Genomic DNA, 131,499 nt, shown 5'->3' on the forward strand with positions numbered 1-131,499 from the left:
TGGGCCAATGATGTCACAGTGGACCTGGAGGCTGACAACACAGAAGACCTGACAGGGCCCAGGAGATGGGAGCAAGGAAGGGATTGGTAGGTAGAGGCTATTTTGGGTGGGAACTTGAGGGACCACCTCCCAGGACATTCCTAGCCAGGCCTTTCAGGGATTGGAGACCCAGAAATCTCCAAGGCCACTTCCCTTTTTGTTTCTAATCAAGAGGTTGTCTAGACTTTTTTGAGAGTTGGGAGCAGAGTATGATGCCAGGAAGGGGTGGAGTTGGTCGGTGGTAGGTAGAAGCCAACAGTGTGTGCAACTCCTCCTTGGAGACGAGTCTGCGGCCTTCTGTGGATGCCCCTCTGGGATTCCAGCAAGGCTGTAGGGGAGGCAAACTTGTGGCCTTGGAGGCTTGGAGGGCTCTAGCTTTTGGGGCATGGAGTTTGGGTGGATCAAGACTACAAGAGTGCTGTGGGAGGAACTCCTCCATTAATCTGGAAAAGGCAGGAAGCTGTTTATACAGGTAGCTAGCCACTCACATCCTTGACTATTCCAGCCTGAACCCTGTTGCTTCATCTTCTGTTCTGGGCATACATTATGCAGGATTCTTTTTTTTTTTTTTTTTTTTAATGCAGGATTCTTGATTTTAGCTATAGAAACCATTTCAGGGGGATTTAAGAAAAGCAATTCATTTAACAGATGTTGGGGAAACTCACAGAATGTCTGGAAAGGCTGCAGAGCTGGACTTAGAGAACAGGCTGGAAGCCCCAGGACCACATGTCCCAGGACCAGCTCAGAGAGGATTCTACAACCTCCTCTGAACCCCTTTGTTTCCCCTGCTGCCATGGAAGACAACATGGCATCATGTGCAAAGTAGAATCTCCACTGATCTCCACAGAAGCCAATGGCCCCACTTCAGGGCCACTGGCTTCTGATCCAGTCTGGATAAGGGTATCTAATTGGGCTAGTCCACGTCACGTGTCTGTTTCATGTGCTGGGACGAGGAGTCAGAATTAAATGCAAGGCCAGCCATTTTGGCTTTTATTTATTTATTTTTAAAAGATTTCCTTTATTATTTTGGCTTTTATAGTGGGAAGTGCCTTCTTCCTCCCTCCAGACTCATGTGGGGCGCGGCGGGGGGGGGGAAGATCCAAAGAACTGGGCATCCAGAAAACCCAGCAAATGTCTACAAGGGAAGCAAAAATGAGTAGACAGTGGTCCCTGTCCTTGAGATGCTCCCAGACACGCAGGAGTCAGTTATATGGGAAGATAATTATGATAGGAAGTGATGGAGGCCATAGGGAAGGTGATCAGCAGCTAGGGGCTGGGCTGGCAGAAAAAGAGTGACAATATGCCCCTGGCTCATGGCAGAGAGTCCAAAATGTCTTTGTGTGTTCCAGGCCACCTAGATGCAATGGCTGGGTGGAGTCTGATGACGGGTTGGGGCTGTGTCACACTGGGCTAGACACTGTGTGACACAGACATATGGACCGGGCAGGGTTTGCGTCTCCGGAAATGATGCACCTTTTTTGCTCATAAAAATAATGAAATTGCTTGGCCTAAAAAGCTGCTCCCTGGCTAATGGAGCCTCCCTTTTGATAGCTAGCCATGCCTCATCAGCATTTTGCTGTGTTCTTGAGTTAACCTCTTGCGCCCACTGAGGCCTCAGTGCAGCATCTAGATAAGAGAGTTTCTCAGAAGAGGCAGATCAGAGTTGGGCCAAGAAAGAGCAAGGTGTTTTTGCTGCCTCCTCGGCTTCTGCTCTGTGAGATCAGGTTCCTACTGTCTTCTCTGCTTCACCCCGTATCCTTCTCTGTTGCCTGCTCTTGTCTGTCTGCACCCATTTCTGTCCCTGCATCACGTCTTTGCCATCATCATCACCACTTGCCTCTATCTCGGCTGGGCTCCTATCTCCAGAGGGACCCCAGCTCCAGCTTTTCAGCCCTGCTCTGTCCCTCTTGGGCTCAGCCATCTGGGTTCTCTTACAGCCAGACATAGCAACCCCCACCCCACCCCACCCCACCTCCACACACTGACATTCCAGTAAGCCCGGTTCGTGGTGGTCCAAAATCAGCACTTTGTCTTGTAGAGTTGCCACAGATAGGTAAAGGCTGGTGGGCGGCTCCCTCTCATTGGGTCTCACAGGGCCCCCTGCCTGCCCGCCTACCCTCTTCTTCCTATTTGTGGCAGCTTCAAATGTAGTGCCTTCCTGTCATCTCTCACACTCACCGGGGCCCCAACCAGAGCAGCTGGCTGCCTGCCCCACCTCCTTGCATCTTCCAGAGCGAACTTATGCAGAGCCAGGTGAAGAGCCTCATGCCAGCAGGTGAAGAGCCTCTGCTGGGTAGGGTTGGGAGGAGTCGGGGAAGAGAAAAGGGAGACTGGGGTTTGGAAGGCTGAGATACTCGAGTGAATGGACCAGGGGCACTTGAGAAGGAGGGATGTGTGGCTACTGAGGAGAATGGGAAGGAACCTTGGGACACTTGCTGAGCTGAGGTGGTCCCTGTGCTATGTGGCCCTCAGTGAAATAAGGCAGAGAAGCAGAGTCCCAAGTGAGCAACAGCCGAGGAATCAGGGCATCTTCCCATCAGGCCAGTCAGGAGACCCAGAGGGTTCTTGGCCTACTCTCTCAGGCTGTCCCTAGGGAGGGAGCTAAGTCTGGCCCAGCTTCTTCAGCTGCCCAGAAAAGCTGTGTGGATGATCGAGGATGCAGGGGCACCCCTTGGTGGGAAGGTTGTGGTTGGCAGTCATGGAGGCAGAAGTCCCTCCCAGCCCGGAAGGAAGCAGCTTCTCAATTCCTGGTGTCCTCCAGAAAATCTGGAATGTTCCTTCAGGTCTCTGAGTACACTTGGAAGTAACATCCATGAGAAACTGCCTCTCTCTCTTCTCCCCTGGGGATGAGGATAAGGCCAACTCTGCTTCTCACCTCTGATTGTCTCCATTCAGTCTTCTGACACCTAGCAAGAGAGCATCACTGGCCTCTAAATGTCAGTACTGACTCCTTCACACATCAGCCTGTCCAACCCTCATGTTTTGCAGATAGAGAAACTGAGGTCAAGAGGGGCAGTGACTGGCTCAAAGTCACATGGTGATTTAGTGGAGGGGTCGGCTCTAGGAGCCAGGCTCCTATTTGGAGGTCCTTCACTGCTCACTTATGACCGACCTGTCTTCCCAGGTAGTAAGGGCATGAAGTGGGAATCTGCTCCAGAACGACATTGCCGCCACAAGGCTAAGCCTCTGGGGAGTATAGGGAGCTCTCTGTCCTCCAGCTTGGATTCACAGCTCTGCCAAGGCGACCAGGTAAGGAAGGATTCCAGACTACTTATGGAAGGGAGAGGATGTCAGGATGAAGTGGGGGAAAATCGGAAGGGACCAGATTCCCATCATTCCTTGGTCCTCAGCATCTCTACCCCATCCAGCACATCGAGGGGATGTGCCCTTGAGGTGCCAGAGACCCTCTCCCATGTCCCAGGGGCTAGACTCTTCCTCCAGGGCATCAGAAGGGATAAAGCCTGCCTGCTGGATACTTGGCTGTCTGGCCACAGCCTGGGCCTTCGGGGGAGGGGAACTCAGAGCCATCTTTGGGGGTTTACAGTCTTTGATGAGGATTTTCTCTAAGTTCATCTTGGCTCCATTCAAAACACAGTTGATGGTCTGAGACACAGTGGGGCCAGGGCGGTCAGGAAGGGAAGGTGGAAGAGGGAACAGGGCTCAGGAGAGAGAATAAGGCCAGAACCCCTGGAGAGTAGGAGGGCATACTGGGGTGGGCATCTAAGTGCCCCAGGAAAGAAATTTTCAGATGAGGGATGGGAAGCCCTTTGAGCATCAGGCGTGGTGGAAGGCAGCTCTTAGCTTCTCCTCTCCTTTTATTATTATTATTATTATTTTAAAAGATTTTATTTATTTATTTATTTATTTATTTATTTATTTATTTGACACAGAGGTAGAGCCAGAGAGCACAAGCAGGGGGCAGGGGCAGAGAGAGAAGGAGAAGCAGGCTCCCCACTGAGCAGGGAGCCTGACACAGGGCTCGATCCCAGGACCCTGGGATCATGTCCCGAGCCAAAGGCAGATGCCTAACTGACTGAGCCACCCAGGCACCTTTCTCTTCTCCTTTGGGAAACCAAACAAAAGCTGGGACCATCCCAGGGACACAGATGTCCCAGCTCCCCACCTCAAGCCCCTTGCCTCCTGCCCTCCAGGTCTTCTCAGCTTGCAGGCCACTCTCTGACACAGTGGATGCCCGTGGCTCATCCTGTGCCAGCTGGCTGTGCCCCTCACCCCTGGCACCAGCCAGGTCTGCCTTGCTGACCTGTTGCCAAGGCCTGGACCTATACCTGTGCACCCTACAGCCCACACCATTGGGCACAGCCGGGCAGAGTCTCAGAAGTGATGTCTTGAGCACAAGTAAGCCCAGGGCAGAGGGCTGTACCTTGATGGAGGTGGGAAGTGGGAGGCGGGAGAGGACTCTTAGGTTTCAGGACAAGATAGTGAGGGGACCCAGTGCCACTGGTGAGGACAGTGTCTCAGGCACACTTTACTTCCATGTTTAGGCCTGGAGTCTTGGTTTTGGCAGTGCGGGGGGCGGGGGGGGGGTAGGTTTCAGGGTGACACCTGAGCCAGAGGAGATGGAAAGTGGCTTTCTCAGGCAGGGAGATCTGGAGTAGGTACAGCCAAAGTCCTGGGGATTGAGGATGGGGCTTTGTCTGCCTAGAATATTTGAGCTAGAGGGTTCTTTTTTTTTTTTTTTTAAGATTTTATTTATTTATTCATGAGAGACACACAGAGAGAGGCAGAGACATAGGCATAGGGAGAAGCAGGCTCCATGCAAGGATCCTGATGTGGGACTCGATCCTGGGACTCCGGGATCACGCCCTGAGCCAAACACAGACACTCAACCGCTGAGCCACCTAGGCGTCCCTAGGTGACTCTGACTGGGAGCCAGAGAGCTGAGGGTGGAGTCCTGGTTCTGCTCCTTCTGGATCTGTGACTTCAGGCACATCACTGAGGCCAGTTTCTTCTTCCATGAGAGTAGGATCCCGCTATACCTATATTCTAGGTCTGTTTGGTAGTAATGCACTATCTCATTACACACCTGTGACCTCCTGGAGGGCAGGAGCTTTGCTGCTATGTCCCTCATTTACCCAGCACAGAGCACAGAGTGAAGCAGTTCAGTGAGGTTGGCTCAGTGAATAAATGAGAATCCAAGCAGACAACCTACTTCATGGCATTTTTTTTTCTTTTTAGTATTTCACTTTACATCCCTCCTAGCTTATCTCTAGCCTCCCTGGCTGTTGCATCTCAGTCTCCCTTGCTAGTTCTTCTCTACTTACCTCCAAAATATCTCTATGCTCCGGACCTCCTTCTCCAGAGCCTTCTTCCCTCCCCTCTCCCACTTTAGTCTCCTCTCTCCTCTTCTTGCCCTCCTCTTTGCTCTCCTCTGCTTCATGGAGAGTAGCACTTTTTTTGTTTTTGTTTTGTTTTGTTTTTTAGATTTTATTTATTTATTCATGAGACACACACACACACACACACACAGAGAGGCATAGACACAGGCAGAGGGAGAAGCAGGCTCTCTGCAGGGAGCCCAATGTGGGACTCATCCTGGGTCTCCAGGATCACGCCTGGGCCGAAGGCAGGTGCCAAACCGCTGAGCCACCCAGGGATCCCCTGTTTTTGTTTTTTAAGATTTTGTTTATTATTCATGATAGTCACACACAGAGAGGCAGAGACACAGGCAGCAGGAGAAGCAGGCTCCTCACAGAGAGCCCAATATGGGACTCAATCCCAGGACCCCAGGATCACTCCCTGAGCCAAAGGTAGACGCTCGACTGCTGAGCCACCCAGGCATCCCAAGTAGCACGATTTGATAGAACTTCCTGCAATTAGGGATACCATCTATGCTTGTGCTGTTTGCTACCTTGCCTACTGAGCCTTTTAAATGTGGCTGGTACGATGAATACCCACCATTTGCTTTGACGTGGATGGACCTGGAGGGTGTTATGCTGAGTGAGGTCAGTCCATCAGAGAAGTACAATCATCACATGGTTTCACTCATACGGAATATAAGAAATAGTGAAAGGGATTAAAGGGGAAAGGAGAGAAAATGAGTGGGAAAAATTAGAGAGGGAGACAAATCATGAGAGACTCCTAACTCTGGGAAACGAACAAGGGGTTGTGGAAGGGGTGGTGGGCGGGGGGGGGGGGGTGACTGGGTGACGGGCACTGATGGGGGCACTTGACGGGATGAGCACTGGGTGTTATACCATATGTTGGCAAATTGAATTTAAAGAAAATATTTTAAATATTAAAAGTGTCATAAAAAAGAATAAACTACAAGTGCTAGGAAAAAAATGTGGCTGGTATGAGTGAGGAACTAAAAATTTTTTATTGTACTTATTTTAATTAGTTGAAATGTGATCACATGGGATCCCTGGGTGGCGCAGCGGTTTAGCGCCTGCCTTTGGCCCAGGGCGCGATCCTGGAGACCCGGGATCGAATCCCACATCGGGCTCCCGGTGCATGGAGCCTGCTTCTCCCTCTGCCTATGTCTCTGCCTCTCTCCGTCTCCCTCTCTCTGTGTGACTATCATAAATAAATAAAAATTAAAAAAAAAAAAAGAAGCTGAAATGTGATCACATGTCAAGTGACTATTTTGGACACTGCCGATCTGGCTCAGGTGGTCTCATTAGGCAGGGCCCCTGGCACCCAAAGGTGTATCTTCAGCTTGGATCTCTCCTTTAAACTCCAAACCAAATCACCAAACAAACTCCAAACCAATTCATCCACCTGCCCACTTGACTTCACCTAGATGTCTAATAAACTTCTTGAATAGTTTTCTTTTTTTTTTAATATTTTATTTATTTAAGAGAGAGAGACAGAGATATCGAGAGAGAGCTCGAACGGGGCAGGAGAGGGAGAAGCAGGCTCCCTGCCGCTCTGGGGCTCCATCCCAGGACCTGGGATCATGACCTGAGCCAAAGGCAGACTGACTGAGCCACCGAGGCGCCCTTGAATAGTTTTCTCTGTCTAAAATTTTTGAGCGCTGCATAAACACTAGCAGCTTTTGTCGGCAAGCGCAGACCAGGAAGGCTCAGAGAGGGGAAACACCTGTCCAGTCATCCAGCAGGCTTGCAGGCTAGAGGGCTCCCCCACCCCGGGGCGGGCCAGGTTGGATGGGGAGCAGAACCTTCCCCCAGGCTGCAGCACCCTGACCGCCCTGACCATCTTTCTTTTCCTGCTCAGAGCACCAGCCACCAGGGCCGAAGGCCGGCTCCATTGATGATGAGAAACTCAAGGCCAAGTACCCTGCGAGCAGGGACAAGAGGGAAAGCGGGCAGATAAGAGCTGGCGAGGGGGCCCTCTGCTCATCCTTCTCTCCTCCCAGCGGCTCTTCCCCGACCCCCTGCTGGAACAGAAAGAGCCCCAGCCCTTTAGCAGTCTGCCCCTGCCCTCTGCCCACTCCCATCTCCAAAGAGCTCCCATTCTGCCTCCACCCCATCTCTCCTGTATATCCACTTCTGCTTCCTCCTTACCCCTGCACCTATGGGGCCCTACCTTCTGTCCAATGTCCCCCCCTCGTCATGCTGCCCTCAGGCTCCTCCTACCCCACCATGGCTGTGCCCAGTTTGCTGATGAAAGTCAATGAACCCGGGCACCCCACTGCCCAGAGGGACATCCCGTATCCTTACCCAGGAGCCTCCCCAGCCTCTGGCCAAATCCAGCCTTCCCAGGCCAGGAATCGAGATCCTGGAGCTGCCAGGACCTACTCCCCAGGGCCAAAGAGCACTGGCAGGGTGGCTGCAGCCAGGCGGGCCCCAGCAGGCTCCCGGCCGGGCACCACAGCGCTGCCTTACCTGCTGAAGAAGGAGAACGGAAAAACCCTGTACGAGTGCAACGTGTGCAGCAAGAACTTCGGGCAGCTTTCCAACCTCAAGGTATCTGCCTCCCAGGCCCCCGCTGCTCCCCTCAGTGTCCTTCCATGATCCCCTCCTAAGCTGAGTTCAGAATCAAGGACCTTAAAGCCACAGCAACTCCTGGGCAACCTCTAGGCTGTGATCTGGGATGGTTCGTTTGGCCCCTCACTGTCATGTTTGCAGAGAGGAGACACAGAATAGGATGGCCTCCGAACTCCTCCCCACTCTAAGAGACTGTCTAGGAGAGCTCTCATTTCAGTCAAAAATGGGGCAGCCAAGGGAAGGGTTTCCCCAAGCTCACTTTGGCTTAATGGTGAAGTTAGGCCTTGATATTAGCCTCTCGAGGTCTAGCGCAAAGCCCTTTCCTGAACAACTACCTTTCTGGATTCCCAGTTAAGCCTCCTCTGATTTGTTTGTTTGAAGGTCCAGTGTGGGGGGCACCTGGGTGGCTGAGTGGTTGAGTGTTTGTCTTTTGCTCAGGTCATGATCCCGGGATCTCTGGAATCGAGTCCTGCATCAGGTGCCTCGTGGGGAGCCTGCTTCTCCCTCTGCCTGTGTCTCTGCCTCTCTCTGTGTGTCTATCATGAATAAGTAAATGGAATCTTTAAAAGAAGGAGGAGGAGGAGGAGGAGGAGGAGGTCCAGTTGGGGAATGGGTAGATTTTAGTGAGTTTGGGTCACAGACCTGACAATTAGCCTTTTTCACATGGGATCCCACAAAGCAGCATGGCGCTGTTAGTGTCATCATCCACATGGTCCAGCGGGGGCATCGTGGGCACCTCTCTGTGTGGCAGCAGAGAGGGGTTCTAGGCCCATGCTGACAACTCTGAAGTTGAGTAAAAGTTATGATTGTTGAGGAACGATTCTTCTAGGTTCTCCAGGGTGTGAGTTCTTAAGCTTTAATGAGATTCAAACCTGGAGCCCTAGGAAACATGCAGATTCTGAGGTCCCAGCCCCAGAGATTTTGATGCAGCTGGTCTGGGGGCAGGGCCTGAGCATCGGCATTTTCCACGTTTCTAGGTGATGCTAATGCTGCTGGTCAGTGGACCAGACTTTTTTTTTTTTTTTTTTAAAGATTATTTATTTGAGAGAGAGAGAGACCAGGGAGGAGGGGCAGAGGTAGAAGGAGAGAGAGTCCCAGCTGACTCTGAGCTAAGCATGGAGCCCAATACAGGGCTCGATCCCATGACCCTGAAATCATGACCTGAGCTGAAACTAAGAGTAGATCACTTAACCAACTGTACCACCCAGGCACCCCTGTGGACCACACTTTGAGCAGCACTGCTCAGGATATATATACATGGACTATACCTTACCTAGCCTTCTGACACTGTCACACCTCCGCCCCCGCTACTGGGCACCAGAAAGAGTGAGGGTATCTTAGGGAATGGAAGAGAGGCCCTGAGGGGAGTGATAGAGTACCCAGGAGATTGAGAAGCCTTGGTGCTCAATAGAGGTCCTGTGGGAGTGTGGGGAGAGATCTGGACAGGATCCCAGGCTCTGCTGGAGGGTTCTGGGCAAGTTGGCAGCATTTCTCCCACATCTTGCTCAGGTCCATCTGCGTGTGCACAGTGGGGAGCGCCCATTCCAATGTGCCCTGTGCCAGAAGAGCTTCACTCAGCTCGCCCACCTGCAGAAGCACCACTTGGTGCATACTGGGGAGCGGCCCTATGAGTGCCTGGTGAGAGCCTCCTTCCCCTCCCCTGTACTCCTGCAGGCTGGTGAGTAGCTCCAGGCCCCTGGAGGGATGGCACCTATAGCCTCCAATCTCCAATCTTCCTGAGCAAGTGGAGACAGGCCTGGGGGCAAGGGTGGAGGTGGGGAGGCAGGTGGAGGTGAAAATGACCCCTGTCAGCTTGGAAAGACCAGAATGCAATATTGGAAGTTACTCCCTGGGCCTGGAGTGAGGACTAAAGATGTACGTCTATGGGAGGAGGCTAATAAAGCTGGGGAGTCCTGGGGAGTGGAGTCCCAGATAAGTAAAAAGCCTACTGTGTGCAAAGTATGCAAACACTACCAATAACATCAGCTTGATGTGAGCTCCTCTCTTTGAAGTCCTGCTACATCCAACAGCAGGGATTTTTCCCTGTTTTACAGAGGCAGACATGAACAAAGCATAGTGGTTCTCTGTCTTCTGGGCTACTTGGCTTCAAATCCCAGCTCTCCCTCCAACTTGTGTGACCTTTGGCTAGTGGCTCTCCTCCTCTGAGCCTCTGCCTTCTCGATGTAATATTGGAATTAGGCTAGCACTTAGTCATGCCTCTCCAGGGTCCTGGGAAAGACTATGTGAGACCAATTCCTGGCATGTGGCAGCTCCCAGTAAATGTTAATTACGCCCACGAAAGCTGTAGGCCCACGCATAAGGGTCCTGTGTGATGATCTCATTCTGTCCATCATACCTATGAGGTTAGGTATTAATAGTCACATGTTACCAATAAGGAGAGCAAGGCTCAGACAGGAGATGTCACCTATGGAAGGTCACACAGGGAGGAAGAACCAGGATACTAACCCAGATCTACCTGGCTTCAATGTGCCAGACACCGTGGGTCCCAGGGAGAAATCTACAGGGGACAGCTTCCAGGGTCTGTGCTACAGGGAGGCAGTGGTGGTGGTGGTGGTGTGTGTATGTGTGTGGGGTGCCCACAGTGGGGAGGGGAGCAGAGATCCTGAGCCAGCAAGGTGCACAGAGCTGACACCAGTGCCCATTCCCACCAGATGTGCCACAAACGCTTCAGCAACTCCAGCAACCTCAAGACCCACCTGCGCCTGCACTCGGGGGCCCGGCCCTTCCAGTGCAGTGTTTGTCCACGTCGCTTCACCCAGCACGTTCACCTGAAGCTGCATCATCGCCTGCATGTCGCACGGCCTTGTGGCTACCTGTCCCTGGCATCTCTTGCCTGCTTTGCCCGATGGCACCAGGAAGCACTGGATCTTGTGGCACTGCCATCGGAGAGGCAGACGGGTTGGGATTCAGAAAAGGTCAAGGTGTCCTTGGCACCTGGGGAAAAGTAGGGGCAGCCAGCCTGAGCCCTCGTGCCTGGAGAGGAGGCAGGAGCAGAGCAATTAAAGGATTTTCTCTATGGCAAGTTGAGGCCTCCTGAGCTTCAACACTGGAGAGAGAAGTCACTGTGTATTTGTCAGGCCTCACACCTCACCTGGAAGCAGATCAGGGAACACAGCCAGGGAGAGCCTGTGATGCCCACTTATGGGGTGGGCGCTTGCAGCCATCCACATCTAGCTGGGTTTGGGTCATGCTTCCTTTCTGGGATCTAGTCCTCCAATCTCAGCTTGCCAATGGATAGTCCACCTTCCAGGACTCTGCATGGTGCAGACTATGTTGCCAAGCACTGGGCCCACTGCCCTCTTTCCTGAACAGATGTTCTAGCACCTGCTGGAACACCTCCACGTACATCAGATGTACATCTGATGCTTCCCACCACCTTCTTGTCTTCCAGTTCACAGGAAACTAGTGTGCCTCCTTAGCTGGTACTCCCTGCCATGATCAGGAGGGGTGTGCTCCTCTCTCCGTACATGCTGGGATCTGAGCCGCCTGTGGGGGGTGGAAGGGCAGGAACACAAGGATGTCAATGTCCACTCCTAACCAGGAAACACCATGCTGCCCTGTGTGCCAGGACCAGTTACCGCGAGGGCAAAGAGCTAAGGAGGTCCAAGTCTAGGGGAGGGGCAGAGGCCCTACAAGGAGTGTAAACAGGTAAGAACTGGCAAAGAGAACCCAAACGAGGACTCTCCTAATGACCGGCCTCCCTGCAGTCCCAGAGGATCCCCTCAGGTGTGCAAGGTGTTCTGCACCTCTGGACTCCTGGGAGTTAGCATCAGGTGGGAAAGGACACTGCCTGGAAGCAGGAGACCCAGGTTATAATCAGCAGCTATTACTGAACAGTAACAGCTGGCCAGCTTCCAGCAGGGGGCTCCGTTCGCGCCCCGTGGGTTTGAGCGCGGCTTACGGGCGCTGGGCCAGATTCCCGGCGTGTCGTAGGCTCTCCGGGAGCGCGCGCGGGACAGCTGTCACCAGGAGCCCACCGCGTCAGGGCACGGCGGGGGGGCTTTGGCCTCCCCCGGACGTGGGGATCAAGGTCCGGGTGTGAAGCCCACCGCGTCAGCCCTTTGGCCCTGAGCCAGATGCCGAGCACTCGGGCTGAGCCCCACCCGCTCCGCCAGGCCGCGCCCCCTCCCGGTGTTGCCCCGCCCCTGCCTCCTCGCCCCGCCTCCTGGGGAGTCCCCGCCTCCGGGCCCCCGCTCGCGGGAGGTTCCTCTCTCCGCGCCCACCTCGTGCACCGCGGGCGTGGGGTCGCCGGCGCGCGGGGCGCCCCTGATGCCTCCCGAGGCCTAGAGAAGTCGCGCGGACCGCGCGGAGAGCACGGCAAGGGCGGGGAGGAGAAGTGGGGCTCAAGCAGGGGGCCCCAGCAGAGCGTACCCCATGCCCGGGGGCCAGGGCAGCCTCTGGGTCCGTCCCCCGCCCGCAGGGACTGCGGGCGCGGCCGCTGTTTGCTCAAGGGGGCGGGCCGGAGAAGGCGTTTCTCTGCAGGGGAGCGGATCCGGGTGGCCCCCGGGGCCCGCAGCGCCGTTGAGCCTTGCCCTTGCCATGGCCGAGCGGCACGGGGGGCTGGGGGCGCGCCTGGCCCGCCGCTTGGCAAGGCTGGGGCTCTGGAGGGAGCGCCGGGGGAAGCGGACCCGGGAGGAGGCCAGAGCTCGGGATAGGTGAGGGGGATGGCGGAGGGCTGAAGGGGCGCCCCCTGGCCCTGTGTGTGTGTGTGTGTGTGTGTGTGTGTGTCTATGTGTGTGTGTGTGTGAGAGAGAGAGAGGGTAGTGGATGTTCAAATAAGCGTAAATGGGCGTCTCAGAGCATAAAAAAATGTTGTTAGTGTGCTGCGATTTGGGGTATATGTGAACCCGGTCTTTAGAAAGTACCTGTGCTCTTTTAAAACTTTAAAACAACTTTTGCAATTCCCTAAACAAGCAGGCGGCCGGCGGACAAGGATTTCCTCTCTGTAAAGGCAAATGTGGTAGCTCCTCCCGCTCCTGTGGACTTTGATTGTCACATCACAGGCCAGTTTACCTCTGGTCTTCATTCCCTTTGTTGTGAGCATGACAAGCATCTGAGTTGCCTTAGACTGCACTGCATTTGCCCTTAGATGCCACGGGGACGATTTCCCCTGTCATCCCAGATCGTAATAACAATAAAGCTTTGTTTGCCCCTTGCTTCAGTGCCTTACCTGGATTATCTCATTTAATCCTCACATTAGCTCTCTGAGGCAGGTAGTTGGAGTGATTCACATATGGAGATGGAAGTTCAGAGAGGTGAAGTCACCTGCCCGGTCACACAGCTGGGAAGTGGTGGAGCTGGGTTGGAAGCTTAAGCGGTCTGACTACTCCTGAGCCTGTATCCTGAAGCACTGGGCTGCTCTGTTGCCTGGAGACATTTCAGGACTGCCAGCCAGGGGGCCAGAGCACCATCCTAAGCCTAGCTGCCACTGGCCTTGTCACCTTGAACAAATTGCTTCCTCTGTCTGAGCCCATTCACTGGCAACTAATATCCAGGTGGTAGGAAAAAGGCCCTGGATGGCAATGCTGAATGGCTGGGAGGGACATAGTAAAGAGGACTCCAGTGGTTCACAGGCCCTATATCTGAAAAGAGCGTAGAATATGCTCGCAGGCCTGGGGTGTTGTGTATCTAGGTAGTTACCAGGCAATTTGTTCTGATCTTATCATGACACCACTGTCTTCAGCAGCACTGGGAGGGGTGGGGTACCTGAGGACCAGGGCAGAGTGAGAGGAGGGGTTTGTTCTGCTCTCTCACACCAAAGAGAGAGAGGAGGGGAGGGCCTAGCCACCCTGGAAAGCCTGGAAGCCTGGGTGCCCCTGGGGGTGCCCACACCCTGCCACTGCCCTGCCCGCCCCCACCTGGAAGACATGCCCTCTCCCATTACCAGGTCGGTTGGTTGGGCAGGAACCTGCCCTATAGGCCCAGGTGGTGGCACTGCCCCTCCCTTTCCCCACTTGAGAGGAGGCAGGGTTGGCATGCAGGTGAGTCAGGGGTTGGGAGGACAGGGGAGGGACTGTGCATGCTCATGGGCCAGTGTGATGATACATCCCATGCAGGCACTTGGACTCGGTTCTCACCAGATGTGGGAAAGGGACTCCAGCATTAAGACACAGACCTCTCTGATCCCTGCGGATTCCCCGGGGTTGGGCACAGGGTGCACAGAGGAGGCATTGGAGGCATTCATTAGTGTCGTGATGTCCAACCAGCCCTTGGAATGGGACAGTTCTAGTGTCCTAACTCCAAGGCTCACCAGCTGTGTGACTCCAGGCAAGTTACTTCACCTTTCTGGGCCTCAGTTTCCTTATCTGAAAAATGGGGGCATAGTATCCACCTTCTAGGATTATTGTGAGGCCTGAAGAAGACCACTTGAGCACCATACCGAAGGCTCAGCTTGGCACTGGGAGGGCCTCAGCAAATGGCAAGTCTTTGAATTATTGAGATGCTGTCCTTTTTCTATATTCTGGCCTCGCTACAGACCTAGTCCCCGCTTTTGTCCTAAGTTCATCCCTGTCTCTTTCTCTCTTTTGGAGGAGTAGACAGCTGTGGGAGGGAGCAGAGGGGAGGCTGCTGTGTAGACCCTACCCCACTCCCAAGGGTTCAGGACCTCAGCCTGCCCGTGTGCCCTGAGTGAAGTGGGCGAGGGCCCCAGGGTCCAGTCTGAGGGTGAGAAAGGAGGAGGCTACTTCACTCCTTTCCCTGTGCTTCCTTCCTAGGCCCTGGGGTGGCCAGAGCTGCCCTGACCTGGCCCAGGGCCTGGGCAGCACCAGCAATGTCAGCCTCCAGGTAAGAGTGAATCTGAAGGGGTAGGCCGGGAGGGGGTTTCAGAAGCTCTGGGAGGGGCTGCGCAGGCCCTGAGAACCCTGAGTTCTCTAATCTTCCCTCTGCCACTGATTCACTATGTGCCGTGGGCAGTCCCCCACCTCAGATCACTCCCCCACCTCAGTTTCCCTATCTGCAAAATGGGAACAATGCCACTCATAGTTGTTGTGAGAAAGAAAGTCATGGATGCAGGACCTCCAGCGAGGGGCCTAGATGCTCTGGAAGCCTGAGCTTCCTAATGCCCAGGCCCTCGGGGAAGCCTGAGGGCCAGTTCCCATGCCCAGGAACCCCCTTTCCATACTCCCTCAGCTTGACCTTGTCTCATCTTTGGCCCCCTTTCCCCACTTCCTGGCACAGCACCTCAAGGGTGAAGCTGGACCAGTGGTCTCACTTACTGGCCACAATTCCCCTGTCTTCAGTGGGGACTTGAGCCATGGCTTGAACAGTGACAGGGTGTCCTCCCTTTGGAGGAGCAGAAGGCCTCCTCTGGAGGTGGCTCAAGCAGCCATGTGTCTGCGGTCCTGAATACCATTAGTCATTACTAGCATTTAATTGAGTGCTCATTATGTGCTGGTTACTCTGCACGGCTTATCTCATACTATCTTCACAACACTCCCAGGAAGCAGGTACTGTTATTATCATACCCATTTTACACACTGGGAAACTGAGATTGTGGCTAGGAAGTAGCAGAGCTGTGATTCGAGCCTGGGTTGCCTCGCTCCAGCCCCCCACATGAATCACAGTGCCATCCTGTCTCTTGAGGTATTCAGCCCTTGGGGAACAAGAGGCTGTACCTATTTCACAGATGAGTAAATAGAGGTATTTGGGATCCAGGGCCCCTGCTAGGAGGACTTTTGAGCCCAGACCTGGCTCCTCCTTTACCAAGGACACAATCCTGCCCCTGAAGATTAGTGGTTTGGGGAGCAGTGTCCATAATGGGTGTGGAATTCCTGGCCCTCTCCCTTCACTCACTCACATGGCCAGGCTGGGCCGCAGGGAAAGAGAGCAGATGGAGGTTAGGTTTGTCCCACTTTCAAGGGAACACTCTTCCCTGGCTCCCTCACGGCCCATGTACACCTCTATGCCCAGGTACCTCCTCCTGGGTGTGCTTGGGATTCTCAGGCTGCGAGGTACTGGGTGTGGGGGCTGGTGGCTGTAAGCTCTCTGGAAGCCTGGAGTGGGCAGAGGCCATAGACACTTGTAGCAGGCATGCCCATGCAGTCCCCAACCCCCAGAGAAGTTGCTGCCGAAGGGCCAGAGGTCTGTGGATGCCTGGGAAGGTGGCTGTTGGCCTGAGAGTTGGGCCCTCATTGAGTGACTGCAGTCAAGTGGGTGTCCTCTCTGGGCCTCACTTCCCTCAGATTAGAAGCAGGAGAGTGAGTTAAATGCTGAGGTCCTTCCCAGATCTCTGCCCTTTTGTCCAGTTCTCATGACCTTTAGGGCAGCTCTGCTTGATGTCAGAGCTCTGTTCAGCTTCTCCTGTGCCAAGGAGGGCAGTCAAGGGTGTTGAGAGGTGCTTGGAGGGCGAGGAGTGCTGTCACCATTCTCCTGCTTTTGCATTCCCTTAGGCCCAATCCCGCAGCTGCTCGGAATGGGACCTTCAGGCGGGGAGCCGTGGTTCCTGGCTTTGGAAGAGGCGACACACCTCCGGGGAGTCCACTCAACCCCTGGGGCGCCTACAGAGGCCAGCGGTGGGCAGTGCTTCCGACCTGGCCAACTACGCCTCCGTGGGACGGGAGAGCCTGGCACTAGCGGCAGAGCCTGCTGGTGCCAGGTGCCCCTCATGCCCGGTGCCAGCTCCTGAATGTTCGGAGCAAGGAACCCCAGGTCGCACTGGCCTGCAACCCCCGTACACTGCCCCGGAGGTTCCACTGAGGCCTGAGCCACCGGGCAACCTGGAAAACCTGCTGCCCCGCCCAATGTCTTTCCCCGAGGCAGAAGGGGCAAAGGGCGAGCCTGTCACACCGGAGCCAGCCCTGTCAGATCCAGCCCAAATCCTATGCGAGTGTCCCTCTGCCAGGAAGACCCGCTACCACATCACTATCACCCTACAGGGGCACGGGCAGGCACCTGGGGAGGAGGCTGAGGAGCCTAAACCGGCCCGACCAGCTCTCCACCCCTGCGGCCCTGAGGAATCCAGGGGCTGGCAGGAGCCTCCCCAGGGGCCCCGCCCCATCACAGGGTGCCTGACAGACCTGCCCCGGGAGCCCCGGCGGAGAGCCCCACTGCACCAGGAGATCACAGCCCAGTGGCAGGAGCTCCAGGGCCACTGGACGCCCGGGTCCCCACGCGGACGGTGAGTAGGGGTCAGTCCCCACGTGGGCCGACAACGAGAGGGGCAACTGGCCTGGCTGCCCCCTCTTGGGTCCCTGCCTGGTCTCTGGGCTTTTCCAACCCAAGGCCCATTCATTCAGCTCCCTGGGCGTGAGCTGACTCTGTCCTGACCACCCAGCTCTGCCCTCCTCTCCCTCCCCTCATCTGCAAGCTACCTCCGGGGAACTAATGCCTCTCTCCTTCTCTGTCAACCTGAGGAGGAGGAGGATAGCTTGTCATGGAGGGGAGGAGGAAGGGTCATCTTCTCCTCAGCAATACCCACCACTCCTTGGTTCTGTTTAGGACACCACAGACCCAGCCTGGGGATAGGTGCCCAGCCAAAGTGCTGGGTGTCCCGGGACAAGCTGCTTAACCTTTCTGGGCCTTGAGCTGTTGAATAGATTTGGTAGCTGGAGGTGAAGAGGGAGGAGGTGGTCATGGGACATGCTTTGAACTCCAGGGAATTGGGCCGCTGAAACAGCAGGGATGCTCATTACTAACGCCTCAGTCGCAGCAATAATTACCCCACCTGGCTCTGGGGTGGCGACCACAGACCAGCCTCGCGGTTCCCAAGCCTCAGTTTTCATTTGTGTTAAAATGACTCTCCTGAATCTGTCTGGTAGGCCCAGAGGTAGAAGGGTGGGTCCCTTAAGACTCAGGAGGGTGTGATGTCTCTAGGGCCACCAGGAAGGGGCACTGGGCCTTATACAGGGCCCTGAGAATTCCTGAGGATGATGGTTGTGGCTGTTACTTATGGCTTGTTTTCTAAGCATCATTCTTTTTTCTCTTTTCTTTTTTTAAAGACTTCTTTATTTTAGAGAGGGTGTGTGTGTGTGTGCGCACGCGCGTGCACACGCGCAGGGGAAAGGCAGAGGGAGAGGGGGAGAGAGAGAATCTCAAGCAGACTCTGCCCTGAGCGTGGAGCCTGACTTGGGGCTTGATCCTATGACGCTGAGATCATGACCTGAGCCGAAACCCAGAGTCGGGCACTTCAGTGACTATGCCACCCAAGAGCCCCCTAAGCATAGTTCTTTTTAATCCTCAAAAAGCCCTGTGAAGTAGGCCTGATCTTGCTCACTGCCCCCATTGCCATAGGGAAACTAAGGTTCAGGGAGGTCACATCACTTGCCTAAAGTCAACTAAATTGGGAAAGAAGACGTCAGAACTTGAACCTGGAGGCCTGTGGCTCTAACCACTGCTTTCTCCTGCCTCTCCCAGAGGCTTTGTGGGCCCTGTGCCGCCAGTAGAGGGTTGAGTGGCTGCTGTAGTGGTTTTTCAGTGACCCTGTGGAGGTAGATTTGGCAGCATCAGGAATGCCCAGGCCCCCGGGTGGGAGTCAGGGTGGGTACCTTGTTCTGGGGTAAGGAAGAGGGAAAGGCGGGAGCCAGGCTGGCTCAGACACCTGCTCCGGTGCCCCAGTGGGGAGAGAAGGGCTGCAGAGAGAGGGAGAGTGGGGGGAGCAGGCAGGCCTTGGAGAAGGAAGAAGCAGTAGGTTTGGCTGAGGGGACTTGGGCTCTACCTGCCACACCCCGGCTATTTTGGGACCAGGTAGCTAATGACAGACTCTGGCTGGAGGCTAGGCTCGCTTACAGAGGCAGGAAGCGGACCTCCAGGGATATTATCCTTCTCTGACCCCTTTCTGGGCAAAGCAGTCTCTGGGTTAGGATGGGCAGATGTTGGTGGGGGGCGGCAGGGATGTGGGACAGAGTTGGCTGCAAGTAGGATTGTGTAAGATATGTATGCATTTGTGTGTGTCTGTGTTCAAGTGCAGGCAAATATCAAGAGGAGGAGGAGGAGGGCTGTGTGTTGACCGTGTTTCCTGTGACTGTGGGCATGTGTCACTAGGTCTGTGTGTTTCTGTGAGTGTGTGACTCGTGCGTCCACCGTGTCTCGGAGTGTCTTTAACTCTGACTCTGTGAGTCTGACCCTGTCGGTCTCTGTGTCTGTTTTTGTGCCCGTGTGACTTGGTGGGTCTGTGTGTCAGCGTGTGCCTGTGTGACGCAGCATGTATTTGTGGGCCTGTGGGCCTGTGGACTGGTTTGGCCTAGTTTGGGGGTGACTCACAGGTAAGTGGGGAGAATCCAGGACTTGTTGGATTAGACAAGGCTCTTTCCCACACTCCCCCCACCCCCTCCTCAGCCTCTCCCTTTCTCGGCCCCACACACCTAGTTTGGAGGTCACAGTCATCCTGCCAACAGATCCATTTCTGGTCTGGGGCCCCAAAGAAGAGAGGGCTCTGGGAATGAAGACTTCTGCTAGCCTAGGAGAGGCATCCTGGGTCATTGGGGTGTGTCTTCAGAGCAAGGACACAAGGGGGCAGCTATATTCAGGCAGATTCCAGCACAGTTTGAAGAACACTCCAGCAGTCATGACTATCCAGGGATAGGACAGGTCAACTGTCAACTGGTGACCTCTATATCCCTAGAAGTATGCAAGCAGAAGCCAATGACCACATGTTTATGGAATGAGTGACTGGCAGGGGTGTTGTTCAGGGGCTGGGCTGGCTTGAGAAAGGCATGGAATTCTGATTGCTAGGAGGTCATTTACAATATCTGATCTGATGACCAATGGCTTCCTTTGAAGATGTTCTCTTGATGCTTTGCCAAAACCAATAGGCCCTTCCAAATGTGGCTCCTGTTTTTTTGTTTTTTAAAGATTTTATTTATTCATGAGAGAGAGAGAGAGAGAGAGAGAGAGAGAGAGAAGCAGGCACCATGCAGGGAGCCTGATGTGGGACTCGATCTTGGGACTCCAGGATCACGCCCTGGGCTGAAGGCAGGCATTAAACCCCTGAGCCACCCAGGGATCCCCTGTGGTTCCTGTTTTTACATCTAATTCTTTGACCCCTGAACTCCTAGGATACCATCTTTGGGTGAACCAAGCCAGGGCCTAACACATCACCTAACACTGGATGAACAAATGAATGAATGAATCAATCAATGACTTAGAAACCCAGTCTCTGCCATTTAATGTTAATGTCCTCAGGAGCAGGGAATCTCAATGGAACCCTAGTACTTATTATTGCAGAAATAAAGAGGAGACTCAGTGGGGGGCTCAGTGATAGGTTGAAGCTCCTTGCCCGGAGTCTCAGCAGACACAACAAGGTTCTATTAGAAGGAAAGGGGCTCCTCAGTGAGGGGGGTGGGGAGAGGAGCCTCAGCAAAGGGCTCTGATGTGGGGCCTCAGATGTCTGGTTGTGTCCTGCTCTCAGGAATTCTGGTCTGGGGAAAGGTTTGGAGATTCATGTCAGGCCCCTCCCTTCCCCATATGCAAGGATTTTCCAGGGCCACTCAGATCCTGTCATAGTTTCCCATGGTTCTGGAGTCAAGTCAGGCTTCCCTGGGCCTCAGCCCCTTTCATCTCTGTTCCTCATAAAACCTGAGTCACTTCTAGGGCCACAGAGCAGGATCAAAGTTCTGGGTTCCACAGGAGGGAAGAAAATAGAGGTGGGGGAGGGGAGTTGGGGGAATGGGGGCATTTCTGGCCTTAATGTCCCTTATAATGGCCCGAGGGGCTGCCTCATGGAGAGAACTGGCCTGGAGATGGGCTGGCCCTGAGGCTGAGGATGAACAGCCTGGCCTCTTAGATCCTTGGGATCTGAGAAGAATAGGGTTGTCCTGTTCAGCACAGGCTGGAAGTTGGAGTGGGGGCTGGGTGGTCCCTCCAGCACTACTGTGGCCCCCCCTTTTTTTTGTGGCCCCCTTTAAAAAGTAGAGTCTCCAAACCATAGAGTCTCTGTTCACCAAATAATTAACATTAAGGAGTTTACTCCCTAATGATGGTCAGGTGCTTAAGGTTGGGGTTCAAGTCTTGCCTCTGCCACTGTGTGTGATTCTGGGCAAGTTTCTTAACCCCCCTGAGCCTTTTTTTGTTCTCATCTGCAAAATGGGGAGGTTTGTTTAGAAATGGTTCTTTGAGGTATCAAATACATGGGATTCTTTTGAAGATTCACTAGGACAATGGACATAAAGCAGTTAGCAAGGTGCTCCGTCCTGAGTAAGCCCTAAGCCCTCAAGAGATGGCTATTGTCGTTATTATTACTATTACTATTAAACCAGAGAGATTCACCTGAGAGTTTCTAGAGAGCTTATTGCTATCCCCTACCCATTAAAGGAGATAATAGAGACCCAGAGAGATCAAGGAAGGATTAGGAAAAAAAATAAGACCCAGGCTCCAGCCCTCAAGGAGCGAGTGTGAGATGTGCTTGCTGAAGAGGCTCATGGGAGTAGCAGGATGTGCTCAGAGCCTTGGCCTAGTGGACAGGAGGGAAGATGCCCAGACACAGATTCAAACGGGAATTCTAACCACAGCCTGGCGGCTTAGCAGCTGCACCGCCCTAAGCCAGTCTCTTCTCTTCTCTTCTCTTCTCTTCTCTTCTCTTCTCTTCTCTTCTCTTCTCTTCTCTTCTCTTCTCTTCTCTTCTCTTCTCGGACCCTCGGTTTCTTCATCTGTACAGATAATCACAGAGGAGAAAATTGAGGGAAAGTACATTCACAGGCAAAGTGCTATGTGCTGCTGGGCTTCATTCAGACTCACAGGTGCACTTAGGCTCCAGCAGCTGTCACCACATGCTTTGGCCAGCACACAGGTGTGCATGCCCGTGAACATTTGCTCACAGTTTTCCAAGGTGATAGTGGGAAATTTTTGTTTTGTTTTGTTTTTGAAGATTTTGTTTTTTGAGAGAGAAGGAGGGAGAGAGAGGGAGAGAGAGAGAGAGAGAGAGAGAGAGAGAGCATGCGCGCACAAGCAGAGAGGAGCTGGGGAGGGGCAGACTCCCCACTGAGCACAGAGCCTGATGCAGGGCTAGATCCCAGGACCCTGAGATCATGACCTAAGCCCAAGTCAGACGCTTAACCAACTAAGCCACCCAGGTGCCCCTCCAGTGTTTTTGTTTTTAAGCAACTTGTCATTCTTTCTCTCCTATTGGACTTGAACAATAACTATGAGACACATACCCTTAGTATTCTAGTTTTGTGACTGGGGTCCCTGAAGCTTGAAGGGGAGAAGTGGCTGGCCCAGGGTTATTCAGCTAGTAAGCAATAGGGTCAGGGGAAACTTGGCTTTGCCAGAGCCCACATCCCATCTTTCCTTACCTTGCCTTAAAATGATCAGGGACAGGGTCAGAACAGTTGCCTCGTTTCCTAATGTTTGGCTTCTGGAGGACTAGACCCAGGGCTCCTTGGGGCAGAGTCATGGCCCTATCCACAGGCCAGTGAATCCAACCCATATGCTTTTTTGCTCTCTCCCCTCTGTCTCCTTCCAGGCTCGGGCCTCAGCTTCACCCCTTGAAGGACTCTGGCATTGGGGATCATGTGAAAGTGAGGAGATGGTGGGAGAGCTGGGAATATCATGCCCATTTTACAGATGAAGAAACAAAGGCCCAAAAAGTCAAATGACTTGCCTGGGGTTACTGAGCCTGAGCTTGGCAGGGGTAGTTACTTTGTACTGCTGAGAGCCACCCTCCCCACCCCTTGACCCTGTCTCTCTTCTTCCTGGCACCATCTGCAGGGAGCTGGACCATACTGAGCCAAGGACATCTCTGGACAGGTTGCTGGGACCCGACATGGAGGGGGCAAGTGGGCCCCCGGCTCAGGCTGAGGCCCCAGTGGTGAGCACCACACTGGCGTGGCGGCGGCCCCCTGCCCAGGAAGAGATGAGACACCGTTTTCACAAGGTGTCCCTGGTGTCGGGGGCCCAGACAGAAGCCCCCCGGGAGGAGATGTTGGAGTACAGCCACAGTCGAGAGGAAGTCAATGGCTTTGCAACCCGGGAAGAATCGACTATAAGTTACAAGGGACCCTGGGATGGGGCCGGCTCCAAGAGCTTCCAGAGCCACGGGCCCATCTTTTCCAAGAAGTACACGCTACTCCCCAAGGAGAAGAGGCCAGTGGGGAGACGGAAGGAGGCCGTAGACCAGAGTGACAGCAGCCCCCCAGAGCCCAGGACTGAGCAGGCCAACCCGGAAGCCCTGGCCAGGACAGAGCTTTTGGTGCCCCTGCCCGGGCCCCGGGAGCCCAGCCCCCACCCGGGCGTCAGCCTCAGCAGTGGGAGCTCCCGGAGCCTCGAGGAACGCCGGGTGACGCGCACCGTGCAGACCACCGTGGTGGTGGGAGGGCACGTGGAGCGGCGGGTGAACAGCTCCGTGACCGTGGGCCCAGGGCCGTGGGGCGAGGCCCAGCCCAGGGGCCGCAATGTTGTTCGCGCAGTACGGGCAGTGGTCGTGAGCCCCCAGGCCGAGGGCTCCCCTACCCGCAGTCAAGCCCGGGAGCTGCTAAGTAGCCTCGTACCTACTGAGCGGAGCCCCGCTGCCAGCCGGCTTCCCAGGCCCATGGCTGTTGTGCCAAGGAATCCGGGTCTGGGTGGCCCAGGGGGCGCGGCCTCGGGGCAGCTGCCTGAGCCGGGGATAGCAGAGCCAAAGGACAGATCTGCTCTGGGCCCTGCAGGCAGCTCGGAGGATGGTCACCCGCCTCCGAACCAGGACGTCCCTGCAGCTCACCCAGAGCAAGACCAGAGCCGAGCCCCTGAGGTCCTAACGCAGCAAGGAGCCTCCGGTCCCACCCAGCCCTCTCCCCAGATTTCTCGGAGCCATGTGTCATTACCCTCCTCTCTCAGACGCCAGACTCCTACTCCCTCCCTGGACCCAGAGCACCCCCCAGAGCAGCCAGCGGTGCCCACATACCCCAGGACCCAGCTTACTCTCAAGCCCAGGGTACCCCAGGCGCGGCCCTCCATAAACAGAGATCCCTCTGTTGTCACCAACCCGCCCATGGTGAAGAGCGAGGTGCTTGTTACCGGCCCTGGACGGTCTCTTGCTCCATCCTCTACAAGACAGAAGGCTGTTCCTAGCTCAGGAGCGCTTTCGGCTCCATCCTCCCCGGGGAATAAGCTTGTTCGGGACTCTGAACATGTCCCTGTCTTCTCCCTTACCCAGGCAGAGGTGGTGGCAGGCCCTGCTGCTCCTGCAGCCTCATCCCCCAAGCCAAGCAAGGTGGTCCAGGCCCCAGCAGGCAGCCCTAGCACCCCAAAAGAGGCTGTCCATGATACTAAAGGTGACCTTGCTTCTTGTCCCAGCCAGGATGAGGCTGTTGGAGGCCTGACCACTTTCACTATCCCATCTCCCCAAGAGGAGGAGATTGTTGAGGGCTCCAAAGTGAGCCCCATCGCATCTCCCACCCTAAAGGAGCTTGTCCAGGGTCCTGGTGCTTCTGCTGCCCCATTTTCCACCCAGACAGTGATTGCCCAGGACACTGCTGTTCCCCCTGCCCCCTCCTCAGAGGGTAAGGTGTCCCCCAGCCCAGGAGGGCCCCCTGCCTCAGTGCTGATGAGAGCAGAGGCCAGCCTGGAGTCCCAACTTGTCCCCAACTCCACTGAGGGCGAAATGCTCCCAGAGACATCCAGGGAGGAGGAGGAGGTGGCCCTGGCTGCTGACCTGGAGATGTTCCTGGATACTCTGCGGAGCATGGAGCCGCCCGAGATCCTCCGCACTCACCGGCTGCCACGAGCCCCCAGGTCCTCCTACCTGGCCATGTATGCTACGCTGCCTGCCATCGAGGAGGACCAGCCCGGACCATGGGTGCTGGGACCCAGCCCCCAGGAGGTGCCCACACTAGAAGGGAAAGAGGAAGAGGAAGAGGAGGAGGAAGAACCAGAGAACCCCTACCTAAGTGACGATGAGAAGCTCCAGCGCAGGCAGGAGAAGGCCGGGCCTAACCCCTCCTGGGACTCTCGCCCTGCGAGGCCCCCCCAAGTCTCTTGTTCTCCTCTGGAGATGATGAAGAAACATGTAGCAGATGCCAAGGGCCCCCGCCCAGAGCTGGGGCCAGAGTGGCAAGCAGGCAGTAGGCCCACTTCTCGTCTTGGAGGCAGCCTTCTCTTCAGTGGTCTGGTGTCTGCCACCCAGGAGGCCCCCATCTCGGAACCACTGGGCACAAAACTATCTGCTCTGCCACCCCACGTGACACCTGGCACCAGGAAGGTGCCAGGACAGCTGCCCCTGCTCTGCAGCGAAAGGCCACCACCAGAGAAGCCTGCTTGTGCCCAGCCCCTGGCGGGGTGGGTGAGTGAGACCTTGGATGAGCAAGGGAGGGTGCCTGGCCTCACCAGGGGCAGGGTTTGGGTGGCATGAGGACTGTGGCACTGGGAACGGAGTCTGGAGAGGCCAGAGGCTTGGATCTGATGTCTAGTTCTGTGTGACCTTATACAAGCCACAATTTTCTGGGCCTCAGTTTCCCTATTCACACAGCAGGAGGCTTACAACTTTGGAATCCAAAGGGCTTAGTGGCTCTGATCTCTTGGAAGCTGGGGAAAGGGAGTGATAGGCACCTGCCCCCTGGGATGGGTGATGAGGTCCCTGGAGTTAGTGACATCCTCTGTGGGCAGCTCTTTGGGTATGGAGGCCAATAGGGAGCAGGTGGGATCCTTGGAATGACAGGTTGTGGGGAGGCAGTAAGGAAGCCACACCATAAGACTTTTTATCACCTCCCTCCGTGCCAGAGCCCAGCACTGAAGATCCAGGGCAAGCTGAACACCAGGCCTGGAAAGGTAGGGGGGAAGGCTGTGGGGAGGGGGGAGCAGTAGGAGGCGGGGACCCGGGGACAGGGCCTGAGGATTCCCTCTGCGTCCTCTCCAGATGATCCTCTTCTCAGAGCCTGGCTGCCAAGGCAGCAGCAGGGAGGTCTGGGAAGACACTGCTGACACCTCCAGCTGGCCCCAGGTGGCCTCCGTGAGGGTGGTTCGAGGCTGGTGAGTGCAGGCTGCCGGGGCGAGGCAGGGGGCTGCTTGTGGACCTACAGGATTTCAGAGCAATGAGATGTACCTGGGCCAACCTGACGGAAACCCCCTCAGGCACCCCTCCTCTGCTTTGTGGGTACATCCTCTACCCACCCATGACCCTGGGTCTCTGTGCCTACAGCTGGGTGCTATACGAAGAGCCAGAGTTCCGGGGCAGGAAGCTGGTTGTGCCTGAAGGAGATGTGGATTTAGGAGCCCCAGGGCCAGCGTGGAGCACCCAGGGCATTGGCTCTGTGAGGCGGGTTGTCCGGGTAAGTGGCTGGGAGTGGGGAGACCAGATGCTCCCCAGGCCCTGAGGACGGGGACAGCCTAGGTGCCTGCAGTTGGAATGGCTAGGAGAGCTTATATGGGTGAGGAGCCTAGAGGGGGCTTATTATGAGGTCACCTATAGATTCCTGACCTTAAAGCTATCTGGGGAAGAAAGGAGTTCTGGGGTGCTTGGCCTGGCTTGGGGAGGCAGGGGGCAGACAGAGGCCAAGCCCCACCTTGGGAGAGCAGCCTGGGAAAGTATGAGCTGGACTTGGAGAAGGATTCAATTAGAGCAACAGAAATGGGCGGGAGTGGCTATGGGTGCCAGCCCACCCCCCAGGGCCCAGGATCTCAGGCCCACAGTTAGACCCAGGGTGCCACAGCTGTTTGCTCATTTGCTCACCAATGCTGGTTAATGTCTGCTGCATGCCAGGCACCATGCCAGGCAATGGGTGGGTGGGGAGATCTGCTCTCTGCCCTGCAGGACTCATGGTTGAGCTAGGGTATGAGGGTTGGACTTGAAGCAAGACAGCCAAATAATCAGATTAGGGGTTTATAAACATCCCTCTGGCTACCAGGAGGAGAAATCTGGGACTCAGGAAGGCCAGGCAGGGCTGTGATTTCCAGGTGAGGGGCACCTCTGACTTTGGAGGGAGAAGTGTGTAGTTTGAAAAGGCATGGTCAGTGTTATGGTTTCATATAGTTTTTGACAAAACTGTCTTGGCCACTAGAGACACAGAAGAGAAAGCAGTAACTCTAAAGGCAGGGCCTATCAGACTTTTTTTTTTTTTTTTTTTTAATTAAAGTTTGAATAACTCCAAGACAGAGCTGTTGCAATACTCCTGGTAAGAGGACGAGAGCTGACGAGTCTTAATGAGGGCAGTGGCCCAGCTATGCAAAGGAGGGAATAGTTTTGAAAGCCTCTCCGGAAACACACAAATGTTTGTAGACAGTTTATTGAGAGCTTCTCACGATAAATTCATCTTCATGTAGGAGGTAACGAGGAATAAGAGAGAAAAAAAAAAAAACAACAAGAGCTTTGAAGTCAGGTGGGGGACCTAGTTTGATTTGATTCGTTCAGCATCGATTGGGCACCTGGTGTGTTCCAGGCATGTGGGAGGTGCTGGTTGCAACAGTGAACAAAAACCATATTGCTCTGTTCTTTACCCTGCTACGTACAGGCTTTGTGCCCAAGGGCAGGCCGCTTAACTTCGCTGAGCCTCACTTTCCTAGCCTGTGAATGGAGTAATAACTCCTGTTGGGAGGGCCAACTGAGATGGAGTAGGACATGCCCTTACCACAGTGCCTTGCACTCAGTAGATGCTTCATAAGCATCTGATGAAGCAGCGAGGGAATGATACGGTCCTGGCAGGAAAGAAACACCCAGAATGCCGAGAGGATCCTCTGCTGCCTGGGATAAGTTGCAGATAGAAGCCAGTCTGGACTAGGGAGGAATTGTTTACAAAGGAAGAGTCAAAGTTAGATCTCAGGAAACAGCTGTCAATCCTACTTGTCTCTGGGTTGGAAATCACGGTACCCAGAGGCATGGTACTTGGCAGGCTCCCGCTGGGAACTTTGGACCTTTGGTGCCAAAGGTCCAGCGCCAAAGAGAGGGCTTTGGTCTCAGGCTTGTCTGGCCCACTTTGCAGAGAACGCCCCAGTCACCCTTCTGGCTTCTGTGGAGATCGCCACAAAGGGTTCCCAGAAGCGCTCTGGAGCCCTGGTTGGACACAGTTGGGGAAGCAGTTACTGGCAGGGTGTGGGGGGTGTTCTCTGAGGAGCACTGCTTTACACTTCTTTTTCACCCCTCTTTCCTTCTACAGGACTACAGTACCCCAGAGATCATCGTGTACTCTGAGAAGGGCCTCAAGGGGGAGCAAGTGGAGCTAACCGATGCCTTGGAGGACACCCAGGGCCTGGAGAAGCCCCTGCAGGCCGCATCTGCCACTGTCTCTGCAGGACTGTGAGTCTGGGCTATTCTGGAAACCCTTCATTTTACATTCATTGTTCTAAGTGCTGGGGACACAGAGGTGATGGGACACAGCTCCTGCCCTCAGGAAGTGCTTAGTCTACTGGAGGGGACAGGCAAGTAAAAAGACAGTGGCAATCAGAGTCCTGGTATGGGGCAGCACAGAAAAGCACCGAAGCAGCCTGAGGTCAGAGAAGCCTCCCTGGAGGAGGAGACACCTCAGCAGGGATGAGCCGACCACAGAAGAATCTCAGCATAATGAGAGCAGGGCATGAGGGACTTTGTAGGTTTTGTTCACTACTCTCTCCCTGATGCCTGAAGTAGGGGCTGGCACGGGGTAGATGCCCCTAAATATTAATGAATTAATTTAATGGGGAAGAGTATACCTAGTGGAGGGAACAATACCTGCAAAGGCTCAGAGGTGAGAGATCTAAGCCTCAAAAGTTGAGTCTGGCCCAACCAAGCAGCAGGTGGGGAGATGTGAAGACCAGGAGTATGATCGGGGGACAGATCAAAAGGCCTCTGTGCAGCTGGGCTATCTTGTGGGGGCTAATGGGAAGCTACTGGGGGTCCCTAAGCAGGTAGGTGTGCAGGAAAGAATTCTCCAGCTGCTGTGTGAAGTTACAGCGCACTGGGCCAGAGGAAGAGGGATCAGTGGAGTGGCTACTGCAGATTAGGGGGTCCTGAAATATCCTCCAGTGTCCCCTTGATGGGGGCCTCTTCCCCTAAAATTCCTTCTCCCCTCTAAACCTCCCCCCTATCCACCAAACTGTGTCCCTGGGTATCTGGGGTAGAGCTGCCTCTCTGCCTCCTCCCCAGGTGGCTGCTGTACCCCAAACCCTCCTTTGAAGACTCTCCCTGCATTCTGGAGCCTGGAGAGTACCCGACCTTGGAGGCCTGGGGTACATCTGACCTCAGAGTGGGCTCCTTGAAGCCCATGAGATTGGTAAGGGGCAAGTGGTCACAGGTGACCTTGTCCTGCAATTCTGGGGGAAGAAGTAGGGCCTGGGGGCTCCTGCTGAGCATGGGATGGAGAGGGGGGCGTGGAATTAGCCCAAGGGGTGAGGCAGAGGAAAGACAGGGGTTTGGCCATTTTTAGGGGTTTCAGGATCAAGTAAATCCTGGGTTGCCAGCCCCCATCTGTCTTCTTCCACCTCTGGGCTGGTGCCTCAGCTTTGTCTCCTCTGCAGGGCTGCCCAAGCGTGGAGAAGCCGAGGGAGCCCAAGGTAAGAGTCTGGGCTGCACTGTCAAAGACGGCCTTTGGGTAGGGTGTGTGTGTGTGGCTACCTTAGCCTGGACCAGAAGACAGGAGAGGAGAGTGCTGGGAAACAAGCTGGCTCTGGGAGGGTGGAATCCTATGGGCTCACTGGGAACCGGCTTTTGATGTATAAGGAGCAGGTCAGAGAAGAGACAGCAGTTACCTAAGGGACTGGAGCTCAGGTTGAGAGTGGGAGGACTTAGCTCTGGGCTAATGCTGGGCAGGGCCTCCCTGGGCTGGCTGGGTGTTTCAGGCTAGATGGCTCCCCACCACCTTCACACCACCCCTTGTCCCCAGGTTGTGGTTTATGAGGCCACAGGCTTTCAGGGCCAGAGCTGGGAAGTAAGCAGAGACATCTACAACCTCCAGGAGCCAGAGGACAGCCAGAGCCCCCACCTGGCCTCTGTGGGGTCCCTGCGAGTTCTTGGGGGCTGGTGAGGACACAGAACCTTTCCTCCTCTTTCATCCTCGCCTCTTACCTCTATGGGGGGGGGGTGTTAGGGAGTGGCCCACGCTGCCTAGGTGTGGGGGCAGCTGTCTTATTATACATTCATGGGCCTTCCATGACCAAGTCCGCTTGTTCCCCTCCTCCTTCCCCCAGCTGGGTGGGCTACCAGAAGGCAGGCTTCCGGGGCCACCAGTATCTGCTGGAGGAGGGGGAATATGCTGATTGGTCACACTGGGGAGGCTATGACGAGGCGCTGACCTCCCTGCGGGTCATCCGGACGGTAAGCAAGAGCAACTGGGCCATCCCTCTACCTGGGGCCACAGCCATACTCCTGCCGCCCCACCAAGTACAATCTGTGGAGGGAAGAGTTTGTTCCCTCTTTCCTAGTTCTGAGTACCTGGAAGTGTTCTTGAGGTCTAGGCTCATGCCTTCCTGCTGCTCTTCCCCAGGCCACACTGATCGCCTTACTCCAAAGTCCCCTGGTGGGCTGTGTCCCCCGGGTCTGGGCACTCCCAGGGGTTTCGGTGGGTGGGCAGGAGAGACCTGACTATCCTCGGGGCCCAGGACTTCGGGGACCCGGCCCTCGTGCTGTTTGAGGCCATGGACTTCGAGGGGCACGCCGCGGAGGTGAGAGAGGCATTGCCAGACGTGGAGCTGGCGCGGCACGGCCCCCACACGCAGGCCATCCACGTGCTCAGCGGCGTGTGAGTGACCCCGGCTCCGGGAGCCAGGCGCGGGGAGCGGTTCCAGGGGAGGAGCCGGCCGCGCCCCGCTGACCCGCGCCCCGCCCTCCCTGCAGGTGGGTGGCCTATCAGCAGGTGGGCTTCTCCGGGGAGCAGTACGTGCTGGAGAAGGGCGTGTACCGCACCTGCGATGACTGGGGCGCGGGCAACAGCGCCCTCGCCTCGCTGCAGCCGGTCCTGCAGGTGCGCGCCAGCCGCGGGGGGCGGGGCCCCGGGGGCAGGGGCTCGGAGCCTGGGCGGGGCCCACGCGGGGGGCGGGGCGGGGAGGCGCGGGCTCCGAGCGCGGGGGCGGGGCGCCCGGGAAGGGGCGGGGCTAACACGGGCCTGAGCTACCCGAGAACCGTGGAAAGGGTCGGGAAACAGGCTGGAGGCTGGTACCTTTCTTACGTCTTGAAACTTTGGGCCCTCCCGTCAGGTCGGCGAGCACAATCTGCACTTTGTCTCAAAGGTAAGGAACTGTTGGGGGGCCTGTCTCCTCTTCCTCCTCCATCCCGTTCCATCGCCCTCCACTGTCAGCTCTTCCTTTCTCTACCTGCAGATTCAGCTTTTCTCTGGCCCCGACTTCCTGGGCGACCACATCTCCTTCGAGGATGACCAGACCTCCTTGCCCGTCTCCTTCCAGCCCCAGTCCTGCCGTGTCCACGGGGGCAGGTGAGGACGTGAGGGAGGGGAAAAGCGGGGCGCACCTGCCTGGAGTGCTCAACTCAGGTGGGGAATCTGGGCTGCAGGAAGGTCTTTCCTTCAAATGATTTCTTTCCTTTGGCTTCCTTGAGATTACCTGTTCTGTCCCAAATCATTCAATCTTAAAACAAACAAAGCCAAATAAAGTTTTAACGGAAAACGTAAAGCTTGTAGATAGTATAGGATGAAGAACCCCAATCTTGTTTCATCTATCCCTTTGTTTTTTTGGGTTTTTTGTTTGTTTGTTTGTTTTTTAGTGGTGCAATTAAAATTCCCAACCCAACAAAATTTCGCAGGTAAATACTTCAACACATATATATTTCTAATAAGAAAGGAGCCTCCCCAACCCACATAGTTGCAATTTATTATTACATCTAATAAAATTAACAATAATTTCTTGATATTACCTAATACAGTCCATGTTCAGATTTGTCTCATTTTCTTAAAAAAATTCCTTTGTGAAATTGGTTTGTTTTGTTTTTCTCAGGATCCAAACAAGGTCCACACATTGCTTTTGGTCAACATGGTCTTTAATTTATAGCCATTCCCTGCCCTTCTTTTTGTTTTATACCATTTATTTAAAGAAACTCAATAGGGATGCCTGAGTGGCTCAGTTGGTTAAATGACAAATTCTTGGTTTTGGCTCTAGTCATGATCTCAGGGTGGTGAAGTCGAGCCTACCCACACCCCCACCCCTCTGCCGTAGGAGTGGAGCCTGCTTGGGATTCTTTCTCCTCTCCTCTGCAGCCCCCCTCCTTTTCTAAACAGGAAGAAAGGAAAGAAGGAAAGAAAAGAGGAGCACCTGGGTGGCTCATTCAGTTAAGTGTCCGCCTTTGGCTCAGGTCAAGATCTCAGGGTCCTGGGATTGAGCACATCGGGCTCCCTGCTCAGCAGGGAGTCTTCTCCCTCTCTCTGCTCATGCTCCCATTCTCTGTCTCTCAAATAATTTTTTAAAAAAAGAGAGACAAAGAAAGAAAGAAAAAGAAAACCAATAATTCACCCTGTAAGTTTCCCATCTTCTGAATTTGGCTGACTACTTCCTTCTAGTGCCTTTTCCCCCCTTTGTGTCCCATATTTTCTGTAAACTGGTAGATCTGGTGGCTTGATGAGATTCAGGGTGTTTCATTTTGTTGGCAAGGAGACTATATAGGTGGTACCCTATATAAGTAGTACTTCTTTTTTTTTTTTTTTTTGAAGATTTTATTTATTTCTTCATAAGAGACACAGAGCACGAGAGAGAGGCAGAGACACAGGCAGAGGGAGAAGCAGGCTCCACACAGGGAGCCAGACATGGGACTCGATCCCGGGTCTCCAGGGTCACAACCCGGGCCGAAGGCAGCACTAAACCCCTGAGCCACCCGGGGTGCCCTAAGTAGTACTTCTTACTACCTCACCTCAGGCACATGCCTGGTTGTCCCACTTTTAATGACATCAAGATCCCTGTATCATAACATTTGCCATTTATTTATTTATTTATTTATTTATTTATTCATTCATGAAAGACACACAGAGAGAGAGAGAGAGAGAGAGGCCGAGACACAGGCAGAGGGAAAAGCGGGCTCCATACAGGGAGCCTGATGTGGGACTCAATCCCAGGTCTCCAGGATCACACCCTGAGCTGCAGGCGTTGCTAAACCACAGCACCACAGGGGCTGCCCAACATTTGCCATTTAAAAAAAATAAGATTTGCCATTTATGGCTCACCTCATGGTTTTAGCACCCACTGATGATAATGACCTAGACTCGTTATTTCTTTAGAGGTTACAAAATGATGATTTTAAGATTTTTTTTTTGGTATTCCTTTTCCATATGTTAGCTGAAATACCTCTATAAAGAAGAGCTTTTCCTTTTCAACTTTTTGTTTACCTGAAATAGTTTATACAAAAAAGGCAGTTTGATCCTTTCCCAACGACCAATTTCTCTTGATCAATTTTCAGAATAATTTCTGAGTTGGTAGGTACCCTAGCAACCTCCATAGCTGACTAATGAAATATTTTTTGAATGTTGTTATGAACTTATGGATATATTTGTAATTGAAATGCTTCCATGCATTGGAGCTACTGTTCTTTTGTGTGCTCTAATCATTCTGTCTTTGGCAAATGGGAGCCCCTTCAAATAGTCTTCTTTTGATGCAACTCCAATAGTTTGGGTTTTTTTTAAATAATTTACTTGCTTTTCTGGTACAATAAGATGCCCTGGGATCATTTCATACATTTTTGCCTGAAACTTGGAATCAGTTATCTACCAAGGGACTCCAATTCCAGTGGTATTTAGACGAAAGCTGGATGTTTCAAGACTATAATACCAATATTACTACTAATGGTAAAAAAGCAGCGAATGCTGTTTGGGGTTTCCCATGGTTCTTTTTGTCCTCAGGACATTTACCAGCATCCCATTTGCTATGTGCAGTTCAAAATATCATTTTTAAGATCCTTGAAATAATACTTTTTGTGTGGGTGGTTATGTCACCAACCTGACATACAGTTAGGTTCATTTATTTATTTAAATTTTTAGGAATAATTTCCATTTTTACTTGTTTTTTAATTGCATAAAATATTTGCAGTGTCCCTGTCTTAACTTGGGCTGCTATAACAAAATATCCTAGACTGGGGGGCTTAAACAATAGGAATTTATTTTCTCCTGGTTCTAAAGGCTGGGAATGTCAAGGTACGGCCCATTTGGTTCCCTGGCAAGGACTCATTTCCTGGATGGGGAATAGCTGCCTTCTTCTTGTGCCCTCAGGTGGTGGAGAACACTCCTGTCTCTTTCTCTTTTTATAGGGACCTGTTCCCATCATGGGTACCCACCCTCCCGATCTCCTCCGAACTTCCCAAAGGCCATAATATTTGAGGTTAGGGCTTCAACATATGAATTTTGCAGAGACACATTCAGTCCAGAGTAGCTCCAAAGCCAAGTCAATCAGGAGGATCTACTCTATTCCTGTGATCTTTCCCCCTCCTCCCTGATAGGTAATCTTTTTTTAATTCAATGTTTAGTTAATTCATCCATTGTTTCTTTTTGAAAAATATAAGCAAATATACTCTCATATGTATTTTTTAAAAGATTTATCTATTTATTTATTTATTCTTGAGAGACACAGAGAGCAAGGCAGAAACATAAGCAGAGGAAGAAGCAGGGTTCCTGCAGGGACCCCAAGCTGGGACTTGATCCCACAACCCTGGGATCACTACCTGAGTCAAAGGTAGACGCTCAACCACTGAGCCACCCAGGCATCCCTCTCATATATAAATTTACATAAAGCTATAGAAACTAAATATATTTGTTGCCCTCCTCCCCCATTTCCTTACACGAAAAGAAGGATACTACAACCTGGTGAATATACTAAAGACCGCTGAATTGTACACTTTAAAAGAATGAATTTTATGGTATGCGAATTGTATCTCTGTTTTTTGAAAGGAAAGCATTCTATAAATACTGTTTCCCCCTTGTTTGTTTTTCCTTAGCAGTTTGGAGATCACTTTATTTCCCCTTAAGACCTCTTCCTCCTCCCTTTTTACTGCTGTATTATTATACCCTACATCCTTAGTTTAATCAGCTGTGTCCTGCTGATGGACTTTTGGGCTGCTTCCACTCTGCCACTGCAAACAGTGCTGTATGAAGAGCTTTGTGCAGGTGTCATTTCATGTTTTTGAAGGAGATTTTGAGATTCCGAGAAATGGGATTGCTGAGTGGTTGTGCGTGGGGTTTTTTTGCTCAGTATTGCCCAGTTTCTCTCCATAGGGGCAGTAGGATATCATCCAGTCATTTCTGAAACCTCGACCTCAATCTCTTGCTGCAGGGCCTATTCATCCTTGACCTCCCGTGGACTTGGTGGGGGAGTGGGTCACAGTCAAATCTGCATCCACTCTGCTGTATCTCAGAGGGCCTGAGGGGCCAAGCACAGGATGGGATAAACTCAGATCCCTACTCACATCCCCCTACTCTTCCCCTTCCCCAGCTGGATCCTGTTTGGTGAGAAGAACTTTGAGGGTGACCAGTACATTCTCTCTGAGGGCGAGTTCCCCACTCTTACAGCCATGGGCTGCCTATCTTCCACAGTCCTGGGCTCTCTCCAGAAGGTACCCCTGGTGAGTAACCTTGTTCAGTTCCAGACAACCCCTGAGGTAGGGTGTACTGCTGGGGGAATGCCAGGTACCGAGCCTCTTCTCACTGTTGGCTAGGCTGCTGGAGCTTGAAGTCAGGCTTCTTCAGAACCACTCTGGTTCCCCTGACCTGGAGGCTTCAAAGCCAGTTCCACTTACTAGAGTTGTATTGAGTGGCCACCGTGTCACGTCTTGGGGACACTGAAATAAATCAGACATGGCCCTGCCTTCAAGGAACCCATGACCACACTGACATAAAGATTACATTGCAGAGTGGTGTGTCCCGATATAAAGGTGGTACGGGGACAGTAGAGACTAGCACTCGGGTGGACTGGGGGCAGGCGCCAGACTTCTGACATGCGGTTCTGTGCAGGAAGGAGCAGAACAGAGAGCCAGCTCCGCTGTGGGTGGAGGCCAGATGGGTAGGGACAAGGCAATAGGTCTACTGCTACAGAAAGCCAGAATAAATGATGGTGTCCTGGACTAGGGAGGAGATGGAGGGAAGTGGCCCAGGCCATATTAAGGAACCAGAGGCTGTAGGACTGAGTGGGCCAGCCATGGCAGCACAGCAGACAGCTGTCCACCGAGCATGTACCAGGCTCCAGGCAGTGTTTAAAAGACTTCCCAGGGCAGCCCTGGTGGCACAGCAGTTTGGCGTCGCCTGCAGCCTGGGGTGTGATCCTGGAGACTGGGGATCGAGTCCCACGTCAGGCTCCCTGCATGGAGCCTGCTTCTCCTTCTCCCTCTGCCTGTGTCTCTGCCTCTCTCTCTGTGTCTATGAATAAATAAATAAAATCTAAATAAATAAATAAATAAATAAATAAATAAATAAAAGACTTCCCATGTTGGGCAGCCCAGGTGGCTCAGCGGTTTAGCGCCACCTTCGGCCCAGGGCATGATCCTGGAGACCTGGGATCCAGTCCTACGTTGGGTTCCCTGCATGGAGCCTGCTTCTCCCTCTGCCTGTGTCCCTGCCTCTCTCTCCCTCTCTCTCTGTGTCTCTCATGAATAAATAAATAAAATCTTTTTAAAAAAATAAATAAACATAAATAAATAAAAGACTTCCCATGTGCTAAGGCATCTAATCCCCACCGAGACCCTATGAGGTTTGTTACCACCATCACCTCCCTTTTCCAGATGTGAAACTGAGGCACAGAGAGGTGATGTGACTTGCTCCAGGCCACAAAGGCTGTAACAGGCAGAGCTGAGCTCTCCTTAGGCGGCCCAACTGCTGAGCCCAGGCTTTACAGCTACATCTTAGGCTGTGAAGGCACGCACATCTGCTTCTGAAGCCCAGCTCTAGAGACTTGAGCAAGTGGTTTAATCTTCTCCAGACTCAGTTTCTGTTCTGTTAAGCAGGGATGATAATAATAGCACCTACCTTATAGGGTTGTTGAGAAGTTATGAGATCAGGTAAAGCACTAACGCAGAATCTGGCATGTGGTAAGCCCTGAATATCTGACAACCGCTATAATTACCCATATTATCATTACTATTCTTAGAAGTACCATTTATTGGCACTGAGGGGAGGTTTGAGGTAGCATTGGGGGCTCAGTCTGAGAATCAGGGGGGACACCCAGCTGCCATTGTCCAGAGCCCTGCAGGGCAAAGCTTAGGAGGGAGGGAAGATACTGATCCAGAATTGGAGTATCTGGAATTTGGGGCCAGGTTTGGGACTGGGGCCCGGGCTCTCTCAACCTCACCCCTTCTCCGTGCCCCCTGCCCCAGCACTTTTCAGAGCCTTCCATTTTTCTGTATGGACTGGAGTGCTTTGAGGGTAAGGAGATCGAGCTGGACAGAGAGGTGCGCAGCCTGCAAGCCGAGGGCTTCAACAACCACGTACTGTCTCTGCGGATCAAGGGGGGCGTGTGAGTGTGGTGGTGGGGGGGTGCTGCTAGGGAGCCAGGGCCAGCCCTGGCCTCTTGCTCCTTCCCACTTCCCTTCCATTACCTGTGCCCCCAGTCAGGAGGGAGGGAGAGGTGCAGGCTGAGGAATGTCTTGGACCTCAGCATGGATCCTCCAGGACCCTCCTCTGCCCTGCAAACCCCAAATGTACTTCCCAGCCTCCCTCTCCTGCCTTGGGACCCTGACACCGGGCAGAAGCGTCTCAGAATCAAAGCAAAGGAGGTGGAGAATGTTCTGACATCCTTGCCTCTTCTTCCCCGTCTGTCTGTCTTCCTCTCTGCATCTCTGGCACCTGCTGGGCCCAGCTGGGTGCTGTGTGAGCACAGTGACTTCCGGGGCCGCCAGTGGCTGGTGGGCAGCTGTGAGATCACCAACTGGCTGACATACAGTGGGACACAGAGGGTGGGATCCCTCTACCCCATCAAGCAGGTGAGTAATGCATCAGATTGTGTGTGTCCATGCCAATCTGTCTGGCCATACGTTCCCCATGTTTCCCAAGCTCAATGTTTGTGTGCCTTTGTCATAATTTTGCCACACTGTCATTCCTCTTGAACCATTATCTACTCAATATTTTTCTCTAAACCAACTCATTTTTAAAATTCACTTTATCCTTATCCTAAGGATTATTATCCAAAAAATCATGGGTTTGATGTGTATGATTTTCTTTAGTTGACATTATAATAAATATGTTAACATTACATTTTTAGCGATAATGTTTATCCACTTAGGACTAAAAATCATGTCATATGAGGCTAGGAGTAATACATAGGCTCATTCTGGGAAACACTAGAGCCATACTTGGGTTTTTCCAGGTCTGTGAGTGCACGTCTGGACCTGTTTCTGATTCATGTACATGTGCATTGATGCAGAGGCATGGCTGGGGGCGGGGAGGGGCACACGCATGCATGTGTGTATGGGCACACACATGTCCTCTGATCGTATTTCTGTGGCCATGATGTCATTTGTATCTACGTGTCTGTGCTCTGGAGGTGACATGTGGTTGTGTGGGAGGTGTGGGAGGTGTTGTATGACCACACTTGCCTGTTTTTGTAACACTGTTGAGACCGTGTATCCTTGGATGAGGATATTTATGCTCCCAAGATTCAGAGTCTTAGGACATTGTTGCTAGAAGAAACCTTGGAGGTTATCTCCACCTCTCATATTTACAGATGCAGAAATAAAGGTCCACCAAAGTGGACAAGGCTTTGCTCTGCAATCATGGGCAAGTACTGTCCCTCCATGGGCCCCTGTTTCCTCATCTTTAAGATGGGGATAACATAGGGGTCACCTGGCTGGCTGCAAGAGTGTGCAACTCTTGATCTCAGGGTCATAAGTTCAAGCCCCACGTTAGGTGTAGAGATTACTTACCAAAAAAAACCCCAAATAAAGTCTTTTAAAAAACAAAATATAATGGGGATGACACATATGATGGAGTTGTCTTGAGGATTTGAAGATAAATATTTGTAAAGCCCTTAGAACGGTACTTGAGTGGGTAAACACTCAACACATGTTAGCTGTGGTTCTTCTGACTGCGATTACCATCACCACGACTCAAGATTGGTGGCAGAGCCTGGTCTGATGTGTGACAACTGGGTGTCTACTTTTCCAGTATGGTCATGAGTGTGCACATCTGTGTTTCTACACACATCCATCCCATTAGCAAACATGGAGTGTGGAATAGGCAAGGGGGACCTGTGCATCGGTTAAGACATGTGTTTGCATGGCCACCTGTGTCTGTGTGTTTGTGTCTGCTGCAAACTTCTGCACGACCATGTGGACTATGAGCGTCTCTGCCAGCGTGTCCCTGTGCACGGGGCTGTGGGTTTCAGTGGTCATGGTGCTGGGTGGCCGTGGGTGTGCACCATGAGTGGCCCCCTGACACATGTGTGAAAAAGAAGGGACTTAGAAGCAGGGCCATGGAAGGAGGGCTTGTGGGCTGGGGATACTCGGGGGGTCAGAGCTGAGGGTGTCAGGTGCCCTGGTGGGAGCATCCCTACCCGGGGACCCCTCACTCTCAGCTCCCCCTACTCACCAGCGCCGGGTTTATTTCCGCCTCTGGAATGCTGCACTGAGGGGCTTCCTGGCGGTGCCAGACCACGTGGAGGACATGAAGGCGGGCCGTGTGGTGGTGTCTGAGCCCCAAGCCGGAGGCAGCTGCATCTGGTACTACGAGGATGGGCTGCTAAAGAACCAGGTACTGGCTGAGGGGCTGGGCCAGGGACACCAGAGCCTCAGGTACCCCGAGGCTCACTGGGAGTCAGGAGCAGGCCCTGCCCTCCAGCCAGAGTACCAGGACCCTGGGGAGGTGGAGACTGCCAGCTCACACCCTGGGCAGTCTGGGCTCTGCTCTGGGCCTCAGTTCCCCAGCTGCAAAACGAGAGCATTGAACCAGATACTTCTAAGGGAACTCCCAGCTCTGCTATCCTGGGCCAGAACTTGGATCTTATTAATCATGATAGAATTCACTCCACACACATTTCCTGCACACCTGCCATGGCTAGGCCTTGTTCTAGGAGCCAGGAAGACAGCAGTGGGAAGACAGAAATGACTCCTGCCCTCCTGAAGTTTCCATTGTAGTGGGGAGAGACAGAAACCGTTTAAATAAGTAAAATATCTCAGTACATTAGGTGAAGAGAAGTGCATGGGGGGAAAAATAAATGAAAGGGGAGTAGGGAATATCAGGAGCTCTGACGGGGCGGGGGGGACTTCCTAAGAAGGTGGTATTTGAAAGAGGCAACCAGGTGGGTGTCTGCGGGAAGCGTGCTCCAGGCAGAGGGAACAGCAAGTAGAAAGGCCCTGAGGTGACTAGCCGGAGTGAAGGGAGGGAGGGAAGAAGCAAGAGAGGAAGTCAGAGAGGTTATGGGGATGTGGGTTTTTGTAGGCCACTGAAGGAGTTTCCATCGTTTACTTGAAATGAGAGAGAACTTGGCTCTGTGGCAGATGCTGTGTTAAGCCCTTGACACGAATGCCTCATGTGATCCTCAGAGGACGCTGTGGGGGCAGGTGTTATTTTACTCTGTTTCATAGGTGGGGAAACTAGAGCACAGAGAAGTTAAGTAACAGGCTGGAAGTCACACAGGCAATTAGTATGTGAAAGCTTGTCTGATTCCAAGTCTTGTGCTTTGGGAGTCAACCGTGAAAGGCTTCCTGGAGGAGCTCCTTTTCCAGACCTTTTATGATATTTCACATTGAATGCTTGCAGCTGCCAGTACTCAGGGATTCCCATTCCCAGGGAACCTGGTGCTCAGAAGGATTAAGAGATTTGCCAAGGGTCACAGTCCATGAGAGCCAGGATTCGAAGAGCTGGGTGTGTGTTAAGGGTATCGGGCGCAGAGGAGTCCCTGTGGGAAGTAACTGTGCCTGATGACCTCCTGGGGCCTCAGGCAGCCCCTACCATGAGCCTGCAGGTGATTGGGCCCCCCAGCCCAGGCTCCAAGGCTGTGCTGTGGGCCGAGAGCCGCCTGCCCCGTCAGACGTGGAGCATCAGTGAATCAGGCCATATCTGCAGCCAGATGTTCGAAGGCCGGATCCTAGATGTGAAGGGTAAGGGGGCCTGTGTGTGGGAAGAGGCACCTGAGGGGTCTGTTGGCACTGGAGTCCTCGGCAATCTCTGACTGTCTCCCCATCTCTCCCCTCTTCCCCCAGGTGGCCGGGGCTATGACCGGGATCACGTGGTGCTGTGGGAGCCGGCCAAGGACCGGGCGTCCCAGGTCTGGACTGTCCATGTGCTCTGACACCCCTGCTCCCCAGCCCTGGAGGCTTTCCCTGGAATGAAATGTTTTTATAGGTTTTTCTTGTTGTAACATAAGATGTTTTCTAATATGCTCCCAGGCATCCTCATCTTTGTGCACCTTGATATTTGGGGCTGGGGTGAGGATCTATCTGTTCCCCTGCCTTCTTTGCCCTATACTCACCCTACTTCTTCCCTCTCAGCTCTGGTTCTGGGGTTCAGATGTAAGGCCTCCCTCGGCCACCAGAGGGGGCCCTGGGCCCAGACTAAGGGTGAGTATGTTCTCTCAATGCTGTCACCCAAGTGACAAGAGCCTGCTCTGAGCCAGGTCTGGCACTGAGCTGTGTGGCACAGACATGAGCCAAGCCCCTTGGTACCTGCCCTCAGACAACTCATGGTCTAGTAGAGGATTCCAATGGGTAGGGTGATGTGTTCAGTGATAGGATAAGCATGGAAGCAGAGGGATACACAGAGGAGGAACCTGAACCACTTAGGGGGCACAGGGCCGGCAGGCAGCTTGGAGGAAGAGATGCTTGGCTGAGATATGGAGGACCGGAAGGGGTTGATCAGGCTAGATGGTGGCAGAGGAAAAGTGTTCTAGTGAGGCAGATAACCCGAGGGGTGAAGACCTGGAAGTTCAATGTGATGGGGTCATGGTAGACCAGGCAGGAGAGGTGAATGGGAGACACTCCCCAAAGGACTTTGCCCACCAGCATTCCTCTTCATTTCCTCCAACTCTGGTCTCAAGACCTGAAGGTTTGGCATCTCTGTCAAAGAAGCCTAAACAGGGGGTCTGGGTTCTTAAGCCCAGCCTAGAGAAGGCGGGACCTAGAAGGGGAACAGCTCCCTCCATCCCAGTCTAGCAGGCACTTCTCAGCCACCCCCCACAAGGTCCTCTAGGAAGACGCAGAGGAGTTCAAGGCCCTTGGGGGCTTCTCTGGAGCTCCCTTCCCTCCTTGCACCTCCCAATACCACCACTGCAGACCCAGGAGGATAGAAGTGGTGGTTAGAGCAGTTGTGTGTCCTTCCCACCTTCCCAGCCTGGGGTAGGTGGGGAATGGGGAGATGGCCTCCTCTTCATCCTTCTCAGCACCCCTGTGGACCAGTCTCCAGTGCCCGGTGAGGACAGGAGGGTGCCTGTGGGGCTGAGACCCCAAGAGATTGGTGGGGGATGTTTCTTTGAATCTACCATTCTGAAGATACCCAGGTACTAGGGTGAGGGACTCTCTGAGCCTCACCAAGTAGGGATGTCCAGGGGCAGAATCGGGGGAGTCCTCTGGGACCATCATTCCCAACACCCAGGGATGGGTGAAGCAAGTGCAACTAAAGAGGATGGCAGATTCTGGGCCATGTCCCTGCAAGGTGATCCTGAGAGTACAGGCTTCCACCCTGGGCCTTTGGGGGTAGGAGCTCTCTGCTGCCTCTCCTGCTGCTGGGGGCACGAGAAGATCCTTGGAGCCCAGTGACCACACACAGCACCCTACCGAGTACAGGACATGTTTATTGACCCCCAGCTGGGTGGTGCTTGCCCCTCCATATCAGTACCTCCCTGTGTCGGTCATTGCCTCCAAGGCACTACCGTTTAATTCCAACAACCTGGTGATCTCTGGCATCCACCCCTCCTGGACCTGTCGTGGTGGGTGGGGGGAGCTTCTCTCGCTAGCGATGGTGGCAGCTATCTCAGGGGGCACAGGGCTAGGGCTGAGGCATGTCACCTCAGCTGAGGTAGAAGAGCTGGATGAGGGTGTTGGCCAAGAAGAGAAGGACACTGCCACCGCCCAGGCTGCTGAGTGCTGGGGTCGCACTCTTGGCTTTCTTGGTGGTCACTCGAGGAGTAGTACTGTTCCCCAGGACTCCAGTTTGTATCTACAAAAGAAGAAGCGGGGCAAGCTCAGGGGCTTTTGAAGCTCATGTTATTTAGAGACCTAGGCCCCCTACCCTGATACAGTAGTTCTCGGTCCACCATGACCACAACTTCTGCCACAAGGTCCTGTGGGGACAAGACCTTCCTCTCTTGATACAGGCAGGGTCAAAAGTGGCCCCTCCACCACATCCCATGGAAACTGTCTCACCTCCGCCAAGCCACCAGCTCCTCCAGTATGTGAGAGACAGGAACCTGTGGCTCAGCCCTTGACCTGACTAGCTGGGCTGGGAGCTTAGCCTCTCTGAGCCTGCTTCCTCATCTTCTGAATGAGCCCATCACAGTCTTGAGACTGTGTGAGACAAGGCACCTGGCAAAGTGCGGGTGGGTGAGGAGGTGGGGAGAGTGTGACCTCTTGCCCAAGGAAATCGCCAGATGGTGATCAAACTGTTCTCAATGCTTGACTAGGCTACAACTAAAGCTGCTCCTGATGGAGATTAAGCTATTTTTGATGGTGATTAAGCTGTTCTTGATACTTGATCAAGCTGTTCTTGATCTAGAACTTGATGGCTCTGGTCTCCTATGCAGACGAGCACCCTTAGGGCACATGGGATGCTGCCAAAGCTGCCTTCTAGAATTGCAGTTGAATTTGAGACTAGCTGTTTCTGGAGTGGGAGATTTCTTTCTTTGCATTCCCAAACACACAGGCTTTTCTCCCTGGAGTGGTTTCCTGCTATCTCCAGGACCAGGTCTGGCTCCACTTGAACATATCCTGGCCCCTTCCCAACGGGGCCACTTCTCTAGCTTTCCTGGGGATTGATGCCACCCTCCCTCCAAGCTGTCTCCCCAAGTCTCGAAATTCCTATTCCACAATACCCTCCTGTGTGCCTGGTATCCTGTAATGTTCCCCAGCCTCAGTTACAGGATTCTGGTCAGAGGCAGACCTCAAGTGGTCCGACCCCAGTCAGAAGGGCTGGAATGCTAGGACCAGCCCCCCTGAGTCGCTGGTTCCCCTACTGGACCGTCTGCTCCCATGAAAGAAGGCTGAATACCCAGGAGCCTGCATTTACCCACTCCCATGCCAGGCAGGTCTAGGGAGTCCTGGGTGGTGGTGTCAGGGGCTCCGAGGGACTATTCTTACCTGAATCATAACCAGGAGACTGATGGTAAGTAGGAGGAAGAGGAAGCCCTTCATCTTTGGAGAATCTTGGCAGCTGTCTTGATAGCTTTTAGAGATGAGTGCAGAGTTGTCTGCAGGCCTCTTGGCTTGGGTGCTTTTGAACGGGGAGGCATCAGAGGAGGCGGGGTAGAAGCAGGAAGAAGGAGGGCCTATGGGTATGGGGTGGGGTGCTGCTTTCTTTCCACAGACCTCATGATTGAGGACACCAGGTCCTAAGTTCTAAGGCCCTCCATAGATGGTAGGTTCTGGATAGGGACTGAGGTAAAGGTCAGGATGGGAGGTGGGTAAACCAAGGGAGTAGAGCCCTGGGCTTGGAATCATGCAGAGTGGGGAATGAATGTTGGCCTAATCCCTTGTCAACCCTGGACCTGGCCTAGAAACTGTCCCTCTTTGAGTCTTTTTTTTTTTTTTTAAGATTTTTATTTATATATTCATGAGAGAAACACAGAGAGAGGCAGAGACAAAGGGAGAGGGAGAAGCAGGCTCCCTGCAGGGAATTCGATCCCAGGACCCCAGGATCACATCCTGAACCAAAGATAGACACTCAGTCACTGAACCACCCAGGCATCCCCCCTCTCTGAGTCTTTAACGAAAGAGCTGCCAGAGCGTTAAATACAATATAATTAAGAAGATTGGAGCAGGGGATAGGAGCTGAAGACAAGGCTGGGATAGGCTTAGGTTTCAAGGTAAGGTTGTAGATGGCTCCACAGGGTCAGAATGAAGGCTTGGGGAACATGAAAATTTAGGATTAATGAATTTCTGTGAAATCAAAGCATGGCTTTAGGAATCCAGGGACCTGACTTCTAGATGAGCCCATTCCCTCCGGGCCTCAGGTTTCACCTTTCAAGTGAGAAGACTGAAGTGGATTATTATTTTAAGGCCTAGAATTTTGTGATTTGGATACAGAAAATAGCAGATGGGTTGTTTGTATGGTTGACCTTAAAAATGAAACAGTTAGGGATCCCTGGGTGGCTCAGCGGTTTAGCACCTGCCTTTGGCCCAGGGCATGATCCTGGAGTCCTGGGATCGAGTCCCACACCGGGCTCCCTGCGTGGAGCCTGCTTCTCCCTCTGCCTGTGTCTCTGCCTCTCTATCTCTCCCTGTGTCTCTCATGAATAAATAAATAAAATCTTAAAAAAAAATGAAACAGTTACTTGATCAGCAAAAAAAGCTTTATTGGGGAATAGCAGAGAATTGCAATTCAGAACAAACAAGCTGCACTGAAAACCAGAGTCTAGACCAACAGAGGAGAGAAACCTTTTTATTTATTTATTTATTTATTTATTTATTTATTTATTCATTCATTCATTCATTCATTCATTCATGAGAGACAGAGAGAGAGGCAGAGACACAGCAGAGGGAGAAGCAGGCTCCATGCAGGGAACCCGATGCAGGACTTGATCCTGGGACTCCAGGATCAGGCCCTGGGCTGAAGGCAGGCACCAAACCACTGAGCAACCTGGTGTCCTGAGAAACCTTATTTAAGGGAGAAAAAGGAGGAAATGGGGAGTTATTTTGAACAAAAGTCTAAAGGAGAGAAGCCAAGTGCAGGGTGCTGATGACTTTTCACGGGCTGAGCTGCTGGGGTAGCCCACTACTTGCAGGAGTGGCCATGGACAGCTTTTCCTGTTAGGGCCTGTAACTGATCATTCTTTCTGTAATTGAGGTTGGGTGGTATGGCATAAGGGCCCCCTACCCTGCTTCTGACCTCTCAACTCCATTGTAGTGAGGTTTCCTTTTCTTTCCACATTTCCTTCTCTCTATTTTTTATTTTTTTATATTATTTATTTATTCATGAGAGACAGAGAGAGAGAGAGGGAGGCAGAGACACAGACAGAGGGAGAAGCAGGCTCCATGCAGGGAGCCTGATGTGGGACTCGATCCCAGGACTCCAGGATCACACCCCGGGCTGAAGGCGGCGCCAAACTGCTGAGCCACCCGGGCTGCCCTCTCTCTCTTTTTAGATTTTTATTTATTCGTGAGAGACACACAGAGAGAGGGAGAGACACAGGCAGAGGGAGGAGGAGGAGGCTCCCCACGGGGAGCCCGATCTGGGACTCGATTCCTGGACTCCAGGCTCATGCCCAAAGCTGAAGATGCTTGACCACTGAGCCACCCAGGTGTCCCTCCTTCTTTTGATCAAGACCTTTCTCTACAAGCATCCCTGATCAAGAGTCCAGTTTTCCTAATTCAGTGGCTTTTTGTCCTTCACTGCCAGGAAGGGCCTTCCCTGAGTGTCATTTCCACATCTGGGAAATTGTACAGGTTGGAAATTCACATTCGAGTAAGAAGAAAGGGAAGCAGAACTCTCAGGCACTTCCCACCTATAGTTCACATTTATCAAGAACATAGTATTGGAGATATCTCCTTGTTGGGTACATCATTTTGGAAAGTTTTGGCAGGCAACAAGTACAGAGTCAAAAGTAATATGACAATTCCCTTTTTTTTTTTTTTTTAAAGATTTTATTAATTCATGAGAGACAGAGAGAGGCAGAGACATAGGCAGAGGGAGAAGCAGGCTCCTTGCAGGGAGCCCGATGTGGGACCCGATCCTAGGACCCCAGAATCATGTCCTGGGCTGAAGGCAGATGCTACATCACTGAGCCACCCAGGCGTCCCTAATACCACAATTCCAAATATATAATTGTGGTTCCAAACCAGGACCTTAGCTCTGAAAGTAGCCAACTGAAAATACTGGCACTTATTCCAACATGGGGGAGGAAAGTCCTCCCTGTGGGGGCAAACCCCAAGTCACGCGTGCCTCCTGGAAGTGCCTGCTTAACTCGGCCATTAAAGCAGAACAGTGGCTACTGCAAGAGCCTATTGAAAGAATTGAGTGCATTTTTGAAAATATAGTGCAGGTATGAAAACGAAGCAATAGTTGGTGAAGTTTTTGCAAAACTTCAAATATGTTTTTATTTTTATTTTTTTTAAGATTTTATTTACTTATTCATGAGAGACACACAGAGAGAGCGAGAGAGGCAGAGACACAGGCAGAGGGAGAAGCAGGCTCCATGCAGGGAGCCCGACGTAGACTCTATCCTGGGCCTCCAGGATCAGGCCCCGGGCAGAAGGCAGGCACTAAACCGCTGAGCCACCCAGGGTTCCCAACTTCAAATATGTTTTTAAAACAATATTATCTCAAAAGAACTTGTTACAAAATGTATTATCAGTAATAGCCTGTAAAGTTGTAAGAAAATGTGCATTTGGATAAGAATTCAGAGTCAGTTAATAGTCTACGTGAAAAAGAGAGACTTCTGTGAATCCTGAACCTTCTAACAGGCCTGCTCTGGATATCTCAGGAATGCCGTCTGTCTGCTCCAATTCCGGGAAGTCACCAGGTGGTGTGCAGGTCCAATCAGGGTTTGGTGCTTTCCTGATAATGTGTCATATGACTCCAGGATTCTAGTCCTTGGAGTTTGGCAGCACCAGAGAGGGGACTTTCCAGCGAGGTTGAAAAGCCTTTCTGGAGGTCTCTCTTCCAATAAACAAAATCTCCAGGTGCAAGGTGTGGTGTTTAAGGCCTTTGTCTCCCAAGAGTGCAAGATAAAACCATTGCTCTACCAAAGCATGGTTATTTTTGTTTGTTTGTTTGTTTAGAGAGGGTGGGAGAGGGGGAAGGGTCACAGGGAGAGGGAGATAAAGAATCTTTTTTTTCTTTAAAGATTTTATTTGAGAGAGAGAGAGAGAGAGCACATGCACAAGCAGGGAGAGGGACAGAGGGACAGAGAAGCAGACTCCCTGCTGAGCAGGGAGCCCAATGAGGGGCTGGGATCCTGACCTGAGCTGAAGGCAGACACTTAACCAACTGAGCCACCCAGGTGCCCCAAGAGAGAGAATCTTAAACAGGCTCCATGCCCAGCAGGTAGCCTGACCTGGGGCTCAATCTCACAACCCTGAAATCATGACCTGAGCCCAAATCAAGTTGGACACTTAAATGACTGAGCCACCCAGGCACCCTAGCATGGTTATTTTTACATTTTAATTTATTTTAAATTCAATTAATTAACATATAGTGTATTATTAGCTTCAGATGTAGAGTTTAGTGATTCATCAGTTGCATACAACATCCAGTGCTCATTACATCACATGCCCTCCTTAATTCCTGTCGCCTAGTTACCCCATCCCTTCACCTGCCTCCCCTCCAGTAACCCTCAGGTTGTTTCCCATAGTTAAGAGTCTTTTATGGTTTGTCTCTCTCTCTGATTTCATTTTATTTTATTTTTCCCTTCCTTCCCCTATGATCCTCTGTTTTGTTTCTTAAATTCCACATATAACTGAACTCATATGATAATTGGCTTTCTCTGATTGACTTATTTTGCTTAGCATAATTCCTTCTAGCTCCATTCATGTTGTTGCAAACAGTAAGATTTCTTTTTTTTTTTTTTTTTTTAAGATTTTATTTATTTGTTCATGAGAGACACAGAGAACCAGAGACACAGGCAGAGAGAGAAAGCAGGCTCCATGCAGGGAGCCCGAAGTGGGACTCAAATCCTGGGACTCCAGGATTACGCCCCGGGCCGAAGGCAGATGCTAAACCACTGAGCCACCCAGGGATTCCCTACGATTTCTTTTTTTTTTTTTATGGCTGAGTAATATTCCATTGTATGTACATAACACATCTTCTTTATCAATTCATCTGTCGATGGACATCTGGGCTCTTTCCATAGCTTGGCTATCGTGGACATTGCTGCTATAAGCATTAGGGTGCAGGTGCCCCTTCAGATCACTGTGTTTGTGTCTTTTGGGTAAATATCTAGTAGTGCAATTGCTGGGTCATAGAGTAGCTATATTTTTAACTTTTGCGGGCACTTCCATACTGTTTTCCAGAGTGGCTGTACCAGTTTGCATTCCCACCAGCAGCATAAGAGAGTTCCCTTTTCTCTGTATCCTCGACAACATCTATTGTTTCCTGACTAGCCATTCTGACTGGTATGAGGTAGTAGGTACCTCATTGTGGTTTTGATTTGTATTTCCCTGATACCAAGTAACGCTGAACATTTTTTTCATGTACCTGTTGGTCATTTCTATGTCGTCTTTGGAGAAATGTCTGTCCATGCCCATTTCTTGACTGGGTTATTTGTTTTTTGGGTGTTGAGTTTGATAAATTCTTTATAGATTTTAGATACTAACCCTTTGTCTGATTATACATTTGCATATCTTCTCCCATTCTATAGCTTCTCTTTTGGTTTTGTCGACTGTTTCCTTTGCCATGCAAAAGCTTTTCATCTTGATGAAGTCTCAATAATTCATTTTTACTTTTGTTTCCCTTGCCTTTGGAGATATGTCTAGCAAGAAGTTGCTGTGGCTGAGGTCAAAGAGATTGCTCCCTGTGTTCTCCTGTAGGATTTTGATGGATTCCTGTGTCACATTTAAGTCTTTCATCCATTTTGAGGTTTTTGGTGTGTGTGTATGGTGTAAGAAAATGGTCCAGTTTCATTCTCCTATGTGTGGCTATCCAATTTTCCCAACACCATTTGTTGAAGAGACTGTCTTTTCTTCCACTGGATATTTTTTCCTGCTTTGTTGAAGATTAGTCAACCACAGAGTTGAGAGTCCATTTCTGGGTTCTCTACCCTGTTCCATTGATCTACATGTCTGTTTTCATTGCCAGTACCAGCATGGTTATTTTTAATGGAAGCAGTTATGCCTTTACCATATTGAAGTCCATCTCCCTTTATTAACTGTGGGTCAAAGGAGGCAGGGGCCAAGTGCACTGGACCTCCTATGACTATCTTAAAGGGTGAGAGTCTATGTGTTCCCAAGGGGGTGGATCTGAGATTTAGAAGCAAAAATAGCAATGTTTCAGGCCAAGGTATTTGGAAGGTTTCTACAAATTTTGCCAATTGAGTTTTAACAGTGCCATATCTGAGGATTGAGGATGGTATGCACAATGAAAATGTTGCAAAACTGGCCAAACAGCACAGACTTGTCAAAGCAGTCTAGTAAAGTGAGTTCCCCAATCACTGATGTTCAAGAGGGGTTCCCCAGGTAGGGATAACAAAATTTTAGCTACAGAAGGGGCACTGGCCTGTCTATGAGAGAAGGCTACAACTCAGTGAGAAAGCACATAAACCATGACTATAACATATTTATATTGATGGAACGCGGCAAGATATATGAAATCCATTTGTCAAAACTCAAAGTTTTAGTCCATTAGGCTATTTTAAGTGTCTGGGAGCAGGGCCAACAGATTTCCCTAGATTGTATTCTGGACAAGTGGAACAGGTGAGATAGGTACTATGGATCCTGCCAATATCAGTTGAAGATTTTGCCCATAAGAAGGGTGATATCTGATCCAATAGGGACTAATGATCAGTGTCCCCAGATTCAGCTATGGTGCCATCAGAAATAGAGCAAGTAAAAACAGTCAAAAGGTCATTTAATTCACCTGCTTCGCCATTTTGATTGCTACTGTCAAATTCTAGAATTATTTCCCCCTTTTGGGAGAAGGAAATTCTGGTATGATACTTCTCTCAAGAAATCTTGGCTGAAGGACACTTGGGTGGCTCAGTGGTTGAGCATCTGCCTTTGGCTCAGGTTGTGATCCCGGGGTCCTGGGATCGAGTCCTGCATCGGGCTCCCTGTGAGGAGTCTGTTTCTCCCTCTGCCTGTGCCTCTGCCTCTCTCTGTGTATCTCTCATGAATAAATAAATAAAATCTTATTTTAAAAAAAAAGAGAGAGAAATCTTGGCCTAACAGCCACATGGGTGGCTCAATCAGTTTAGTGTCTGATTCTTGATTTTGGCTCAGGTCCTAGTCTCAGGGTCATGGGATTAAGCCCTGTGTTGGGCAGTGTGAGTCCGCTTGTCCCTCTATTTCTGCTCCTCCCCCTAGTGCTCTCTCTCTCTCTCAAATAAATAAATAAATTAGTTATTTAAAAATAAATAAAGTCTCCCTGAGAGGATCCAACATCTAAAAGAATACCAGAGTTTTCTTTGGAAACAGTCTGAAATGGATTATGACAGTCATGAACAGGTTCATCAGATTTTTGTGTGCAAGCCTGAATTTTGTTCCAATTAGCAGGTTAGGAAAAGCTCTAACAATTGCTCAGTGGAGGTTTTCAGCAAGTGTTCTAGCCATAGGTTAGGGGCTTATTTATTTTTAATCCTGTTCATGATGTTCCCATCAGGCAAATTTTAGCCAAAGTTTGGCCTGGTCATCACCAACAAACTAACTGATATAAATCCGAAGAACTAGGTTGGTAAGTATTAATAGATACTAATTCTTCAGCAAACCTGTGATTGTCTTCAGTTGGTTTCATAAGAAATTCTTTCACTATGGCTCAAAATTTGGCCTTCAACCAGGGAGCAGAAGACATTGGGGATTTTTTTTTTCCATTGGGGGTTATTTGAATCCTCAGGAGACTTAACTTTTAAGGGATTGTGTGTTTGGAAACAAAGGAAATGGAAGAGGGAAAAGAGAGGCCTCATAAGCCCTTTTGTCTTTAATTGTTTGTTTGCCTCAGTCCAGAAATTGTATTTTGCAGAGAGGCAATTTTATTTTTTTTATTTTTTATTTTTTTTAAAGATTTATTTATTCATTTATGATAGACACAGAGAGAGACAGAGAGGCAGAGACACAGGAGGAGGGAGAAGCTGGCCCCATGCAGGGAGCCCGACGCGGGACTCGATCCCGGGACTCCAGGATCGCGCCCTGGGCCAAAGGCAGGCGCCAAACCACTGAGCCACCCAGGGATCCCCCGAGAGGCAATTTTAGATTCCTGATAGCATTTGGAATCTTTAAAACATCAAAAAAGGCATCCCATGCCATTTTGACTATTTTAAAGCCACGGCTGTTCAATTCTGAGAAAAGTAAGTTTGGGGTGATCTAAAGTTCCCCATAATGAGCATTTGTGTTCTAAATTACTTTTGGTTAAGTGATCCATTTTGTTAGAAATGCACATGAAATCTGCCTTCGGCTCAGGTTGTGATCCTGGGGTCCTGGGATCGAATCCCACATCAGTGTCTCCCCAGGAAGCCTGCTTCTCCCTCTGCCTATGTCTCTGCCTCTCTCTATGTGTCTCATGAATAAATATATAAATTCTTTTAAAAAATGTAAAAAAAACAAAAAAACAAAAAAACAAGAAATGCACATGAAGGGCAGCCCCGTGTGGCTCAGCGGTTTAGTGCTGCCTTTGGCCCTGGAGTCCTGGGATCCAGTCCCACGTCGGACTCCCAGCATGGAGCCTGCTTCTTCCTCTGCCTCTCGCTCTCTAATAAATAAAATCTAATAAATAAATCTCTAATAAATAAAATCTTAAAAAAAAAGAAATGCACATGAAAAGGAACTGCAATTTTTAAACACAAAACCAGCTGGGGTGCCAGAAAGGAGGGATACGCTTTCAAAGCATTTTGATTACTGGGATCCCATTTCTTACAGGCTTTTCTAGAGGGGAAAAGTTCCTAAATAGCATAGTTCCAATAGAAATAGCCCAGTTCCCAAAAGCGGTCAAACCCAAAGCCAGACAAGTACTCTTGGAATGGACAAATCCTTAAAACAGATCCTGAATAAAGCCTGGAGAGCACAAGATACAATGAGAGTGGAGCTCAAAGTCCAGCAGAGACTTACCTTCAAACTCCAGTGTGAGAAAGCTTCGAACTCATTGGTCTCAGTACTGGCACCTGTTTGCTCACTGGCCTTGGAGTTGTTGAGCAGTAGGTAGGGAATAAGGTCAGCTCTGGATCCCACTTCCGACACCAAGTGATGTTAACCTTGAAAATAACTCTACTGGGCAGCTTGGGTGGCTCAGTGGTTTAGCGCCACCTTCAGCCCAGGGCGTGACCCTGGAGACCCAGGATGGAGTCCCACATGGGGCTCCCTGCGAGAAGTCTGCTTCTCCCTCTGCCTGTGTCTCTGCCTCTCTTTCTCTCTGTGTCTCTCCTGAATAAATAAATAACATTAAAAAAATAACACTATCAGTTATTTTGCCAACACAAATGGGTTGTTTTGGGCATAGTAGAGAATTACACTTTAGAACAAACAACCTACAGCAAATACCATAGGTTAGTCCAACAAACAAAGGAGAGAAATATTATTTTATGGAGAAGGAGAAAATTGGGAGGAGGTGTTTTGAACGAAAGTCCAATGGAGAAAAGCACGGGTTCAAGGTGATGACAGTTTCTCATTGGCTGAGTTGCTGGGGTACAATGTACATCTCTTCCTGTTGGGGCCTGTAATTGATGATTCTTTCCTGTTGACAATTTTTCTGTTAGGGTCTGTAATTGGCAATTCTTCCTTAACTGGCCTTGAGTGAGATGGCATGAGAGCTCCCCCTTCTGTCCTCCCAACCACATTTTAATAAGGTTTTGCTTTTATTAATTTTCACAGTATCAATCTAGGATGAGTGGGAGGAAGGCTAGTGGAGAGACAAGCAGGTGACTAAACCTTAGTGGAAGGGATTTGCGGTGGGGATGGCTATGAAGTTATAGTGAGGTGTGGAGGATGAGATAAATCACAAAACTGCTTAGATGGTGCTCTATTCTTTATCTTGCTTTATTCTTTCAGTGGGGCTCTGCAATAGGTTTTCTAATTATCTCTATTTTACTGATGAGAAAACTGAGGCTTAAATACTAAGTGACCTGTCCAAGGTAGTAAATGGTGGAGCCAGCCTCATTTGAACTTGAACACAGATCTGTCTGAAGCCACAACCATGTATGTAACCTCTGGCTGCCCTAGAAGTCCCTGATTCCCTGCCCTTCTCCCTCTTAGAGGACCCAATGGTTGGCCCCAAGTCCAGCTCTAGCCTCATCCATTCTTCCTTCCTTAGTCTATTTTGTGCCTCATATGCATTCCAGGTAATACAGGAAACACCTCTCACTTCCCTTCTATGGTTTTAAGCCTTCTGTTGCAAGCTTTAGAAGAACTTGAGTGGGCACTTAGGGGCCTCCATCCCTGGCTAAAGAGAAAGAAAGAAAAAAGATCTGAGTCAAGACTGGTGAGAGAAAGCCAGGAAGTGGAGAGGGAGGGGTCAGGGCAGGAGTCTTGAGGCCCCTGCTGGGTGGGATTGGGGAGGTGTAGGCTCAGAAGAGAAGCAGGAGGAGCCCTCAACTACCTATCACTAGGGTCCAAGCCCTGGGAGGGAGGGGAGGGAGTTGCAGCACATATTACAATATGGTCTGCCCTGCATTTTTCATCCCCACTGAGAGAGGGCTGTGATCCAATAGTACCACAGAGCACTCTAAGGTAAACCTTCCTCCATCCATCCATCCATCTGCCCATCTACCCATCTATCTGATTTCAGGCAATTTATTGACATCTACTGTGTGTATCAAGCAAGATGAATGAGTGAGGGTCCCTTCATTGAGTTCATAGTCTAAGAGGGAGAGACATGCTGTAATAATCACAAAACTGAATAAAAAATGCTGTAATGGCAGCAGGACTATTAGAATGTGGGGTGTAATTCTGCTTGGGAGGAGTGGGTGTATTCATGGAGGGAGGGACACCTGAGCTAGTTCTTGAAGGATTAAGAAGGATTTTCCCAGGGGGAAAAGGCAAAGGTGGATATTCTCACTGGAAATCGAGTCCTGAACGCAGGAGAGCGCGTGATAGATTCTGGAACACTGAGAAGGGCAGAGGACAAGATTCATAATCTTAAGGCCCTAAATGGCAGGTTAAACTAGAAATCATGGGGCTTGACCCAAGGTGGCCTTGATGTAGGTGGGAAGAGGGGAAGATGGGAGAGATGGCCAGGGTTTTATTCTGAAAGGAATATATGGACTTAGAGGACTTCTCTCTCCTTTATTATTTACCTTTCCTTCCTCAGCTCCTAGGACCCAATAAACTCTTTAATCCCAAAGGGGTTAAATTGGTAATTGATAAGGGTCTTTCAGGAAGTTACCTAAAAGCAAAGAAAACTTTGTCGATTCCCAAGAATAGAGCTTCCAGAACCATCTGGTGCCAGGTCTGGGGTCTACTTCCTCATCTTACAAGTGGGCAAATAGGCCCAGAGAGAGACTTGTTGAGGACCTCCCTCCTCCCAGTCCAGGGTCTGTCTACTGTTGTCAAACAGGGAACATCCACCCTGGGATGGAATGAAAAAGAAGCTGAGTGGCTCCCACCCCAGAAGTCCAGCAGGAATCCTTGGAAGCTAGACAGAGTAGCCTCCAATGTCCTCCAAATACTCAAGTCTTATGTGAGCCTAGAGATCTTGAAAAGATTTTCAGAACCATCTAAGATGAGAAATAGTGAAATCTAAGTCAGAAAAGTAACTATGAGGTGAGCTTAGACTCTTGTTTTGTTTTCATAATTCTATTTCTGGAAAACATCTTTTTAAAATCAATAATGTGACAATGTCATGAGATTTAACTTGCACAATAATCCCATGAGGTAAGGGGCACCTGGGTGGCTGAACCAGTTAGCGTCTGCCTTGGGCTCAGGTCATGATCCCAGGGCCCTGGGATGCAGCCCTGTGCCTCACATCAAGCTCCCCCCTAAACAGGGAGTCTGCTTGTCCCTCTCCCTCTGCCCCTTCCTCCTGCTCTCTCTCACACACTCTGTCTCTCTCAAATAAATAAATCTTAAAAAAAAAAAAGAATCCTATGAGGTGGGTTCTATTAGTATCTCTATTTTATAGATAGGGAAACTGAGGCTCAGTGAAGTAGCTAGAGCAGGAACAGCCAGTTACAAGTGACAGATCCTAGATTTATAGACTTGATAAGTTATGCTGACCCATAATACATCCTTGATAAATGATAGCTATAATTATCTTCCAAGTTTCTTTTTTTTAAGATTTTATTTATTTATTCATGAGAGACACACAGAGAGAGAAGCAGAGATATAGGCAGAGGGAGAAGCAGGCTCCATGCAGGGAGTCTGATGTGGGACTCGATTCCAGATCCCGAAATCACACCCTGAGCCAAAGGCAGACGCTCAACTGCTGTGCCACCCAGGCATCCCATCTTCCAAGTTTCTATGTGAAAATGTATACTTATTTTTTAAGATTTTATTTATTTATTCATAGACACACACACACACACACACAGAGGCAGAGACACAGGCAGAGGGAGAAGCAGGCACCATGCGGGGAGCCTGACAGGACTCGATTCTGGGTCTCCAGGGTCATGCCCTGGGCTGCAGGCGGCGCTAAACCGCTGCCCTGTATACTTATTTTATAATAAGGCTTTGACTTCTCCCAATATATTTTTTTAAACTAATAAACTGGCCTGCCAGGGTAGAGGGCTCCCACCTCTCTCACGTGAACTAGGTGTTTGAGTGTCCTCTGCTCCAGGACCATAGGCTATGCCTCAGGTTCTGGGTAGGAGAGAGGTATGTGGTAAATCCTGATGCCCGGGTAAATGCCAATCCACCTTCCCTATTCTTGCTGAGGAGGGAGGAGGTAGGAAGACGACAGCAGAGCTCCCAAGGCAGACCCCTTCAAGGGCAGAATGAATGTAAACAAGGTGACGGTATAAAGTTGTTGACCATAGCTCCAACCTCCCAGAAACAGTTGGCCCAGTATAACCTAAAGGTTTCTCAACTCCTATACCTCAAGCCTCAGAGAAATTTCTAAGAGAAGCTCAGAGGCAAGAGCACTCTCCCACCTCTGACTTCCAGTTACACTTTCCACCTGAACTCCTCCCTTGACAGGAGGCCTGTACCACTTGCACCTTGGCCTATCTTCCCCTGCCTGTTTCACCAAAGTGGGAGCTCTAGAAAGAGTACAGAATTTGGAGGCAGACAGTTCTGGGTTTGAATACACTTTTGCTGATTACCGAGCAAATCTCTTCACTTCTCTGAGCTTATTTTCACATCTATAAACCTCATAATGTTGGCATCTGGCACTTGGAAGGCACTCATTAATTCATAGCTCCCTCAGCCTCCAATTGGTGTGTTAGGAATGCCTCAAGAAGCTGGTCCTCTCCTGAATGCAGATTAGACAGTCAAATGGAAAACATTACAAAGTCAGTCTGAGATATGCAAGAGAGTTTTGGTGGTTGAGCCCAGGAGTAAGGAAGTGGGTGCCTGAGAATAGAAGTCATAGATTTTTAGACCATCACCGCTGAAAAGCTGAGAGACACTGATAAAAATAGTTGAAAGCAGCAAACGTTTTTGAAAGCTTACCCTATGTGGGTGTTGTGATAGGTACTATTAATAATTATTTCATTTAATACTCAGGGCAACCCTGCAAAGGGAGGGTATTCTCCCCCATTTTACAGATGAAGAAACTAAGGTGAATAACTTGCTCCAGGACACACAAGTCAGTCAGTTGGACTCCTGCGGCCAGAGTCCATGCTCTTAATCAAACTGCCTCAAGCTGATCTAATCTAACATCTTACTTTTTCTGATGGGACTGGGGAGGGGAATTATCTCTCTCAAAGTCATGTGTTACCCAAAGGCAAAGGGAGTCTCGGAGTCTTAACTTTCACACAAAGGAATTAGGATTTGAGTATCCCTGATAAGGCGCCATCTGGGCAAGAAGCGAGCAGAGAATTTCCGATTTAGGAAACGTTTATTGAGTACTTGCATCATTTCAGTTCATGCTCAAAAAAGGGGCGCTTGGGTGGCTCAGTCGGTTGCCTGCCTTGGCTCAGGTCATGATCCAGCCAGCATCCACCTAACTGCTCCGCGGGGAGCCTGTTGCTCCCCCAGTTTATGCTCTCTCTCCCTGTCAAATAAATAAATAATTAAAAAAAAAAAAAAGCACCCCCGCGCTTTGTACTGTACAGATGGGGAAACAAGAGAGTCAGAGGGATAATCTCCCCGCAAATCAAGTGTGCAAAAACAGTGGCACTGTCGGATTACACATTCAGGTTTCAGAGGCTTCACGAATCCAACCCCAGGTTCCCCCCCTTTCTCGGGGTGGGAGGGTGTAACCGGACCCTTCATTTGTCCAGATTTCGAACACGCTCAGGGCGGTGGCTTCTGGGATTTGCAGCATCCCGCTAAGAGTTTAGACCCGCAGACCAATAGCATTCGAGCACAGGCGGTGGGACCCGCCCGGGACCCTCGAACTAGCCAATGAGAAGCGCGCGGGCCCTGGTCGCCTGGGAAACCGCGTGACAACAAGATGGCGGCGCCGCGGGACGGCTCCCAGGCCCTGCGCGGTGAGTCCCGGCTCAAAACTTTGCGGCCCCGGCATCCCCCACGCAGGCGGGGGCGCTCGCCCCGAGAGCCCGGGGACCCGCGAGCCTCGCGGCCGGGTCGCCCGGCAGGCTCCCGCGGGCCTGGGAGCGGCTTCGGGCCCCCGCCTGCCATGGCTCCGCGAGGAGGCGGGAGGAGGCGACGCGGTTCCCTGGGAGGGGTTGGGTCGTGACTCAAGTCGCGTCGTGAGCACTTCCAGCTGGAGACTGAGGGCTGAAGGCGTGCAGCCGGCCGGGCCTTGTCGGCGCTGGAGAACATTGGGGCCTGACTTGGGCCCCAGAGATGTGGGGGCATGGGGCACAGCTGTCCTCTCCTAGCCCCGGCCTGAAGGGGAGACAGCCCAGCCTGAGGGGGAAGTCACAGCCTGGAAGCCCCCAAGTGAGGGGAGTAGACGTAGTTCTATCCTTAGATCCACCCCCATCCCCAGTCTGAGGGAGGAGGAGACATAGTCCCCTCCGCGCCGGAGTCCCCAAACTGATAGGGAGATGCCGTCGTCACCCTCAGGGGTCTCATAATCCATGGGGAAAATTAATCCGGAGACAGTGTGTTGGATGGGCTGGAGGTGAGCCGGAAAGCAGGGAAGTCAGCGGCCATCGTGACAGCCCCAAGGAAGGGCAGTGAGAGGGCCCTAGGAGGGCCACCGTGGGCACAGAGAGCAGAGCTGTGTGAGAGACAGTGCAGAGTTTAACCTGCAACGTTTGGCGGTGGGTGGGATTAAGAGAGAAGGAAGGAGAGGAAAATTTTGTAGTTGGGTGATGAGGTCCCATTAAGTAGGGGAAAGTGCGAGGAGCTTATTTTCAGGGAAGGTGTTGGGTTTGGTTTGGGGACCTTTTTTCTGTGATAGCTTTGTTGAGATATAATTCCCATACTGTATACTTTACCCCTTTGAAATGTAAGTTTCAGGTTTTTAGGATATTCATGAGAGTTGTACAAACATCACCGCAATCAATATAGACATTTTCTGGCATCTGAAGAGAAACTCTGTACCCTTCAGCAACTACCTCTGTTTGCCCCACCCCCTCAGTAGCCCCCAGTCTTAGGCAATCACTGGTCTACTTTCTGTCTCTAGATTTGTCCATTCTGGACATCTTAGATCAATGGGGTTATATATAACAATATGTGGTGTTTTGTGACTGTCTCTTAGCATAATGTTTTCAAGATCCATTCATGTGGTGACATGGCTTCCATTGTAAGGATATACCAGACTTCTTTATCCATCCATTGGCTGATGGAAATGGTTGTTTCCATTTTTGGATATTATGAATAATGCTGTTGTGAACGTGTAGATGAGCTTTCGTGTGGACATAAGTTTTCGTTCTCAGGTGGGTGGGGGGATGGGGTGACTGGGTGACAGGCACTGAGAGGGGCACTTGACGGGATGAGCACTGGGTGTTATACTATATGTTAGCAATTCAGACGCCAATAAAAAAATATACACACACAAAACAGTTTTCATTCTCTTGGGAAGCTACCTAGGAGCAGAATTGCTGAGCCATAAGGTAGCCTTTTGAGGAACTGCCAGAGGGGTTTCCACAGCTGCTGTGCCATTTCCATTCAAGCTAAGGTTCCAATTTCCTCACCTCACCAACACTTGTTAATGTCCGCCTTTTTAAAGTAGTTTCTTCTGAGGGGTCCTTAATGGTGATAAGAGTTGGAGAAGGGAGGGGTAATCAAGCCCAGTGGAAGTTCACACAGGACAGTGTTAGCCACAAAAGGAACATCACCTGATAGCAGATGAAATGTTCTAAAGATTGATTGTGGTGATGGTTTCACAACTCTGTGAATATACTAAAAACCACTGAATCGTACACTTTAAAAGAACCAAGTGTTTGAGTTAGGTCTCAATAAAGATTTTTTTTTTTAAGGTTGATGCTGTGTGTTTCCACTTATACAACATTCTTGAAGTAAGAAAACAGTAGTGGTTTCCAGGGGTTGGGGATGGCATGGGTGACTAGAAAGGGTTGGCATGAGGGAGAGCCTTATGGTGAGGGGAACTCTGTGCTGATGGAGTAGTTCTTTATTTTGACTGCAGTGGTGGTTATCTGGGATGCACATGTGGGTAGGATAGCCTAAATAGATACACACATAGAGTGTCACTGTTGGGAGCAGCTGAGTGAGGGCAGACAAATCCCCTCTGTACTATTTTCCTAATTTCCTGCAAATCTATAATAACTTTCAAATAAAAACTTAAAACTGGGGGATCCCTGGGTGGCTGGGGGGTCCCTGGGTGGCTCCGCGGTTTGGCACCTGCCTTTGGCCTAGGGCACGATCCTGGAGTCCCGGGATCGAGTCCTGCAACGGGCTCCCGGCATGGAGCCTGCTTCTCCCTCTGCCGGTGTCTCTGCCCCGCCCCCTCCCCTCTCTCTGAGGCATCGGCCTGATCATCTATGTTAAGGAATTTTGAATTTCTTTCCTCTGGGTGAGAAGGAGCCATTGGGAGCTTCATGCGAGACACACACACACAGAGAGAGAGAGGCAGAGACAGGCAGAGGGAGAAGCAGTCTCCCTGTGGGGAGTCGGATGTGGGCATTGATCCCAGGACCCCGGGATCACAACCTGAGCCAAAGGCAGATGCTCAACCACTGAGCCAAAGGCAGATGCTCAACCACTGAGCCACCCGGGCACCCCAACGTGTTAGCTTTATGTTTATGAAGATCCCTCTGGCCAGATGCTGGCGCAGGGAACCATGAGGGACTGTGCACTTGGTGCCACACAAACTATTAGGATGCCTGGACAAGGCAGCAGGGACTGGGGGAGGCTAGGGGCAGATTGGGAAGGCTGATGGTAGGGATGAGGCAACACTAGACCTGGTGGGGTATGAGACCCAAACTCCAGAATGAAGACTGAGAAGCTGCCTCCAGCCTCCATGCTGGGCAGCTTCAGGGGCAGGGTGGAAACCAGTGCCATACATTTTCAAAGTGAAACTGCCTTGGATTTGTCCTAAAAAGGCTTGATTCAAGCCCTGATGGGGGTCCTCTGGTTCTAAGATTTCTAGATATTTAGCCACATAATGTACTAATTCACTGAATAGTGTTGGCCTTTATTTATTTTTTTTAAAGATTTTATTTATTTATTCATGAGAGAGAGAAAGAGAGAGAGGCAGAGACACAGGCAGAGGGAGAAGCAGGCTCCATGCAGGGAGTCCGACGTGGGACTCAATCCAGGGTCTCCAGGATCACGCCCTAGGCTGAAGGCGGCGCTAAACTGCTGAGCCACCAGGGCTGCCCATATTTTTTTATTTTTAACTAATCTCTACACCCAACATGCGGCTCAAACTCAGCCCTGAGATCCAGAGTTGCAGGCTCCACCAGCCTGAGTCAGCCAGGCGCCCCCACAGTTTACATTTTTCCATGCCTCCCCTCGGTGTGGCACTGGGCTCCGTGCCTTATGTGTGTTATCTCTGAATCCTCTTGTTAACCCTACCTGGCTGGTACTGTCACCATATCAAAGGAGACCAAGGCACGGGTTACCTGGTGGACGGCAGAGCCTGTGCAGAGCCTGGGCTCTTGATCTCCCTACCACACAGACTGTGCCTTGGTCGAATCCTGCCCGTGGGTTGCTCCTCTGTGGCTCCGAGAGTCAGAATGACAGCTGAGTTCCTGTAGGAGGGAACAGGACACTTGAGCTTTGTGTCCACAGCTCCTTGAAGGATGGCTAAAAGCCCCAGGCCTTCTGGATAGTCTGGTGACCCGGCTCTAAGTTGGGAAAGTCCCAGGCTTCTGGCCCATCTCTGTACCCCATCCCCCTTTCCCAGCCAGTCCAGGCCCCCAGGGCCAGAGCAGAAAGCAAGATATTCAGAGGATCCAGCAGACGTCAAGCACATGGATCGTGAGGCCAACCTGCCTCCAGAAACCTCTGCAGGGGCGGTGGGAAGAAGTGAGGGGTGCTGCTCCCTGGACAGTGCTCCCTCCTGGGAAAAGAAACGAGGGAAGAGGAAGTTTCCCTGATCCTGAAGCCCTGGGCCCCCTCTGTCCCCTGGGACTGACTTCCTTCCATCTTCTCAGGGAGTTCCTGACAGCTAGAATCTAGAAGTAGAGCTATGAGCTCACCTTTGGCCTCCCTTGGCAAGACCCGAAGAGTCCCCCTGCAGTCAGAGCCTGTGAATCCAGGGTAAGGAACCGGCCTCAGGGGGTATTTATGTTCATGCCCCTGCCTCCTCTCAGCCCAGTGGACTAGGAGAAGGGCTCCTAGTGTCTCCGGGAAAAGGTGAGGAGTCACATAGCCTTCCCTGACCACCGTATCTTTCTTTTATAACTTCTTCAGAGAGGCTCTGCCGTCTGAGCAAACACTGGGTTGTGCCGTCTAGTAGGGTGTGGGCTGGGTGGGAGCGGTGTGGCACCCAGTTATTCATTGTTCTCGTGTTCATTGGCAAACACCGATTGTAGGGCTCCTCTGGGCCAGCAACGTGCTGGTCCTCAGGAAGAGAACGCTTTACATCTGTCTAGCACTTCATCCTTTTGAAGCATTTTTTTTTTTTAACCTCTCTTCTTGCTCTTCTGAACACCACTTTGAGTCATTTGAAGAGAACCAGGGAGATCTAGAGCAGTCAAGGGACCCACCTGGGGTTCGCACAGTCATTTTAAAACACAGCTGGGGCTGGGCTTCTGGGCTTGGGAGCTCTGTGTCTTCCACCCAAACCTCTGCCCTTCAGCCCTTCCCCACCCTTCTCCACTGGGAGGAGGGGACACCTCAAAGCCTGTCCCTTGGCTTGCCCCAGTGCCAAGGATGCGATTTGGGAAGGAGATAGCCTCGGGAGGCAGAGGCCCAGCCTCCATCTCCTTTAGGCTTGGCTGGGCACCTAGACTGACCCCCTGGGACATTCCAGAGGGTCCTAACTTGTCTATCTGTCTTTTCCTTCCTGCCTGGGTTCCTAGGAGGCGAGGGATAAAACTCTACGGAGATGGTAAGTGTGGGCTCTGCCCTCGTGTCCCCCTCACTTCCCACCTGCTGGTCTCCCTGGGGTGCAGATGGAGAGAAGGAACAGGATGATCACCCCTGTCAGCCAGAGCAGCTGGCCCACCTGCAGCTCCCTCATCCCTCCCCGAGGACAGGGCTTCCTGGCAGCTTTCTGATTAGGAGGTGCACCCCCTTAGAAGAGATGTCATTGCTAGCATTTGAACCCCTCCACTTACTGTGGGGTGGGCCAGTGGGTGCCGAGAAGCCATAGGGGTCAGACCCCAGCCTTCTCCAGCCCATTACCACCTTTTCTCCCAGAAGCCCCATCCTCATTTCACTGCCCTGCCTCCTGCAGGCTCAGACTTTAGCATCCCAACCCCATTATTGCTGCCACTGTGTGGCTGGCATTGGCTAACTCAGGTCCTCCCAGGAGCCAGGCTGTCAGAACTACAAGAAGCCTGTTCTGGTTGGACCCTTGCTCCCTGACATCCCACATGTTCTATTTACATACACTTGGGAGTACAGCATCCAGGCTGTTTTATCCAGGCCAGAGCTCAGGGGCCCAGCTTCCTCTGGGCCTCAGCCCCAGAGCAGTGACCTGGGCATCCCTGTCTGCAGAAGACGAGGTGGACGTGCTAAATAATGGACATGGCTCAGAAGAAAGGATCTCCATCCCTTCATGCTATGGCGGCGTAGGTGCCCCTGTGAGTAGGCAAGGTGAGAACAGAGGCCTAAAAGGGTCTGGGTCCCTAGCAGCCGGAGAAGGTCTCAGAGAGGGGGCAGCCAAAGGAAGCCCAGAGAGGCACAGACCTACTCTGGCCTGCTGTGGGTGAGCCCACGGTCCCCAGACAGCCCTCCTCGCCTGGCCTGCACCCTCCCCAAAGAGCTGTGGTGATACTCATCTCAGAGGTCCCCAGATGGAGCTCACGGGGCAGCTTCTCAGAGGAGGGAGGATGGAACGGGTCGACGTGGGCAGGTAGGGTCAGAGTCTGCTGCAAGCCTGGAGGAGCTGGGAATGAGATTAGAATGTTCCGCTAGCTGTGATATCTTGGGTAGGCAACATTCTGTGTCTCTGCCTCCCATTTCCTACAAGGTCTGTGAGGTGGGGGGCAGTCCTCCACTGAACACTCCTCTGTGTTATAGGACAGGGATTTGAAGTGGGGAAAGGAGACAGAAGAGCCTGGCCCCACAGCCATTCAGGCACAGAGTCAGCCCAGCTGGGGACACTTTCCTTAGTAACCCCAGTAACCAGCTCCTCCCCTTAAGGAGCCATCCCAGGCACTCTCAGCCTCTCCCCTGGCATCTGCTCCTCACCCCACTCTCAGCCAGTGTCTGTCCCCACCGAGGTCACAAACAAGGACTTGCCTGTCCTGTCTCACTTCTGTGCACAGCAGCATTCCACATGGGTCACCGTTCCCTCCTTCTCAGATCACCCTGGGCCCTTGGCCACCATGACACTGCTCTCTCAGATTTCTTCCCGCCTCTGAGGCTCTTTCCTCTCTTTGCTAGCTCCTTCTTTTCCTCCCAGCTTTTCAGTGTGATGCTCCCTCCCCCCTCTCCCTCTCTCTTTTCTTCCCTCTCTCTCTCCCCAGCTCTTCCCCCTCCCCTCTGCCTCAGTGAGCTCATCCATGCTCTGTGCGCTGACCAGCCCAGATGTCTATCTATCTGTTACAAAGCTTTGACTACAAGTCAGAGAAAACCCTTAATCAGTTAGCATGAACATTGAGGAGGACTTGTTGTCTGGCATACCATGAAGTCCAGGAGGCAGCTCCAGGATTGTTAATCCATCGACTCAAAGACATCATCGAAAGTCCAGGTTTTGGGGCACCTGGGTGGCTCAGTGGGTTAAACATCTGCCTCAGCTCAGGTCATGATCTAGGGGTCCTGGGATCGAGCTCTCCATCGGGCTCAGCGGGGAGTCTGCTTCTCCTTCCTCTGCCCACCCCCGCCCCCAACTCATGTGTGCATTTTCTCTCTCAAATAAATAAAATATTTTTTAAAAAATATTTTATTTATTTATTCATGAGAGACACAGAGAGAGAGAATGGCACAGACACAGGCAGAAGCAGGCTCCACGCAGGGAGCCTGACACCGGACTCGATCCTGGGTCCCCAGGATCACACCTTGGGCCGAAGGCAGCGCTAAACCGCTGAGCCACCTGGGCTGCCCCAAATAAATAAAATCTTTAAAAAATTTTCAGGTTTCTCCACCTCTCCACTGAGCCATCCTTGGCATGTCAGCCCATATGGCTGCATGGTGAAAAATGCAGTTCCTGCTTCACATACAGGCCAGTGTGCAGGGAAAGGAGGACCTGTTCCTCCCTGTGTGTCTCTCGGTTTCTTTCCCAAACTTCTTATGTTGAAGAATTTCCAGCCTATAAAGAAATTAAAATAATAGTATGGTGAACACCTCTATGTCTGCCATCTAGACGCAACAATGAGTGACATTTTGCCACTAATTTGCTTTCTCTCTGTCCGTATACACATATCTATGAATGTAAATGTATTTTGTTGATGAACCATTTGGAAGTCGATTACAGGTATCATAACGTTTCACCCATAAACACTTCAGTGTGCCTGTCCTAAGAATAAGGAAACACATGACCACGGAGCAGTGACACCACCTAAGAATGTGGATGATGCGGTGATACGCTCAAGCCTCTTCTGCGCTCCAATTTTCTATGCTCCAAAATGATCTCACAGCTCTTGTTTTTCCTGATCTAGGTTCTAATCGGGGTCATGCACTGTATTTGTTACACCTCCGTAGAACAGTGACTTTGCCTTTTTAAAAAGCGACACTGACTTCTCGAGGAGTCCAGGCCGTGCACCACTTGGAGGGCCCACATGCAGATCTGGGTGCTTGTTTGTCCTCGGTGCTGACTCGCTCCCCTATCCTCTGTGTTCCTGTAAACTGAGGTGCATTGTGGGGACAGCATGAGCTGACATGAGCAGAGTATATAGGATAGTCCCTATTATCTAAGTGGCAGCTACTAGTACTCTTATTTCTGCTTCTGGAGATCCCTGTCCCCGTCCACTGGCCCCCCACGCCTCAGCCTCTGTTGTAGGCCTGGGCTCTAGGACTTTGTCCGTTTGGCAGTCCCTGTATTCCATGACTCGGAGCTGGTGGCCACCTTGACCAGGAAGATGCGGGACCTGGAGCGGCAAGTGAAGTCTCAGGCTGATGAGCTTCTGTCCAAGGTGGGACCCTGGTGGGGAGAGGGCCAGGGTCTGGTCTGAGGGGTGGAAGGGCCCAGGCTGGGGAGGCCAGTGAGCTTACTCCCGCAATAAGCCAGGGTGGGTGGGTTCTAGAACCATCTCTTCCACTGAACCTCCCAGTTCAAGGACAAGGTATGGCCTGAGGCTGATCTGGATCCCTGTGACATGAGCAGAGGGGTTAAGGGTCTTCTCTACAGCCGAACAAGGCCAGTAGCCTTGGACTAGATGGCAGCAGTGCTGCTGAGCTCTGGAGCACTTGGGGTGCTCCACACCTTTCCTCACCACAGTGGAACCACAAGCATATCTGAGGTATAGGAGCAGTGGCTGTGCCAAAGAGTGGCAGGGGCAGGGTCTTTAAACTCCCCAGTGCCCCACAGAGGCAAGAAGTTTGGATCTTCCCAGCTGGAGGGGGAAGTCCCCAGCAAAGTTCCCTTGCACTCTGGGAACCCCCAAATCTGCCTGCCCCTCCTTGTCTTGCTGCTGCAGGATCGGAAGATACGGGCCCTGGAGGAAATGGTGCAGACCTTCCAGGAGCACGAGGGTAAGAGGCACGCTTGGTGGGCTGGTCAGCCCTCCTGGGGCACCTCCCGTGAGCTGGTGGCTCCTGGGCATCAGGGCTCCAAGACCATCAAGCTGAGTCCTGTAGCGCGGCCTGGACAGCTGAGCCCAGACACAGGCAATGGCACACCCAGGACAGCGCCCTCCTCTGTGGGACTGAGTCCCCTGGGTGCACACATAGCCTAGCCCTGAGCACAGGGCACACTGTCAGAAGTGGAAGGAACACCGCCCCGCCCCCTCAGGAGCCTTGGGGGGGGGGTGTGAGGTTGGGGGGCTCTCCTCTCAAGGTCAGGGGGAGAGGCCAAGCAGGCAGTCTTCAGGGGAGCCCTCGAGTTCTCAAGGGGCAGCTGCTCCAAATGCCCTTCTTGGGGTAGAAGGTTGGGGAAGGCCAGAGGTGGTCCAGCGGCCTCCCTGCCGGCCGCAGACCCCTCCCGATCCTCCCCTGCAGGCAAGGTGAAGGCGCAGCAGCAGCAGGAGCTGGAGACCATGTGCTCGCGGCTCCAGCGGCAGGTCGGGGAGATGGAGGTGAGAGACACGGCACCCCACAGCTGTCGCCCCGCAGGACCTGACCCGGGGCGCACCCATCTGGGTCCCCCTCCCGTACACCCCGCGTTTCCCTCCTCAGCACCAACCCAAAGTCTGGAGAGCGCGGGAGGGGTCTGGTGCCCGACCAGCCAGCCCCTGGGTCCCGCTGGGGGCCTCTCCTCTCAGCCCGGGCCTGCCTCTGCGTGACCACGTCGAGCTCTTCCCACCTCAGGACCTTGGCCTGTGCTGTTCCCTCTCAGAGGGTACAGAGAATTCGACAAAATATTTAGATATTTAGAGGGGTGACATGGTAGAGACGAGCCGGAGCCTGAACCGCTCGGCGGGGTGGCATCGGGCAGATCTGGAGGCCGAGGAGGGGCCGGGGAATGAGCGTCAAGGCCGCAGAGTAGATGCGGGGCTCCGTGGCCTGCCTCGCGTCCTGCTCCGCGTCCTGCTCCGCGTCCTGCTCCGTGTCCTGCTGCGCAGACTTTGGTGGGCTCGGGCCTGGCGGGCCAGAGGGAGAGGGCGAGGCGCGAGGACCATCGGGGGGCTCGTCCGTCCGTCGTCGTGCGGGGCTGGATTGTCCTCGAGGATGGGAGACCCTGGAGAGGTCCCAGAGGTGTGGACGGCGAGGCGGGTGGAAGCGCAGTTGGAGTTGTCGGGGCGGCGATGCTGGGGCAGGGGCGCGGCTGACAGACGGAGATCTGGAGGGCTGGGGCCGTCCGGGTGGGCCCGCAGCCGTGCCCCAGGGGAAGGAGCCCATCTAGAGAGGCCTGGGAGGCCCGCAAGCGTGGACGCCGGGAGCACGAAAGGGCGCGGGGCGGTCCGTGTTGAAGGGTTGGCCCCGGAGGCCGCTAGGGCTGCTGAGGGGGTTAGGAGAGCAGGGAGCTGCAGGAGCAGCCACAGGAAGTGTAGACGAGTCAGAAGTCTCCCTGCGCAGAGGGGATGGGAGGCCCTGCCCGTCCCTGCCCCTCCTCCACTCAGGCCACCCACGGGGTCCCCGCTGCCATCAGGGCCGCCTGCGGTGGGTCCCACGGCGCCAGACGCCCTGCTTTAAGCCCTCCACGTGAATTCTCTTAACTGAGTCCTCCCAAGCTTATGGGGCAGGGAAGAGCCTGTGGCTCCAGGGGGCGAATAGGCTTCCCAGGGTCCGGCGGGAAGCAGCCAAGACCCCGGCGCCCATCCCTGCGCCCAGCTGGCTCTGCGAGCTGACGAGCTGAGGAGCTGCCCCTGAGGCTGGGGACTGGCTGCCCGCCCCCCCCACCCCCTACCCCCCCACCCCCCACCCCCCACACCTGGCCCTTCTCTCCCTGCAGCGGTTCCTTGGGGACTACGGACTGCAGTGGGTGGGCGAGCCTGCGGACGACGAGGACTCAGAGGACCAGTCAGACTCAGAGGATGGCAAGAGGGACTGGATGACAGCCAAGAAGTTGTGGAAACCAGGTAGAGTAGGGGGTCCGCCCCCGACCCCTTCTATGAAAGGAGTTCCCCAGCACCCTCCTTTGGGCCAGCAGCTGTGCAGAGCCCATCTCATTCACCCCTGACCCAGGAGCAGGGAGGAAAGGCCTCAGGCTCCGTCACTGACCACCGAAGCTGCCTCGGGCCCTCTGCTTGCTCCTCTCTCAAGGGCTCCAGAGACCCAGAGACAGATGGAAGAAGACCTCATTTGTCTCAGGCTCCAGAGTTTACACGGTGTCGTCTGCCCCAGAGTTGTTAAAAACTGAGTCCTCTGCTTTGGAAGCTGCCCACGGTGCCGGGCTCAGTCCCCTCTTCACGTTCCTTTTTCAGCCTTGCTTGTAGCCGGGCCATTGAAATCACCCCGGTTCTCTAGGATGCCACCATTCTTTACTCTTAACTTGATGCTCATGTCCAGAGGAATGCACCCCCCAGACATGGGGCCATAGAACTGGCCATTTCTGCAAGCCCAGCCCATTCTCTTCAAAGAACGAAGGTGATTGCCCAGAAGGTGCTTTTCCAGGCCCTGGAGCCAGTCACACCTGGATTCTCATCTCCATTCCACCACCTGTTCCAGGTGTGACTTGGGCATGTGGCTTCTGTTCTCTGAGCTCCCAGTTCCCCATCAGTAAGTGAGGGTGTGCTCTTCCCTGCAGAGTTGGAAGGAGTCAGTGGGGTGGATGCAGAGCACCTAGCACCAACCTTGCCCGTCCTTGTGCAAGGCCTACCAACAAATAGGGCTTTTCTTGTTTTCCATGGTCAGGTGGCAGCGGCAGCCTCCTGGGAGCGGGCATGAACATGGTTCCCGAGGGGAGTAGTTGGAGAATGATAACACGGTCTTGATTCCATAAATTTCAAAACATGAAGAGTCCTCTCTCCCATTCAGGTCTGAGCTTTGAGTAGATCCTCTGAAGTCTCAGGGGACGGTTCCCTCACTGCTTGTTCTGAGAACATCACTTCCCATTTGTACAACACTTGCACTTTCAAAGCATTTTCATAAATAGCCTTAACATGGGCCAGGGGTTCCATTTTATAGATGGGAAACCAAGGCTCCTAAGAAGTCTGGAGACCGTTGAGTGAAGGGGGCAAGACCTGAGGCTGAGAGCCCATTTAGGAGGTGGTTACAGTCATCCAGGCAGGAGATGAGCTGGTGTCTGGTGGAAGGGTGATCCTGGCAGGCACGGTGAGGAGGGGCAGGGCAGATATAGGCGGTGGAATCTGTGGCCTTGGTGATTGTGCATTAGGGAGCAGACAGGAGGAAACGGACGCCTGGGACAGCCCCTCCTGGGTGAGAGGTGGAGCTCTGAAAGGTGACTGCCAGATGCCCTAAGAACGTTCCTGGGGTCTAGGGCCTGAGGCCTGCCAACACCGCACCCTGGTCCCCCACATGCCCCTGCCAGCTGAAGGGCAGCCTTCCCACTGGCCAGTGGGGGGCCTTCCAGCGCCTTTGGGGGTCAGACCAGATAGCTGGTTCTGGACCTGGCTCTGTGGACTCCTGTCCTACCCAGTCCCTGCCAAAAACAGAGCAGCCCTCTCAGGTCTGTGTTGTTTGTGCTCAGAATAAGCTGGCTCTGAAGCTGAGTGCTTCAAAGCTAAAGCACTTGTGAAAACCACCCAGCCATACGCTCCCTCTGTGCATCCTCCTCCTTTTGCTCTCTGGTTCTTAAACAAGGAGGGGCCTCAATTTAGCTTTTTTTTTTTTTTTTTTAAAGATTTTATTTATTCATGAGAGAGACACAGAGAGAGAGGCAGAGACACAGGCAGAGGGAGAAGCAGGCTCTGGGTGGGGAGCCTGATGCGGGACTTAATACCAGGACCCTGGGATCACAACCTGAGCTGAAGGCAGCCCTCAACCACTGAGCCACCCAGATGCCCCAATTTAGCCCTTCTGCCAGATGAACAACATGTTTTTCATTTCCAGCAGCTTTTCCTCCTCCCACTCCCACCCCCAACCTCTCTAGGCTTCTCTTCCCCCACTGCTTTGTCCCCAGGCACCAGGCTGCTTCTGCCCTAGGGGCCCTCAGGTGCACAGAGGGGGCCCCTTGCTGGCCCTGATACTCTGGCTCATTTCTCTGTCTCTCCCTCTGTTGGATACCACTACCCACAGGCCTCAGGCAGCAGGGGAGGGTGGGCCAGGGCATCTGTATGGTGCTAACCAGTTTAGTGCCAGGACTCTTGCTTTGGGGAGGAGGGTCCACTGGCCTGTGAAGGGGACCCAGCACAGGGGAAGCCTTGCAAGGACCTGGCCCCAGGCTGGATCATTCACCACTCCCTGCTCTCCCCACCAGTAAATTGAGCATTAAATAGAATACCTGGTGCTTCAGGGCATGCGGAGACTTGAAAGGGACAGTCCTGCTCAGTCACAAGCCATTGTCAGGTGCTGAGCCTCAGGGCTGAGAGCTCCTTGCTCCTTCTTCACTATCCCCTCTGAGCTCCCCACTGTCACTCATCTCCATCTCCTCTGAGCTCCTCTTCCCCTTCCCTATTTCCTGCAAACTCTTCCTCCTCCTCCCCATCCCCTCTGAGCTCCCTCCCCCTCATCCCTGTTCCCTCTGAAATCCTTGTTCCTTCTTCCATGTTCTCTGAGCTCCCATCCCCCATCCCCTCCCCTCCCCCCCCACTAATCTCCCATCTTCTCTGAGCTCTTCCTCCCCTTTCCATGTCTCTTATGAACGCTTCCTCCTCCTCATCCCTGTCCCCTCTGCAGCTCCTCATACCCCGCCTCACCAAGTTCTTGCCCTCCCTCTATCTCTCCTCCCTCTGCCAGCCTCTGCCTACCCCCTAGCATCCCTCCCCCAAGCCCCAGTCTCCAGCATCTGGGTGGGAGCCTCTTCCCTCCTCTGCTCAGGAAGCCGTATTGACTCCAGATCTTGTCCCTGGGGCTCCTGTGTGTCCCCAGTCTAGACCCCAGGCAGGCTAGTGTCCTCCCCACCCGCAGTATCCCCTCGAGCCTTTACTTTGTCCCCCCAAGTGCCTTGCCCCCTTTTATCCTCTCTTTTGAAGCTTAGCTGAAATCCATCCCATGGAGAACCCGCTGGGATTACCTGCAGCCCAGCGCTGCCCGTGCACCACCCGGCCTGTGGGAAGGGGCTCTGCATTGGAGTGACTGTGTGGACAGCTCCGGCTGAGGAGCCAGGGGCCTGTGTGGTGAATGCTTCACCTCTCAGAGTCCGTGTCCTCATCTGTGAAATGAGGAGACAGCCTGCTGATGCCCAGGCCACTGGGGGCACCAAATGCTGTAGTGCACGTGGAGGTTCTCGCAGGCTGCTGGTGGTGGATGAACGAGGCCCGTGAGCCCTGGCCGCTTAGCCCCCGTCAGGCCGCAGAGTGCCCAGCATGGGACACAGTGCTCGGCTGTGGGCCAAGGCTTGGTGGGAGTGCCTGGGTGCCCAGGCCTGGACCATCAGGTGCCCTGGGACAGTCATCTGCACAGGATGAGGTGGGGATGGGTGGCACGATGCTCAACCACAGGGGCCTGAGAATTAGTTGTGACCCTGGCAGTGGTGAGACTTTTAGGGCCTGTTCTCTTTCCCCTGAGGAGCAGAAGGAATGTAGATCCCTAGAGCAGGGCCATGCCTGCAGGGGTGTGGAGATCGCGGGTCTGTTTCCTGTTCAGCCTTTGGTGAGGTAGTGGGGACCGGCATAGCGGCTGTAGGGTGCACCTTAGTATTCACAGCAGCAGGTGTGAGGAACCAGCCCAGAGCAGGCCTACCACTCACCGGCTGGGAGGGCAGGGTCTGGCCCTCCTCTGGGCTCTGCAGCCTCCGCAGTGGTCCTACTTATTACCTGCCATGGTCACTGCTGTCACCCTGTCTCCTTCACTCAAGTATGAGCTTGAGGAGGGCAGGATGCCAGGTGTGGGCATAGCCATGATTCTCAGGGCCTAGCAGAGCTTGGCCACTCTGGACATGCTGGTAGGATGGAGGGAGGGATGGATCCAGTTTATGCTTCGGAGCACCCACTCTGGGCCAGGCCCAGGATGCTCTACTTGCATTCATGGAGTGCCCGCTGTGGTTGGAAAGATGAACAAACCAAAGGACAACAGCCTGTGATAAGTGCCAAGCTCCGGAGTGGGCCCAAGGCTCCAGGAGCTCAGGAGGCTTAGGCTCTGGGCAGGGAGGGGCTCCTGGCAAGGTGTCTCAGAGGAGGTGGTGAGCCAGTGGTGAGCAAGAGGGTGGGATGTGGGTGACAGCAGCCACCACCTGCCAGGCACCTCCTCTGAGCCTCACAGCCACCTATGAAGTGGGGACTTTTATTCTCCTTATTTTATAGAAGAGGAAGCCAAAGCCCAGAGAGGTTGGTCCACTTGTCTAGGACCACACAGCCTGGAAGCTGTGGCCCTGGCAGTATGGCTCCAGAGAGGAATGGGGGAACAGGTTGAGGGGAGGCCAGGGAACCTGGGTTCCCAGGGTCTTGGGCTTTGGGCGAAGGAGCATTGTCTTGATCTCCATGCCTCCCTAACTCCCCCTTTATTATTTTTTTTTTTTTTAAATTTTGTTCATGAGAGACAGAGAGAGAGAGAGAGAGGGGCAGAGACACAGGCAGAGGGAGAAGCAGGCTCCATGCCGGGAGCCTGATGGGGGGACTCCATCCCAGGACTCCAGGATCACGCCCTGGGCTGAAGGCGGCGCTAAACCGCTGAGCCACCCAGGGATCCCCCTAAGTCCCCTTTTTAATAAAATCATGGGCGCTCAAAGTTGGATGAGGCCTCAGAGATGATCTCTCTGCACCACACCCCTCCTTAGAAAGGGACCTCAGGAGCAGTGTCCAAAGAACCAGCACTGATAGGCAGCCTGCATGGTCACGGAGACTAGAGTCTTAGAGTCCCCTGGGCCCCAAAAGCTGCATGACCAGTAGCACGTCACCTTATAAGGCCTGGTTTCCTCATTTCTAAAACGGGAGTGGTAATACCTGCCTCTAGGTGCTGGGCACGAGGTGGACACTCCCGGAGTCGTCCTTACAGTCAGTCCCCCCGCTGGATCTTGTTGGGTGGGATAAAGGTTCTTATTCTCTCCCACTCCAGGGAGGGAGAGCTGCAGCTCAGAGAGGAAATGCCTCAGTAGACCTCTGACCTGGCTCACCCCATGTGACCTGGCGACAGGCCAGGCTTCTGTTGTGCACTCCCTGCTAGGTGGTGGCAGCGCCGGGCTTCCTTAGTCTCAGGCCTGGTTTGCCCGGAGCTGCGGCTCTATCTCCTGGACCCTTTGGCTCGCTGCAGGCGGCTGCACCTGACACGTGCCCACCGCACCCCACCTTGACGTCTCCACGCCCTAGGCCCACTAGCTGAGAGCCTCTGGGGCTGACTTTCTCAGCAGACTCTTTTCCTTCTAGCTGGTTCTTGGCATCCTCCCCTGGGCTGCCACCTGCCCCCTCCACTGCCCACCACCCCATGTCCATCAACTCCCTGAAAAAGCCTTGGCCCCAGGATGCAGCTGGATTGGCAGTCACCATATCTGCGTGGTCCTGGCTCTGCTTGGTGTGGGCTATGTGAGCCCAACCCTCTGACCTTTCTAGGCCTCTTTCCCTATCTGGAAGAACATAGGGATAGGGGCAGGAGTTCAACGAGATGAGCTTTTCTGTTGTTATCTTTAGGTTTACCAGTGTGTTCTGAATGTAGTTCTTTGTTAAAGGAGAATAGTGGCTTGATATTGTTCCGACTCATACCAGGGATGCCCAGGGATGTTCTGTGAGTTTTTCTTGGGTATCTCAGGAACTTCAGGGGACCCCACGAGGAGGTGGGGGCAGGTGCAGTCCCTACAACCTAGCAGATCTAGGGGGATGGGGGAGTCCAGCTGAGGCCTTGAGCAGCCACAAGGCAACAGGAAACAAAGCCACCACATCTGTACTTCCTCAGCACAGCCACCACACCTCCAGATTCTGAGGAAAGGAATTGGGCCTCCAGAGTCCTGACCCACATCCTGCTGCAGCCTGGCTGTCCTGGTGAAAACAGGAGGTTTTGTAGGGTTACACCCTGGTGGACGACTTACTTGGGAGCCAGATCCCTTCCAGGGCTGACCAAGGACCCCCAGCCTGTACCCCTCCAGCATCCACCTGCTCTCCAGCTGTTCTGTTCTAGCATCTGTTGTGGCTGTCCCCACCACCCTCTGAAGCTTAGGCACACCTGTGTGTGCAGTACTTTTCAGAAGAGGAGGCCAAAGCATGTTAGCTTCTCAAAGGGGTGCGTGACCCAGAAATAGTTGCACAAGCCGAGGTCTGCCACAGATCTGTCCAGCAGCTGTCCTGACATCCACCCCAACAACCTTGTGTGCCTACCCCAACCCCCCCCTCCGGATGGTGCAGATGGGTGGGAAAAGCAGACTCTAGAGTCAGCCCCTCCTCTAATTTGCCAAGTGACCTGGGGCAAGTCATTTTTCATCTCTGAGGACCTGTTTCCTCATGTGTAAAATGGAGATAAATGACTCCTGCGTCATAGCCTCTGGGTTGGCCCAAGGTCCATCTGTGCAAGGTAGAGTTGGCAACAGTAACCCACAGGACAGAGTGCTTGCTCCGAGCTGGCCCTCTCGTGGTCCACCTTCCCAGACCCTTGTAGGAGAGGAAGCTGCAGTGCAGAGCATTACATGATTTGACCAAGGTCACAAAGGTGGAAGCCAAAGAGCTAGGATTTGAATCCAGGCAGATAATCCAGAGGTGGGAGCTCTGGGCTGTGCTTTTTCAGCTGCTGACACAGGCAGAGCTGGGATCAAATCCTGCTCCTGCTCCTTCCTCTGTGCATCCCTAGGCAGCCTTTAACCTCCTCTAACCTGTGGTTTCTTCATCTGAAGAATGGGGGTGATGACAGCCCCTACAGCATAGGAGTTGGTATGAAGAGAGTGGCACAATAGTTATTAAGCCCCCAGCACAAGGTGAGTATTCCGTAAAAGAGAGCTATTATGTAGCAGTAACTGTCCCCACCCCCACCGGGCGGCCACTTACAGAGATGCAGAGGCTGCTGCTTAGCGTGCCAGGGGCCATGGCAGTCAGAGCTGCTGGAGCACACAGCTGCCATGAAGAAAGGCTCATGGGTGTTTATCCTCTTTGCCAGGGGACTCATTGGCACCCCCCGAGGTGGACTTTGACAGGCTGCTGGCCAGCCTGAAGGATCTCAGTGAGCTGGTGGTAGACGGTGACACCCAGGTGACACCAATGCCCGGTGGAGCACGGCTCCATGTCCTTGAGCCCATCCCACTGAAGCTCTATCGGAATGGCCTCATGATGTTCGATGGGCCCTTCCGGCCCTTCCATGACCCCTCCACACAGGTAGGAGTGGTGGGGAGGGGAGACAGACCACTCTGGTGGCCTTGCCCCACCCTCTGTCACCATTAGCTGGAGATGGGGGGGTGGGAGGGTGCAGCTCCACCAACCCTCCATAGGTACCCAAGCCCACGTGCAACTTGCAGAGCACGGCCCCCCCCCCCCCCCCGCTCAAGTCCTGGAACCCTGGAAATGTCCAGAATATGATCCATTGGGTAGACCCAGGGCCCAGAGCCTGCCATCCAGACAGAAAGCAGAGCAGAAGGCACTGCACAGGTCCAGCCGGGCCTCACTCTTCCAATCCCTGCCACAGCGCTGCCTCCGAGACATACTGGATGGCTTCTTCCCCTCAGAGCTCCAGCGGCTGTACCCTGATGGAGTCCCCTTCAAGGTGATGGGCTGCTCCTCAAAATACCCGGTGTGAGGATTTTGGAGGGGGTGGGGATAAACTGCTTCCTTGGACATCACCCAGTTTGAAGTGGGAAGCCACTACCCCCACCCCCCAAGAGAACCCTGGTCTGTTGACTTCCCAGAAGAGGGTGAGCCTGAAGCTAGGCTGAGAAGGGCGTAGGAGGAAGGCTCCAGGTGGCCTCAGTCGCTTCCTTAGTGAGGGCTGCGGCCTGTGGCTAAGCGGCAGGGGGTGCCCCCTGCTGGCACCCTGGAGGCACAGTCTTCAGCCTTGAGGTTCTGTGCAAAAGTGGCCTGGCTTGGCCTAGAAGCTCCTGAGGCCATCTGCTTTTGTGGAAGGCGGCACTGTGGGGGGCAAATGTTGGGATTAAAGGACTTGGCGTGAGCTGGCCCCCTCCTGGCAGGGGTGGGTGGGGGTGAGATGGGGTGCTGTGGCAGGGTGTCATGATGTTAACTCACCAGCAGCAGCCCGGAGTGTGGTGCGTCATTCCACAGCAAGGGGACATGAGGGGGTGTGCACCACCACCACCTGGGCTTGAAAACCATGTGAGTCATGATTGGGGGTGTTTGAGGCAGTTCATGCCAAGATAAGTCTTTGCCCTCTCCTCACACCCTGGCCCCTTGATTCCTGGCTGGGTCCTGAGAGGAGCTTTCTGGGGAGGATGTTAGTACAGCGGCTCCAGCTAGCGCAGTGAGGAGTGCCTGTAGGAGCTGCGCCCAGGTGGGTGACAGTAGCATGAACTGCAGCTCTCTCGCTCTCTTGGGGGCTCAGTTTACCTGAAAAATGGGGATTGCATCAGACTATCCCTTGAGCCTATTCCTGGGACAGTGGGGTGGGGGGCTGGGGAGGCCTCTGGGCAAGTGTGGGGTGGAGCCCAGGGCTACAGGTCTAGGCCCCCACTGTTGCCTTTCCTTCCTGCCAGGTGAGTGATCTGCGCAATCAGGTTTACCCAGAGAATGGGTTGGATCCATTCCCAGGTGAGGGCCGTGTGGTGGGCCGACAGAGGATGCACAAGCCCCTGGACAGGATGGAGCACTCAGGTGAACCTGGCCCTGAGGCTGAGCCAGGGGGTGGGGCACTGGGCAGGACCAGCTCTGGGTGGCTTCCTCCACTGTCAGCCATCCCTCGCAGTCCCTCCCCAGGCCCAGGCTCCCAATGCACTCCCTGCAGGCTCCAGGATGACTGCTGAGAAGTTTCTGAACAGGCTCCCCAAGTTTGTGATCCGGCAAGGTGAGGTGGTTGACATCCGGGGACCCATCCGGGACACCCTGCAGGTAAGGCCAGCTCTAGCTCCCCCAGACTTCTTGGGCTCCCTGACCCAACCTACCAGAGCAGTGGCTAGTCTGGAGACTCAGGCTCAGGGGCTGCTGAGGAGGGCCTAGATGGAGAAAGGAGGCTCTCAGAGCAGTTCCACTATCTCCTGAAAACAATCTGGGGCGGGCTCAGGTGGCACCCAGAGAGGGGCTGAGTTGGCAGCAGTGTGGCTGCAAGAGAGAAAAAGTCAGAGTCTAGGCCAGGAGTTGAGTCCAAGGCCTGGGTGACCTCGTCGAGGTCCAGACCGGAACATCCAGTTCAGTCCTGGATCCCCCTTCCTGCATCTGCCCTTCTCACTCCCCATCCTGCTGCTCCTCCCCCATCTCCACCTGCGGAAGGGACCCAACCTGTTTCCCACTGCTCTGCCTCCTTCACCCCACATTGCCAAGTCCTGCCTGACCTGTCCATCTCCAGCACCTCTCCCGAACCCGTCTCTTCTCCCCATTCCTTCTGCCCACTATCTGGACTAGGTTCCGGAGTGGCTCTCAAGACACTTGCAGCGGCCTCTCTCTAGCCTGCCACCTCCACTCCTGTCTTGCCAGCTGTCCTCCCCCAGCAGTTTCTGTGCTTCTGTTAAACCTAAACCGCATCTGGGCCTTCCCTGTTGAAACCCTCCAGTGGTTTTTGGGTAAGGCCAAGCTCTCATCCTGGCACTCAAGGCCCACCATCCCGTGTTGGTCCTCTTCCCATATCCAACCTTTCCTCTTCCAGTCCACCTGTCAGCTTCAGTCACATGAACTGCTAATACTTTCTCAGATGTATCATCCCACAGAGAAGTTTTCCCTGAAAAGGGATTCTTTCCCTGCCCCCATTCCATTTCTCTGGACTTGTCCTTAGTCACAGCTCAGGTGTCATTTCCCCTGAGAAGCCTTCCCTGACCCATGCTAGATTAGGCCTCCAGCCCAGTCATTGTGCAGGGTTCTGTCTCCCCTCCTCCCCTGAGGGACCTCAAGGCTTCTTAAGGGAACATTGAGGCTGCCTCCCAAAGCTTCCCTTCCATTTCATCCCCCTCTGGCTCACTGGTCTCATCCATCCCTGGTCAGGGAGAAGGGTTGGGGGAAGGGTGTGACTCTGGCAAGGCCCAGGGCTCTGTTCCCTTTCATCGATGCCTTCCAGAACTGCTGCCCACTGCCTGCCCGGATCCAGGAAATCGTGGTAGAGACACCAGCCTTGGCTGCTGAGCGTGAGAGGTGAGGGACTGACTAGTGAAGAGGTGAGGACCTTGGGGTTGGGCCACCAGGGGGCACTGATGGCCTCTAGGCCCACAGGAACCAGGAGTCCCCAGAGTCACCAGCACGCCTGCTCTCCATGCTGCGCATCAAGTCTGAGAATGGTGAGCAGGCCTTCCTGCTGATGATGCGGCCTGAGGACACTGTTGGTGATGTGCGCACCCTGCTTGCACAGGCCAGGTGGGCAAGAGGTGGGGCTGGCAGCTATAGAGGGGTTCTCTGGCCCCAGGACCCAGCCTGATCCATTCTGCTGGGTCTCCAGGGCTGTGGATGCCACCACCTTCGAGATCTTCAGTACATTCCCACCCACGGTCTACCACGACGACACAGCCACACTGCAGGCAGCAGGCCTGGTGCCTAGTGCAGCGCTGCTGCTTCGGGCGAGCCGGGCCCCACTGCCTGACCCAGGACCCAGCCCCAGCTCCAAATAAAGCGCCCGGTCCCACACAGGCTGCTCTGTGAGGCTCTCTCAGCCGGGCAGCCCAGCTGGGCCTGGGAGGGGGCGGTGCCGACCTGCCCCCTCTGTAACTTGAGCCCTAGCTGGCGGGGCCTGGCTGCTGGGTCTTTGTCCTCTAGTTTCCTCTTTCTCCCCAGATGGGCTAAGCAGATCCAGTGGAGGGAAGGCAGGCTCCAGCTCAGCCTCAGCTGATATAAAAAAGCCTCATGTGCAAGTGTGCCACCAGCAGATCCCCGTGCACACATACGCACAGAACCACAAGCACATGGGGACACTTCCCCAACACTGTGCAGAAAGCCACTGTCTTGAAAGGGGTGGAACTGCAGCTGTGAACCCACTTCCATGACACTCCCACACTTAGCCAGTCAGCTGCAACACAGGCAGGTGGCCACATGGCATGGTTAATTACTGACAAGCATACAGATGTGCTATACTCCCCAAACTGGGCGTGTCCGGACACTATCACATGCATGTGAATCAGGAGGTGACCCACCCACTGTTTCCAGAAACACACAGTTATGCATATGCCAGACATACACACACATATGTGCACAAACGCACACAGAGGTGCCACACAGGAGGCCGTTCAACCAACCTGCCCACAGCACAGCCTCAGCACAATCCCATCTACCAGCCTTGCTCAGAGCTAGGGCCCAGGTCATATCAGACAGACACAGTGTCAATGGAATGGGACATTTAATTGTCTCTAGGGTGTTCCCAGGACGGGGAATGCGGGGCCTTTGGCAGAGCCCTGGTTAATGGAACCAACAAAGGTGCCCATCAGCCAGTGCCAGGCAGGGTGGCAGCCTCAGGGCCTGGCTGAGGACAGCCAGCACTTGGGCTGTTGCTTAAGACAATTTTTGAGACTAGTGGGTAAGGAATGTCACCTTTGAATGGAGGAGAGAGGAGGAGAAGGGGCTTGGGTTGAGGGGAGAGGTTCCAAGGTCAGAAGGCTAGGAACAACAGGGAGTTATAAGGTCCTTCATGGCCGGGCGGTGGCTGGGGGATGTGGTGATGGAGCCCAGTGGGCTCAGGCCAATTTCAGGAACTCCTGCAGTGTATTTTGTTCCACAGCCTCCACGAAGAGCTCATAGTCCTAGGGGAGGGGAGGGGAGAGACAGTCACCTGTATGCTGGTGTTCTAGCTCAGGTCTCTGACTTCTGGCCCAGGAGAAGTCCTATACTTCCCCGCTCCCAACCCCCAGGGCCCATACCCCACAGTACTGGTCCCCGTTGACAATCTGGGGTGGGGTGGCCTTGGGGTTGCCCGCCAAGGCTCGCATCTCATCCCGCAGGGCGTTGTCCTGGGAGATGTCCACTAGCTGGTACTGGATGCGCTTCCCATCCAGGATGCGGGTCACCTCGCTCTGCTGGGACTTGATCTGGGGGTAGAGGGCGGGCAGGGATTAGTGAGTAGGCTGGAGGATTTATGGGGGGACCCTGGGCAGAAAGAAAGGGGCTGTGGGCAATAGTTTTTGTCCCCCTCCACACCCTGGGATGGGGTTCTGGCCACCAGAGAGTGAGGAGGATGAGTCAGGCTTGCGGTGGTGCCCGATGAAAGCAGGACCACCTTAGGGACGCAATCAGAATGAAAAAGGGAAGTGGGATAAAGTTCTGGGTGGGGAGAAGCAGGAGATCAGCGAGGGGAAAGCAGGGCAGGCTTGCGTGGAGGCTGGTAAGGGGCCACCCCGGCCCAGGAAAAAAGTGGAGGAGAGGAAGGGCACCATCGGGACGTGATCGGGGTGGCAGTGAGGTAGCTGAGAGTGTGAGTGACGGGATGGGCGTGGGCAGCTCGTGTTGGGGCTGCCTAGGATCCAGAGTGCCCCACGGAGGGGTCCGAGCCTCGGAGCCCACCTCGGACCTGACCCGAGAGGCCGAGCCCCTCGCCGCCCCCCCCACCCGCCCTCACCCTGGGGGCGGGTCTCGGGCGCCGGGCCGTAGCCGGGCCACCGCCGCCAGCGCTCTCCCCCAGCTCTCTCCCCGGGCGAGCACTCACCTCGCGGGAGCCGGTGACCGACGTGCTGTAGACGCGCAGGCCACTCATGCTGCGGGTGGACGAGCGGGCCGACAGGCGGACGGACGGCGGTAGCGGCAGCTGCACGGCCTGGAGACGACGCCGCCGCGCTCGGGAGCGGTTTCCTTCCTGCTCAGCCCGCGAGTCACCGCTCTCAGGACCAATGGGCGGCGCGGGCAGGCGTGCGGCCGGGGCGGAGCCTGCGCGACCCCGCCCCGCGCGCCGCGGTCCCCCTCCCCTCCCCCCTCAGCAGCCAGGCGTGCCGAGGACCCCGGGGTGTCGCACAACGCCGCCCCTTCGGCCCTTCCCTGATCTAGGGCTCAGAGTGAGGCTGGGGAGGGGGCCCGGATGGCCAGAAAGGCCAGGAAAGGCAGGGGTGAGGGTTTGCCAGGGGCCCTCTCCTCAGCACCCCCAGGTTTGCTGCACCCAGCTACCCACCCCTGGTGCCGCAATAGTGCAGCACAGCTCGGCAGCTCGGAGCTTTGAAGGCTTGGGCTGTTTTGAAACCTACAGTTCCTTGGCTAGGGAACCTCAGTCCAAGGGACCCCTTCCCACAGTCCCTGGGATGACACGTACACATAGCTAACCCCATGGCACACCAAAGCAGGGTCAGCCCCTGCTGGGAGACTTCCCCAAAAGTTCCTCTCCACTCAGGCAGGTTTAGACAAGGTAAGTTGGTGGCCAGAGACAGGGCCACACCCTCAAGGCACCAGATGGAAGCCGAGGTAAGCAGCTACTAGCTCTAGAAAGGGTGGAGGCAGAGGCTTGCCAGGACTTCTGAGGACCTGGCCCCCCCCCACTCTTGTAAAAGATCCACAGCTAGTCTTAGGGTGGCCCTAGCTCAGCCTCAACCCCAGATGGCATTCTACTCCCACTCCTGCACCCCCCAAAAAATCTACAAGGCTCAGAGAGAGCAAGCTCTAACAACAAGCCCAAATTTGGAGGCTTGGCTGTCTGAGGTTGGACAGGACTCCCCTCACAAGTTCCCCCCAGGTCCAGGTCCAATAGCAGCCCAGGAAGACAAACTCTAGCTCCCTGAGGTAAACGTGCCCTGCCTGGTTGCAGCCACTTCCTCACAGCAACCTTGAAGCAGCTAACTTCCTCTCACAGGATTACTGAAACGCTTTTCAATGACAGACTTGCTCAATGACTCAGGGCAGCCTTACCCAATAGAAAGTGGTGTGAGAAGAGATCTTATTTGTCCCCACAGAGAACAGAGGAGCGGAAGTGATAGAAATACAGGCAGGCTGGACCTGCCAAAGGTCCCTCCTTGCTGCCATCTGGGGAACTTGGCTAACCACCCAGGCTTTGGCTCCAACAAGCCAAAATGAAGGGTGGAGTAAGGGATGGTGATGGAAAACTGAGGAGTTTGTTAAATATTTTATTTTATAATCAAAATAGGCAATACAAACCAGTTGACATAACAAGGATTCATATAAATAACTGCTTATAAACTTTGAGGAAAAATACCCGTGAGCATGGTGGCTGGGCTCCCAACACAGGGTGGAGACCAACCAGACAGCTCTGCTTTTAGGAGGCAGGAACGAGCCCAGAGGCTGAGAGGATGGCTGGGTGGGGCTGCTCTGAATGGAAGGGATACATCATTCCATAAATAAGACACAAAATTGTAAAAACACTTAAGGAGTCTCATTCAGACCCAAGATTGAGGTTCAAGATGTTTCTCTGACAGCTCAAAGCTTAGCAACAAACTCACAGTAGCTGGCCCCTGAATTGCTCAGTGTTCCTCTTACCCTTACAAAGCCCTGGCTTGGCCTGGTTCCAGATCTAGAGGCGGCCTGTGGTTCCAGATCTAGTCCAACCACCAGATACAAACGATTGTGTTGTGAGATGCTCCCTAAATGAGGCAAGAGAAACCAGAAAGCACAGGGTCCAGGGGCCCCAAACAAAACCCAGCAAATACAGAAAGTTATACCTTAAGAGCCAAACTATAGTGGGTACTCTGAACTCTCAAGAAGCCCCAAAGCAAGAAAGGGAAAGGATCCTGTCCCCAAACGAGAGGCACAAATCAGGGCTGGTCACCCACCCTAGCCCCAGAATGAGGTGGGGAACTTGACAGTTACTCTGTGGTATTCTAGGGGAAAATCCTGCCCAAACCCAGAACCATAAAGAGTTTACAAGAGACTACCTGACTGGCCGGAGAACCAAAGAGAAGAGAGCTGTGCTAAACACATGGCCAGGACCCCAAGGGACAGGGGACCCCAAGGGACAGATGCAGCTGGAGTAGGGCATCCTGTAAAATGACATGACAGCACAGATGAAGGAGGCCTGGCCATAGTCCTTAGGCCAATTCTAGTGGGTACTTTGCTAATAAACAGATCACCCTGAGGAAGCAGCAGTGAGACCAGGCCTAAGAATACCCAGAAAGTCAGCTCAGATCCCAGGTTGGCTTACTAGCCTGAGCATTCTCATATGGCCGTTGTGACTGGTACTCAGCTTTTCAAGGCCCTTCTACTGAATTCTGGGCATCAGCAGGACCAAGCTATGAAGTGGGAATGAATGTGGATCCATCCTAGAAGATGGAAAAGGGAACTGAGCAGCCTGTTTACCCTTGACATCAGCCTGGGGCTGGGAACACTCTGAGAGGACTTATCAGTCAACCTGCAAAAGTTAATTAGTAACTCACCCTCAAAGGGTAAATCAGGATGACGGGACAAATGCAATCCAACAAGGCAAAGCCAGTGTGGGGCAAGGCAGGCACAGTTCCTTAATCAGCCCTTGGCCCCAGATCCAGATTCTTACCCCCTCCACCCCTTCTCTCTGGGAATAGCAGCAGACAGGAGGCGAGAGATTGTCAGGGCAGGACCTGCCAGACTGGGCTCTCAGCAGACCATATCGTCCCCTGGGGGAACAGAACCTGTGCCATCCCCAGCATTCCTCACTGTGTGACACAGTTTTCTCCCATATCCTGGGCATATCTGTCTGACATGGTGGTCCTTAAGTCCTCGATGTCATGGCGCAGCTGTTGAACCTCTTCTAGTTTCCTCTTGATCACATCCGGCTTCTGCAAATCCAGCTGAGTCCCCGGGTGCTGCGCAGCTGAGTAGGAGAGCATTTCAAGAGAATTGTTAGTGAGTCAGTTACGAGATGCTTTCATGTGGACAGGGCAGTGTGGATAAATAGTACTTTGAGGCCCATGATCTTAGGAAACGGCACGTTGGGGTTTTTTTGTTTGTTTTAAACAATGCAGAGCTTGTACTCATGACCCTGACTGAGATCAAGACCTGAGCCAAAATCAAGAGTCAGATGCTTAACCGAATGAGCTACCCAGGCATCCCAGGACATAGCATGCTTTTAGAAAGGTAGACTGGGGGTGGGGGTTGGCTCAGCAGTTGAGCATCTGCTTTCGGCCCAGGGCGTGATCCTGGAATCCCGGGATTGAGTCCCACATCAGGCTTCCTGAATGGAGCCTGCTTCTCCCTCTGCCTATGTCTCTGCCTCTCTGTAAATAAATATAATCTTAAAAAAAAAAAAAAAAGGTAGATGGGGATAGTGGGCTGAAAACTTGCTGCCTAAGGGCCATTTTCTGTTTGTCCTGTATTCAGGTATCCATAAAGATGCCTGTTTCCAAAAAAAAGATTTACCATCTACTTTGCAAACACAGGAACTTCCAGGGAACAGTGACCAAGCCTACAAAGCCTTATTCACATATTACCCTAAGGATGGGAAAGCTGGGTGGGGGTGACAGGAGAATGAAAGCCACTCTCCTGGGTACCGGACTGGCCTAAGGACTCACAGTGAATGCCTAGGAGCAGGGAGAGATTGGGATCATGGCCCTGGGCCCTCTGGGTCACAATGCTACAGACAGCCTGCAGATCTTGAAGGCAACTGGCCAACTCCTGGTGCAGCTCAAATGCCAGCTGGGCTGTGTCTGAAGATGGAGACCCTGGTTGGGCCTGGCGCAGGTGTTCCTGGAGCGTCAGATTCTTCTCAATCAGGTCTTGGTTCTGCACTGAAAGCTGAGTAGATAGATGGGCAAACACATTAACCCAGGCCCAGGGAAGGGCAGAGTATCTGTACATGTGTGTGGATATATGAGTCACAGGTGATATCCCTCCCCTCCTCACCCCTACCAACAGGCCTAGCACTCCCCCCCACTCCCAGTATTGGGCCTAAATTCTCCTGCAGGTGGGTCAGGCCCGTAGCATTGGAGAGGAAACCACTCCCCAACAGACTCTGAGTCATCAGCCTCCAGGTTTCTGTTAAGGAACCAGAGAAGACACTCCTGCCCCTCGGAACTCTATCTGAAGCCAGTCCCTCAGCCAACTCTGTTAACCAGGCTATTAGAGAAGGCTTAACGTGAACTGTGAAATCTGAGGAGACACTGGTTTCAATCTCTCCCTGTCACCCTGACAAAAGTGGCCACCAGCCAGACTGATCAGTGTGTGTCAGAGGAATAGAGGGCAAGAAATACAACAATACAGCTAGCAGCCACTGGGTGGAGGGCAGGAGAAACTAGGAACCTGGAGAACACAGTGTTAGAATGTGTCCTGCCTGCCTTTTCACACCTTCACCTCAGTGGACTCAGGCTTCTCTACAAAAAGTTTTAAGAACTGTCACTGAAGAACATTCATGTATGTCTGTTTCCTTCCCTGAACAGCTTAACTCATTCTCCCCTCCCTACCTCTATTCTGTTTTAAAGACACTGAATAGAGTTCTTCCTCTAGTCCCAGTCCTTCACCCACACTGGGCCATGTACAATCCTAGCTCTGAGAGACTGGTTCCTAGGTCAGTGAACTTGCTCACCCCTTGCTGACAGCTCTGTTTACCCATGAGGACCACCAAGCTCTAGGTCTTCTTGGACCCTTCCTCCCCAACCCCACAAACCTGTGGCTATCAGAAGACAAAGGGACAGAAACGGACTTCCCACATCCAAAAGGTATTCCTGGGTAATTATGGCCACTCAAGATGGGCTTAGGGTCTTTAATATATAGGATGATGCAATGTCTCTTCTCATTCTTCCACCAAAAAAGCTCAGCAGGGACCTCTCAAACATGAGGGCTCCTGTGGGAGCCGGGATGGGGAGGTTTCTCAGAGAACTCAGGTTTGTGGAGGCTAGAGAGGCCCAGCTACTCACCTCTTTCACGGCTGTGCGCAGCTGCTGCAGAGCTGTCTCCCTCCGCTGGGCCTCCTCTTTTAGGGCTTGGCTTATTCCTTCTTCCTGAGCCACTTCTTGCTCTAGGCTCTGAATCCCACGGCAAGGAGGGGTAGGATTACACATGTAGAGTAACAAATTTGGTTCAGACCATATCATCTCTGGCCTGCACTAAACAGTAAAGCCCCACCCCACCCCCACACTGCTAAGAGATTACCTTAGAACAGCCCTGATCTGCTACTTCCCTTTGAAACTCTCCTGTAAGTCACTGACCATGTACCAACTAGAGGCCAGCTTTTCAGCAGGGCATTCCAGGCCAGTTTGGCCCTTACCTACTTTTCTAGCCATATTTCTTTTTACCTTCCACACAGCCTCCACTCCAGCCACACATAATGACTGAACAGCCTTCATTCCCAAAGGCTCTAGGTCCAATGAATGCAGGTGCTCACTCTCCTTCCCCTCTGCCCAAGCTACTCTTCTGCTCTGCCTGTCACCTAGGAAACCTTCAAGGTCCACCTGAGCCTTCCTCAATCTGCAAATCAGATCCTATTTTTTTAAAAGATTTATTTATTCATGAGACACACACACACACAGAGATAGAGAGAGAGAGGCAGAGGGAGAAGCAGGCTTCATGCAGGGAGCCTGATGCGGGACTCAATCCCGGGACTCCAGGATTACACCCTGGGCAGAAGGCAGATGCCCAAATGCCAAGCCACCCAGGCTGCCCAATCAGATCCTATTAATTGTACTCTTGCCCTGCTACTTATACCTCTGTCATGGTTCATGAGTACGTTTGTTGGCTGTGTACGTAAACCCCCCCACTCTGTAACTTTCTTGAGGGTAAGGAATGTCCATTCAGTTGAACTCAGTATTTATTGAGCACTTACTGTGACACACACTGAGGATACTGAGAATACCAAACAATACCGGTCTTTGAGAAGCTCATACCCAAAGCCCTTGAGAATACTGTATAGTAAATGCTTCTGACAGAGATAAAAGGTAGGAGGGTGTTCCCACAGGTACCTAATCTAGTTAGGAAGGATGGAGCAAGGGAGGGGGAGAGAGAAAGAAAGAGAGACAGACGCGGGGAGGAAGGAAAGAAAGAAGAAAGAGAGAGAAAAAGTGTGTGTGTATAGGGATGGTCAGGAAGAAGGAGGTATTTACACTTGCTGTTTTGCCTCTTATTCTATTGATTCCAATCCCCTATCCCAAGTTTGAAACTTATTTGAATAAAGTATTTAAACATTTTCTGAATTTTCCCATTTTATATTAATAAAAAAAATTTAACTGCCAAAGGAGAACATCTCATCACCATGAAATATCCAAGGCGACCATTTAGAATCTACCTGATTCCAGCAAATTCACCTCATACTTTAATTTGCCTAAGGAGTTTCATCATGGGTAAATGTACCACTTAAATGTTGAGCTTTTTCAACTTTTGTGGAACCTGAGGGTCTCAGGGAGTGTATCTGAGATATATTAAAAACTGTACTAAGGGATCCCTGGGTGGCGCAGCGGTTTAGCGCCGGCCTTTGGCCCAGGGCGTGATCCTGGAGACCTGGGATCGGATCCCACGTCGGGCTCCCTGCATGGAGCCTGCTTCTCCCTCTGCCTGTGTCTCTGCCTCTCTCTCTCTCTCTCTGTGTGTGTGACTATCATGAATAAATAAATAAAATCTTAAAAAATAAAATAAAAACTGTACTAAGAATCTGGGATTTAAATGGGTATAAACACTTACTAGGCTTGACTATCCTAACAGGACTTAAAATAGGGGAACTAGACAGCATAGCCTGACCCACATGATGGCAAAGGCAGAATGGCAGCTTTGAGCTCTTCTCAGAATGAGTGCCTTTCACTTGTTCTGACGTGAAAATCTCTTTTGGAGTCCAAAGAGAACCTGAGTGAACCTGCTTTGCCTAGGATTTCTTGAAGAACCCATTAGGGACACCCCCCTACTCTGGCCCAAAATAGACACCAGGAGTCGTCTTTAATTTTTCCTTATTCTTTAACCCCCTACATCTTGTCAATCACTGATTCTTCTCAATTTTACCTTCTAAAATTTACTTAAATCTGTTCCCTCACATCTTGCTATGCTGCCTCATGCCAGGTTCCTTCATCATCTCTCACCAGAATTTCTGCAATACTCCACCAGCCTCCAGCCTCGCCCTTCTCCAAGTGCCAATCTTCTTTCCACACTCAAGCCAAAATTGCAAACCTAACTACATAACACCCAAATTAAATTCTATAGTAGATTCCCATGGGGTGCCTGAGTCACTCTGTCAGTTAAGCATCTGACTCTTGATTTCAGCTCAGGTCATGATCTCAGGGTCCTGGGATTGAGCCCCAAATAGGTCTCCACACTCAGCGAGGAGTCTGCTTCAGATTCTTTCTCTCCCTCTGCCCCTCCCCTTGCTTGCATGTGCGTGCTCTTTCTCTCTCTGAAATAAATAAGTCTTTATAGTAGATTCCCATCACCTATTGAAAGAATAAAAGCAAACTTAATTGGATGAAGCACTTCCATAGCCCAGTTTCTAGTCACCACCTTACTTTAACAATACCAAATTGCTTGCAGCTCTATGTGGAAACTCTGCTGTTTCATGCCTCCATGTTCCTACCAGTGCTATTCCTTCTATCTGGAATTCCAAAACCAAACTATCCAGCTCTTCTTTGCCTAACTCTTCTTCCTCCTTCCAGGCTCATGATCTCCAGAAACCCTTCCTTACCCTCCCCTGCTCTGACTCTGTTCTCCCAAAGTAACATGGACATTGCTCTCACAATACTGTGCTGACACTCCTTCCCAAAAAGACTGCAGGCTAAAAGCACTGATTGGGTCTCATTCTTGCTATACTCCTAACACTAGCAAACTGCATGATACAGAATAAAGAGTTGAATTCCAGAGATTCCATCAAGTCCTGCCCATCGTGTCACAAGGACACCAGCTCACCTGTACTTGTAAATGCAGCTGATCCATCTTCTGCTGTTGCTTCTCCACAATCTGAAAGCAAAGTTACCAAGGAAGTCTATAAATACAGGCTGGCAGTGAGGTCAGAGGGCAAGTAACTACAGGAGGATCTGTGGTCTGGCTATTAGCCCCATTGGTTATAGCCAATCAGTAGTGAAACCAGAGTGAAGACAATTTAGCTCTACTTACAAAAATATAAACCAGACTCCCTATCCTAGTTAAATAGCTTCACAATTCTGTGCTTTACTCACAAAGAGGTTTAAAGAGGAATGCAGTGTAGATCTATGACCACTACTTGGGGGAAGAGGGGAACCCATCCTGCTAAGTGTGGGCCAGTGGAATAAACTTTATATATAACCAGTGTACATTCTGGTTCTTTAGTAAAGGGCATAACTAAAAATTCAGTTTAATGCAGTCTGCCCTATCCAGGGCTGTGATGGATGCTATTATTTATAGTTTTGCTCACACTGACGGTCTAGGGAAAGAACCTGAACGGGTCTCCTTTGAGACCTCAGATATTCTCTGAACCATTTCCAGGTCTCCTTTTTTGCTGATCTGTCATTAGTCTCACCAACAGGGTTGGAGACTCTCCTCTCTGCTGAAATACGCCACCTCACTGGTCAGATCTCTGCCCAACGCAAGAGGTTCTGTATGGGGCCTAAGCCATGATGAAGGGCACCAAGCTTCAGTGTACCATTTTAGAGTACCTAGTATTCTAGTTGCTCAGAAGCATATCCTCCCCTAACTCTGCTTGTCTGTCATAAAGATAAATATCTAAAACGCAAACTTTATATAATGCAGGAGTGGCTTCTCAGAAAAGGGAGGAAAGCTCTGGGTAACACATCTTAGGTGGCCTAGGGCCAGAAATTCATGGTTCCTTCCCAGTACAGAATCTTCTCTTTCCTCTCAGCCTGCCCTCTATTACAGCCTGGATACTCTCAGTCACCTTTTGGAGTGAATCACATTCTTTCTGCCAGGACTCCATTTCCGCTTTTGGACCTTCTCCCTGTTGGGCTGGACCTTCTCCACTGGCCTCCTCCACACACTGCTTATCTTGTAGGCTGAAAAACAGTGGCCTCTTCAAGAATTTTGAAGTCAGGCAGATGTGGCTTTGACTCCTTATTCTATTATTTACTGTATATTTTGGGGCAAGACACACTCAGGCCGTTCCAAGCCACAGCTGGGGATAATGTTAGGTCTGTTGTAACAGAGGGTGTGCCACACACAAGCTGCCTAGTGTATGTTAGTTCCCTTCCCTAGAGGCCAGCATCTATCTAATGTGCCACCAATTTTCCACCTGCCCAAAGCTCTTTTATATTTGTTTTGATATTCAAAAATAAATATTCACCTCATGTACTTAGATTATAAAAGTCATACATGTATACTGCAGAAATTCTGGGAAATAAAAAAAAAAATCTTTTTCTTGGCACACATAGTCTGGAGCAGAGTCAACTTTGACCCCAACCTCTCTTCTGACTCCAACCAATCGTCTCCTCCCATGGATCCCCACAATCACTTTCATCATGGTTCATCTGCTGAGATAAACAACAGGGTCACTGTGGTTGGATATGGGATGAGAAATCCAATCCATCCCATTAGAAACTGGATTTGGTTCAAGAGGCTGCTGAAACAGCCATCACATTTTCAAAACTGCAATTAATATGGAAGAGGCTCTCAAGACACCCTGAGAGTACATTATGGCATCTTGTTTTGTTCTTAGATCCTGTTGTGACAATCGAGAACAATCCCTAGGGCTGAAGAGAAACAGATGTTCCTGGTAGCCTTTAGCTTACAAGGTTCAAAATGTAGATAATCTCTTTCCTCTCCATCCTTAACACCAGGATCTGCTTTTGCAAATATACAGATAACTAATTTCCCACTTTATAAAGTGGTTCCCTTCATCTAACACCTACATACTCAGGGATTATTATCCAGTATTATTATGCTAGGCACTGGGCTGTACCTTCCGAAGGATACAATAACAAGCCCCCACTACACCACTATATCCTTCATTCTCCATCTCAAAGACCTCTTCCTTACTTTATTGCTAAAATATACTAATCATCATCTGAGCTTTCAGTAAGTCTTAATCACTGATCACAGATCACTCTAACAGACATAATAATAATGAAAAGAAAGGAAAGTGATTTGCCCAAAGTCACACAGGTAGTGAGTGGAGTAGACTTAGCTCTCCACTCCTTTCCTCAACCACACTGGGGTATTTACCTATGTCTAGCGGAGAATTCTGTTCCTTTCTGTCTCAGGCTTTCCAATTGAACCTCCTTCTCTCTGCAGGCTGCCTGGGTCTCCTCCAGCAAACTCTCCAGCTCGGTCACTCTCTCCTGCAGCTCTGTACTCTTCAACTCAGAATCCCTAAGCTGAGAGACAGGATCCCACACTTAGGTCAAGGAAGAATATCTGGGTCTCAAAACCTTTGCAGTCCCGGTGCAAATTTGACAGATAGGAGTCTGGATATTACTCCTTTGGGATTTTCCTTTTAGGAACCACAGGATAACTGCATACAGCAGAGGCTGAGAAAGTGCCCCTGCTTGCCCACTCCCTGTTTGCCCCACATATACCCAGAAATTGCTGCTACCTGCTGGCTCTGCTTCTGATGGTCTTCCAGGGTGGGCAGGTCAGCCAGGTAGCGCTCCAAGGTCTCAATACGCTGCTGCTTCTCCCGGTTCTGCTCTGATTCTTTCTGACATTTCTTTTTCAAATTATTGATATGTTTGTCACGACCCTTTACCTGGGAAAGAAGTGTCAAGAATCTGTCTCCATGGACTCCTCTAGGACCCAAACATATTTTTTTCAGAAGTGACCACTGTCTATGCCCCTAGGGCTGTAAATGTTGTTTTACTGCAATCAAGGCAGGGAGCTGATCAAATTTTGCCATTTAAGATTAAGGCATAAACTGCAGAGTAAACACATGTGAATTTTCCAATCAAGGGTAGGGAAGAAGGGCTCCCTGGGCAGTTTTTAAAAACTGGTAGCAGTTCTATATACAGGCATACCTGGATGACACTGCAGGTTTGGTTCCAGACCACTATAATAAAACGAATATCACAATAAAGCAAGTCAAATGAATTTTTTGGTTTCCAGTGCATGTAAAAATCATGTTTACACAATATTGTAGTCTATAAAGTGTACAATAGTATTATATCTAAAAAAATGTACATGTCTTAATTTAAAAATATTTTATTGCTGGGATGCCTGGTTGGCAGTTGGTTAAGTGTCCAATTTTTGGCTTCAGCTCAGGTCATGATCTCAGGGTCATGAGACTGAGCTCTGCATTGGGCTCCATGCTCAACATGGAGTCTGCTTAGATCCTCTCTCCCTATCTGCTCCTCTCCCCAACATTTTCTCTCTCTCTCTAAAATAAACAAATCTGAAAAAAAAACCAAACCTTTAATTGCTAAAATATACTAATCATCATCTGAGCTTTCAGTAAGTCTTAATCACTGATCACAGCACTGTAACAGACATAATAATGAAAAAGTTTGAAATATTTCAAGAATTACCAAAATATGACACAGAGAAATGAAGTAAGCAAATGCTGTTGGAAAAATGGCACCAACAGACTTGTTTGAGGCAGTTGCTACAAACCTTCTATCTGTAAAAAATGCAGTATTTGGGAAACACAATAAAATGAAGCACAATAAAACAAGGTATGCCATGGGGCACCTGGGTGACTCAGTGGTTGAACATCTGCCTTTGGCTCAGGTCGTGATCCCAGGGTCCTGGGATTGAGTCCTGTCCTGTACTGGCCTCCCCACAGGGAGCCTGCTTCTTCCTCTGCCTATGTCTCTGCCTCTGTGTCTCTCATGAATAAATAAATAAAATCTTTAAAAACAAACAAACAAAAACCCAACAAGGTATGCCTGTAATAAAAAATTTGTCTGATTTTTGTCTTGGGCTTCCAGGAGAAAATTTCTAAACTCTTAGAATTTCCCAAATAATGGAAGCATCTTTGTTATTCATGGTGGTCTGATCTGTCCTGGTGAGATAGGTAATGCATTCTTCCTTAAACACCACTCATGATTTAAAGCTAAGCAACCGGAAGCCCTGGTGGCGCAGCAGTTTAGCGCCGCCTACAGCCCAGGGTGTGATCCTGGAGACCTGGGATCCAGTCCTTTGGGCTCCCTGCATGGAGCCTGCTTCTCCCTCTGCCTGTCTCTGCCTCTCTCTCTCTGAATGAAGGAATAAACAAACAAATAAAATAAAGCTAAGCAACCAAGTGGAAGGGTTAATGATACTCTCAACTTTTTGAGAGGAGCTGTATCCATTTTGCTCATTATCATAGTCACAATACATAGCACAATGCTTGGCATAGAGTGGGCACCAACCAAGATTTGCCGAAATAGAGACCTTTTCTTCATTATTACGGTTTTTTCCTTTGGCTTGTGAAAAAAGGATGCTGAAGAAGCAAAAGAAAGCAGAGAAATCTACTCAGGAAAATCTCAGGCAAATCTACTGATGTCAAAAGGAAACACCTAATTTAAAAAGGAAACCTAACCTAATTTAATCCGAAGATAAGAAAGTACTAAGAGTGGATACCTGAAAAATCAGCCAAAGGCTTTACGCCAGGTATAATCTGTACCCTTCAAAGCTCTAAACCAATGATTCTCACATTTTAATATGCATCAGACTCAACTGGGAAGCTTACTGAAAATGCTGATATCCTTGAGTCTGGAATCTCCCTCATCTGATTTTTCCAGAGAATAAATCTCCAGTCTCCTGTTGGGGAAATCTTTGAATAAATGGTGAATTACCCAGAGACATTTATCTCTTCTACTTTTCAAAACATTTCTAAAATGACAGGAAGGAAATAAAGTATTAATTTTTAAAAGTTAATAAAGGAGGAAACAAAAGTGTATGAGAGATTTCAATGTGTTTATAGAAGATCAAAGTAAGCAGGAGATAAATTACTTAGAGGAAGAGTTATAACCTGCAGTGGGAGTTACAGACTACATGGAAAACAATGAGCCCTTCACACCTCTGTACTCAAAGCTCCAAGTATGTCTGAGCCAGGCATCAGCCATAGATCTGAAAACAGGGTACTCACTGGAGGTCGACATACAGGTTAGCTGGATACCATTTTCATCCTAGGTTTCCCCAACCAGAGACTGGAGATTTATTTGCTGGAGAAATCAGATAGGGGAGATTCTGGACTCGGGTACATAAGTCATAGCAGAGAGAACGTGACTGGGTTGAAAGTAAGTATAAGTAAAAATGTATGTACAGAACTGTGGCACTCCAAACCTAACCTTTCTCAATATTGAGATCCTAAAGGCCAAAAAAGCATTCCTGGCCTTAGCCTCCCAACTAGGCAGCAAACTGAAGTTTCTTTTCTGGAAGAGAAAACATAAGACAGACATTCAAATACTAATATTTGAGGGTTCCTAGGTGAGAAGGAAGTCTAAATCTGATTATCCTATAATGTAGTCCACCAGACAATTATCATGAACCCAGAGCTTCTATCCAGCTTTTAAATATTTCATTCTTTTTTTAAAAAAAGATTTTATTTATTTATTTATTTATTTATGTGAGAGAGAGAGAGAGAGAGAGAGAGAGAGAGAGGCAGAGACACAGGAGGAGGAAGAAGCAGGCTCCATGCAGGGAGCCTGATGTGGGACTTGATCCCGGGACTCTAGGATCGTGCCCTGGGTCAAAGGCAGGCGCTAAACCGCTGAGCCACCCAGGGATCCCCTAAATATTTCATTCTTAAACATGAGTGCCCATTCATTCAAGGATCACCAAGCCTCTGACATGAAATAAACAAGAACAAAAGGTTCTGGAAAAAAAAAAAAAAAGAAATAATACTATAAGCAGATGTAGATATCCCAAAAGATACAATCAATATCATCAGAGAAAGAAGATATTGTACCCATGAAACAAAAACAGCAAAAACCTCAAGAATACGACTCAGAAATACAAAGGTATGTCAAGAGAAAAAGAGTTAAGGATGGAAATCTTTGTGGAAAGGGGCTGGGTACAGAGCTAATTTTATTATAAATATACTGGTATTTGATGATTTAACTTAGATATATGTACTTCTGACTAAAAGTTTTTTTGGTTTTTTTTTTTTTAAGATTTATTTATTCATGAGAGACACAGACAGAGGGAGAAGCAGGCTACCTGCATGGAACCTGCCTGATATGGGGCTCAATTCAGGACCCCAGAATCACTACCTGAGCCACTAGGAGCCCTAAAATTTTTTTTTCAAGATTTTATTTATTTATTCGTGAGAGACACAGATAGAGACAGAGAGAGAGAGGCAGAAACACAGGCAGAGGGAGAAGCAGGTTCCATGCAGGGAGCCAGACATGGGACTTGATCCCGGGTCTCCAAGATCACGCCCTGGGCTGAAGGCGGCACTAAACCGCTGAGTTATCTGGGCTGCCCTAAAAGTTTCATTTTTAACAAGCTTCTAAGTCCTTGTTATACTAGCGACATCAACATCACGTGTGTTAAAAATGCAGGATCTCAGGCACATCTAACCCCAGAAGTACTAAATCTGAATCTACATTAAAAAAAAAGGGGGGGGGGATTTTATTTTTAAGTACTTTCTACATACAACATGGGGGTCAAACAACTCCGAGATCAAGAACCACACACTCTACTGACTAAGCCAGTTAGGCTCCCCTGGATCTGCATTCTAAACAAGGTGACCCAGTGATTCTTAAGCACATTAAAGTTTAAGAAGCACTGCTCTGGTTGATCTTGATGCAAGTGGTCCAGAACTAAACATTACTACACTGGTCCCCCAAGAACATCTGCATTAGAGTAAGGTGTGAACAGAAAGAAAAGATTTTGAATCAGCTCCTTCTATAATGACCAATCTTACCTTAAGGCAATTCTAAGAGTACTAGCAAAAATGTACAAATTTCCAAACTGGATGCACACATGGAATTCTACTTTTTAGGTAGAATAAGGAAAATCCAGGCTGAATGATGTAAATTTACCACAGATGTTTAAACATCTTGCAACAGTACCATCCGGTATGACTGCTCAAGCTGGTTTTCAACCCAAGTCAGTTGGAGGCATATCACAACCTGGGGCAGTGAGGGACTTTCTCTGTCTGTGGCACTTTTGTGGAGATGAAGTGAAAAGGAAGGGTGCCATTTCTAGCAGCCCAGTCCTGCATGAAAAGTCAATGTAGGATCTCACCCAATTGGCTCCTCCTAGTTCCAAGAATGGGGGCCAGAAACAACTTAGGGTTTGGCAGGAAAAGGCTGACTGCCAACTCCTTTGTGAGTTAAAAAGCTACCAACTCCTTAGCTCACCCTTTCTTCCTGTTTCTTCCCCTCCTCTGAGTGCTTCTGCAACGCCACTTTGAGTGATTCTCTGATGAGCTGGATTTCGACTTCTGAAGCAGACAGTTTCTTTTCAAGCTCGATCTTTTCTTTGCTGAGGGCTTCTGTCTTCTGTGCAAACTGTGCACGTAAGAAAGTGTTCTCTCGCTGCAATTCCTGCATAAAGATTCTCGATACATAAATGTGCCTCACCCTTACAGCCCCATATACTTTACTTATCCTCCGTATACTTTATGCTCAAATATCAGCTTTCTGGAAGAATTTCTTCAAGCAGTGCTTTTCACAGTGGGGTCCTAGGACTAACATCTTCTGCATCACCTGGGGATTTGTCAGAAATAAAAATTCTTTTTTTTTTTAAAGACTTTATTTATTTATTCATAGAGACACACACACACAAGAGGCAGAGACACAGGCAGAGGGAGAAGCAGGCTCCATGCAGAGAGCCTGATGTGGGACTCGATCCAGGGTCTCCAGGATCACGCCCTGGGCTGCAGGCGGCGCTAAACCGCTCTGCCACCGGGGCTGCCCAGAAATAAAAATTCTTGAGCCAACTTCTAGGTCCCTGAATCAGAAACTCTGGGGATGGAGCTCAATAATCTGTGTTTTAACAAACCCTCCAGGTGATTCCAAAGCACACTCAAATTTTCTCCTCTACTCATTCTATATATGATCTTAGGCAAAAGTTCTTCCTCTTTCTTGGGCCCCAATCTTTTCATTAGTATATTAGAGGACTAAGCTAGATTTTATGTAAGGACCCTTCTCACTCTAACATTCTAATTCTGTAAGATAGAACACTATTTTAACAGGCCCACTAGGTGGCAAAGCCAGTACTATAATCTAATACCCATCACTCAAAAGCCCATATTGCAGAAGTTAACAAAGCAGGCTTTTTTTTAAAGGAGCCATTACCCTCAGGGAAAACATGGCTTCCTTTAGTTGCTCCTAGACATGGAAAAATAAAAATGAGAATGGCTCTAAATCCCATTACTGGGGCAACCTGGGTGGCTCAGCGGTTTAGCGCTGTCTTCAGCCCAAGGCGTGATCCTGGGGCCCCAGGATCAAGCCCCACATCGGGCTCCCTACATGGAGCCTGCTTCTCCCTCTGCCTGTGTCTCTGCCCCTCTCTGTCTCTCTCATGAATAAATAAATAAAATCTTAAAAAAAAAAAAAAATCCCATTACCTCTGCTTCTCCCTCCATTTGGCTAAGGCTCGTATATTATTTATCAGAACATTTCCCAACTCTAGAACCTTACTACGTACCTTGCCCTGCCTTCATTTTTTCCCAGTATGTCCTGACACCAAGGCATACCTGATCTTACCCTCGAGCCTTTTCTGCCTCCAGAAAGGCGGAACAAGGGATGCTTTATAATTAGGATGCCTACACTTTGAAGGCAAGGATACCTTATATCACTTGATCCCTTTTCTATGTCTTGGATACCTACTAGTACTAAGCAAGGGAAGACACAGAGTTAAGATAACCAGAATGCCACTCTGGCTGCCAATGCTTACCTGCAGCCTCAGCAAGCAGACATCCCCAAAGGGGGCAGGGCGGCCCAAAAGGGCACTGTGGACTTGCAGTTCACTTTCTCGTACTTTCTGCTCCAGCTGAGAGATGTGCTTTCTCTGCCTGCAAAAGCCAGTAGAATGAGGTCCAGGGTCCTGACACTAACCCACTTGCAACATGAATCCCCACCTTCCTTAGGTGGGTACAATTCATACTATGTAAAGCAAGGCCTTGTGTCTGGGCAGTACTGTTCTGCTAAAGGAGGAAGAGCAAATAAGAAAGCTGACTTGGGGGAAATGAGGAAAGATCAATTACAAAGAACTGGCTGCCCGCTTTAAGGACTCCCAGAGCCCCTGCAGAGGATACACAATTGGCCTATCACATTAGTCAGATACAGGACTGGTTGCTTATCAACCTAGCTCTACCATGAGGCAAGGCGTGGACCCAAACAGAGAGGGATGCACTATCCTTTGGGAGACCTCATTAGGTGCCCTCAGTGGGGGCTGGGAGAGCAAAGGCTGATCCTAGGGCACCCCTTGACCTCTTACTTGTCAATGAGGAGCTCCTTTTCCTTCAAAAGGTGTTCATTACTGTTTAAGATGCTGATCCACTGTGCTGGTTCTAATGTGGGCAGTGATGGAGCAAAAGCAGCAGGATGGTGGCAGATGGCTCCATTCTGAAGCTGGAAGACAAGAAAGCCCAGAGGGGCTTGATCTTAACTACAGACACCTGAAAACACCTGAGCAGTATCCACTTGGGTCTCTAGTCAAGGTTCACTTTGGCTTAGCCTGAAGAGGCCCAGTGTTTATGAATAATTTTAGCTCTGATGCATGACTGGAAAGAACCTGCCAGGGAGACTTCTGCCAAATGGACACTCCCTGCTTATAAAGGCTCCAGTTTCTAAGAAAAGGTCACTTATCTTGCATTATCTGGCAAGAGAGACAAACCAGGAGCTAAGATGTCCTCACCAACCAGGAAAGGAGACTATGTCCTGCTTCTTTCCTTCCCTTTCTTAAGCAGCACAAGGCCTTTTTTTTTTTTTAAGACAAAATTGGTATATGGAAGAAATATAGGGTTTCAGAGGTGGTTTTAAACCCTAGTTCTGCTGCTTACCAGCTTTGTAACCCTAGACAGATTATTTATTCTAAGAAACTGGTAAACTGGGACGCCTGGGTGGCTCTGCTCAGCGGTTGAGCGTCTGCCTTTGACACAGGGCATGATCCCAGGGTCCTGGGATCGAGCCCCACATCAGGATCCCTGCAGGGAGCCTACTTCTCCCTCTGTCTGTGTCTCTGCCTCTGTCTCTCATGAATAAAATCTTTAAAAAAAAAAAAAAAAGAAAGAAAGAAACTGGTAAATTTCTGTATTTACCTCATCAAAGGTAAAGGATTAAATAAGATGCTGTAAGCAAAAGTACGTAGCCTAGTGACTGGTATATAAGCACACAGTGCTAATGACACACCTTTTGGGGTCTTCCGTTGTAACCCTCTACTCTGGAGGATCTACCTAGTATTGAATTAGACCACCAACATATTCAATGGCATTCACAAGCTTTCATTTCCCTTTTATTTATTTATTATTTATTTATTCATGAGAGACAGAGAAAGAGAGAGAGAGAGAATGAGAGAGAGAGAATCAGAGGGAGAAGTAGGCTCCATGCAGGGAGCCCGACGTGGGACTCGATCCTGGGTCTCCAGGATCACGCCCCGGGCTGAAGGCAGTGCCAAACCGCTGAGCCACCCGGGCTGCCCTCATTTCCCTTTAAGAAACATCTTCTATCTTTCTTTTTTAAATTTTTTTTAAATCTATTTATTCATGAGAGACAAAGAGAGAAAGAGAGGCAGAGACACAGGCAGAGGGAGAAGCAGACTACATGCAGGGAGCCCGATGCGGAGCTCGAACCTAGGACCCCAGGATCAGGCCCTGGGCTGAAGGCGGCACTAAATCCGAGCCACTCGGGCTGCTCCATCTTCCATCTTTCTTACAAAAAATTTTTGAGTCAAAATTTATAGGACAAAATCTATATAGTTCTTTTTTTTTAAGTCAGTGTAAAAATCTATATTTCTAAGATCTGCAAAGAACCCACAAAAATCCAAAGAAAAAAGGGCCTCTACCTGCATTTGTTCCATCTGTAAACGGATCAACTCCAGCTGCTGCCGACAAGTGCTGAGCTCACAAGATCGCTCACGAGGGTGCCAAGGGTCAGGGTTCGGCTGCCATACCTGAGAGGGTAGAGGCTTAGAGAAGCCAGGAGCAGGCTGGAGTCCCAAAGGGAGCACTCCACTGCTATTAGGGTGAGGTCCATTCCGCTCACATACCACCCCACTGCCCGGTGCCTTCTTGGTCTCAGGCAACACTTTGTATAACTCCTTGTTTGTGTCAGTTCTTGGGTTATGAAAGTGGACTTGGTAGTGGGGATCTGAATATAGTGTCTCCATCATTGCCGACTGATTAAGGGTAGATTCCATACCAGGAATATCAAACTTCCTCATTTCTTCTTCTCTTTCATGGCCCACTGCTGGAAACCAGGACTGCTCAATTCCATTTTCTCCAGTAGCACCACAAAGGTATGTGAAATCTCTAGACAGGCCTGGAGAACGTTTCATTGCACCAAGGTCTCCATTTCTTGTCATCCCCACATTTTCAGCCAGCCCTGACAATGGGAGTTTGGAGGAAGAGAGTCCAGCAGGTAGAGAATTTGGCTTGGCAGGAGAGGTCCCCAAAGTAGAAGGTATCACGTGGGCTGTTGGAATGGTTATGTGGCTTTTGATGGGCTGGAAAGAAGGGCTGCTACTCGAGCTACAAAAATCTGCAAAGAAAATAGTGTTCTGTAAGTCAAAACTAAAGCAGCAAGCTTTGAGTCTGGCTGCTATGCCCGGTGTTCTCTGCCTGTCCTGAGACCAGGCAGGATATAGACACTATCATCACAGGTACCAGGCAGAAAGACAGGCAGCCTACCTGACAAGTGTGTATTCTAGAATCTCAAATGCCATTCACAAGGTAAACCAATAAAAGGCAACATCAGCTTTACTTTCAACTTAAACTCTGTCCTTTTTATTTGAATAAAAAATCTTAAAAAAAAAAAAAAATCTTACCAGTCAAAAACAAAGCTGAAAAATGAACTTAAAAAAACAAAAACAAACAAAAAAAACCACTTACTTAAGGGAAATGAATTAGGTCCTATTCTTCTGGGAGCTGGTCAACTCTCAAGCCATAATCCAATCCAATAAAAATATCCTTTCCAAGGGCTGCCAAAATCCTCTGTGGCCTCCAAAAGCTTCCCAGTGAAGGTAAGCAATGAATCTAAACTATCCAAAGAATAGACAAAGTGGACAGTGCTGCTCTGTATCCAGGGCAGGGAGTATAGCATCTGAATCAGGATTCTATTCTCTCTCCCACACACCAGACCTGACTGCCTGGATATGTGAAGTTATTCTTAGTAACTCTCAGGTTTCACTCTAGCACAGTGAGCACTCTCAAGTGGGTACACACTGAAATCCTCTATTTTGTATTTTGCCTTTCACTTCCCCCTTGTTTATATCCAATTATAACTTTTCATTTTTCCTTCACACTGGATTTATGCTTCTTTTAACTCCTGCCTAGTTTTGGGAGACAACTCTCTGATTAGACCAGCTGCAGAAGGTATACATTTCTACATTATTTCCAACTTTTAAGCTCTACTCTGAAGACTGTAAGTTCACAGAATTAATGTGCCAAGGCAGTGGGCTTCAAGCAAATAAGAAGACTGGAATGTTAGGAAACATACATGTTACCTTCAGCAGGGAGAAATTTGATTAAGGGGACAAGGAATATAAATGTCTTCCTTTTTCAACTATGTCTAGTACTCTTTTCCAAACCAAACACATCTATCGTGGAGAAGAGTAGACTACCAATTTAATTCATTTCTCTTTTTTCTTTCCATCAACCAACACAGAACACACTCAGCTAATGAGGACAGATATTACAACCTTTCCCAGAATTACTACGGATCAACTACCATCTTCTCATATGGGTTTGTAAGCAGCTCTTTAAAAACATGGACATGGGGGGACGCCTGGGTGGCTCAGCAGTTGAGTGCCTGCCTTAGGCCCAGGGTATGATCCCAGGGTCCTGGGATCAAGTCCCATATTGGGCTCCCTGCGTGGAGCCTGCTTCTCTCTCTGCCTGTGTCTCTGCCTCTCTCTCTCTGTTTCTCATGAATAAATATAATCTTAAGAAAACAAAACAAAACAAAACATGGACATGGGGCACATGGGTGGCTCAGCTGAGTGTCCAACTTTTGATTTTGGCTCATGTTGTAAGACTGATAACCCCAAGCCAGACTCCATGCTCATGCTTGAGATTCTCTCCTTCTCTCTCTGCCCCTTAAGCCGCTCATACTCGTCTCTAAAATAAATACATTTTTAAAATATTAAAAACAAACAAACAAAAAGGCGGTGCCTGGGTGGCTCAGTCAGTTAAGTGTCCAACTTTTGGTTTAGGCTCAGGTCATAATCCTGTGGCTGTGGGATCTAGCCCTACATCAGGCTCTTCGCTCCGCATGGAGTCTGCTTCAGATTCTCTCTCCTTGTCCCTCTCATGCTCTCTTCCTCTCAAATATATAAATAAACCTTTAAAAAATACATAAAAACAAACAAAAACCCCCAAACCATGGACATGCCCAATTATCCCTTATAATGTATAGGATAATGCAAAGTATCTAATTTTCTATACTTAGGTGATCTTGGGGATATATATAAAAGGCCATACTGAAACAATAGTAATTTCTGATAAATGTGTCTGCCTTTATATATTTATAATAAGGAAATTAGCCATTGTGATAAATTACTATAAAATATGTTAAGTTACAACGTAAGTCTGGTTTGTATTTTGAAATTTTTTTTTTTTTTGACAGAGAGAAAACACAAGCACGGAGAGGGGCAGAGGGAGAAACAGACTCCCTGCTGAGCAGGGAGCCCGAAGCAGGGCTTGATTCCAGGATCCTGAGATCATGACCCAAGCCAAAGGCAGATGCCCAACCCATGGAGGCAACCAGGTGCCCCTGTATTTTGAAACATTTTAAAACAAAATAGCAACACTTATTTTCAAAAAGGCCACTTATTTTTACAATTTTCAAAGGCTTTCAAAATGGGATATGTGATTTTTAGAAAAGTCTGCAGTTCTCAGAATCACTGGGTTTCTGCCACTTTAAGGATATTCATATTTCTAAATCTCTCTTCTCTTCAATCATACCCTCTGCCTCAACACCCAATTCTTTTTAACAGCCCTGCTTTCTTGTTGAGGGGTGGATTTAGCTATTTCGCTCTTGCTAAATCTTACTGGTTTCTGAAGTAAAGTAGTCTGAACTAAGCCAGTAATTATTTCAGTCTGTAGCAAAGAGCCGAAAGCCTTCTGGGTTCTTCAGTATCTACTTCTACCCCACCCCTTGAGAATCTTCAAGGTAAAACTTTTTTTTAAAAGGATTTTATTTATTTATTCATGAGAGACACACAGAGGGAGGCAGAGACATAGGCAGAGGGAGAAGCAGGCTTCTCACAGGGAACTTGATGTGGGATTCAATCCCCAGACCCCAGGATCATGCCCTGAGCTGAAGGCACACGCTCAACCACTGGGCCACCCAGGCATCCCAAGGTAAAACATTTTAATGAATAGTGGAATCAAATGACCTGTCCAGTTTAAAGATGAAACGATGACTATATTTTATACCAGTCATAAGGGTTCTTGTCAACAGGGCTCTAAATAAAACCAAGCTAGATTCATGAACAAAATGAGCAAGGATTAAAAAAAAAAAAAAAAAAAAACGAGCAAAGATTAAGATAAAAGCCATTGTACGTAACAAACACAGCAGAGAAGTCACCTTGGATCTTTTATTTATTTTTTTAAAAGATTTATTTATTTAGAGTGGGTGTGTGTAAGCAGGAGGGGCAGAGGAAGGAGAGAATCTCAGGTAGACTCCTCAATGAGTGCGGAGGCCAATGAAGGAATCAATCTCACAATCTCACATGATCTCAGCCTGAGATCATGATCTTGGCTACAATCTAGAGTTGGGGGCAGCCCAGGTGGCTCAGCGGTTTAGTGCCACCTTCTGCCCAGGGCATGATATTGGAGACCCAGGACTGAGTCCCGCTTCAGGCTTCCTGCATTGAGCCTGCTTCTCCCTCTGCCTGTGGCTCCCTGCATGGAGTCTGCTTCTCCCTCAGCTGGTGTCTCTCCCTCTCTCTGTGTGTGTCTCTTGTAAATAAAAATTTTTTTTTAAATAAACATAAAAAATAAATTCTTAAAAAAAAAAAAAAAAGAGTTGGATGCTTAAATGACTGAGCCACCCAGGTATCCCACCATGGATCCTTTAAAAAAAACAAAAAACAACTTCTAGACCAATGGCTTTGGCCACTACATCAAGGCTACTACAATTTATTTTTTTTTATTTTTTTTATTTTTTTATTTTTTTTAATTTATGTATGATAGTCACAGAGAGAGAGAGAGAGGCAGAGACACAGGCAGAGGGAGAAGCAGGCTCCATGCACCGGGAGCCTGATGTGGGATTCGATCCCGCGTCTCCAGGATCGTGCCTTGGGCCAAAGGCAGGCGCCAAACCGCTGCGCCACCCAGGGATCCCGGCTACTACAATTTAAAGAGAATGCACTACACAGGACATAGATTTCCCCCCAAAGGAATAAAAAGCGCACAGTCTATGTAACAATGTGACTGAATTAAATACTGCCAGTCAATTCAATAGGGGGAAAATCTAGACCATTGTTTGATTTTTAAGAGATCTATTATTTAGTCAAAGTGAAAAAGGTCCCATGATTGCACATGTAGACAAATCTTAACAAACAACTAAATTGACAATAACACTTGATTATACAAGTGACAGAAAGAATACCACAGCTGGGAGACCTGAATCTGACTGGTTGTGCAACATTAGGCAAATTATTTAACCCTTCTGGGAATTTTTGTTCCTCACCAGCAAAAAGGAACTGGATTAAATGACTTTCGAAGTCCTGCCTAAAACATAATCTATAATTCAGTACTGCTCAACTGCTGAGCACCATGCCCATATACATACAGCTATCAAACTATTAAAATTAAATGTCATGTGTCTAGGAGTCAATATTAGTAAATATCTGTTTGATATTTTTTTTTCTTTTCATTTCTATTTTCAAACATTTCTAGCCTTTTCTTTTTTTTAAAGATTTTATTTATTTGAGAGAGAGAGTATGAGTAGAGGGGAGGGGGAGGGGCAGAAGCAGACTCCCCACTAAGCAGAGAGCCTGATGTGGGGCTCAATCCCAGGACCCTGAGTCCATGACCTGAGCAGAAGGCAGATGCTTAACCGACTGAGCCACCCAGGTGCCCCCATTTTTGCCCTTTTCTTAAGAAAACAGCTTTACTGTGGACTATAACTCACATACCATTAAATTCACCCACTTGAAGTTGTACAATTCAATGGTTTTTAGTATACTCAGTATTGTGTAACCATCACTACAATCAATTATAGAATATTTTATCACCCCCCCAAAAAAAACCTTTTACCCTTTAACAGTCACATTCCATTTACCTTAACTTTCCTAGCCTTGAACAACCACTAATTTATTTTCTGTCTCTCTAGATTTGTCTATTTGGATATTTCATATAAATGGAAACAGAAAGGGGCGCCTAGGTGGCTCAGCTGGTTAACCGTCTCCCTTCGGTTCAGGTCATGATCCCAGGGTTCTAGGATCGAGCCTCGCATCGAGCTCCAGGTTCCTTGTGGAGCCTGCTTCTCCCTCTCCTTCTGCCTGCCATTCCCCCTGCTTGTGTTTTCTCTTTCCCTGTCAAATAAATACAATCTTTAAAAATAAATAAATAAATAAATGGAATCATACAGTATGTGGCCTTTTGTGTCTGGCTTCACTTAGCATAAATGTTTAAAAAGTTCATCCATTTCGGGATCCCTGGGTGGCGCAGCGGTTTGGCGCCTGCCTTTGGCCCAGGGCGCGATCCTGGAGACCCGGGATCGAATCCCACATCAGGCTCCCGGTGCATGGAGCCTGCTTCTCCCTCCGCCTGTGTCTCTGCCTCTTTCTCTCTCTCTGTGACTATCATAAATAAAAAAAAAAAAAAAAAAAAAAAAAAAAGTTCATCCATTTCATAACATGTTTTAGTACTTCATTTCTTCTTATTGTGGAATAATATTCTATTATATAGATATACTACATTTTTCTCATCCATTCATCAGTTGACAAACATCTAGGTTGTTTCCACTTTTTGGCTACTATGAATAATATTGCTATGAATATCTGTGTAACAAGTTTATGTGTAGACATATGTTTTCATTTCTCTTGGGTATATAGGTAGGAGTAGAACTGTTGAGTCATAAGGTAACTCCATGTTTACTCTTTTGAAGGTCTGCCAAACTACTTTCCAAAGCAGCTGGAACATTTTACACTCCTACCAGTATTGTACAGAAGTTCCAATTTCTTTACATTCTCACCAACACTTGTTATTATCTCTTTGATTACAGCCATCCTAGTATGAGTGACATCTGATAAAGTACTAAAGTGATTACTTTTGTGACTTTAACCAAGCCATCTAATCACTTTGAAATTCAACTTTCAGGGATCCCTGGGTGGCGCAGCGGTTTGGCGCCTGCCTTTGACCCAGGGCACGATCCTGGAGACCCGGGATCAAATCCCACATCAGGCTCCCGGTGCATGGAGCCTGCTTCTCCCTCCGCCTGTGTCTCTGCCTCTCTCTCTCTCTCTCTCTGTGACTATCATAAATAAAAAAAAATTATAAAAAAAAAAAAAGAAATTCAACTTTCTTGGGGTGCCTGGGTAGCTCAGTCGGTTGAGTGTCCAATTCTTGGTTTTGGCTCAGGTCATGATCTCATGGGTCATAGAATCAAGCCCTTTGTAGGGCTCTGCACTCAGCAAGGAGTCTGCTTGAAGAGTTTCTCCCTCTACCCCTCCTCCCAATCATGTTCTTTCTTAAATAAATCTTAAAAAAAGAAATTCAGCTTTCCCATCTGTAAAATAGAAATAATAAAATATTTCATAGAGTTCTTAAAGATGTTAATGAAAAATGGAGAAAAAATTTAGTACAGTATCCATCATAAAGTATTTAATAAATAGTTATTAATTATTATCATCAGATCCTCTGTCCTTTAGGAACTATCTAAATGAAAAAATAAAATACTCTTGCAGTGCCTGACTGGATCAATCAGTAGAGCATGAGACTCTTGGTCTTGGACTCATGAGTTTGACTCCCACATTGGGTGTAGAGAGTACTGTCTACAGGTATTACTAAATTTAAGTAATAACTGCCCAAAATGGCAGACACAATAAAGACACAAGATTTCAGAGAGGGATATCAGTAATGGATGAAGAGATTGGAAAAGTCCTGTCAGACACTTCACTAGTTTTTGAAAAATAAAATCAGCATAGCTGGGAAGGGCAAGAGGAGGTATAAACAGCACAAACGGGCCCAGATAAAAGAAGGAAAGAGCTCAGATATCCAAAAACAACAACAAAAGTTCTGTGCTTTTTCATTGCACAGTAAAATATCACACTTCGTAACAGTAAGAAATGTATCTGAATGGGTGGGATAGGGCCAGATCACAGAACAAAGACCTCTGAATTTTATCTTCCAAGTAACAGCAGTAGTCAAAAATTTACTGGAAAGGGAAACTATGAAATCTTTTAGAAAGATTAATCTGGCAGTAGAAGTAAAGACCTAAGGCCAAAAAACCTATTAAAAAGTTTTTTAAGATAGGACAAGGAGTAAAAACTGAGAGGAAAGGGCAGATGTAAGAAACATGGAGTAAGAAAAATCAAGCACTCGTTGGCTGAAGGGACAGTTATGAATATTCTGGAAATGACAACACACCTGGAACACAATCTGAAAATGACAACACATATTAGTAATCAAAACATTAATTCAAACTTACCCTCTGCAATATCTGAGCATGACGTGCCAATGGCTGTGTCCCCACTGTCAGCAACACTCGAACAGCGGCTAAAGCGACTCCGAAAAGCCTCTGAGATAACTGGGGTCTGCCATTCAGTCCCCAGGGAGCTGCCCTTTTGAATTACACCGGATCCTGAAACAAGTGGCATTTCCCATCTTTAGTGTGAACCAACTGATGTAACCTCACAAGACTGTTTAAATAAAACACTTAAACCTATGGAAAAAAATAGCATCACTCCACCCTTTTCTCTCTCCTATGCCTATTTCAGCTACTCTTAGTTAATTTTAAATGGAAACAGCATGAGAGCTGAGAAGTTCACAGACAGAAATAAGACTTACCAAGAAGCCAGGGATACAGGGATACTACATAAAAAACAATACTATCCAATAGTAGCCATCATTTTTTGAAACCTAGAAGCCACAATACTTTACCAACATGATTTCATCTACTTACTGAACAGTATTCATCATCACTGTTTTACAGAGGATAGAGCTGAGATTTGAACCCAATTTGTTTTGATTCCAATATCCACATTCTTTCCTCTCAGAGGATTTCTCAATAGGTGCTTCTGGCATAGTGGACATGACAATTCTTCAATGTGCAGTCTATACATGGCAGGATGGTTTTTTTTTTTTTTTTTTTAGTTTTTTTTTTTTTATTTATTTGTTAATGAGATACACAGAGAGAGACAGAGGCAGAGGGAGAAGGAGGCTCCATGCAGGGAGCCCTATGCGGGACTTGATCCTGGGACCGCAGGATCATGCTCTGGGCTGAAGGCAGACACTCAACTGCTGAGCCACCCAGGCATCCCTGCAGGATGGTTTAGCAACCCTGGTCCCTTATTAAATGCCAGAAGCAGTCCTAATCCTATCCCACCAACACAGTGACACCTGAAAATATCCTCACATATTTCCAAATGCTTCCTAGGGTAACACGCAGTCCAATTTCTCTTGAAAACCACTGTTTAGGGGCCTGCGTGGCTCAGTCTGTTAAGTGTCTGCCTTCGGCTCATCAGGATACAGGGGTCCTTGGGTCAAGCCCCACATAGGGCTCTGCTCCCCTCATTCATGTGCATGTGGGCGTGCTCTCAAATAAACAGAAGGGGGGTGGGGAGGGCACCAACCATTGCTTGGCTGAACTGGGGTACTGCGTGGGCAGGGTAATCCAGATCAAGGTAAGTCTTAAAAGTCAATCTGAAGAGTTTAAGACTTTGCAATGCAAAGAACCATTAAAATTTCTGATTGGGTAAGACAGATGAGATTCATTTAACTTTATTAGCTTACTACTTGAGGGCTAGTAGGTAGAAAAGTGTTCAATAAATACTTGGTTTACTTGTATTTATTGTTAAAAAACCACAATTTTTCTAGGCTGTTATCTGATGATCCATGTAAACAAACAGACAAGAAGGTGGCTACTTATCCATTTAAAGTGTCAGAGTTTGAGTTGAAATCAGAAAAGAAGGTTCTATAGACTCCTTGATTTGGTGGGAAGCAAATGATATTTAAACACAAATCACCTTATTCTCTTCTTCCAATTTTACTGCTTCTCCCATCTTTTTAACTCACTTTCTTCTAATTTTGCTACCCTGTGCATTTTACGGAAGGCACTCTTGGGGTCACAGTGGACTGCTTGATGTGAAAGAATCTACACATATGCAGCAATCGGTAATAACCTTTCACAGAAGACCTACCCAACAATCAGAGCTTCTGATCAGCATAAGAGCAGCTGGTGTTACTATCTGTACTAAGTATAACTCAAGGTAGAAGGAAAAAAAATTGATTCTTGATAAGTCTATATGGTGTTATCTCTCTAGTCAGTAGACAATTTGCCAGGTCTTTTGAAATAATAAAAATTGATTGAAGGCCTTTATTACCATCTTCCTGTCCTCTTACTTGTTAATAGTACTAATCTTCCATTCTTTACCAGTACTTTACTATCTGCTCACTCCATACATCAATTCTGAAGACATATTTAGTAAAATAAAAATGTATTTTGAGGGGCACCCAGCTGACTTAGTCGGTAGAGCACCTAACTCATAATCTGGGGTTGTTAGTTTGAGCCCCACATTGGGTGTAGAGATCACTTAAAACTTTCTACTTCCTATTTAAATATACCGTATCTACTTAATATGCTTATTGGGTGTATTTATTTACATATTTCTGTATTTATATATGTTTAATATATATACTTAATATATCCACAGAGCTTTCAAAATCTTGTCAATCCATCCTAAAGATAAATTCCCAAGTCTCCAGTGACAACATAACTGAGTCTGTTGGCATCCAAGAAGAATTCCAATCTTTGTGGGCCAGCAGATGACTGACCCACCCACAGGACTACAAAGACAACATAGAACACAGTAATTTATGCTGTGTTTTTCTGATTTCATTTGGAACTATGTTCCAAAGTCATTCTGTTCCTTCATGTGTCCTCCCCTCCCAATCAATCATGTGGTCTTGTTGGAAGCCATGTAGGACCAGAGATAAATAGTTGCTCTTTTAGAGAGGGCTGTTTTTCTACTCAATATAGCTTTATGTTATTTTTATTCTTTAAGTACCAGCATTTCAGTAAATGTTTTTGTGCGTAGTATTTCCTTTAAAGGAAATTTCAGTTATGAAATAACAGAGCAAAGGTCAGAAACTTAACCCAGAAAACTCTGACTACTCACCTGGTGAAGTGACATGAGAGATCCTCTCACTTGGGTATTTCTCCTGCATGGCCATCAACACTGTTTTTTGAGCCAACTGTAGAATGAAGGAATAACCAGTCAGATCTATCTTTTATTTTTTTATTTTTATTTTCTCAGATCTATCTTTTAATTCCTAATTCACTCCCATTCAACTGAAACTGTCAAAACCACACGCAATAGTCCTCCACGTGTTTTACTCTTAAATATATTTTTTAAGGTAAAGCAACTCCTAATACTCTATCCTACTTCTCTTCCTAAAATAAAGGACAGAAAACCTAAAACCAAATGGAGATTTCCAATACTGATCCTATAAGGTCCTAGAATTCCTCAATTGTTGCAAAAATTAAAAACAATTGGGATCCCTGGGTGGCTCAGCAGTTTAGCATCTGCCTTTGGCCCAGGGCGTGGTCCTGGAGTTCCAGGATTGAGTCCTGGAGTCCTGCCTGAGTCTCCCTCTGCCTGTGTCTATGCCTTTCTCTCTCTCTCTCTCTCTGTCTCTCATGAATAAATGAAATTTTAAAAAAGAAAAATAATACTTTTATTTTTTAAAAATACTTTGAGAGAGAGAGAGAGCACGAGAGGGGAGGAGCAGAGGGAGAGAAGCGGACTTCCCACGGAGCAAGAAGCCCAACTCAGGTCTCAATCCCAGGGCCCTGGAATTGTGACCTGAGCTGAAGGCAGACAGGTAACTGATTGAGCCACCCAGCCGCTTCATATTTCTTTTAATTAACAAACTTGGCCAAGGATTTTGTGAGCCATGAAAACAGGATGGGAGAGTAAGGCAAAGAAAGAACCAAATAACCAAACCAACAGAGAAGTATTATAACTTCAATTATGATTAACATAAATCTCCCAATTCTTCTAGTAATGGAAGTTAGTTATATGATACACAAATAGAATTCTTGATCATAAGCAGAACCCCAATTCTCAGCTGGGAACGTGAAGTTTTCCTCCCATTTCCCTACTTCTTAGAACATTTATATTTATTCTAATGGTAAGCTGTGAGAATTCAGCAGAAGTCTGATTTCTATCTGCGTAAACAAAAGCTTTAATTAACTGTAACTAACAGAAGCAAATACTAATAATATATTTGCATAGTACCTGAGAGTCACGGAAGTGGTTCAGTATATGCACTCAAGATCAGATAGTTTAGGCTTATTTAGATGACGAGGCATTTGGCTACCTTAAGAGAATCATAGTTACTCCCGCTGTTTACCCACGCTTCATTGAATTTCTTCCTTTGACATTCAGAGCACTGGCAGAAATCAGTTTAGGCTTAAAGTCTGACTTAATTAGCTGTGTAACCTTCGGCAAATTTCCTAATATCTTTGTATCTCAGTTCCTTCATATAAAAATAAGGATGGGGGTGCTTGGGTGGCTCAGTTGGTTGCATGTGACTTTTTTTTTTTTTAAGTTTTATTTATTTATGAAAGACAACAGAGAGAGAGAGAGAGAGAGAGAGAGGCAGAGACACAGCAGAGGGAGAAGCAGGCTCCATGCAGGGAGCCCGACATGGGACTCGATCCCAGGTGTCCAGGATCATGCCCTGAGCCACCCAGGCTGCCTGGATAGGTGACTCTTGATTTTGGCTCAGGTCATGGTGTCAGGATCGTGGACAGAGCCCCATGTTGGGCTCCTCACTCAGTGGGAAGTCTGCTTGAGATTCTCTCCCTCCACCCCTCCCAACTGCTTGTGGATATGCACTCACTCTCTCTCCCTCCTTCTCTCTCTCTTCAATAAATAAATATTAATAAAATAAAATAAAATAAAATAAAATAAAATAAAATAAAATAAAATAAAATAAAATAAAATGGAAATTAGGATAGGGCAGCCCAGGTGGCTCAGCAGTTTAGCGCCGCCTTTCAACCCAGGGTGTGATCCTGGAGACCGGGGATCCAGTCCCGCATTGGGTTCCCTGCACGGAGCCTGCTTTTCCCTCTGCCTGTGTCTCTGCCAATCTCTCTGTGTCTCTCTCATGAATAAATAAAATCTTTAAAAAAAAAAAAGAAAAGACAATGCAGATAGGAGCACCTATGTGACTGTCAGTTATGTGTCCCACTTTTTAAAGATTTTATTTATTGGGATCCCTGGGTGGCTCAGTGGTTTAGTGCCTGCCTTTGGCCCAGGGCGTGATCCTGGGGTCCCGGGATCGAGTCCCGCGTTATTTATTCATGAGAGACACAGAGACACAGAGACATAGGCAGGAAGAAAAGCAGGCTCCCCAGAGGGAGCCCAATGTGGGACTCGATCCCAGGACCCCAGAATCACAACCTGAGCCAAAGGCAGATGCTCACTCACTCAACCACTGAGCCACCCAGATGCCCATGTGTCCAACACTCTTGATCTCAGCTCAGGTCTTGATCTCGGGCTGTGAGTTCAAGCCCCATGTTGGGCTCTATGTGGGGTATGAAGCCTACTTAATCATCATCATCATCATCATCATCATCATCAAATGAGGATAAAGACAGGACCCAATTCATGCTAATTCATTTCTTTTTATTTATTTATTTATTTATTTATTTATTTTTTGCTAATTCATTTAGAATTAACTCACAATAGTGTCTGACACACATTGAGTCCTTAATTATGTTATTATTTCTTGGCAGTTTACATCAATAAAAAGTGGCATATGGGGGGGTCTCTGGAAGATAAAGTATGAATTTAGAAACTGAATTTATAAGAGCCCCCAAAGAGTTTGGGACAAACTCAGTTGATAGATCACAATTCTTAGAGGAGAAATCCAACTTTGGTAAGAAAACAGAGGAGATATATATGTATCTATATCTATAAATTCTCTCTCTATATATAATTTCTCTAATGTGCTTTACTGACCTCTAGAGTTTTCTCTTAGTAACAACAACCCAAACCCTAATTCACTGCATCTACAACAGAAATGGTACCATCCCCTGAAATCCCAGGTCTTCACATAGTGGGTAAGAGAGGATTATTCAGTCAAAGCTTCAATTTATGGCTATTAACAGTTAGTGTGTTAATGGTAACACAGAAGGATTAGATTGTCTACCTAGTAGTGATATCAAAATCCTTTTCTTCACACATTTCTTTAAGGCATAACAAAATGATAGTAGGTCCATTGGATTCTGAGACCTTTCCAAATTCAGATGAGTTGAAAATAGGATGAGAAAAGAACTCAGTTAAGCAGAGTTACTCTATAACTCAGCAATTCCACTCTTAAGAATATGTTCAAGAGAAATAAAAATATGTTCACACAAAATTTTGTACATGAATGTTCAGAGCAGCATTATTGATAAACCAAAAGGTAAAAAAACCTCAAATGTCCATCAACTGATAAATAAATTCCATTTATGTGAAATGTCTAGAACTAGCAAATCCAGATAGACAGTAGATTAGTGGTTGCCAAGGACTAAGAGGAGGTGGGTGGGGGAATCGGGAATGACTGCTAATGGATATGGGGTTTCTTTCCAGGATGATGAAAATCTCCTGATATTAGATAGCAGTGGTGCTAAAAAAAAAAAAAAAAAAGTGGTGGTGCTGCACAACCGTGTGAATGTACTAAAACCACTGAACTGTACACATATAAAATTGAATCTTATTGTACATTAATTTTGCCTCAAAAAAAAAAAACTCTCAAAAGAAGTAAAACAGTATGGAGGAGATAATTTTTTTTCTTAAGTAGACTCCACGCCCAGCCACGCCAGCACGGGGCCCGAACCCATAAACCTGAAATCAAGACTGAGCCAAGACCAAGGGTCAAACACTTAACCGACTGAGCCACCCAGGCGCCCCGGAAGAGATAATTTTTGAAGTCCTACAAAGTTCACAAGTAAATGAGGTACTGGTACAAGTTTTTAGGACCATTTGAAGGATATAAAGATTTCTTGAGATAAAAGTGAGAGAAATGAATTGTAATACAAATAATCAATTATACAGCCAAGAAAGGTAGGAGTGAATGGAAGCAGACAGAAAAAAAAGCACCCAACATTGATGGTTTATATCTTCAAAGCCTTTTAAATTACCAAAGTATTCATTCAACAAATTTAACATATGTTGAGTACTTATTTCCTACGAAGCACTGTGCTAAACACTCTATAGGTATAATGTCTTATGTTTAATGCTCACATCAAACCTGTGAAGCAGATACTATTATGACCCTTATTTTATGGATGAAAAAAATGAAGATTTAGAGAGGTGAAGGCCATATAGCTAGGAAGAGACTTCAAAGCCAGGACTGTGCTCTAATGTTATACAGTCTAGTCAGCATTCTTGTGTGACAAAAAGAAATAAAGTAAGTTACCAAGGTACCATAAATTGGGAGTTTCTGCTTCAGACACAGCCAGAGCTGCAAGCCCTAAAGAAGTTAGGGGCAGGAGAGCTCATACGATTTCTTCACGTTGCCCTTTGGTCACCACCCAGGCCCTATTTCCCAAGCTGCCACCCAAGACTTAGGCTTCAACTGTTACAAGTATTTCTCCCCTTAAAGAATTATAATCTTAGGATGGAACGTCACACTTGGCAGCTGCTAAGAACCACATAAAGACTGTGGAGGATTTGAAGGGATACACAGCTGACAAAAGCACATTAAGAATCTCACACCAAAAAAAAAAAAAAAAAAAGAATCTCACACCATCACACTATTTTCATGACCTTGATCTTTCATTAAACCAGACCCAAAGAAAGAGAAAACCCTGCCAAGAAGTTGCCTTTACAAAGTCCTGATACATACAAGGCCACCAGACTATTATAAAACCTACAAGGGGGGATCCCTGGGTGGCGCAGCGGTTTGGCGCCTGCCTTTGGCCCAGGGCGCGATCCTGGAGACCCGGGATCGAATCCCACATCAGGCTCCTGGTGCATGGAGCCTGCTTCTCCCTCCGCCTGTGTCTCTGCCTCTCTCTCCCTCTCTCTCTCTCTGTGACTATCATAAATAAATAAATAATTTAAAAAAAAATAAATAAATAAAGCCTACAAGGCCTAAGGGCAGGTAGTGAGGCATGGTTATCTTAATCATCCTGGTGGTATCATCACCCCTCCCTACCTAGCACACAGTATTCATCAATCAAAATTTACTGAGGGCCTACTATTTGCCTGCCTCTGTACCATGTACTTTTACTGCTTTAAAAGACAAACGGGGTTCTGATCCTCCTATTTTATCCTGATGAGGTGCTGAACACCCTCTATTGAACAAACTCAATATAACCCACTAAACTTGTGGTTCATCCAAAGCACCAGTTCCTCCTTGTCTAGAGCAGGGTTCCTCAATCTAGATGCTCCTGACGTTTTAGGTCAAAGAAGTTTTTGCTGGGCGGGGGTGGGGGAGTGCTGTCCTGCACACAGTTGGATGTGTAGCAGCAGCCCTGATTTCTACCCACTAGACACCAGGCGTAATCTCTGAGTTGTGGCAACTAAAACTGTCTCCTGACACTATCAGATATCCCGTGTGGAGCAAAGTCGGCTCGGAAACTCCAGCCCAGTGCGTTCACAAGAGCTGTCTCCCCAACCGTCCCTATTCATCCTGTAACCCTCCACCCCCAACTTCCCTTCCTTAGGGAGGGCTCCCTGCCGTCCGTCTCCCACTACACTGGCGCCTTGTGCCTAGGGCCGGGTTCTCCGGGCCACACCACTGAGGGTTAACCTAGCCGTCACCGGCTTCACGTCTACTCTTCTCCCCGGATCCTCTGCTCCGCGAAGGCAAGCAACGTGCTTCCCGCCGTACCCCCGCCCCGGCGACTGGCACAGGGCCTACCCTTTACAAAGGTAAAGCAACTGCTGTGGAGTGAACCGCGGAGGAAGCCCGGCGAAAAGGGCGGGGAGGCGACCGAGTCGCGAGGGGGCGTGTGCGGGGCGTTATTTTAGGAAGCCCAGAGGGTGAGACCCAGAGGGGACGCTTTAGCGGCTCTGCGCATGCGCTCCGCTCTCCCGCGGCCCCCGAAGAAGGGTAGGTCATGAGTGTCTGGGCTCCTCCGGTGCTCCCCAAGGCGGGGCGGGCTCTACCAGCCCGACAAGGGTTCCCCAGGGGAGGAGGACTTACGTGGGGCCGAAAACGGGCAGCGAAATCCCTCACCCAGGGACGCTGACTGCAGCCACCACGTCAGCCGCGGGCGGCGGTTCAGTCACCCAGCTCCCCTAACAGCCGTTACACGCCCGCCGGGCCGCGCGCCTGAGAGCGCGCGCCGCCCCGCCCCCGCCCCTTTCTGACGCCCGCGGCCAATCAGGAGTCGGGCCGCGCCGATGTCCCGCCCCTGCACGCTGCGCTCGCCACCGGGAGCGGACGGATCTCTCTGCGCATGACCCCGCAGCTCCTCGGAGCCTTCTCTGGAGCCCCAGCCCGGGTCTCGCCTGTGGGCGGAGCTCTCGTCTCTCGGGTCTGCAGTGACTCGCCGGGCTTGGGCTGGAGGCCAGGGAAAATCATTCGGGAACACCCCCCCACACACACACACACACCGCCTCACCCTTCTCTCATTCCCCTGTCAGTCCTCCTACCTGAAATGAAGCAGGGGGTTGGGTTGTGGTCCCGAGTTAGGGTGTGACCTGGGTCACTGCCTTGTCAGTGTTAGGGCTCAGTCTGTGGCTGGGATCAGGGCTAGCGCTGGTTGGGTCAGACAGTAACCAGCGCTCGGGTTGAAGGGTAACTAACAGATCGATCTTGCCTCCCTACCCAAACTCGGTCTCCAGGAAAAGTACTAAGTTCGTTTGCGTTCATATATACTTAAGAATCAGACTGGGGAATTGTTAAAAGGAGGAACAAAGACATGAGCCAAAGTAGTGAAAAATTCCAGGTTTCTGGAAACCTGACTTGAGGGGGAGAGGCATTAAAAAGTTGTAGGATTTCTTAACTCTGAAGAACTGGGCTTAAAGAGAGTTAATTACTGGATGAAATTCACTCTATAGTTAGGACTCCGGGGACGTGCTCCAAAATTCTATTCCCGGCCCCCGGCCTCATATAACATTTTAAGGTAAAAATATAGAAGGCATAGAATAGGTTTAATGGATAATGAACCTAGGTATGATGTGATGGATGCATTTAGGGGATATTCTCTGAAATTAGGACCAAACACTTTTGTTAAAACAAATGGTAAGAATAAGTATCTAGGGATCCCTGGGTGGCGCAGCGGTTTGGCGCCTGCCTTTGGCTCAGGGGGCCATCCTGGAGACCTGGGATCGAATCCCACGTCGGGCTCCCGGTGCATGGAGCCTGCTTCTCCCTCTGCCTATGTCTCTGCCTCTCTCTCTCACTGTGTGCCTATCATAAATATAAAAAAAAATTTAAAAAAAAGAATGAGTATCTAAATGAATAAACTTGTGGACTAATGGGTAGGAAGTAGACTGGTGATGGAAACATCTACTTGACTGCTTCTATTTCTTTTGTTAAAAACTTCTGTGAAGAGAGAAAGCAGGGGCATGTAGTGGACTGAGAAGAGCAGGGAGGATTTGAAGAGCTGTTGCAGAGAATGGAAGACAAACCTGACTGGAAACATAGTGGAAGTGCTAAGATTTAAATTTACAAATGGCAAATAGTGCATTTGTACAGTTTTCTCCAGTGAATTTTTTAAAAGATTTTATTTTTAAGTAATCTCTACAACAATGTGGAGCTCAAACTCACAACCTGATCAAGAGTTGCATACTGGGGATCCCTGGGTGGCTCAGCGATTTAGCACCGGCCTTTGGCCCAGGGCGTGATCCTGGAGTCCCGGGATGGAGTCCCACATCAGGCTCCCTGCATGGAGCCTGCTTCTCCCTCTGCCTGTGTCTCTGCCTCTCTCTCTCTTTCTCTGTGTATCTCATGAATAAATAAATCTTAAAAAAAAAAAAAAAAAGAGTTGCATACTCCACCGACTGAGCCAAACCAGCCATGTGACCCAGATATCTGTATTTTATTTTTTTTTTATTTTTTTTTATTTTTTTTTTCTAAATAGGATCTCTAGGGAAGTGGATTTATTATTTGGAAAATCTTCGAATTAAGAAGCTATCAATGGACATGATTTTCTGAATACAAGCCATCATTGTTTGTTTGTTTGTTTGTTTTTAATTTTTATTTATTTATGATAGTCACAGAGAGAGAGAGAGAGAGAGAGAGAGAGAGAGAGGCAGAGACACAGGCAGAGGGAGAAGCAGGCTCCATGCACCGGGAGCCCGACGTGGGATTCGATCCCGGGTCTCCAGGATCGCGCCCTGGGCCAAAGGCAGGCGCCAAACCGCTGCGCCACCCAGGGATCCCCGATATCTGTATTTTAAAAGTAACTCTGTTATTTTCAAATTTGAAATACTACTAATTTTCAAGTGTGAATGAATCTTCATATTTTAATAAAGATTTGGTGTTCATTTCAGAGAATATTCACAATCAATTTTTAGGTAAGAAATAGTTTTAAGTCTTAAGTTATTTTATTATTTTAAAAAGACTTGCTGTAAGGGGCACCTGCATGGTTCAGTCCATTGTCTGTCTCTCTCTCTCTTTTTTTTAAATTTAATTTTATTTTTTCCATTGTCTGTCTCTTGATTTCAGCTCTGATCCTGGGCTTAAGCTCCCATTGAGCCCCACAGCTCAGCAGGGAGTCTGCTTGAGATTCTCTCTCCCTCTGTTCTTCCCCTACCACATGCTCACTCTCTTTCTCTCTAATATATATATATATATACACATATATATGTGTATGTGTCAATTGTGTGTGTGTGTATATATATATACACCTCTAAAAAAAGACTTGCTGAAAATTTAATAAAATGTCAATGGAACTATCACCTGACATGACTGAAGAAGGAGCCAGATATGTCCCACCCAGCTTAATCAAATAAATAGGAAAATAAACTAGATGCAGTTAGTTATAATCATCATTAGAGCTACCACTTTCACATGCATAAGTGTTGTCTAATGGCTTACTTTATAAGCATCTATTGTTATACAGCTCAGAGGCTTCTTTCATGCAGTCAACTAAGTATAGTTTAAGTTCAATAGTTTCCTTGTTTACTTAATTTTGTTTCATTCCATTTTCTATTGGAGATATTCAACATAATATAGCCTTTATACTTTAGGATATATATTTTTTAAGATTTTATTTGTTGATTTGAGAGAGAATGGGAAAGTGCATGAGAGGGAGAGGGTCAAAGGGAGAAGCAGACTCCCAACTGAGCAGGGAGCCTGACATGGGGCTCAGGACCCTGAGATTGTGACCTGAGCCAAAGGTAGAAGCTTAACCAACATGGGGCCACCCAGTTGCCCCCAGGATATATTTTAAATAAGGGCAAGGATTAACGCCTTCACCAACAGGTCTATTTAAATACTCATAAATAAATAAATAAAGGACTCCAGACCTATAAAGTGAATATGAATTCCCAATGAAATATAATTACTTGCATGCTGATTTAATAAATGTGTGCCTTTGGTGTACATAAAAAAATAACATGGACTGATCATCCAATTTAATTTTTTCAGGAGCTGTGAAAGCATTAAATAAAAAGAAAAGCCTTGAAAATAAAATGTTAGGACTGTTGAGACACCTAGGTGGCTCAGTGCTTGAGCATCTTCCTTTGGCTCAGAGCATGATCCTGGGGTCCCAGGATTGAGTCCCGCATCGGGTTCCCTGCAGGGAGCCTGCTTCTTCCTCTGCGTATGTCTCTGCCTCTCTCTCTGTGTCTCTCATGAATAAATAAAATCTTTAAATATAAATAAAGTTAAATTTAAAAAGTTAGGACTGCTAAATTTAGCTTTTATTGTTGTTTATACCAAAGTATTTTCCCAAGAAATTAATTTCCAAGATGATCATAGATAGCAATCAAAAATAGTATTTTATTTCAGGAACAAAACAGGGAACCCTGGGTGGTGCAGCGGTTTAGCGCCTGCCTTTGGCCCAGGGCGCGATCCTGGAGACCCGGGATCAAATCCCATGTTGGGCTCCCGGTGCATGGAGCCTGCTTCTCCCTCTGCCTATGTCTCTGCCTCTCTCTCTCTCTCTGTGTGACTATCATAAATAAATAAATAATTTTTTTTAAAAAAGGAACAAAACAAACAACAAAAAGAGGCCTCCTTGTGATTTTGTGAAAGTGCCACCTCTGCCAACTTATAAAGCCTGTCCTGTTTCCTGGTCTGGTCCACACCAATCAACTATCCTTTCTGTAAGGTTTTGACTGTGTCTAATGTACTGTTGATCCTCAGGGCTTAACATGGGAATTGGTACACAGTAGATTTCAACCAATTTTTTTTCCAAACAATTTTTAAATGGATAAATGATAGTAGCACAAACACTGCTCTCTATTTCCGCCTCTACTAGGAAGAAGGGGGTTATGAGGTCAGAAATAATAGGCAAGATAATGTCATGTGGAATCATTTAATCCTAATTCTGAAACTGAATAGCTCTTGTCCATTCTGCAGAAGAAAGGAGACAGGACCAGTTGGCCAAGGCCCAAGAACCTTCCCTGGAACCAGAGTCCCTGTGTTGAAGCCCAGATGATCTGGTCAAATTCTTTAACATATAGGAGAATCAAAACCCATAGAGAATAAAATGACTTCTCACATATGCATATTCCTCGTTCCTCATAAAGTGCTGAAGCTTTGTAGTCAGATCCTGCCCTTGGAAGAGTTCCGGAGATGGGAAGGGATGGTGGGATGAAGCACAGCCCGAAGCTCAGCAGCCACATTTCTTACCAGATAGTAGTTGGGACCCATGGGGGTTCCATCTTCACTCTCTAACAAGAGGATAGACTACTTCTGTCTCCCTAAGTTTTTCTCCACACCATCCTTACCTCAGACAACAAAACTAGAAGCCAAGGGTTAGAATTGGGGGATATATCTGGGCAGGCTTTTTATTATAGCATCACACCTGTTACCATCAGAAGAATGGGTGATTCAGGCTCCTGCAGAAAAGAAAGCAATGATTACAAACAGGATTCGATGGCTTTGGGAGCCTTGGAAACTTTTTAGGCTTAGATATTCCACTTTGGGGAATTCTTTAGTAATCCATTCACGCATTCTTTCAACAAAGCTTTCCTGGAACCCCATGTCCCAACTGTCTGACATTCCCTCCCTTAAATTGGGGGTGAGGCAGATGGAGTATAGGGATGGAATGCACTCTCTAGTTCAATGGGGACCCCACTCAGCCTCTCTCATTTATTACCTGCCTGGCCCAAACCCTGTACTCTAAGTTATTTCTGGATAGTCTCAGGTTCTCATGAGGTGTAAAGCTCTGTGACTACCAACAACCCCACAGTGACAGCTCTGCCATGTACTGCTGAGTAAGCTGAGATTTGGAGAGGGTAACTGACTTCTCCCAAGTCACACAGAGTTGAGCAGAGACAGGTTCCAAGACCAGCACCAGCCAGAACCCAGTGTGCACCCCCAGATGCTAGTGCATCTACCCAGAATTTCACACCAATACCTGTGTACCAACTTGCCAAACACCTGCTTCTGGAGGCTTTGGACTCTGAAACCACATAGAAAGAAAGACTGAGCTTGAGAAACCATCCTGACAGGATTCTCATTGTTTCATCAAGATTGAAGGGGCCGACCCTTTGTTGAAGCAGAGCCTCAGAAGAGTGTGATGATGACTCTTCTGTCTCTAATTAGAATGGGCTTACTAAAATAGGCTTTCCTGGGAGGGTCGAAGCTTTGGAGGACTGTTCTGGAATATTAAGAAGAGACTGTTCCAGACCAGCTAGGAGGATATATATAAAAGCAGGCTGGCACAAGGGACAGACTAGAAGAGTGAGCTGATGTGGCAGGAAAGGTAGGAATGAGAGGAGAGGAGTAGAAGTTGAATGAGAACAGGATCTGTGAGGGGAGAGGACCCCTCTAGAGCAGAGAAGTTGAGGACCTAGGTTTGGGGAGGATATGGACCAGGATTGAGGGAGGAGTGTGAGGACAAGAAGGTAGGAGGGGTCTCACAGAAGTCAGTGGGAGGCTCTGCAAGAGGAGCCAAGGAGACTCCTAAATGACCCAGTTACCGCTTGTCGGGTTGGGCTTGAACACCATCCAGCCCGCCCGCTCTCCAGGAGCTCCTGGGCTGGGATCTCCCAAGCTTCATTTCTCCCAGGTGAACTCTCCTGCCTACAGGTCTGCGGGGGGGGGGGGGGGGGGGGACAGCATAAAGGTAGCGAGGTCCCTCCCAGCTTCAGCCAGGGAAGCCCTTCGCCTGAGACACCAGGGAGTTGTGTTTCCCCCAAATCCCGCCCCTTAGTTCTAGCCACAGGCCCCTAGCGCCACGAGCCCCGCCTCCGGTCCCGCCCCCGACAAGATAAGCCAATCCCCGGCACCGCCGTCCCCCAGGCCCCTCCTTGGTCCCGCCCCCGGGACGGCGGCATTGGTCCATTGCGCGGGGTCTGGCTCCCCAGTGGCGGTCCCTAGTGGCCAACCCCAGCGACGCCAGCGATGCCCGGAGGCCCCGCCCGCGCGTCACACGAGGATCACCCGGCTGTGCAGGTGGAGCGTGTCGTTGGTCACGAAGTGGAACAGGTTGAACGAAGGTCATCGTCACCGGCCGAGAGGCCTCGTGGGCCCGCAGGCCCCGAGCGGCCGGTTGCTGACTGGGCAGCTGTGGGGAGAGGCAGCGTCCCCCACCGTTAGGAGAGCCGGCTTGGGCGGGGTGTGGACGCAGAACACGGATTCCCGCCCCCCCGTGCTGTTTGAGTGTAGATGCTGCGTCTCACACACAACTTTACGTGCTTGCTTTCATTCCATCCTCGCATCAATCCTAGGAGGAAGACTATACTTTTGTTTTTTCCCTTTCTTTGTCTCTCCTCCGAGTCCGTTCTTCCCCTCTCCCTACTCCTCCCCTCCCCCGCCTCTCCCCTTTACATCTTTTCTCTCCCTCTGTTTTGGTTTCTTCTTCTCTTCACTATTATTATTTTGATGGGTGGTGCCCGTAATTCATGGCAAGGTCAGCCTGCTTCTCCCTCTTGCCTGTGTCTCTGCCTATCTCTCGGTGTCTCTCATGAGTAAATAAATAAAAATTTTTTTTTCCCAAAAATATTTGAGAGCCAGAGCCAGAGAGAGAGAGCACAGGCAGAGGGAACAGCAGAGGGAGGACAGACTCCCCTTTGAGCCAGAAGCCTTGATCCCAGGACCCTGGGAACCTGACAGACTAAACCCCCCAGGTGCCCCCCAGGAGACACTTTATAATAAACTCTCCTGTCTTCCCTGACCAGCCTAGATAGTTTCTGTTACTCATCTGGCAAGTTTATTTTTTTAGAGATACTAATTTGTTTTGTTCTTTGATTTCCTTCTCATTCCAACAGGTAGTCTGGGCCTTGGGAGTTTTGAAGGACCTAAACTGTTTGAAGTCAAGGACACTTTCTGTCTAGTAAATGTCGAATCTGAGGAGACAACGCTGGAGTACCAGCTGCTATAGGCAGTGGAGCGTGCCACTCTTGATCTCAGGGGTGTGAGTTCAAACCCCATGTTGAGATTATTTAGAAATAAAATCTTAAAAAAAAAAAAAAAAAAGAAGAGCCCTGAGGGTGGTGAGGAGGGAAGGAGAGAAGGAGGAGGGAGGGAGGGAACAGGGAGCCCCTTTGGAAACCAGGAGGAAGGGGCATCAGCATCTTCAAGGCCTCTTTAAGACTTCTTAGTCTCATGAACCAACAAATTCTGTTCCATTTTCTTTCATGGTTTCAATTTATTTATCTATCTATTTTGCTCAAGCCAATTGGAGTTGGGTTTTCTGCCACTTGCAGTACATGGTGTCCTGATACATGTCAAACAGCGATGCTTTGGGGGTGATGAAAGAGAAGCTAATACTTAACCCTTCCCTTCTTTCTGTGTCTGCTCTCTCCACACTTTCTATTGAATTGGGGATGAACTGTTTAAAAGTCATTAAAAAGCTAAATGTAGGGTGGCCCAGGTGGCTTAGCAGTTTAGTGCAGCCTTCGGCCCAGGGAGTGATCCTGGAGACCCGGGATTGAGTCCTATGTCGGGCGGGCTCCCTCTGCCTGTGTCTCTGCCTCTCTCTCTCTCTCTCTGTCTCTCATTAATAAAAAATAAATAAAATCTAAAAAAAAAAAAAAAAGCTAAATGTAATGGAGACACTAGTGTTAAACATTTCTGGACTCTTTCATTATTTTGAATTTAAAGACTTTTCTCACTTTCTTTTTAAAAGAAGCTCGCCATTTCTGCTTTGGCAGGTATGTTTGGTCAGAGGGATGGGTTACAATTTGAGGGGCAGGTGCGTTGTACCAATGTGTGTTCAGTGGGACAGGGTGGGGGTTGAGTCAGTCACATAACTTTCTGCTATTGCAATCAAAAGTATATGGTGATACCGAATGTCAAATAATAATATCAATAAAGCTAACCCTCAAACACGAATGCTATGCAATAAACTTGCTCTTGGGCAGCCCGGTGACTCAGTGGTTTAGCACTGCCTTCAGCCCAGGGCCTGATCCTGGACACCTGGGATCAAGTCCCACGTCGGGCTCCCTGCCTGGAGCCTGCTTCTCCCTCTGCCTATGTCTCTGCCTCTGTGTGTGTGTGTGTGTGTGTGTGTGTGTGTGTCTCATGAATAAATAAAATATTTTTAAAAAAATGAAATAAACATGCTCTTATTAACCCCAGCAGAAGAAAATGAGGCATAGTTCAAACCCAGTCTATCCTGCAGAGTCCGTGTTCTTACTAACCTGGAAAAAAATTAACACAAAAAGAAAAGCTGTCTCCTTCTCAGTGCATGAAAACACAATGATATATTTCATAATTTCTATGGAGGGATAAATGCAGTATTTTAAAATGAGCACACCACCCTGGTCTCACCAATACAAGTTGTTGACAACTTGTCCCCTTGTTGTCCTCTTGTTGACAGGGACAACTTTCTAATGAGCCCTGGGCTGGACTCATCACCCCAGTCATCTCTGCCTGCCCAGCTCTGCATGACTCTCATCTGAATTCCTCTCTTCTACAGCCAGCTATATTCCATCTTCCTACAGCCAGCTATATTCTACATAAATATTCCTCAGAATGAGGATTCTAGGGACAAACAGTCTTGGGAAATATATGCTATAATTTGCTTTAAAAATATGGTTTTTGAGGAAGTCATAGTGGATAGTGGAATATTAAAGGCTCTGACAAGTCCTGCAGTTAAGAAACCATTGTATTTAATCCATGATTTTCTCAATATATTTAATAATAGAACCTCACCCTTTATTTATTTATATTTTTTGGCAATGTCTATTGAAACCCCAAAGCACTGGTGTCCCATAAAACACATTTTGGGAGACACTGACTCCTAAGTTGAGCACTGCCTAGTTTTGAATATAGTGGAAGCTTCATTCCAAGACTAGATTATCTAGAGACGAAAATAGTAATACCAAAGAAGTATGTTTGAAGGAATCTGATATTTTAAAAAGCCGAGTAGTCATTTTAGGAAAATCAGAATTTTATAAAAAACTTAAAGGTTTGGGAGTTAGAATTATTTTGACTATGGCAGACATATATTTGGGGGACACCATCATCTTTTTGATTCCCAGGACCCGGTTTCTGCCCTGCCAGAGGATAAGCCTGGGAGTTACTTGCACCGCTTGAGGGAGCCCCTGTGAATTCAACCTCTCTGTAATATCTTGCCCCAACAGCTACCTAGCCCCTCTCGCCTCTGCTGGGGCTACAGCCTTTGTTTTTGGTGGATCATCAGCTCCTTCTTTTAGGAAGATTCATTGTCTGGCCAGTAATTGGGATCCCGGGGACTGGGGGCTGATGAATCGTCCATTCTAACTCTGCTACAGAGTTAAATGTAGCACACGTTACCTTTAACATATGTTAAATCCTAATACCTAATAACAATGGGTATTAGGAGATGAGGCCTTTGCGGGTGATTAGGTCATGAGGATGGAGCCCACCTGGATGGGATCCATGCCTATATCAAAGAGACCCTAGAGAGCTCCCTTGCTCCTTGTACTATGTGAGGACACAGAAGAAGACAGCTGTCTCTGAACGAGGAAGTGGGCTTTCACCAGATACCTAATCTGCTGGTGCCTTTATCTTGGACTTCCAGCCCCCAGAACTGTGAGAAATAAGATCCTGTTGTCTATAAGTCACAAATTCTGTGGTATTTTGTTCCAGCAGCCTGAACTTACTACGATAGCCTCATGTGCTCAGCTACCTGTTCTCTTACTAGAAAATCACCCGTACTCCAATGGACTCTTTAGATGCCAGTGTCTGGCCAAACCTCATGGGCTCTCCCATAGCCATTGGACACACACATTTGTCTGGGCCTTCCCAGGGTTATCATGTCCACTCTGGCCCCTGGGCTCTTCTTTGCTGTACAGACATGAGGTGCTCAGACTCACCTGAGTGGGCATAGTAGCTGTCATTGCACATGCAGACTCCTCCGCCAGCTGGGTACTCATCCAAAGCACGGGCTCCTGGTTCAGGACCACTGCTCTGGGTGCATTTAGGGGAAGCTTGACTGGACCCAGTCATGTCAGAGGACTAGGCTGTCCCCGAGGAGCTGGGGATTAGGGCTGTCGAGTGACCAGCTGCCATCTCAGTGACTTGGCTGCTGTAGTGCCAGCACTAGGAGCTGATTCCACTGGCCAGGAAGGTGTCGGTGTGGCCATGCTGTGATGTGTTTCAGACAGCACGTTCATTATGAGGGCTATTGCTGGGGTTCAGGGCACAGCTGTAGTTTCCCCTTCCTGAATCCCAGACATGGTTGTTCTGGGAACAGTTGTCCATAGGATAGTCAGGGTGAGTGAAGGGGTGTGGATTACTGCATTGGTTGTCATGGGTAGAGATTCACATCAGTGATCTTGTTCAGTGTTGTCAGGGATACCACTGTAGCTGACTTCTCAGATACAGTGGCTGTCAGGGACCCCAATGACGTAACGGCATCACCTGGTATATTTATTGCTGTTAGAACTGTGATCGTGGCTGATGTCTGAGAGTCAGTGAACACTGATGATTCCAATCCATTGATTATAGAATTTGATGCCAAAGGGACTGTGGTTGGAGCTCTCTGATTCTGTTTTAGGGCTTAGCTGAAGGGGCCATGCTGGACAATGCTGTGCCTCTGCATCTCTCATCCTGAGTCTTAAGTATTGGGGTTGTCTGCTCAGTGGACCCAGCAGAGCTATTGGCTTGTGGTGAAGTGGGAGGAGTAGCTGGTGTTGGACTCTTGTGGAACTCTGACATTGTTGTCCTTCTGATTGTTGGGGAGGTGTTAAGTGGCACCGCAGAGATGTTGTCTCTCCCATTGATGGATAGCGCCAAGGTTGTCAGTGAGCATGCTGCAGGTCCCTTAAGCACAGAGACTTTGGTGGAGTCCATTGTATTTGACTCAACCCCCTGAGTTGTAATAGTGCCTGTAAACAAACAAATAAACAGAAACCAATACACTTGTTCCCTCCACCAATTCAGAGTTCTTTTCTTTTTTTTTATTTTTTTAAAAATTTATTTATTTATGATAGTCACAGAGAGAGAGAGAGAGAGAGAGAGAGAGAGAGAAAGAGAGAGAAAGAGGCAGAGACACAGGCAGAGGGAGAAGCAGGCTCCATGCACTGGGAGCCCGATGTGGGACTCGATCCCGGGTCTCCAGGATCACGCCCTGGGCCAAAGGCAGGCGCCAAACCGCTGCGCCACCCAGGGATCCCCAGAGTTCTTTTCTAATGTTATTAATTAACCAAGTATCTTTATTGGAAAATTCAATAAAAATCATATCAACACCAACTACATTATTGCTGGCTCACATTTCGTTTATGTGCCAGCTCTGCTAATAGATCTTAAATAGTAAATGATCTTAATTCATCTTAACTGATTACTTTTACTAGTGCTGGCAACTATGTCTCCCTCTGCTCAATGACTACTCTAGGGACAGAGTCAGCAAAAGATGAAAATCTGTCATTGCATTTGGTCTTTGGTATCTGGATGCCTTTTTTTTTTTAATGTGAGTTTCCTACTGCATTGAATATGGTTCTAAAATTTAAAGATTTTACAATATTTTGGTATAATATGATCCCTAATTGCAATTCAGGTGCTTCATTTAATGCAATAGCAATCTAGGATATTTTTTTACATCATTCAGTTTCACCTTGTTCAAATAAGGTGCTGCTGCAATGCATGAGCATTGGTGCATTGAATCCTCACAACCAACCCCAAGTAACGATTATTATTTCTATTTGTCAGATGAAGAAACTGAGGTTCAAACAGGCAAAGACATTTGTGCAAGGTCACAGGGCCAGGAAGTAGTGGCACTGCATTTGAAACGAGATCCATCAGACTCAAGAGCCCAATGTCTTCCCTGTCACACTGCACCGCTTTGCAAAAATATAGCTTCATTCTCATGGTTGAGCCAACCACTCTAGAGAGAAAGGCCCAAGTCAGCTAGATTTGCTGAGCTGGATCTCTTGGATACCTTCCTCTTTTCCCTGGGCAATGGGCAGAAATAGGTCCTTTACCTGATGCTCTGTCATTGCATCCTTGGCACAACTGTCAAAGGACTAATTCCAAAAACTAGAGATGACCCAGACCAGGTGGCAGGCTCTTCCTTCCCACAACCTCAATCTGAGGAGACACTGACCCTTGCCTTCAATTCTGCCCATCCAGCACTTGCTCCTTCCACACACTTTATTCCAGTCCTATGCAGAGCTAAGGGATCACAATAGGGCAGGAGAGCTGGCCAGAATGTGTGGAAAGAGGACGAGCTAGGTTCTAGACCTAGCTCTATTATTGACTTGTGTAATCTCGAGAAGACCCAACCCCCTAGTGCTTCCATGTCCCCCTTCAAAACAGTGAGGGACTGGGATCAATCTTGTATAAGTCCTCTAAGCTCTAGTGACCTGTGGGTCTATCTGCAACAAAAAATTCTGGCTATGGGCAGCCCAGGTGGCTCAGCGGTTTAGTGCCACCTTCAGCCCAGGGCCTGCTCTTGGAGACCCAGGATCGAGTCCCACGTCGGGCTCCCTGCATGGAGCCTGCTTCTCCCTCTGCCTGTGTCTCTGCTGTGTTCTCTCTTGCTCTCTGTGTCTCTCATCAATCAATAAATAAAATCTTTAAAAAAAAATTCTGGCTATAATGAATAGATGTCATGCCACAGAGATCTCAAGGGTTTATTTGCAGGGAGGGATATTTCCATTGGATCTGATTTTATGGAGTTCTTTTTCCATGCAGTTAACCAGTTGTGCCTGCTGCCTTATGGAAAAGTCCATCCTTTCTCAACTGATTTGTCATGCTTTCTATCATTATGTATCCAGACTGATTTCCATACTCTTTTATTCCTTTGGCTCGCTTGTCTATTGCGGCGCCAACACTATATTATCTTCTTTTAAATCTCAGCTTCTGGTAGAATGAGTCTTCCATCTTGCTCTACAAAATTATCTTGGCTATTGTTGGCTGTTGGTTCTTCCGTATATTTTAGAATCTGCTTATCAAGTTCTACAAAAACCCTGTTGGGATTTTGTTTGGAATTGTGCTACAATTAAAGATTTGGTAAGAACTAACAGCCTTATGATAATGAGGTTTCCTACCCACAGCTGGTGTTTTGAGAAGTGGAGTATAGACTGGCCTCTGAAGTTGGACCTGGGATAGAATCCCAGCTGTGATAAGGGACATATCACTTCATGTTCATGAGCCTCAGTTTCCTCAGCTATACAACAGGGATAATAATAGTACCCCCTTCAGGGATAGATAGTACCCCCTTCACTGATGGTCATGAGGGTTAAATGAGATAACACCAGTAAAGCACTGAGCACAATGCTTAGCATATAATAGATGCTCAATAAGTAGAACCTGCTACTGGTAATGATTACCCTTTCTGCTCCTCTCACCAAGATTGGTATCTGTTTCCTGGTGCTTTGCCAAGGACACTTCTCTCTGGCAAAAGTTAGGGATTCATAGGAGTGATGAGACATGCAATTTCCTGCCACCTTCCAATATCTTCCCCCATGTTCCTACCTCAGGCTCAGTGAGTCATTAGAGGTGGCATTTGTTCCTCATTGGAGTAGGCAGCAGGGGTTCAAGGCCCTGGGCCCCCAGTTCTGCACCATCTTGAGAGGGAACTGCCCAAGCTATCTGCCCAACACAGGGAAGGATAGACAGCAAGGGAGAGACAGCTGGGATGATAGACAAGATGGAGGGAATAGACAAAGATAGTATCCTGGAAGAGGATGGATGAGCAAAGCCAAAAGCTCCTTGGAAGTTATCCTGTCACGCTCCTGCCTCGAAATTCATTGGTGTCTCAAGCCATTCAGACAATTTAGGGTCGGGGTGGGTAATGGCTGAACTCACATTATAAGATTTTCTTGGGGACACTACCTTCTGTCTCTTCTTTTGTCACCTTCTTCCCTCTTTCCCTCTCATGCCAGCCAGAGGAAGGGCTGTGAGAGCCCCCAGAGAAGGACAGATGGAAAGGGTATAATGTGGGTGCTCACCAGAAAGACTGAGGGCTCCATCTGCAATAAACAGCAGCAGTAGCAAAAGACACTAGATGCCCACGACTCTGCTGGTCGATGGTCCTGGAGGGCACTGAGAAGGAGTCTTGGTTCCAACAGGGGAAAACAGACAGCAGCTCCAAGATGATGAGGCACTGCTGGCACTGGTACCATCTCTCATCTGCCTCCTGAGTATATCACCCCCGCCCCCAGTCATCCAGACTCCTTCCTGACTGGC

The 131,499-nt window shown here is 49.7% G+C and overlaps 5 protein-coding genes and 1 long non-coding RNA gene across 12 annotated transcripts; 3 read left to right on the forward strand and 3 right to left on the reverse strand.

The window, feature by feature from the left end:
- Positions 1 to 2,213: 2,213 nt before the first annotated feature.
- On the forward strand, positions 2,214 to 11,081 carry ZNF683 (zinc finger protein 683). 2 transcript variants are annotated; one of them, XM_041767732.1, is made up of 6 exons: positions 2,214 to 2,314; positions 3,164 to 3,288; positions 4,191 to 4,395; positions 7,234 to 7,925; positions 9,456 to 9,584; positions 10,619 to 11,081. In XM_041767732.1, the coding sequence occupies exons 1-6, from the start codon at positions 2,281 to 2,283 to the stop codon at positions 10,913 to 10,915; spliced, it is 1,482 nt and encodes a 493-aa protein (XP_041623666.1). In that variant the 5' UTR covers positions 2,214 to 2,280; the 3' UTR covers positions 10,916 to 11,081. The 2 variants fall into 2 exon arrangements, with proteins under 2 accessions (XP_041623666.1, XP_041623667.1); XM_041767733.1 differs by having other exon boundaries at positions 2,241 to 2,314; positions 3,168 to 3,288.
- Positions 11,082 to 11,623: 542 nt separating this feature from the next.
- On the forward strand, positions 11,624 to 41,070 carry CRYBG2 (crystallin beta-gamma domain containing 2). Of its 2 annotated transcripts, none has more exons than XM_041767731.1 (22): positions 11,624 to 11,693; positions 14,681 to 14,750; positions 16,355 to 17,082; positions 22,608 to 25,155; positions 25,593 to 25,640; positions 25,729 to 25,841; positions 26,011 to 26,140; positions 27,962 to 28,101; positions 28,927 to 29,053; positions 29,298 to 29,333; positions 29,663 to 29,799; positions 29,967 to 30,093; positions 30,378 to 30,517; positions 30,613 to 30,739; positions 30,972 to 31,004; positions 31,095 to 31,207; positions 35,196 to 35,325; positions 37,069 to 37,208; positions 37,551 to 37,674; positions 39,281 to 39,439; positions 40,629 to 40,788; positions 40,891 to 41,070. In XM_041767731.1, exons 1-22 carry the CDS (start codon positions 11,656 to 11,658, stop codon positions 40,977 to 40,979), a joined length of 5,457 nt encoding a protein of 1,818 aa, XP_041623665.1. In that variant the 5' UTR covers positions 11,624 to 11,655; the 3' UTR covers positions 40,980 to 41,070. The 2 variants fall into 2 exon arrangements, with proteins under 2 accessions (XP_041623665.1, XP_041623664.1); XM_041767730.1 differs by lacking the exon at positions 11,624 to 11,693 and adding an exon at positions 12,205 to 12,622.
- A 1,388-nt stretch (positions 41,071 to 42,458) lies between these two features.
- On the reverse strand, positions 42,459 to 44,191 carry LOC121497924. The gene is made up of 2 exons (XR_005989563.1): positions 43,978 to 44,191; positions 42,459 to 42,841 (listed from the first exon to the last, which is right to left on the reverse strand). It is a non-coding gene; the product is annotated as an uncharacterized LOC121497924 (long non-coding RNA).
- A 13,808-nt stretch (positions 44,192 to 57,999) lies between these two features.
- Positions 58,000 to 79,397, forward strand: UBXN11 (UBX domain protein 11). 4 transcript variants are annotated; one of them, XM_041764840.1, is made up of 16 exons: positions 58,000 to 58,061; positions 62,103 to 62,208; positions 62,973 to 63,001; positions 63,613 to 63,711; positions 66,091 to 66,191; positions 66,696 to 66,750; positions 67,216 to 67,292; positions 68,609 to 68,735; positions 75,790 to 76,004; positions 76,312 to 76,389; positions 76,872 to 76,952; positions 77,330 to 77,447; positions 77,578 to 77,681; positions 78,838 to 78,911; positions 78,990 to 79,130; positions 79,213 to 79,397. In XM_041764840.1, exons 2-16 carry the CDS (start codon positions 62,138 to 62,140, stop codon positions 79,379 to 79,381), a joined length of 1,539 nt encoding a protein of 512 aa, XP_041620774.1. In that variant the 5' UTR covers positions 58,000 to 58,061; positions 62,103 to 62,137; the 3' UTR covers positions 79,382 to 79,397. The 4 variants fall into 4 exon arrangements, with proteins under 4 accessions (XP_041620774.1, XP_041620776.1, XP_041620777.1 ...); XM_041764842.1 differs by lacking the exon at positions 76,872 to 76,952; XM_041764843.1 differs by lacking the exon at positions 63,613 to 63,711.
- A 689-nt stretch (positions 79,398 to 80,086) lies between these two features.
- Positions 80,087 to 81,535, reverse strand: SH3BGRL3 (SH3 domain binding glutamate rich protein like 3). The gene is made up of 3 exons (XM_041767153.1): positions 81,403 to 81,535; positions 80,621 to 80,788; positions 80,087 to 80,503 (listed from the first exon to the last, which is right to left on the reverse strand). Exons 1-3 carry the CDS (start codon positions 81,448 to 81,450, stop codon positions 80,438 to 80,440), a joined length of 282 nt encoding a protein of 93 aa, XP_041623087.1. The 5' UTR covers positions 81,451 to 81,535; the 3' UTR covers positions 80,087 to 80,437.
- Positions 80,087 to 117,087, reverse strand: CEP85 (centrosomal protein 85). 2 transcript variants are annotated; one of them, XM_041767151.1, is made up of 15 exons: positions 116,962 to 117,087; positions 110,934 to 111,009; positions 108,245 to 108,397; positions 100,431 to 101,125; positions 98,865 to 98,998; positions 98,322 to 98,439; positions 96,782 to 96,967; positions 92,092 to 92,244; positions 91,722 to 91,873; positions 90,442 to 90,556; positions 89,478 to 89,528; positions 86,516 to 86,623; positions 85,175 to 85,397; positions 81,403 to 84,477; positions 80,087 to 80,503 (listed from the first exon to the last, which is right to left on the reverse strand). In XM_041767151.1, exons 2-14 carry the CDS (start codon positions 110,986 to 110,988, stop codon positions 84,317 to 84,319), a joined length of 2,304 nt encoding a protein of 767 aa, XP_041623085.1. In that variant the 5' UTR covers positions 110,989 to 111,009; positions 116,962 to 117,087; the 3' UTR covers positions 80,087 to 80,503; positions 81,403 to 84,316. The 2 variants fall into 2 exon arrangements, with proteins under 2 accessions (XP_041623085.1, XP_041623086.1); XM_041767152.1 differs by lacking the exons at positions 108,245 to 108,397; positions 110,934 to 111,009; positions 116,962 to 117,087 and adding an exon at positions 101,476 to 101,681.
- Positions 117,088 to 131,499: the final 14,412 nt, after the last annotated feature.

This window comes from Vulpes lagopus, chromosome 8 (genome assembly GCF_018345385.1).
Source record: "Vulpes lagopus strain Blue_001 chromosome 8, ASM1834538v1, whole genome shotgun sequence".
Classification (NCBI taxonomy): domain Eukaryota; kingdom Metazoa; phylum Chordata; class Mammalia; order Carnivora; family Canidae; genus Vulpes; species Vulpes lagopus.

Excerpts from the sequence above, each read along its gene's own strand:
- ZNF683 (XM_041767732.1), top strand. The coding sequence starts at position 2,281 with ATGCAGAGCCAGGTGAAGAGCCTCATGCCAGCAG. Across the intron at positions 2,315-3,163 it reads GAAGAGCCTCATGCCAGCAG|GTAGTAAGGGCATGAAGTGG; the intron begins GTGAAGAGCCTC and ends CTGTCTTCCCAG. Across the intron at positions 7,926-9,455 it reads GGCAGCTTTCCAACCTCAAG|GTCCATCTGCGTGTGCACAG; the intron begins GTATCTGCCTCC and ends CATCTTGCTCAG.
- CRYBG2 (XM_041767730.1), top strand. The coding sequence starts at position 12,342 with ATGCCCGGGGGCCAGGGCAGCCTCTGGGTCCGTCCCCCGCCCGCAGGG. Across the intron at positions 31,208-35,195 it reads TGCCGTGTCCACGGGGGCAG|CTGGATCCTGTTTGGTGAGA; the intron begins GTGAGGACGTGA and ends CCCCTTCCCCAG. Across the intron at positions 37,675-39,280 it reads CCCTCTACCCCATCAAGCAG|CGCCGGGTTTATTTCCGCCT; the intron begins GTGAGTAATGCA and ends CCTACTCACCAG.
- UBXN11 (XM_041764840.1), top strand. The coding sequence starts at position 62,138 with ATGAGCTCACCTTTGGCCTCCCTTGGCAAGACCCGAAGAGTCCCCCTG. Across the intron at positions 63,002-63,612 it reads GATAAAACTCTACGGAGATG|AAGACGAGGTGGACGTGCTA; the intron begins GTAAGTGTGGGC and ends CCCTGTCTGCAG. Across the intron at positions 77,682-78,837 it reads CCATCCGGGACACCCTGCAG|AACTGCTGCCCACTGCCTGC; the intron begins GTAAGGCCAGCT and ends GATGCCTTCCAG.
- SH3BGRL3 (XM_041767153.1), bottom strand. The coding sequence starts at position 81,450 with ATGAGTGGCCTGCGCGTCTACAGCACGTCGGTCACCGGCTCCCGCGAG. Across the intron at positions 80,789-81,402 it reads CGGTCACCGGCTCCCGCGAG|ATCAAGTCCCAGCAGAGCGA; the intron begins GTGAGTGCTCGC and ends CTCTACCCCCAG. Across the intron at positions 80,504-80,620 it reads ACGGGGACCAGTACTGTGGG|GACTATGAGCTCTTCGTGGA; the intron begins GTATGGGCCCTG and ends CCCCTCCCCTAG.
- CEP85 (XM_041767151.1), bottom strand. The coding sequence starts at position 110,988 with ATGGCCATGCAGGAGAAATACCCAAGTGAGAGGATCTCTCATGTCACT. Across the intron at positions 101,126-108,244 it reads ATGCTCAGATATTGCAGAGG|ATTTTTGTAGCTCGAGTAGC; the intron begins GTAAGTTTGAAT and ends TTTTCTTTGCAG. Across the intron at positions 84,478-85,174 it reads CCTGCTCCTAGGCATTCACT|CTGCGCAGCACCCGGGGACT; the intron begins GTGAGTCCTTAG and ends TCTCCTACTCAG.